At 42.6% G+C, this 142686-nt stretch overlaps 7 protein-coding genes across 8 annotated transcripts in view; 2 read left to right on the top strand and 5 right to left on the bottom strand.

Annotated features, from left to right (window-relative positions):
• Positions 1–21461, bottom strand: part of abcb7 (ATP-binding cassette, sub-family B (MDR/TAP), member 7) — a 22576-nt gene extending 1115 nt beyond the window's left edge. The window contains exons 1-16 of the mRNA XM_070837316.1: positions 21275–21461; positions 19635–19718; positions 19474–19551; positions 18248–18367; positions 14321–14453; positions 12201–12469; positions 11436–11524; positions 11171–11258; positions 8576–8750; positions 7852–8009; positions 4938–5101; positions 4676–4805; positions 4029–4200; positions 2646–2749; positions 1809–1916; positions 1–395 (exon numbers count right to left, since the gene is read on the bottom strand). The exon at positions 1–395 is cut by the window's left edge and continues 1115 nt beyond it. Coding sequence (XP_070693417.1) covers positions 177–395; positions 1809–1916; positions 2646–2749; positions 4029–4200; positions 4676–4805; positions 4938–5101; positions 7852–8009; positions 8576–8750; positions 11171–11258; positions 11436–11524; positions 12201–12469; positions 14321–14453; positions 18248–18367; positions 19474–19551; positions 19635–19718; positions 21275–21424 — 2241 coding nt within the window. The 5' untranslated portion in view covers positions 21425–21461 and the 3' untranslated portion in view covers positions 1–176. The remainder of the gene's footprint in view (positions 396–1808; positions 1917–2645; positions 2750–4028; positions 4201–4675; positions 4806–4937; positions 5102–7851; positions 8010–8575; positions 8751–11170; positions 11259–11435; positions 11525–12200; positions 12470–14320; positions 14454–18247; positions 18368–19473; positions 19552–19634; positions 19719–21274) is intronic.
• Positions 21462–21502: 41 nt separating this feature from the next.
• Positions 21503–27276, top strand: uprt (uracil phosphoribosyltransferase (FUR1) homolog (S. cerevisiae)). Its single transcript, XM_070837317.1, has 7 exons — positions 21503–22058; positions 23058–23100; positions 23184–23253; positions 23480–23542; positions 24615–24776; positions 25451–25549; positions 26883–27276. Exons 1-7 carry the CDS (start codon positions 21802–21804, stop codon positions 26987–26989), a joined length of 801 nt encoding a protein of 266 aa, XP_070693418.1. The 5' UTR covers positions 21503–21801; the 3' UTR covers positions 26990–27276.
• A 27-nt stretch (positions 27277–27303) lies between these two features.
• Positions 27304–34566, bottom strand: zdhhc15b (zinc finger DHHC-type palmitoyltransferase 15b). The gene is made up of 11 exons (XM_070837318.1): positions 34445–34566; positions 33999–34025; positions 33806–33900; positions 33583–33703; positions 33171–33240; positions 32851–32883; positions 32653–32773; positions 32324–32456; positions 32030–32156; positions 30935–31053; positions 27304–29382 (listed from the first exon to the last, which is right to left on the bottom strand). The coding sequence occupies exons 1-11, from the start codon at positions 34560–34562 to the stop codon at positions 29339–29341; spliced, it is 1008 nt and encodes a 335-aa protein (XP_070693419.1). The 5' UTR covers positions 34563–34566; the 3' UTR covers positions 27304–29338.
• A 38515-nt stretch (positions 34567–73081) lies between these two features.
• Positions 73082–77719, top strand: fgf16 (fibroblast growth factor 16). Its single transcript, XM_070836953.1, has 3 exons — positions 73082–73413; positions 74888–74991; positions 77123–77719. Exons 1-3 carry the CDS (start codon positions 73110–73112, stop codon positions 77366–77368), a joined length of 654 nt encoding a protein of 217 aa, XP_070693054.1. The 5' UTR covers positions 73082–73109; the 3' UTR covers positions 77369–77719.
• Positions 77720–80240: 2521 nt separating this feature from the next.
• On the bottom strand, positions 80241–110011 carry atrx (ATRX chromatin remodeler). The gene is made up of 34 exons (XM_070836329.1): positions 109839–110011; positions 108337–108398; positions 108181–108230; positions 107914–108035; positions 107729–107809; positions 107451–107560; positions 107294–107361; positions 104819–106971; positions 104356–104437; positions 103910–104058; positions 103657–103818; positions 103425–103542; positions 103215–103314; positions 102756–102929; positions 101521–101662; positions 101019–101128; positions 100513–100659; positions 100189–100366; positions 99349–99486; positions 99087–99262; positions 98878–98995; positions 97565–97695; positions 97214–97308; positions 96941–97080; positions 95993–96143; positions 95772–95872; positions 94849–94957; positions 94572–94749; positions 94147–94338; positions 85213–85362; positions 83528–83644; positions 82546–82641; positions 82257–82385; positions 80241–81898 (listed from the first exon to the last, which is right to left on the bottom strand). Exons 2-34 carry the CDS (start codon positions 108391–108393, stop codon positions 81674–81676), a joined length of 6249 nt encoding a protein of 2082 aa, XP_070692430.1. The 5' UTR covers positions 108394–108398; positions 109839–110011; the 3' UTR covers positions 80241–81673.
• A 4229-nt stretch (positions 110012–114240) lies between these two features.
• kif3a (kinesin family member 3A) lies at positions 114241–125883 on the bottom strand. 2 transcript variants are annotated; one of them, XM_070836721.1, is made up of 17 exons: positions 125746–125883; positions 124946–125228; positions 124575–124719; positions 124039–124123; positions 123793–123898; positions 123395–123534; positions 123059–123256; positions 122680–122854; positions 122483–122581; positions 118337–118493; positions 118055–118235; positions 117288–117398; positions 116963–117088; positions 116557–116610; positions 116401–116469; positions 116119–116249; positions 114241–115368 (listed from the first exon to the last, which is right to left on the bottom strand). In XM_070836721.1, the coding sequence occupies exons 1-17, from the start codon at positions 125749–125751 to the stop codon at positions 115320–115322; spliced, it is 2115 nt and encodes a 704-aa protein (XP_070692822.1). In that variant the 5' UTR covers positions 125752–125883; the 3' UTR covers positions 114241–115319. The 2 variants fall into 2 exon arrangements, with proteins under 2 accessions (XP_070692822.1, XP_070692823.1); XM_070836722.1 differs by having other exon boundaries at positions 124946–125219.
• Positions 125884–126916: 1033 nt separating this feature from the next.
• sh3rf2 (SH3 domain containing ring finger 2) lies at positions 126917–141355 on the bottom strand. Its single transcript, XM_070836880.1, has 11 exons — positions 141233–141355; positions 140575–140971; positions 138080–138373; positions 136623–136718; positions 135143–135535; positions 129326–129447; positions 128989–129159; positions 128489–128763; positions 128088–128392; positions 127665–127969; positions 126917–127522 (listed from the first exon to the last, which is right to left on the bottom strand). The coding sequence occupies exons 2-11, from the start codon at positions 140968–140970 to the stop codon at positions 127342–127344; spliced, it is 2538 nt and encodes an 845-aa protein (XP_070692981.1). The 5' UTR covers position 140971; positions 141233–141355; the 3' UTR covers positions 126917–127341.
• Positions 141356–142686: the final 1331 nt, after the last annotated feature.

Here is a 142686-nt window from a genome sequence, read left to right as displayed (position 1 = left end):
TTTATTCACACCGGGAGGAGGAGGGATAGTCACGAGGGCGGGGGATGGCTGGAGTGGGCGTAGGTAGCGGGGATATACCCCTACCCCGCTCCCTTCCCCAATACTGCACAGACTCCAGCAGATTCCAGCATGGGCCATCTGTGAGGGATGAAGAGACATAGAGGTGGAAGCTCCTCTCAACAGGAGCAGTTCCCACAGCCCTTGACACTGTTGAGGATCTCCTCCTGCAATTTCTTCCTCTCCTCCTCCTTCTGGGACAGGCGCTCAACTGGCGGCTGGGTCGAGCCTCTGCTGCTGTTGAGAATTTTGTTGTTCTGGGTGTTCCACAGGTCCCCGTATAAGCTGCCTGGTGTATTGAGGAGGGTGTGGTGGTCGCCTCGCTCGGCTATTTTACCCTGACAAAAAGAAAAAAGAAAAAAAGAGCAGGGAATCAAAGAACAAAGAAACATATGAATCCTAACCTAGAAACCAAAAACGACTGCAGCACACATGGAGTTAAAGTGAAGAGGCCATGAACACAGAGTCCTATAGTTAGCATCTCTTCATGACCACACAACACTGACCACACTCTCTGCAGAGAATCAGCTCCCCCCCTAGAATCCCTGCCGCCTCCCCAACAACTGTTGCAATGTCTCTCGCAAAAACACGGACTCGCAGACACACATGCACATCCACACGCAACAAACACACACCACTCCCACACAGTCAAACACAAATGAAGGCACCCCCTTCCCCCACCTCCCATGAGCATGCAGAGGTGTTGGCATCATCTTTAGTGCACCCAAGATGAGCACGTGACTGCTTCCGCTCGTTATTTTAATGAGCACCCCAGGCAGTCCTCTGCTGGTGACACCGGCAAACGCCATGGCGACATCACACGCAAACATGCCTCCTCGCCACGACCCTCTGATCCCTGCCATCTGACTCTGGAAACATGGAACGACACATGCTCACTCGCCGCGGTTCAAAGGGACCTCTTCTCATTTTATCCTATCTGACTCCAGCACTGGTGCAAAATGTCACTTCATCTGTGTTACATTTCATATTAACTCTTACTTTCCAGATAATAACCGACTTCACTCTGTCTTTTTGCGCTTTACAGTCTCTCAAGCCCAAACCATTGTGTGCCGCAGCATTTCTCTCTTCACATATTTCTCTAATCCACATTACAATAACAATGCACCTGAAAGACTCGTTGTCTCCACATTTTTTTGAAACATTCTCAATGTCTCCATGGCACCTTCAGCCTGACTTAAACACAAGAACGTGAACGGCAATCTCCAGTGAAAGACGTGTTTAGTCCTGGACGAGGCCTCATCAGTGTCTGGGAAGCTGGCCCATACATTATTAGTCACAGAGACAAACAAGACACGCCATCTGACCAAAACAGCCATTCGAGTCTGACTGCTTTAATGAGCCCTTATGGAGAAAATAATACATTCAATTCTACCAACAGTGTCGCTGTTGTTGTTGAAGTTAATGAGAAAAGCTAAACAAAGCATGTTTTCATCACGTACTTTGTCGAAAGCTAACTCAAAATAAATGGAGTGACAAAAGCTGAGGCTCTTTGCTAAATTCTTGTTGCTGGTAGAGACAGTGCACTGAAGGTCACGCAGAGTGCAGGTCATCATCCTTCCCTTCAATGCAAAATCGTCTAATTGGACTGGCAATTAACATGGCGCATGTTTACACTCGGAAAACTCTGAACCGTCACATTATTTGCTTTTTACGAACCTGACATTACCACTGGAAATGTTAATCAGGGAAGGTGCAAGATCACGTAAAATAATAAGTGGATGAGTTCTTACCTCACTCAGCACTATAATCTCGTCTGCGTCTACGATTGTGGAAAGCCTGTGGGCGATGAACACTGATGTCCTGTCCTTCACCATCTCCTTCATTGAGCTCAGGATATTCTGGAAGCACCCAAAGACAAATAATTTAAATCAGCCTGTCGAGCTTCACAAGAGTATCCCCTAAACCAAAAGACAATACTTCTCAGATTTGCAATAATAGTGGTCGGTAAAAACTATGAGAGCAAAAGTGCATGAATGACAGGATATATATGAAATGTACTCCCAAACTTTGATTTGGAGGAGAAACTAAGTCAACAGAATGTTGCTCAGCAGCAGCCACCTTCATATGGTTTTTCTTTCCAATGTTTAAATATGATAATTCAAAGACACAAACATGATGAGAAGCAACAGAAAATCTCAATTATCAGCCACATCTACTGCCCCACTCTTTTTCCTGAGGTTCAGAGAGGGCATGCTGAACTTTCTCATTAAATGTAACATTTACAAAGACTGTGGGGTTTAAGCTGAGCTGGAGATTAAGTAGGAGAAAACAGTGGCAGGTGGCAAGGGAGAACATGGGGGTGGGGTGTGGGTGTGTGTGTGTGTGTGTGTGTGTGTGTGTGTGTGTGTGTCGAGAGGGGGGGTGTATGTCGCAGCAGGTATGTGACGCAGGAGTGAGTTGAATTATTGTGTACCTTCAGCAGGTGACTGAGTGGGTGTTTGTTCTGCTAAATTTGTACGCAGGCGCAGTGAGGTGTCAACCTGTACGTGCAGCAGAGTGGGCATTTCTGGGTGTGTCGTGTGCCCATGCCTGTGTCTGTGTATGTGTTCATGCGCTGCCAGGCCCACCTCTTCTGTGATAGAGTCGAGGGAGGATGTTGCTTCGTCATACAGGAGGATGGGTGGATTCTTCAGTATTGCACGGGCGATGGCGACACGCTGCTTCTCCCCTCCTGGAACAAAACAACAGATGTCAAAAAAATGAAGGCAAATCAAGCTAAAGCCAAAAGGTTTGAAATATGTGTGGATACAGCGGGTCTCTCTCTGGCCCTTCTCATCAGATAATTACCTCAAACGGAGGGCCAACGCTCACACAATACCAATGCTACGGGCTTCTGACTGGTAAAACAGACTTTCATTTAATTGAGAAGAAAAATCAGCAGGATGCAAAGATTTCTCCCACTGTGTCTGATTCGGCTGTTATTACATGTGAGCTGTGTGTGGCCTCTTGAAAGCAAGCGGCATACAGCAGATATAAATATTGCTGGCGGTGGAAAACAGCAAAAACGGAAGTTAGGAACCTTACAGCCCAGACTGCCCCCCCCCCCCTTCCTCTGACAAACTCACTGGCAGCTGTCACGTACAGCAGCAGTAAAATTAATGAGAAGTTAGTCATGTCTTTATTTTGTCCGTTCTCTCACTCACTCAGTCACTCCACATAAAGAAATCTGTGCTGCCAGTAATTGCATCTTGAATGTTGAGTGAAAGTGCTCACACACTGTGTGTTTACGTGGGCTAAATGAGTTGCAGAGTGATGCTAGGAGCCAAATAGTACACAGTCTTATGCTATCACTGCAGATCAAATACGGCAGCATGCCATTAAACAAGTTCATACACTAAATAGAGGAGGACAACAAAACAACAATGGTGCAGCTAAGGATCAACTCGCATATCAAATCTCACAAAACAAGGACAATTTTAATAATTAACTTAAGTTTAGTTATTTTCCCAAGACAACAGCTAAAAAGAAAAGTGTTAAAAGTCATTTTCAGCTGCCATAGTTATGCATAAATAAGAAATATTCCTCACAGCATTTTGCTCTTTGTCACATCCCTTCAGTCAAAGCATAAAACATGGCAACTACCATGCAATATACATTCTTAGCAGCAGATGGACGACAATCAGAAAGGTGTGCCCACGATTTAGGCTCTTTGTACTGTTTCATTTCTTCCAGTAATGGTATAGAAATTGCCTCAAAGTACCCTCAAATCTTGAGCTGTACAAAACTTACAAATATCAAAACATTTTATTGAGGCATTTTCACCACTTTATGTTTTATAGACTAAATGATGAATTTTAAACAAGATTTATCAATAATGAAAATCATCACAACTCATACTAGAATACTATACTGCATGTTCTGTGTAGATATGTACATAAATGGAACAGCTCTTTTACTTGCTTCTGCAGAGGAGACCATATTTAAACAGTAGTCATAATGTTGCTGCAAACCTGACAGCTTGAGGCCCCGCTCCCCAACCTGGGTGTCATAGCCATGGGGCATCTTGAGGATCGCATCATGGATGCCTGCTAGACGCGCCACTTGGTACACCTCCTCCGGTTTAGCGTTGATGTTTCCGTATTGCAGGTTGTAGAAGATGGTGTTGTGGAACAGAACGGCATCCTGACAACAACACAGTTAGTGGAAGAAAATGAGGCTTCAGAGAATATTTTTTATTGCAGCAGAGATGGAAACAGAGGACTGCAGATATTTAGACAAGGGTAGGAGGGAGAAAGAGAAAGAAGGCAAATGACAAAAATACTATTCATATACCATCTGTTCAGATCAGCATCTGAGCTCACTGCAGTAAAAACCTGACTGAATTCAGCTTATTTCTACTGCTGCTGCTGCTGTTATCCATTAATGTTACACTGTTCTATGCTGCCCCCTTGTTGTGTCTATCTATCAATATTAGCTACCTAATACATAACATTTGCTATGAAAGTCCTATTTAGACACTTGTACTTTTCATTTATGGTTTAGAAGCTCCAAATAGTAAAGAACAATGTGGTGTGTGGTGTTTTTCTGTACTGTTCTGTACTGTACTGTTTTTCATTGTTTGTTTTTGTATATTATCATGTGTTGGTGTGCCTCAGACCTGCGGTACGACCCCCAAAGACTTCCTCAGGCTGTCGAGGCTGATGTTTCGGAGATTCTGCCCTGCTATGTAGATGTTCCCCCGCTGGGGTTCATAGAAGCGGAACAGCAGCCGCACAATGGTGCTCTTCCTGCAACCAGACGTGGAACCAATCGTCAGCATCATTCTGTCTGTGAGCTGCACCCCCACAGTCTACTGATGATATCTGATGATAAGACTGTCTGCACATACAAATGAGATGAGAAGGTGGAAGGTGACCTACCCTGACCCGCTGCCACCGACTATAGCCACCTTCTTCCCAGCAGGCACTTCGAAGGACACCCCGTTTAAGACTTTCTGGCCCTCCAGATATTCAAAATAGACATCCTCGAAGCGGATGGTGGCCTCCTGTGGTGCGATGGTTAATGGTGGGGCAAGATCCTTCTCCTAGAGAAAACCATCAGAGGGTTGAGACAGTCGGCACAGGGAGAGAGAGGGGAGACGGATACAGAACAGCCACTGGCAGAGGAGGCCCAGCATGATGCAACGTTACTCCAACACCTTGTAAAGAGGGATAATGCTGGTGCACACAGCCAACATGGACTGCATAAAGCAGAGACATTCACAGCAAATTCGAGAGGTCATTTCAAAAGACTCTCTCAATCTTCACACGCTGCCCTTCATGGTGACTGAAGGATCAATAGGCGTGAAAACTTTCGGTACATACTGAGCTGAGCCACAGTGCTGAGATGCAGCCAAGGTCAGCAGTGAATAAAACGCTGTCCTTACCCTGAGAGTAAAAGCCTGTTTCTATACTACCAGCAACATAATCACCCACAATCCACATCAGCCAATTAATACAAATAACTCGCAGTCCATTAGAATAAACAGATGATAATTTAACACACCTCCCCAACATGGGAAAGCCAAAATCATTTATTGTTTATTTTGTGATGCAGTTTCAAATAAGGGGGAGTTTTAAATAATTTTACATCTACATAATAGACCAATGTGTTGCTCAAAAAAAAAAATAAAAAAATAAATAAAAAATCATTCAGACAGTAATGGCCTGCTGGGCAGTGCCATTCCACGGGGGAATCACAATGGAGAGAGGAGTATTACTGATGAGTGAAAAATAACTGGACAGATTCATTTCTCCTACTGTAATTACAGGCTGGAGACAGGAATGGCATTCATCATATAGTGAGGCAGCAGACGCACATTTGCACTTAAATCTTCACAAGATGGGCTGTCGTCTTGTGTAAAAATAAAAAAAAAGATAAATGCAATGAAATGTCTCCAGAAACAATTAGTAGCTATGACACTAAAGAAACAGAGGACTTGCATGTCTAAAATCTGAACAGTTTTGGTTTAAGGCAGAATGAGCAGGATTTTCCTAAAAAACGATGTGCAGACTCATACAATAAATAATCCTTCTCAATCACGACTTATGACCCACTAGAAGTGTTGCAGTGACAATGCCCTCTGTCGGCATTTTCATATTCATATTGTTCAGGACGTCTCTGGACGTCAACCTTTGGCTAGCGGGTGTGTAGCCCCCAGCCAATCACAGCATGCAGAGTGTGAGGGCGGGACTTCATAAAAACCTAACAACCAGGTGCAAGCATCTATGCATGTGGTGACGTTGAGCCAGGGACGGACCGCCAGCTCTGAATTTTAATAAACCGCAAACGACAAATCCTGCTCGTTCTGGTAAATAACAGGATCTAGTTTTGAATATGACTTTGTATTTCTGATTGTTTGTAAAATGAATTCACAAACATATGGTTAGCTGGCACTAGAGCTGAAACGATTAGTCGATTAATCCATTGACAGATTTACTCATCAACAACTATTTTGATAATTGTTACAGATGGGTCATGATTTTCAAAAAAAATCAAAGCCAATATTTGAATAATCTTGGAATAGTTCACAGTGACTATAAAATAGTATTTAGTACTAAATTTGTTATTTTTCAAGCAAAACTGCCAAAACATTGTTGGCTTTTCAAATGTAAGAGGTTTGATGTTCAATGCAATAAATAATAGTAAATTCGATAGATTTGGGTTATGGACTGCCGCATAATTCTGAACATGTCACCTTGGGTCCAGCAAATTATAATTTGCATTTTCACTATTTTTAAACCAGAAACTAAGAAAATACTTTGTAGATGGATAAATACTGAAAATAATCATTACTGGCAACTTAAAGTGGATGTTGAGGAGCAAAGCGCTTTGGGCAAGAGTCTGTGCACCAAAATGACACTTTTATTGACAAAAATTTGAGTGAACCAGAAGCAAATTGAACCACAGGAGCTTCACCCTTCCTTCAACAACTTGAAAACAGGTGTGCATCATGAGGTCCTCTAAATAGTGAGCGCTGTGCTCACTATTTAGAGGACCTCATGATGCACACCTGTTGTCACGATCACTGTCGGAGCACATGATCTGCACAAACAACAGCAACAAAAACCCTCTCATATATCACCACAGTAGGGTTGATCAGCTTTATCAAATCCTAACCCTGTGGAACACAAAACAAAAAGCTACACAAATAAAACAAGCTTGTGTTTTCTTTTATTTGAAAAACCTCTGAAATCAATGAAGACAAAGAAACTGGCCTACTGAAAATGCCCTTTTACACACTACAAAACCAGTCAAAATGGAGGGCGCATCAATTAAAATGCTGGTTAATAAAGGCTCTCAGCAAATCACCAATCACAGTTTTGCTGCAATTTCTCAAAATATCCTGATACGAATCACACTAATGCAGCAAGTACTGTCATGCTCTCCAAGTGGAAACAGATGAGGAAGCACCTGAGTTACATGAAGCACGTAATTACTATGTTTGACTACAACCTATCATTTTTTAGAGGAAATATAAATGGGTTAGATATGTCATGCGACCAAGAATGATTCAGTCCTGTGTTAAAATCTTTTACCACGTTATTGCTGCAATTATACATCATGTGCTGTTGTTGGAGAAAAGGTCTTGGTAAAAAGTGTTATTACGTTTTTGGGATTACTTTTGCTTTCAGATTTCATACTGAATTCTATATTCACTTTCTATTAAGTAAAAGTTCATCTCTACTGTTCTCTCTTGTTAAAGGAAGAGGAAATGTAAAAAAAGAAACACGCAAAACAATTTTCTATCTACTGCAACAATGTGGAAGAGTGCATGTCAAGGCGACAAGTTACCTTGATCTTGGTGTCGACGCTGAGCAGCGTGAAAAGAGTGTTCATGTCTATTAGGGCCTGTCTGGTCTCTCTGTACACTGTGCCCAGGAAGTTGAGAGGGAGGGAGAGCTGGAAGAGCAGGCCGTTCACCATCACCAGGTCTCCCACAGTCATCGTACCTACACGACAGCAACAGGAGAACTTAAAGAGATGCACATAATCCAGCTCTATTGTATCAAATATGTATCTCTGAATGCAGGATCTAGAAAAAAAAAAATAACACTCAGACCATTTCTTCTTTCAAGTTGTGAAAGCAGACAAAGCATGCTACAGTCTGAATCTATCTCCACCCACTGTGATTTCATTTTCTGCATCAAGGCTGTTTTATTTCCTATTCATGCCACTTTTTCATGCTTGCTGTGCTTTGTTCTCATTTAGTTTCTATTATCCAGTTCAGTCAGGGTTTTACTTGTCATTTTCATCTGTCCATTTGATTTTATTTTGAGGTGATTTTTTTAGGCTTTCTTATTTCTAAATGCACATTTTTTTATTTTCCATTGTGCTGTGGATGCAGATCATTGGCATGAAGAGGTAAATTCAGGTCAGGCGACAGAAATTTTGCACCTTTACAACTGGATACTATCACATTTTGTCATGGTTTAAAAGTATTAAGAGCAAGTTGGATCTTCCCACCTCATGCATACACTAACACACCACCACCACCCAAAACTCCTACGTTACTGACCTGCAGCTATGCCCTTGCTGGCCAGCAGCATCATGCCTGTGAGGCCCATGCTGAAGATGGCACTCTGGCCGAAGTTGAGGAAGGCAAGCGAGGACGTGGTTTTCAAAGAGGATGCCTCGTAAATCTTTAGGAATCCATCATACCTTTCAGCTTCATACTTCTCATTGTTGAAGTACTGCAGCCGAGATGAGAGACACAAAGAGAGGGAGGAGAGAAGGGGGCACATGGCACAGAGGCGGCAAAAGGATTCACAAAAGGAAACAAAGTGTAAGTTGAGAGAGAGAGAGAGAGGGGGGGGGAGAGAAAAAATATGGTTAAGGTTAAAGGTTAAGGAAGCATGGAGTGCAGCGTCGGGCAGAGAGACACTTTGGTGCAGCCTGCCTCAAGGCTACATTTGTTCTCAGTGACCGCTCTTGGCGTAGTCTGGGTCTCAGTTGGCCTCCAAAGCACTTTTTCATGTCTCTGTATCTTCATCTCCATCTCCCTACTAATCTTAAAGTATGTGGATGGCGATGAAACAGAATCCAGAGCCTGCTTAGATACGAAGATTTGGCATAATGATTATGGCATAAAAAAAACTGTTTGGAAAACATGAGGCAATAATAATCATAAGGAAAGCCTAATCATCTCTTGCAAGTTAAACAGGAATTGCTGCAGTGTATTCATCATTGGCACTGTTGCCAGCCTCTGTATCTACATCTGCAGCAGCTTCCACAGACACCTTCCAACAGAGCACAGATAGCTCTAAAGTGTTACACCACACAAGCAGCACCAATTTTGATTAAGACATACAGTTATCACTTAGAGGAAAAAAAGGCCTCATGAATCAGCTACAAGCACATAAAATTACAGCACGATCATAACAACAACCCTCCTCAACTCTGCTGCCAATTACCTAATATTGCTGTTTGTTTAGTTTGCACTATTGTTCCTCTGCTCTGGTTAAGTGGGCGATTTGCTTCTCTAGCTAACGGCGGTGATGGTGTGCTGCTACCGACTTGCCACTGATTTGCATATAGGGAAGTGCAAGAAATCAGAGAGAGATTGAGAAGAAAGTAGCACATGGAGGACAAACAGAGGCACTGCAAGGCACCATGTTCAGGTTCTCATCCAGCCCTTTGTGAAAGTGGAACGGATTTCTGAGTGGGCGGAGATCTAATTACATATGCATACTCACAGCTCAGAGTGATGCTAAATCCGGCCGCATTGGCACAGATGACACAAAATAACACAGAACAAAACGTTAAGAAAAACAGGACGCAAAATAATACAGCAAAGAAAATAACATGGGTACCAAAATATATCTAGAACAGCCAACAAAGCACTCAAAACTGGATGGTGATTATGTTTGTATGGGTGCTCTGTACAATGAGGTTACCTAGAAGGAGGCTTAAAACAGCAAAAACTGAAGATTCAAGACATCCATGTCAATGAGAAAAAGTACAAGGCAATGTTTACATCAAATCCACATCACATCTGTCAGGTATCTGTGACAGCACAATCACCCACAAACCACCATGGCCCTCTGCAAAATTAACGCCTCCAGTGGCAGCGTCTAGTCCAAAACTATAACTGAGTCACAATTTGGGTCATTGACTAAACCAAGAAAATAGTCCTGTGTGTCCAGTGATAAATGTCTCATTGTTTGTAGCAAGTGGAACGACATTTACAAAAACGGCAGACAGAAATATAAGAAGAGCAGGACAGAGAATGAGAGCAGTAAAAACCAGAGAAATCTGTGTGAAAATGGGTCAATATAGAGCTGAAAAGATTATTGATCGAAAGAAAATAAACTGACAACTATTTCTAATGCTCTTCAAGTCTTCAAAGTCATTTTTTGAGCAAATATACCAACCATTCTCTAGTTCCATCTTATGAATTGTGAGGATTTGCTGCTTTTCTCTGTCTTTTATGATGGTAAACTGAATATCTTAAGAATTTAGACTGTTGGTCAAACAAAACAAGCAATCATTTTACTAGCAATGAAGTTCATCCTTGTTTGGGAAAAAGAAGAATATTTATAGACAACCTTATTGTGTATTGACGATAACTTAAGTTGTATTATGGCTAATGAATCTCTCACCAAATACTAAATCACTGCATAAAAAAAGTTTCCATGATTACATCCCAACTTGGGTCTCTGAGCTTACTTTGATGTGACTCTGCCTGATAATAACTTTTTAAGATAACCTTTAAGAAAACCTGTAGTAGAGTTTGACAGCCATAAACTCAACTCCTCTCACTCTTGACTTTAGAGTTTAACTTGTACTCATTGACATGGATTTTGTCATGTGTCGTGTGTGTGAGAGAGTGTTGAGTCAGAGAGAGAGAGACAAAGAGAGATTGAGCTTTTCTTTGATTAGAAGGCAAAGTCTGACGGTGGCAATCATGCCAGTAAAACACTATTACTACAGAAGAGTAAATATGTTCACATCAATGCACCTGGCTTAAGTAAACACATGAAAGACTAGAATGGAGGAGATAAAAGGGGAGGATTGATGAAGGGAGGAGGCGTGAGGATAAGAAGTAGCTGACAGAGGGGTGTGCGGTAGGTGCGTATATGCCTGTACGTGTGTGCAGAGGTTTGGATCCCACCTTAACAGTCTCATAGTTAAGAAGGGAGTCGATAGCTGCGTTCCCGGCTTCATTGTCTGCTTTGTTCATTTCAATCCGGAAACGAGTCCTGTGTGCAGAGAAACATGCAAAATCATGTAAGCACTTTCAGTACATCGTTCAGCTTGCGAAAGAACATCAGCATAGAGAGCCACGGAACTATTTACAGAGTCCTTTTCAATAAGCAATAAAGCAAGCATTTGAACTTCAGAGAGACACAGGACAAGTACAAACATCCTTGTGTTACCTCCACTGAGTGAGGAGAATGGTGAAGATGGTGTAGGCTGACAAGGTACCCAAGGACATAGCTGCAAACTGTCCACCACATTTGTAATACTGCAGAAGAGAAAAGCACAGTCAAAACAAAGGATCTTTTACATGCTGTCTCTCAGCAGCTTTGTGATAAAAAGTCAAGCGAAACCACAGACCAATGGACCCCAACGTTGGCGTCACAAGGCATTTTGAGAATGTACTGTTTTTGACCATTCCACTATGAAATTGAGTGTTACAAATGGAGGGGAAACTACAAGAACTAATCGTGCTAATGCTTTAGCTATTTGGGCAATGGAGTCTGCTCTCATTACAGGCAAGCTGACATTATGGTCCAGAGCGGAATAATAGAACGAAGCAGTAGACGAGCCGCTCTTTCAGTGGTGGCCAAGGAGGGGGGCATCTGTTAGGGGCATACTTTACAGGAGGACATTAAGCTGCTACAAAGCTTTGGGATTCATCAGTGACACTAATGGACTCTGTGTTGCCACCAAAAGTTCATGGGGATTCATATTCCATTTAGAATGTAAATGAGACAATATCCCCGAAATTAATTTCCGGACAATCTGCTGTGAAGAGTGTCAAGGTGATGGAAGCTAACTGAGCTAACATTAAGGACTGAAACATTAACAGCAACAAGAAATAAAAGCCAGAAAATTTCAAGCAATGTATCTGGTAGTATCCTACAATAACGTTGAAGCTTATCATTACCACTGCTAGCATCTGTGTGCGTGAGACTCACCAAAATGCCGCTGACGAGGGCCATCTCAAAGACTGTTGGCCCTAGATTGAAAACGAGTGCACTGAGGACAAACGAGATGCCCCGTGTGCCGCGGTCGATGGCCTTGGACAGTGCTCCTGTCTGGCGGCTGAGATGGAAACCCAGATCCAGATTGTGCAAATGGAGGAAGACGTTCTTGGCAATGCGTCGGATGGAGCTCTGGGCCACCTTGCCGAACACAGTGTTCCTCAGCTCGTTGAAGAAGGCTGCACAAGCCCGTGACACACCATCTGGGATAGCGGAGGAGACGGAGAGTTTAGCACACCTGCTGTGAAAAGCAGGGAGGTTCAAACAGCTAGGCTGGGTGCTATGAAGTGAGAATATATCCCCCATCCTAAAGACTGAGCATTGTTATGTAGCTCTAAAGTGATGTGAGGCATCAAAACAAGAATCTGACCTCTGCCTTTCCTGTCTCGGAAGATGTAATACTGTACTGAGACAGTTGAGACTAGACAGGGTTGAGTCATGTCAACTGCTCTAAAGTGAAAGCTTGTATGAAGTGGCAGGGCAGGTTTTTCCACATCATCTCTGGTCTGCAAGCACTGCAGTGCTACAGCAGCATCCTCCCCGAGCCTCTGTAATTACAAAGCAGGATGCTGTCTGAAGCCTCACTACCGTGGCAGGCCAGCACACTGCAGACTGAGGGAAGGGAGGGTATCTGAGTGTACACAAGTGTGTTCAGCGTGTGTGTGCGTGTGTGTGTGTGCATGGCAGCAAGCGAGCCTCATGTGTGAGCGGAATACTAGAAGAGGGGGAGGTGGTTTTAATAAGAGTGTCATGGAAAGATGTGACTCCATGAACAGGCGTAATTTCAAGACTGACTGAGTCTAGACTTTCTCTGGCTGATCTGTAAGATGAGGGTGGATGCAAGCGACATGGCCTTTCTTTAAGGCATTGTTGTCTAGTGTTGCATATTTTTCAAATTTTTTTAAGGAAGGTACCTGAAGCAGTTCTGTAAGAGTTTGATTTCAATAAAATCGCTAAAATCTAATTCCAAGACAGTCAATTATGTGATCCCTTACACTTATCATGAAGTGTTATACAAGCAGATGGCTAGCATGACTGTCACAAATTAATATTAGTCTGCGTTTGAATGACACGTGGCCTTCCTGTGCCGATCTCACTGAGTTGTGTGAATACATGACTTGTCTGCTGAGACCAAAGCCAGGGTAATAATCGCTCTGTCTGCTGGTCTTCATGGGGCTGTAATGTGGCGTTAAATAGGAATGCTCATCTAATGAACAATGTGTCCACATCTGACAAGGTAGGATGAGCACTGTGCAACCCTTTCAGCCAAATTACACTCGTCACCATAGGCTCCAAGTACCTTACCTGAGTGTCACAAAGAGGGAACAAAAAATGCAATTCCATTTTTTAAGCAGATCCCCTTCATTCTTCCTCGTAATCTTAATTTGTCCTGTCCTGTTCATGTGCTCCAATTATTCAACAAGCAGCATTAGAGCGCGAGACCTAAGTGGGCTCATTAAAATAAGTGGCTGCAGGGCTGAGTGTACACTGCATCCAAGCTGATCTCACTCAAGGCCAGAGTGACTTGTAGTGGGTGTCAGGTTCTCAATATTATATTAGTTATTTTTTGCTTTTCATCAGCAGCTTGGCAAAAAATATCCTAACTTCACAGTCATGCTACATGTCGCCTCTGACCCCTCTTGTATTCATAGGGCCCATTTGGACAAAAAGAAGAAAAAAGGGTGCTCTAAAGAAATGAAGTGAAAGAGATATCCCTGGCCTTTGCATGGCACTAAAAAACATCCAACCACTTTCAAAAGGAGATTAGCAAATTCTTCCCAACTGCTTTAGAAATGTTCCCAGCCCTGGTTGTTTTGGGGGCACACAGGTATCATACAGAAAAGCCCTCTGAGCTCAAGAGAGGGCTGTCTGGATTGATAGCAGTGAACTCAGACGCAGAACGGAGAACATAATGTAAATAATGTGAGGGAGAGGTTGCGGAGTGGCATTGATACGAATGTGTTGGGAAAGGTCAGCCTGTAGATAATAGGCAGTCCCACGGTCCCCTCTGATGAGCGCGGCACCTGCCAGTGCAATACAAGTCTGGGACTCACAGCCAATCAGCACGGCCGTTGCCATGGTAGCCACAGTGCTTGGCGCGTCATTCAGGTTCAGCATGTGTCCCGACATCTGGTTAAGCTCGTCCACTGCATACTTAAACATGAAGGGCACCGTCACATTGGTGATCTGGGAAGGCAGAGAGGGAGGGAAGAGACATTCAGAGAGGGTGAGAAAAAAAAAAGGAGAGGAAACAGTTTCAAATAGCCTATTAGAAAGACATATGCTCAATGTAGTCCAGTGCCATTTTTCTATTCCTCTGTAGTGCCTCTCCACTTATGTATGTGCACCCCACGTGCTTAGAAAGATGGATTTCCACTATTGTGAGGTGGAAAATCTAACAATTTCCATTCATGTGCATTAAAGAATATGTATGTACAGTATGTATGTCCGCAGTATGAGAGTGCCTGTGCTTTTCTTCTCGACTGGCTGTGCTGATGCTGGTGAGGTGGCTGGTGCTTCTTGCTAATGGAATTGAAATGGTTATTAGGGCTAATTAAAAGCACAGGGACAGCTGTGTGACTCAGGCTAGGCGGTCCGCTGCGCATTAGGACAGCCAGAGAACACAGCAGCACACCGCTGAGCATTTTCATTTGAAATCCATTTCATTTGAACCTCTCAACCCTTAACACACGGGAGGGCTTTTTTTTTTTTTTAACTTTACTCCTGGCAAAATCTGCATGATACGATGCTGATAAAACAATATTAACAATGATTATATAAAAACAGAGTGAAAAAGAAAATCAGCCCATCTCACCTCTGCTTATACAAAAAGGGCACCTAATAATGCACCATTTATACTGCAAAAATTACACCTCTGGGGTTCTTGCTTTATACACGTGGGTATTATGCTCGGACAACAGAAGTCCTCTGGGTCCTTAAAGGAAAAACAATATCTTTGCTACCAAGACAACAGAACATGACACAAAAATAACCTGAGCCTATTATCACAGGACCAAAACCTCAGTTTTACCAAAGGTACATGATAAGGTTGAATGTGCTCTTTCAATCCATTAACTGCCAACTGGAGATTAAATCAACACCATGTCAATCTGTACCTGGCGATATGTCATCTCATAATGGAGATATGGTGTCAAGTAGAGGCGAAGAGGCTTCAGGCTATTGAGAATTAGCTTAAGCTTATAGTAGGACGTACGCACACTTGCACACAGACAGAGAGGGCTTCATTTGAGGCCAACAAAAACAGGAGCTTCTATATAATCAGTTACTTTAAATGAAAATGTCACTGATGTTGCGCAATGCAGAGGTGTGATGCACTGTAACCACATAATTATTCAGTTGATTTAAAAATTGCCTCTACACTGCTGGTGGTTTCAGTTCAAACAGACAAACTGGAGAAATGGAGACTAACTCCAGCCAAGCAGGAAAATAGGAGAAGATTGGATTGTATGTGTGTGTTCTCTTCTCCTTAGCACATACACTGCCATGCTGAGCAGCAGCAGTACATGCTTATTTAGGAGCTGTGAATTTGTGATTGTTTTCCAGGGTGTAAATTAGAGACCATCAACAAAGGAAGATGAAATACATCGGGCACTGATTGATGCTTGCAATTAATTATTTTAAAAGCTGGTATCTGTTTTAAATGCTCACTGTTTTTTGTTTAACACAGTGTAACAACCTCTGGTGAGCCCTCATGTTGGTTGAGCAAAGGGAGGTCAAAGCAGAGAGGTTATTTGATTTAGCAAGGAAGTATTTCTGATTATAATCATTGTAACAAATTATGATTTGGTGTTTTGGCTGTGGACTTTCCTAAAATCCCTCTACACTGTGCTTTGACAGAGTCTTACGCCAAGACAACAACAACAAAGAACTCTGAATTAGGCCTTATTCCAAATGTAGCATTTTACGATTAAGACGTGGGAAATGCCAATATTAATCAGGTTTAAGGAGCTGTCTTTGGACATGAACACAGCGCATTCAGAACATGTGTCTCCGCTGGGGTTTTTAACCATAGCCTCTTGCCTGTTTATGGTGAGCTCTGTGCCTTGTAAACAAATCAACTAGCCAACAGTTTGCAAGGCTCGGGTAGAGATGCTGCCCAAAAGAAAATTCCATATTTCTGGTTGGAAAGAACATTTAAACATTTTGAAATTATGTTCACATGCACACAATATTGCGGTTTTGCCCTTATTCCATAGGACATATATGACAGATGTCACGGCTGCATGTAAAACAGTACTATTAGTGGAATATATGTGAAAAACTTGAATATTGTGTTTTCAAAAACTAAAATATTTTGTGCATGTAAACATAATGAATGACAACAAATTTAGGAGATGTTCAACCCTGCTGGTTTCTCATTAGCTAGAAACACTAGCATCTTTTTCCCTTTTATGAATAGTGATCACGAATCCTAACCTGCCTGAATAAATTGACAGCAAGATTTATTTCCTACTCATTCGGGAAGGTCAGTGTTTAAAATTTCATGCTTAGAAATAACATAAAGGTGTTGAAATTAGAGGCAACCTTTATGCAAATGATGAAACACTAAATGCATGATTTATGTCCTAGTATGACTGGTGGATACCAAAAATGTACCGTCCACTATTCTTTATGCAAATATATATTGCAGACAATGAAATATTCAAATGATATCAGTCTAAAACAGCATAACTGCAAAAAAGTGCACTAAGCCTAAGCTAGCGGTGCACCATTTTTCCATGAAACAGGCTTTAGGTAAACCAGAGAGATGCTGACGCCTTCTCTTAAAACATGAGCTAACGCTGAAGGAAACTTGCTATGCCTGCTCAAACAGAGACAGTATGAACTTCTGCCACTTAATAATCTTGTGGGTTTAATTGCTCTTAGCAGCCACCTTGGATTGTCACTTCTCTCTTTCACTGTGAAAAGGTAAAGCTGCTTTTCACTGCAAGGCCCGGCAGAGAAAGAGGCTCTGGATCTCAGCATCCACTTACATGATTTTATTATCATTATCAGGATTGAGGGTATTGTTTATTTACTACCCTAATGGTAAATAATAAATTAGAAAATATTTCTATACTGTTTTACCACATGCATCACTTTTGTACTTCATTGCAAAATGGGATTAATTAAAATATGCAAGAAGGACTAAAACTGTGGGTATGGATGATGTGTGAGGACTGAAGATGTTATTTAAGTTACAAAGCTGTGATGGCCAGCATGGCATCAAGTACGCTGATTACAGCATCGTCTACAATCACGTTGAACTTCTTTTTTTTTTTTTTACCTGGAACACTGTCAAAAGTATCAGGAGCATTGTCAGTGGGATAGACACAGGTGTGAGCAATAGTTGTTCCTTTCACTTTCAAAGGACGATACCAGCATTTTTGTCAGTATCTTTTCCTTTTTTCTTTATGTTTAGTCACTTCGTCACAGCAGTACTCTGATTATGTTGTGAGATACAGTATTTGCTGATTTTCTCTCATCTTATCATTTTTAATATTGAAATATTACTGATTAAACACTATTCAAATATTATGATGTACTTTTAATAAAGAGGACTGAAGATAATTTATGCCGACCCTGTGAAACAATGAGCTTTTAATTGAGTTTATTTTGTAAAAGCATTTTGCTTCAGTTTTTCAGCTTAACCAAGATATATCTGAAAGAAAGTGGGTCCTAATGTAATCAGCGAGAACAGCTAGTGTTAGAAAGTTTAAACTTTACATTGGAAAAACTCAACAAAGCAGAAAGCACAAGTGTCACCAAGGATAAATATGAAAACAGGAACAGCCTCTTCCATGTTCCATCTTTAATTTTAAGTGGTTGGACTAGAAATAAAAATATTTTCAGTTCCGGGTTATGCATAAAAACCACTGCTTACCACCGATGAAACAGTCAACCAAACTTTACATGACAAAAAACAAAGTAAAAAGGAAAGAACCCTAATTTCATATCCATGACTTTGTCTGCAAACCTACCTTGGCTGCAGCGAGCAGGCCCAGAGAGACGGCCACGCGGGCCCTCAGGTCTGGTCTGTCCTTTGGCCACACGTAGGACAGCATAGCAGACAGGATCTGGGATGAATTCACCTCTTTCAGCTGCAGAGACGAAAACAAAAGCAAAGGCTCTTCTTAGACCACAGTGCCCTTATTTTGAGAAATGAGTCTCTCCTGTAAGATATAGGTCTCTCTGGAAAAATGGTATTTACTATACTACACCACAATGTTATCTTGCTAACCTATCTTGTGTTTGCCAATATTGGCAACTACTTGCATTTAGATTTCAGTGTGACAATCATAGTAACCTAAAGATGGCTCTCTGGGCAGACACATGGAACATCAAATGTCAGTGGGAGTCCCTTGGGAGACCGGGAAGCAGTACAACAACAGAGTCTCCAGGTGGACCTGGGGATCCAGACTGACACTACAAGTTCTAGGAGACACCTGGGCTGTCATCCCAGCTGAATTTGAAAGTGCGCTGGTGCCAATGTGGCTGTTTACCTACGCTCTACCACACACCTGCCACAGGGACTCTCTGCAGGCCAAAGAATATGCAGTAATTCCTCTAATCCAGTCAATATGGTGGCAGCACTGTATGGCAGCAAATTGCACTGAAATGGTGCCCAACACCTGCCTTTAATCAAATACAATCAACCAATACTTGACGAAGAGAGGATTGACATTAACAGTTGAATGCACTACTGAAGCCTCTGTACCATATGTGGAGGAGACCAGTTAATGTATAATAAAAGTCTGCTAGGCTAACTTCATTTCAGTTTTTTGTTATTCCTTAATACTGCGGAGCAACATAGAGGACACCAGTAATGACTGTTTACACACTAAATTCTATGTACTGTAGAAAACTGTATATACTTAACAAAAAGAGAAACAAGATTTGGTACAAAAGTCTCTTAAGCCCCACCACTTAGACAATTATCACACAGCCATGTGAGTAAGTAATATTTTTGTATAGAATTGTAGAAAGAGTATAAAGGGAGAAATGGTGATGTATTTCAAACCAGTATCTTTTTTTATTAAAATATGTCAAAATATGCATTAGCCTCAGAAATCTTATATGACTCCATTGGTACAAAAGTGACTCCCACATGTGCTCTGTGTTTATTGTACATATGCGAACTGGTCCTAAAAAATAGCATCACAAAAAAATTCAAAGACTAAAGAGTGAAAGAAGCTACTGTACTCACAACATTTTTTGGATCTGCGTTTAGCCTTCCTCCTGCATTTCCGTGCCAGCACGTTCTTTTGTCTGTAACCTGCAAATGCTGAGGCAACATCACACTCTGTTATTCTCCGTTTGATTTTGATAACAGACACTGACTCATGATTATTTCTCAAACAAACATACCTTTGCTGCCTCCAAAATCCGCCGACTGTTTTCGCTCCTGCTTGTACTCCATGTGGACGTTCGTAGGTGTGGAAGAGAACTCAGCTGAAAAATATGAGAGGTACTGATGTTTCTAATTCCTGCGGGTTCATTTTTAAGGGTGTTTAAAGATAGAATATAGAAACCCCAGTAAAAAATAAATCAAACTTCCACAAAAAAGTTAAATAAACTACAAACACATTTAATCTTAATTCAAACAGTAGAGCTCTAGACATTTTCTCATCAAAAATCATGAAACAATGCAAATACAAGTTAAAAACCTCTGTGAGCTTGTGACAGGCATAGTTTGATTTGCATCACCTACTGAGAGCCTGTGAGCAAAGACTCAATTTTAGCACGGTCACTGTTTGAAGGAGTGCTTAAAATGCAGGATATTGTGGGAGATAGGCATACTGGGATTAAACTTTCCCTGTGATGCACCTATACCTATATTAAGACTCACAAAAGTACAAAAGTACACATCTATATTGGTGATATGAGTGGGCCATTACTACATATTTCTAGCTGTGCACACTATATCAGTGCCAGCCATCCTCTTATCTCTGCTGTCCTTGCACAATATGCAAACAAATATTGTATAAACAAGGCTTTTGAGAAAAGTACATTTTGTTTTGAGAAAGTCATTTTACATATGTATTTACTGTCATACAAATTATAGACTAATTGTAAATGTGTGATTTGTTTGTTAAGTTAACATCATAACAAAACTCAAACTGGACTAAATGTCTAACTTTTAATGAGGATTACTTTCATCCTCTAAATAAAATACAGCCAGTAGCCAGGTTCTTTACGCACACCTAGCTAAACTAATGCATCAGTCTCATTGATATTCATGAAACACAACACAACATAACACAACAAGTAAAAACTAGAGCCTTCAAAATGACCGTGAAAGTAAATCAACACCTAATTTAACCAGTGAACATTATAACCATTATTCATGGTGGCAGGATTAGTGCAGGGCTGTTGCATTAGATTGCATCTGTCTTAGCCAGAAAATAAACTGGCAGCTGAGTTGATGATGAAAAATAATGTTGCCAAATAATCAATAACAAACTGTTCACACGTGATGACAGTTTTATCAGCTGTTAGGTTAGGACTGTGGGGTGGGACAAACAGCAGCTGCCTTATCTAACGTTCACTGTCTCTCACACACACGTGACTGAGACCACTGACAGGATGTAGCATTAGCATTAGCATTAGCATTAGCATTAGCGGATAGTGGTTTTTAATGTTGAGCAGACACTGAGAAGTGTGCTGTAATGGGACAAAGAGCTGAGCCCTTTGTAACAAGTCACCTTGGTGTCCAATGACGCTAATATTAAAGCACATAACTACTTGATAGTAACGTTAACATTAAGTCAGCCAGTTAGCTAGCTGTCGTTTAACGCCATATTACCCGGCTGGTTTACTTTCATTATCGTCATTTCATCATTTAATGACATTTAGACACTCTTGTAAATAAAGCAGAAACACTGACCAAACTATGTAATAAAACTTCTCTGAAAGTTAGTTAGAAAGACAAAGTTATCTCTGCCCTTCCGTGGTGACTGTCCACCAAAAACACTGTGTCCTCTCCAGCCAGCAGACTCCTGACTCACCACATACGAACTTTGGCGTTTATGCTCCGTCCTGTTTTCACTGCGACTGTTATTCCAAATGTGATATGAGCTCGTCTGTCGAAGGAGAAGCGCCAGTTTTCGTTTTTGAAATTGAAAGCCGCATTTCAGCGGTGCCAACATCGGCGCCATGTTGCTGAAGGAGAACGGCGGTTAGTCAACACGCCGGTGACGTCACATCCGGTTAAGTCCACCGCTGTCAGTGTCAAAGCTAGCAAGAAAGCGGCTTCACTTCACTCCGCATTTCTGTGGGAATATTAGCTGCTAATTTGATTTTAACACGACGGGGTTGGTTATCTAAAGGCATCTGAATGTGGTCCTGAAGGGCAGTCTGAATGCGGTAGCTGCGCGAACCGGATAATTTCACTTTAAAACTGCAGTCGATGCTAAAAGAGGAGCACGTTGTCTTCTTTGTCAGTCAGTAACGTGAAGCGGATCGCCCAGTCAAGACACGCCATTTGGCTTTAGCACAGTTTCAAGAGAGACCCCCCCTTCATCTCGAACTCAGGATGCCATGCCACAACCAGCAACTGAACAATGTCAGTAGTGGCCAGGAGCACCCAATGAAGCAAGTCCGCTTTGCTAACAGCAGCAGCAGCAGCAGCAGCAGCAGCAGCAGCAGCAGCAGCGTGCATGCAGGACTTTCCGACTCTGAACCGAGTGATGCCACCATACAGCCCGACAGCCAAGATAACCTGGGACCTCAGCTCAAACTGCTCCCTCTGAATGACCAGATCCGTGAATTACAGACCATAATCAGAGACAAGTGAGTCCATACTGTCCTCAACAGATCAGCTGGTTGTGGTATTAAAGTATTATATATGTATATTTATGACTCAATACCTCAATTTCGAAACAAAACGTCTGCACTTTGCATAGGATATTACATCTAACCTGTGAGTGCATGATAGAAAATATTGGTAAGATATATATGATCACCAAGCATGTAGTAATTCTTCATTTCATTCAACTAGAATAGTAAAATAAGTTCAGTTTTTAGGCCTTTTATTCTAGGAAAATGAACCATTCAGGCTGTATCACTAAAATCCTGTGCAGTGTTGTCTCATATAACTGTATCAAAAATACTGTATATTGATCCAGATGTCTGAGCGATGCACCAGTCTGATATCAGATGGGTATCGGCACAAATGCTGACCTAATGAAGCATTAGTATTGATCATGCAGGGTTTGTGACTGATTCAATTTAGCCTAGTCAGTGCAAGCTCATGCTGTGCCAAGCATCCGTACAACCCACAGAGATTTATTCCAGTTTCCAGCACAAGTCTGAAAGTTGACAACAAAACCAAACATGTCAGAGTGAATTTTGTGGAAATGTGTGTGAGACATCTAGTATATTGCCATTTTAATGGACTGGTGCAGTTTGAATAGACTGACTTTTCCAACTACTACTGCTACTGAAAGGGGATATTAAAGGAAACTGGATGTTAAGGGGTTAAATATTGTTTCCTTGTCACAGTCATGATGAATAATCATTTCTCTGCAATATTTTATAAGCACTTCTGAATTATATGATTCAAAACAATGAATGTATGAACATCTACTTTGCACATAGAGGAATCAACCCAATCAGTTCCACACAGTAGGGTAGAGATCCTGACTTGAAAGACATCACTGGTATAGTATCAGTGCACATACCACATACCATTTATATATCGTAACAGAAACTAAAAAGTGGGTTTGGTACATCCCTACAGAAAAGTACATTCTGAACTATCTACTCAAATGTTGATATTCATATTTTTAGGACAACCAGCAGAGGAGACTTTGTGTTTTGCGCTGATCGACTGGTAAGATCATGACTTAATACAACATACTGTACTTGTGTGTTTATATGCTACAAGCTTTAACCTTTTTCTTTCTCCAACGACAGATCAGACTAGTTGTTGAAGAGGGTCTGAATCAGCTCCCGTACTCGGAGTGCACTGTGACCACGCCAACAGGTGAAGGACCTCTTTCTCTAATAACAAAGTCAACATTTCGGTCTAAAGTTTGGACACAGAATCTGAGCACCAGCAGATCCCGCAGGGACCAAGCTGGATAAAGCTAACAATTCTAAAAAAAAATCAATATAAGAATAAGTGCAGGGATTCCATCCAGTGGTTGACTGAGGGGGCTTGTTCAGAGCAGCTACATTTGTGAATGTTCCTGCTTCATTTTTCCCCTCAGGGTACAAGTATGAAGGTGTCAAGTTTGAAAGAGGCAACTGTGGAGTCAGCATAATGAGGAGTGGTAAGTTAAATCTGAGGTTTCTCACCTACTAAATAAGGATCTTTCCTTTCTAAGGACACGTGTTATGTCTTTCATACACACGTGATTTTTTCCGAATGTGCACTCGTGCTGTTCTGTACGTCCTGTTCTGCATAGATTCATCAGGTCAGGTTATTGGGTTCTCAGGATCATGCACTTTTTATCAGCAGTCAGGTGTCTTTTCTCTCAGTGAAGATGATTGATCATTTCAATGCTAAATAATACAATAGATTAATATTACATGGGAGATAGATACAATTCCGTACTTGCAGAACATGTTCCCTAAAGGCATCGCAGGCAGCAGAAGTGTCTCTGACATGCCCTTTTTCCTTCAGATTTAATGAGACTGTTAATGCAGTTATTGTAAAACCTCTATTATACTCTTAAGACATTGATGCTTTGGCTTCAAATGTGAAATGTAGGCCTGTTTGACACACAGTGTAGCTATGACCCCCTTGGCTTGAAGCTTATCAATACATCAACGCTTCAGATCAGCACATCTAGGCTGCTGTACCTTTAATACCTGTGCCTGTACAGTGCATCCAGTGTGCCCTATGGATAGAAAATGACAACTACACAATGTGGCAGCTGTAAGTTTTACTTCCACGAGTGTTGTTCATTCTGTCTACTTGTCAATCACATTTGCAGAGGCAAGATAAATAGAGTGAAGTCTACAGTACCTCGTCGGAAAAAACAGATTTTTAGGTATAAAAAAGGTATAAATTGGAATATATTTTATCACAATATTCAGCAGGTCACAAACCAATAGGGAACTGAAATAAGACTACAAGTATTGTCATAATGTAATATTAAAGGCTTTCAGGTGATTCCTATTTCTAATATAGGATGGGTAAGAAGAAGCATTAAGGTTTTTGGCGGAGGTGGGCCTCTGTGTGTGTCATTGCATAGTCATGATGCACATCACAAAGCTATGCAAGATGCAAGGCTTTTGGAAATCAGCTTTGTCTAATGCTACCACACTGGGTCCAACCAGCAAATTTGATGAAATAGACAACATTTCAATCCCAGTTGTGTCCTGTGTGTCTCCCCACAGGTGAGGCCATGGAGCAGGGCCTTCGGGACTGCTGCCGCTCCATCCGGATTGGCAAGATCCTCATCCAGAGTGACGAGGAGACGCAGAAAGCCAAGGTCTACTATGCCAAGTTCCCCCCAGATGTGTATCGAAGAAAAGTGCTGCTCATGTACCCCATCCTTAGTAAGTAACAGAGGGCTGAGCACAGTTTGTCTTTCTGATGACTCCTGCGTACAGCCTTCAGTAGCATGTAAATGTCAAGACATGTCTATTTTTGTGCAAATGTAAAAACAGTTTCATGTATTTATTCATTTTGAGAAATCTCCCTTGAGTTGACCTTCACCACCAAGTCTGCATTTCCACATCATAGCAGCCCATTCACACTGTTCTGATAATTATAGCTCTCATGGGGGAAATTATACACTGCCTGGGAGATAGCCACCAAGCTGCTGAATAGCATAATGAGGGCCAACAAAAATAGTATCTTAATAGCCCTGATTTCCAGGGCAGCATTTTTCTGGTCTCAGTCTTTGAAAAAACATGGTGGCAACCAAGCCAGGTTGAAGTATGTTTATTATATCAGACTGATGGAACATATGGTTACACTGATGCATGCTAACATGGTCAGGAATCACACAGCTCAGTACCTTTTACAGACGTTCACATACTGTAATGCATCATTTATACACAAACTGCCACATTATAACACTTTTGATAATTAGAAAAATGCTGCATTATTGCACATGCAACATGATTAATGCACTGTAAAAATGATTTCTTATAACAGTTTATGTTTCTGTAAATAAAGTGACACATTGGAGACATTTTAATATGAGGCAAATTTTCTGTGTCTGCAGGTACAGGGAACACTGTGATTGAGGCGGTGAGGGTGCTGATAGAGCACGGAGTCCAGCCCCGACATATTATCCTCCTCAGCCTCTTCTCCACGCCGCACGGTACACAGCCACAGCCAGCTCACTGCGACTGCAGCTCATCACCAATTTACTTTTGTCTCCACTCCACGCCGGTTCCTGCTGTATCATTGTCTTCAAACAATATACCGCTGGCAACCACAGTGCTGTTGGGCAGCGCTGCTGATCATCTGCCTGTTCAACCAACACTGGTTTAAATGAGTGAACAAGGCAGATATTGTTTTTTAATTGGGCCAGAAATCCCCCTTGTGAGGATTTGAATGTCATATATGGGGTAACGTGGACCTTTCTTATAGTGCCATCAATGAACCAAAATTTTAACAAGAAGTACTGAAATCTGAAGGACATTTTACCGTTAAAATGTTGCCCTTTAATGCTCCAAAGAGGATGAAACCTGATGATTTTAATAACAGCACAGACTTTTATGACACACCAGCCTGAAAACAAACAATAACAAAATGTATGTCTCCAGTTGCCACTAGAGTGCTGGCATGCTGACCGGATAGTGATAGTACATGAACATGCCCAAAAAATTGACACACCATCCATTATGATTATTTTCATTAATACTTGGATAAATGCGAATGTTTAGTCCATCATGTTTACACTCTAACTGCAAAGCTGTCTTTGAAACAGGTTTTGTAGATGTCCAGGTTTACTGTATTTTTGCATCTGCCAAAAGGCTTTGAACAGGAAAACTCTGTATTTTTGTCTAAATTTTAGTTACAGGAGAAACGTGTGTGTGTGTGTGTGTTGACGGATCAGCTGGTTTTCGGCATGTTTGGATCTTCATGGCGTCCATTTGCAGTGTTTTAGAAATGTATTGAACTGGACCCCCAACTTCATCAAGTAGACCTAGGCTTAACTGTCCTTTCTCTATTTAAAGTGTCAGCCTCAACAGTAGTTGCGCTCAGACATAGTACACAGGGATTAAAGCAAGAAATATTTGTGAGCCTGAAAAGTTGCCCAAGAGGAAATGTGTACAATATATTGAATTAAGTATTATGTAAATGTAAGAGTCCTCTAAGCCTGAAATCGGGCACAGTGCCTGAGAACAGGAGGAGAAGTCCTGAGTACAGTACAGTACATCTGAGGCTGACAGGGATATGCTCTCTAGTTTTTGAGGCAGCCTGTCAAGAACGTTTGTGGGCATATTAAAAAGGTTAAGTATTTAATGAAAAGTCAGCGGATCACCAAAGCCAAAAGAATTCATCTTCTGGGGACAAATTAATGATTTTCCCACTTCTCAAGCTGCTTTTGAGTCACTTTCAACCACCAATTCTTAACAGCAGTAATGCAGGATACCCTTTAAACATTTCATCCAAAACGTAATTAATATGTTTTACTTTCTTCCTAGGAGCTAAATCTATAATCCAGGAGTTTCCAGATATCACCATCTTGACCACAGAGGTTCATCCTGTGGCGCCGACACATTTTGGACAGAGGTACTTTGGCACTGACTAAACCGAGGACAACCTGAGGAACATGACCTTCAAATTGCTTGGAGTATATTTTGTCTTATTTAAATGTATCTCATGTTCTCCTTGTTGTGCCAAATACTGCTACTTTATCTCCTAAACTGATAGAAAATGATTCATCTGATCGATTGTATTTATTATCATGTGTTTTTGCTGTGTACACTCGTGCTAAAGGAGGACAACAGTGACCCATGTAAAGAGTTTAACTTGGATCATTTTATTTTGCATGTTACAACAACTGATGGAAAATAAAGAGTTTATATTTGTTAACAGACAGAACAGCAAAGTCAGTACTTTTTGTGGTTCAGAGGTGTTAAAAAAGGGAAGCACCACAATCACGTACTCCAAAGACAATTCAAAAGGGATCATACTGTATGTGTGCTCCAGCAATATTGAACTGCTCTCTGCAAACTGGGCTTAATTTGTCATCTTCTCATGTTATAAATATCCCACTATTTGATAAAAGCACATTGCTTCAATAGTTTGTCATTTGATGGAGCAAAATATACAGACACCGCCTGCAGCAGATATGAGTCAGTAAACTCAATACGCAGGAAAAAAAAGCTGAACATTATAACAATAAATAGACACAAAACTACATGAAACACTCAACATCCACATCTTTCCTAATGTTTTAGCATGCTTCCAAAACAGAATCATACCTCAGATAAAAACGACACACAGTTTTAACCAATGAATGACTTAAAATGTTTATGTATTTCTCAGACATGAGCAGCATTGGATTTGGCTTACCCAACATAGTAGAAAAAACAGATCTGATGAAGCAAGTTAAAGTGTCGAGATCAAACAGCATCGAGGTTTGATAAAGGCCCAACTTCTGACTCATACGGAATAAGTGGGTGTACTCAATTACAGAAATAGTTTTCAACTAAGTACACTGGCTAAATACACAAGTCCACAAACCAAACAGGCTCTTTGAGGAGCATCTGTTTCATTGGTATTAAAAAATTTCAAAATACATAAACACAAGTAGAAAAAATTTAGAGCATCGTATTGCAGACAACCGCTGACCTCTACCAGCCAGTGGATGAGGATCAGTCGTTATACATATGTACAGTTATCTGCATGTTTAAAAAGATCAAAGGTGAAAACAGACATAGAAGAGCCTACGTCCTCTCTTATGTTTGATTATGTGCCTATGATGAAAGCTAATTTCACTTCATTTTCGTCTCACTTTACGCCCCACTTAAGTGTTTTTGTGTTATGAATGGCTGATATAGTAGAAAACAAGATAGTTATAATGCTTTTAAAAAAACATGTCAATCACAGTATTTCTAGTATTTTTAAATCTGCAATAAAGCCAGCGTCATTTAAGTCATGATATACAATATATTCAGGATATGACTCCATTGAAAAAATTATAAACATGATGGTATGTTTCCTATAATACTCTGGTTGAGATGCATTAATTTTCAAACATAATGAGCAGTAATTGTGGAGCTAAGCTACAAATGCAAGCTAATTTTAACTATCAACGGTCTGATTAGATATTAGTAATGGCATTTAAACTCAATATTAATGCTGAAATTCTCTATTAAAGCAAAATATGAGAGGTTCTTTCATAAATAGGTGCCCAAAATGTTGGCACTGTCTCACTCACAAGCAGGATACATTCTTAGGAGAAATTAACTCCCAAAACATAAAGAATAAATATATTAATAAGGCAAAGGTTAAGTTAGGTATTCTAATATGTTTATGTTCATTGAAAAAAAGAAAATCTTATGTTAATATGCTGCAAAACCAAAACTGGTAGAGACAACCGGATAACCACAGGACACCTTTAAGGGTGTGAGGTCAGGTTAGTTACTGCCCCGCACAGACCTGTCTCTAAAAGGTGCAACACTGTAAACTCACAGCCCAACACTGAAACAGAGGCATAAAAGAAATAATACAGTGCCAGACAGATGCTTCCCAATTAATTAGTAATTCATAATCCCACAGAGGCCAGTGCCTTGAGATGAACAACCAGAGTGAAATATACGACCCCAGCTGTCTTTTTGTATTGTATGTGAGGTAAGATTTTTTTTTTTTTCCAAATCAAACTGATACTGTTGTCCTAGAGAGCAGAGGTGATGCTACTGGTTGTCCATTGAGTTCCTCTATACATCATTACATAGAACACCCATGTAAATGTGGCAATGACAATCCAAATGCAGGTTTTAATCCACACGTTTGGCCCCCTTCAGATGTTTTTTTTTTTTTCAGATGTCTGAACGTCCACACAATCTGGAATGCATTTGCCTCTTGGTACACAGTGTGAGCAACATTAATCTACGTCCTTTGTACCAGTGTGAATTGTCCTTAAATTAAATTACTATTCCTCCATCTCTATGGTAACAGAGGGGTCCTGGTCCTCAACTGGAATGGGAAACAAAAAAAGAAAAATATTTCAGCATGTATTATTCTTCAAAGTGTTTGTTGTTACTGATTAAGCTCACACAGTAGTTAACATTGTGTTATGTATGACCACCAGGTGGTAGCAAACTATTGTGGTTAGAATCCAAACACTGCAAGCGAATGGTGCCTCCAGATTGTTGAAAATGAAAACACAAAGTTGCAACACAAACACTTGCACATTTGTTTGTGTCACTGTTTCAGTCACGTCTCTGAGCATGTCCAGTGTGTCCTCCTGTCTGCTCATGGTGGCTGCTGGAAGGTGACGTTCTACATAAGATACTGTTGGTTTTTAGGTGAGTTCAGAACTGCAACTGTGGAAAACTGGGTCAAGGAAATTTTGAGGTGCTAACGGATCCAGATCAACTGCATTTGGTGAGGTATTTTCAGGGAACATCTATTTCAGAGCTGGAGAAATCAAGTAAGTAGAAATAAACCAAGGTGACGTCATTACATTTTGATATGCTACTGAGGCTTTTGATTCTTCTGTTTAACTGAATGCCAGTGGACCTGGAAGCCTTTTTATTTGGAAAGAAACATGCATGTCAAGCTTGAGAGGAGAGTAAAGAGATCGCTGCATTTGCATTTCTCTGTTAAAGAGATGCCAGCTTTGCAACAAGTAAAGGTGCAAAGTTATATAAGAGGTGAAAATAATGAACAGCATTGAACTATTTGATAAGGTCATATGTGGAAAAATAGCTATAGACAGTCATTTTTATGTCTGATGTGAGGCAGATACATCAGTGGGTTTGGACAGCAGGAAAAACTAAAATTACATTGTTATCTATTAGTGCTTCAGGATTAGCAGTGATAATAATAATAATACGTTCTATGTGTAGACAAGTGCACTGAACTCTTAGTTTTATAATGCATTATTTGTTGTAGCTTAACCTTATTAGCAGAATTAGTTATGTCATTAATGGTGATTATAGTGGGACATTAGGCAGCAGCTCAAGAGTCTCACAAGTTTTACACGTTACATGATTGTTTGAAATTCCTCAGTAACTAATATATAGTTTTAATTAAATGGCAGTGCCCAGTGGTCAAAAAAAGCCTGATGTATTATACATTCCAAACTCTTTCGAAGACCCAACCAACCACATTCAACAAAAAAAAAAGGCTTCAAATCATATTCACATTGTGGTACTTGGGAAAAACTTCAATGTCTAAAAGCACTGAGAGAAATCAGTTTTTCTGGTTGTCCCATAGTATTTTATTAAAAGTTTGAAATCCATATTTTTTATGGATTAGGTGTTATATTTATTGTAGTGGAAATCTAAAGTCAACACATTTGCTGAGGTTAGACACACATCTCAGTCTTATTAAGAAGGTGACACCTGTCCTGGCTGACAATGCAAATACCTTCTACATTTTTCACTTAAATAAGAAATCTATTTAGACTGAATACTGAAAGTCACTAATTGAACTAACTGAAAAGCAGTTTGTATTGCAGTATGTATCTACAGAGAACCTGTGGAAGCATTAATATGCATATAACTAAATTAAAGTGACTCACCCAAGCCTCCCTCCTCAGAGCCGTCATCTGACTCCTCCCACATGTCCTCATTAGCTAATAAGGGGTTTTGAGACTCAGAACTCCGATTCTTCAAGGGGAAGAAGTGGCCATTCCCTTGGCTGACATGTCCATTGCAGAAAAGAAGATGGAAGCTAGTTAACGAACCAGGACCATTACCTGGTCCCATCCACTGATCCAGTCCCTCATTCTACATTTTGGTCATTAGCTCCAACGCTGCTACATGTAAAACAACTCTGTATTCTGCAGACAGTCTACTTCTCATGGTCCATCCTATCAACTATCCATATCGACATAACCGATTATTTTAATTAAGTTGCATCGTACTAATTTCCCCTGGGACCTACACCAGCCTGGTAACTGCTTCTAAACCTACAACCTGCACATTAGGCTCTATACAGTCTAATAGTTTTAAAGGAACTGTTTCCTATTTTAGATTGTCCTATTCTTCATAATGTCAATAAGTCTCTTTCCATGGGCTCTGTGACCCCAGCTTTTAAAACTGCCATTATCAAACTGCTGCGACAACACATCATGTAACATCTATTCTTCACTGGTTCCCAGTTCTATCTAGAGCGGATTTTAAATTTCTTCTTTTAACTTATAAAGCCTTGCACAGACTTCTACCACCTAACTTATCTGGTCATTACCTAAGTTTCTAAAAAGATAATTTGGTTTGAGAGCATTTCCATCACATGTTAAAGAAGCATGTCCTACTTTTTTCACTTTATTACAGCCCATCCTAAAACTTTTCAAACATCCCTTTAACACTGATGTTTATAATGTGGCTGTTTTGTTGTAGCTATTTTAATTACATACAGTACGTTTTACCCCAAGTATTCTTTTTAGCTTTAAAGTGTATTGGGATCATGCTGCATGAGGATTCTGCACTTTAAATAAAAAAAAGTTGATTGATCTGTTTTGGTATTGTAATTCTCTGTCAATTGCAAAGCATTTTTCTTGTATAGAGCTTAGTTTAAAATGTAAGAGCACGAGTTTATTAAAAGAGTAAAATGAGCAGCATCACTGAAAAATGAGCAAGAGGAGGAGAATCAGCTAATTATGTATCTTCCTTACCTTGTGAAGACAGGGATGAACCACAGTCTCCGATCTTCTCCAAATACCTGCTGCAGGTTTTTGCGTATCCCAACATTGAAGCCATTTCTGTCCAGTCCACTGACGAAAACAGGAGCCGAGAAGGCCTCTAGAGAAGGAAAAAAAAAACAACTGTGGGTCAGAGCTTTTACAAAGGACCCACATTCATAACACAACATTTCCTCCCCGCAAATAATTCACGAGTTATTTAGGCAGTGGGAAAGAGGCTTATTGAACAGAACAAAGGGATTTTCTGATAAATATGTAAACCTTTACCTAAAGTGGATCTGTTCTTGGCCACCAACCAACAGTGATAGCCAAAGAGGAACATGAGACTGACGAAGAACATGAGCGCCACAAACATGAGGAAGAGGACGTGGAACTTTGCGGGCCCATTTGGCAAGTCCCCCTGGGAGAGAGAAACAGGAGAACTAGAAACTTGAGAAAAATGGTGGGCTTTAAGAAGGCACCACTCATGACAGATGGTTTAGTTCTCTGTTGTTGTGCACTTACAATAGTGCAGAGTACATGCTGGTTAAACTTGTGACATTACTTCATTATCACATGTTGAGCATGAGTGTACATTTCAGATTAATGACACTCACCACCCAGAATTTGAGGAAATACTGAAAGACTGTTGCTGCAATGAATACGCAATACAGCATGGAGTAGGAGAGGAAAAGCAGGAAAAACTTGTAGTTGGAAAAGCCAACACAGTTGTTCACCCTGGAAGAAAAAGAAATTCTTGTGTCAGAACAAAATTCCTCTAAACAGGGAAATACATGTTACCAGTTACAACTCACCAGGGACAGTGATGGTCCATCTTCAAGACACATCTTTAAAAGAAAAACAAAGGTTGTTTTAATTTAATATTTTTGCTAAAGCAATAAATACACCTGTGAAGTTCTAACTTTTAATACAACCATTACATGACCGCTACATCAGTCTGCTGATTCCTTCTGGTAAACCTCTGCTCTGATTGATCATTAGGATATTCTTTCTGAGATTGTGTGCCAACAAAGCAACACCATCTAATTATCACAACAGTCCCTGGCCAACAAATATCTCCTTGCCTGGGGCAATCTCTCTAGATAAATGGATTGCGGAGGAAAGAGTGACTTACGTTTCACAAACTGAGCAGTGGTGACAGCGGTCAGGCTTCAGTACCTGGCAGCGGTCGCAGAACCTGATAGCTAGAGACAAGAGGATGGCCAGTTGAATGAGCGACATTTGAGCTGAGCTTACCCTTCGCTTACTTCCTGCAGCCTAGAACTTAGTCTTAGCAATCAGCACTAATGAAAGAGATACATTGGCTGATTACTCTGGATGGGGATGCTCATGACAACACATACAGCTAATTGCCTCAGCCTACTTGCTTTCAACGCACACAGATTACGTGTGAGATGACCGGCTGTGGCTGATGTACCTGACCTGTTAGCCCTGTGGCTTTGAGATATGGCAAATGAATAAATAATACCATCTGAAATCATGACATTGGAGGGGAAAAATGTAAATTTATTGACAGCACAACTTACCTCCAGACTGAGCTCGAGAAAAAATGGGCAGTTTCTTTGCGATCTCAACAAGGATTTGTTTCTGGGCATCTGGCCTCTCCTCCATCTCGTATCTTTGCTTGTCTGAGTAGGACAGCTGAAACTAGAGCAACAAAACATTCATCATGATCAACAGATTGTTTCTTGATCACAGAAGTATCACATGATGCTGTTAATCAATAGCATATAATAGAGTCCAGGGTACCTTTTTGCATGGTGATGCAGGAGGGGTAAATATGGACTTCCAGTAGGTCCAGGAGAACATCACAAAGCAAACATGAAACACCAGTAGATAGGCCACTGCAAGCACAAAACAAGGCATTAACCAAACCACCATAGAATAAACTTAATGTATTGTATAACACTGATTGTAGCGCAGACACCAGTGGGTATCTCACCTTTTTCCAATGTGTTGGTGAGCGTAACTGTAAAGACAAGAATACGGCAGAATAAAAACACAAGGCAGAGAGCAGTGACAGTGAGTCTAACTGTTTCTACAGACACTAGGTCGGTTATTCAAATGAGAAACAGCGCAGACCGGCTAACGCCACTAGCCTGATTGACAGGTTGTGGCTAAGAACAGCAGCCAGCCTTCATATGAATACAGAGTTAACGCTTGTCTCTTAGTGGCAATGAGAAACTAAATTACGTGACACTTTTTTCAAAAAGGGAAATGTCACATTATCTAAATAAAAGCACACACCCTAAACCACTTCCGCCTAGTTTGCTAGCTCCTGCTCTTGTCTGTAACGTGATTATTGTCAACACTGCTGTGCGGCAATCTGCGATGTCTACAGTTAAATGGTCCGAATTACAACAGACGAACACAGTTTCTCTTACTTACACAGACATAGCTCAAAGACGTAAGCGTAGTATGACCACAACGCCACGGAGGTAATTATAAGCACAGGTATCCAGGAGAAAACCCTTTGACAGCATCTCAAACCTCTGGAGAGAGCCATACTCCATCAAGCCTCTGCTCGGATCTGCGCTCGACTACCATTCCTGGGATTTATCCATCGGAGACATCGGCGAGCGATTCACCGCACTCCCTGAGCCACACCAGAGTTCAAGTCGATGATTATCTGAAATCATTCATTTGGTTTTATAATAATATTACTAAAAATATAACGTATTTACTTTAGTATGTCAAGTAAAAATTACAAGGTTTAATTGTAAAAAAAAAATGTAATTATAAAAAAAAAGGTCCGGGCCTGGTGATCTATATCTATCTGAACTAAAACATATGGCTAAACAAGATATATCATAAAAAAATCTAATTAAAAAAAAGACTACATTACATGTTTTACATGGAAGGCATTTTGACATGCGACAGAAAAACAATGGTATAAATAATACAATTTATTATGACTATTATGACTCCTATTATGAAAAGTCAAAATGTGTGCTGTGAAATGGGCCTAATTTTCAAGAAGCAAACAAGGCAGAGTAACAAAGTAATGCACAAAAAAAATCAGGTTTTAAAAGGCAAAGGTTAGAACACAAAAGTAAATTTGGTGCACTAAATTATCTGCATTATTTTAGTGTTAAACTCTTGTCTCATACAAGAAAGGGTTTGACTCCTGCCAAATCACAGGTGTGCGTGTATCATACTCCATGGCATCTCCACACGGAGAGGACACTTTACCTACAGTCCCAAATCTGTAAAGATTAATGTGAGCTATTTTAGTTCTGATATTACTGTTTCTAAAAAGCAGAAGAAGCAAAAGAAAAGACCTCCCATGTAAAATACTAAGGAGCATTTTTCACATGTGTACAGCTCCACTTCCCCCAGTGGAAGCACAGAGGCATTACATTACACTCATTTGTCAGACTCTTAATTTTATTCCCACACATTCACACTGTACATTAGGAGCTATTTGCCCACGTGGTCAGGAGGAGCTGGGGATTGAACGGCCAACCCTACAGTTGATAACTTGCTTCAGCCTTCCAAGCACAGCCTTTCTACATGAGTCCTACGTGGTCCAGCCCTTGGAAGCATGACCAAACTCTCTCCACTTTGTTGTCTTCTCCTTGAAGATTTTGTTAAGGCCTGTTTAGGACCCCATAGTATGAGAAAACACAATAGTTAGTTCCAGTAATAAAGAGATGTAAGCCTTCTGAGTGAGACATTTCACAGTTGGAAACATAAACTTGTAACTTGTCTCAGCAATAATAACAGCGTGTTAGTGGAGTTTTATGGTATTAGACAGACAAACATCGTCTCCGGTTCTTTACAACCTCTGCAAGGAGGTTTTTACTGCATTTTTGCTTTTGTTAGATAGTAGACAGGAGAGAGCTGAGAGGACATAAAGAGAGAGAGAGATGACAAGCAACACAGGTCCTCAGCTGGACCTGCACCGTGGATTGATTATACTTTTATGGTATTTTTTCACCTAAGTGCTCGTGTTTACTCCTGTGTGCTTCATTTGTAGGTTACACAACCAGCTGGATTTGTGTCAAAATCTCTACAGGCCACACACATACAAACACACACACACGAAATCACTTAATTGTTTCGCCCTCCCAAGAGCAAAATTGGATCAACATTCTTTGAGTATAAACCATGAGTACTGCTGCAGTTAATTTACTTTTAACATAAAGAACAATGTTCAACCACTCCATTAAAACGCTCAGTGAATGACATCATCTTAGGTTGTTTCTTCTTTGAATTTAATGTGAAAATACTGCATTGAGTTAAGTTTATCCCCAACTTTCCCCAATTTCCACACCCAAACACCTCAACATTTAGATTTGACTGGATTAAATTAAAGTTGAATGATTCTGTAGGGTAATTTTGTGCATTTGTCAACAAACATTGTCAAAATACATTGGAGGAAAAAAAAAACAGGCACATACACTCAGAAGAAATGTATTTAAAATTGAAAAGAGCAACTAAATGTTACATAAATAACTCACAAGCCTGGTGCTTGGACATGTTATTTGTATTATGAGAATAATCTGGATTCCAGTAAAGACGTTAGAAAAACGGTAATAGTTTGAGTGGCATTGGCATGACATGATGTGAGCTGTGTTAGATATAATAAAAGATTGTTTTACATCAATTTACTAGAAAGAAAATGTAGAAACGTGTGTATTATTTTCACATTAATGGGTTGCAGGATATCATGTGCTATATGTGAACTGTGTGAGCAGCAGTATAATGTGGAGCAAAGTTAGTTCAGCTTGTAAAGGCCATGTAAGTAGTTGCTCTGGTTCCCCCTGGTTGCCTTAGTGTGAGCCTCTTTGGTCAGAAAGTTCCTGGAGATGTGACTAATATTTGTTTTGTTCTCTCTCTCTCTGTTGGACGTTAACTAACAGCTTCTTCATCTTGTGAAGCTGAGCCACAGATGATTCTCCTTTCACTATAGCTGAAATTCTCTGCCAGGGTCCCCATAATAGAGGGGTGATTAGAAAACTCAAATTGAATCTGAAGCTGTGAGAGTGAGAGGAAGAGTGAACAGCATCTACACTGCTGTTGAGACAGAAAACTGCGACAATATTAGGTCGTCTTATCTCACTGTGGATTCAGGGGAACTGGTTTGTGATCACAGCTCCACAACTCTGTCACACCACCTTTAAAGACATGAAAGACGATTGTTTTTCCATTTTAGCATCCTCTCTGCGGTTGTAGGCTACCAAGAGTCTCGTAAAGGTATTCCATGAGGATTATATTGTGGCCACACCAGAATCAGCTACAGGGGGAAGTTATTACTTTGGTTTATATCTGTGTTCACTTTAAAAGAACAGATTTTCAACACATCTTGAAGTAAACCAACATGAACCGTGCGTGCACTTTGCTGTGGTCACCAGTGGGAGGCACTGTGAGACTGTTCCAAAACCCAATAACCTGCAGCCACGCAGCCAGAGACAGCTGAGCACATGTTGATACACCTTCTACCATTGCTCTTGAGAGATTCTCAAATTTGAACATGAATGTGTTTATAGTCAAACGTTGGTTTAATGAGAACTCATTAGCAGCGTTCATCCCACTATGCAAGTTTTGATACCTGCATCAAAGGGTGAGGGTTATGTAGGCCGAACGACAGTTCAGTGTCAACATCAAGGTATCCAATTAGACTGGTAATTAGGCTTGTTTAGACATAGACTTGTGTTTTTATGGGCCACAGTTATTAGACAATAACAGAAAGCCATGCAGAAACAAGCTTGATCTAAGAAACACAGCAGATGTCACTATCAGCGCTGATCTCTGTTTATGAGTGTGCGACTCTCATCTTTAATATAGCCCATTAATTCCTCCTCCATCCCTTCAGATGGATGTTGCTTCATCCATTTACTCCTTTTGTTCTGAGGATTTATGACATGTCGTCATCCTCTGACGTGGCCCTCCAACACAATGCGTAACAACCGGTGTAACAGCCTCCCCATTACTGAATGTTGTGAAATTTTTCATCATGTCATGGGACCCCAGAGTCACTGGAGCATTTAACCGTGGACTCTAACAGCCCAGCAGGACTGTTGATCACAGGCCTTGTAGAGGCTTTGTGTGCTTCACAATACCACCTGCTCTCCCCCTTTTACGTAATGCAGACTCCCTCTCTGCAGTGCCTTCTGGGACAGGGGTGTGAGGTGAGCTGCACCCAATGCTGACCTCCTCTCTTCCATCACACATGTTCTCTCCTCTCTTTCCCTGGGCCTGCTCCTCTCCCTGACATCTTCTCCCACTTCAACACATCGTCTGTCGCTGGCTCTCCATCCCAGTTCCTTCTCTCTTTGGCCCCCGCCCCTCCCCTTCCTCCTCCGCTTTTTTCTCTCTTCATGTAACAGTGTCGGCAGCTGGGTGATGACAGCTCCTCTCTCATTCAACCGCTCACTGGAGGCAGGGAGCGGCCGTCCATCCATCAGCACGGCAGCAAACCCCTCCACTACAAAGCTATTGTGACTAGCAAAATAGTAACGGCCTTTTAATCAAAACATTTACCCCCGTGTAAAAGTAAAACACAAATAGCTCATATCAGCAGGTCGAGGCAGACTCCTCGTCTCAGGGATGTGTGTGAGCGGAGCGTGTTGGAGGTGCATTCCATGCCGCCCTGGTGGTAGTCTACATAAACAGACAGTAGGGGCTGGAGGAGAGCCCGTTTGGGGAGAAGTCATGCGTGGCTGCAGGAAAGTGTGAAAGGATCCTGGTTTACAATGTACCACCATGCAGGCTTATTGACTGGCGAGAGGAGCACAATGGCTGACACAATCCAGTGTTATTTGAGTTTGCTCTTGAGCTGCTGCTCACTGTGATGCCTTGAAGATGAAGTGGCACTTAGAGTGTGCATTTCATTTGACCCCTGAGACTCTCGTGTCATGCAGTTGTGCTCTGCAGTCACGGCTGGTTCAGGGAATACTGATGATGCTAAGCACTTGGGAGGGTGATTCATTTGGGAGGTGTGTGAGTTTCTGTGTGTGTGTGGGAGCAGGAAAGCTCATGTGTGCACGTGTGTGAGGAAGAGGAATGGAGGTTTATTTGTTTTGCGTGTTTGCAGACTGTATGTTTGTCTCTCAACACCGCAAGATGATGCAGTTTGATAGGATTTCCATGTCATTCCCTGCATGCTTCAGTGTCTGGACGAGGAATTCACCATGTGTGCATCTGTTTGAAGTCAATATGGAGCACATATTGGAAAGTCTGCATTCATCTTAACATATTGTCATTGGTGTGCGTCCAGGTGATCAAAGAGTCGCTGCTCTGAGTTGCCCACATTTAGACAAAAGGTATGTGTGCAAAAATCAGACATGAGCACAGGAGTAATTAGAGAGACAGACCAGTATAAGAAAACACAGCTATGACTTCACAGAACATGGTCACACACGTCATTTGCAATTTAGCTTAACACAACACAGAAAAAGACATAATGCATTCTACCATTAACCTATTAACACCAATGCATTGCCCTGAGAACTGTCTAAAAACCTGTTTTGGTGCATTATGCATGTATGAATAAGTCATGTTGTAATCAGGGAGAATAATGCATGCCTTTTCTGCATTTTTTTTACGTCATACCGCCAAATGTTCTGACTCTGAGCACGACCGCAGAGCCTCAAGGTCTGGTTCTCACCCCACCGATGGACAAGGCGGACTACAGACGTCTGGGAAGCTGTTGGGTTAGTGTGACATCAGCAAACGGTACTCAGCGGAGCAAGAGAAGCCCTTAAACAAGGCTATATTTCTGCTTGGCCTCTGCTCATATTCACACTTAACAGCAGAACAAACAATGACAGGGCGGGGAGGAATTGCAGACACCTCACCCAGCATGTGTGAAAATAAATCTGCTCAAGGGTGGAGACCTGTGTGTCTTCAACAATCATGGAAAATGCAATGGCCATGCCATGGAGGAGGGCTATATGCGTTTTAATAAAGGCATTTCATTGCACTGTGTGCGTGTCATGCACTCACGGGCAATTTCTGTCAAATACTGCCTGTGTGGAGCTCTTTTCATTGCCTTGATGCTGACAGGATCTAAACTGAAAACGTATTTCGTCAGTATCATTGTTCTTGATCTCTGTGCTTGTCATCGAACAGATTAATTGCATTTTGCCAAGTGATAAAGTAATACATTGAGTCTAACCACATGATAATATTTGGAGTAGTGCATAAAAGGGCAATTGTAGCTTTGTCGCTTTCAAGGGCCCTTTTGAAAACTGAAACACTGCTCAACTTAACCACGTCTCCGCCACTGAAACTACCTCATAGAAAATCTGATCTGGAGATAACCCCCTTCTCCTTGAAGATAGTGAGAACAAAAGGCAGTCCTCTCACATAGACTCATTGTCATCACCTCAGGTTGTGTTTCCATAAATACGATGGGCTGTATCAATGTGTGTTATTTGGCTGAGTGAAAAGGAAACGGTTGTTAAGAGCCACTGGTGAGATACAAACAGAGGCTGGGGAAAAGAAGAAGTACGGCACTGGACACAGAGGGCAGATGGAAAGTCTATCATCTCACAGCTTTAGATGCTGTTTGCCTTGCATTGTGCGCCAGCCTCCAGTGTCCCCCAAGGACGCTTATCTGTGGCGCTGCACTCTTTCCATAGACACAGTCACAACATACACAATACCACACACAAGGAAACATTTGGATGTTTTGCTGCAGGATATGAGTTTAAATAGGTGAAGGAAAGTTAGACTTTTTTTCTTCCCCACTTGTATTAAGCTCTTTCGAGACAGAGCAGGCAGTGAGAACACATGACAGTGTTGAACATCCCTTTTTCCCATACTGCCTCAGAAAACAGATTACTCTCATGATGGTGCACAGGGGGATAGACTGAGGTAGACAGTGGAAGGCCTCATTGGGTTCTGATGATCCAGTCCCACTGACGCAACCATGTCAGGTTCACATGGGACCAAATCAGTCTTCTTCCGCCATGGGTGTCTGTCACTCATCCTCATGAACACACACTTCTGTGCCTAAACACACACACACAGAATGACCTCTATTTGTCAGTCAGTTGCTCTCAGGATTGACGATGCGGAACTATTAAAGCATACAGAAACTTTAAAGACTTATTGCCCACTGAATGAAACACAGCAATGAAAAATCCAGGAAGCACACTGCAATAATCCAAAAATCTTATTTCCTACCTGTCCTTCCTGTGATGGTTCACCTTCTCTTCCCATGCTGCAGAGCTGACACCCACCTGAGGACATGGCCCCTGTTGGTGACAGAGCGCAGGCTAATGCAAGGATCCAAGCACTGACAGAGCGGTAATGTGGCATAAAGAAAATCTTGGTGACAACAGCTAATCTGTCTCCTGCTAGGGCAGTAAACGGTAAATTATGTGCACCCCATTTGAACCATACACAAGTGAACGCTTTCCAAGATTACACGCTCATAAATATTCTGATGACTGTCTCGAGTACAGAGGTGACCCCATCAGTGACAATAATTTACATTTCAAAGGTTGCAAAAACACTTTAATGGCTTGTTTTTTCTTCCCTCTCTGTAAATTTGAGTTTGGGTTGACTGTTTTCCCAGTTCTGCATGGAAAGGGTCTGGAGTTATCATCTCTGAGGAGATTCCAGAGCAGGTACTTAAGGGAATCTGTTTCCATGCTACAATTTAACACACAGGGCAGAGAGTCAGAGAGGCAGACTGCGAGAATGGAATAAATAGAACAGAGAGCGATGAATGTGGGAGGAAGAGAGATGGAGAAAAAGACGAGATGGCTGAGGAGTAATGAGAGCGAGGAGCAGACAGGAAGGTAAACAAAGCATAGGTAACAGAGATTAAGAAGATACGTGAATGTGGGGGGTAGTGGGAAAGAAATATCCAGGTATAAGCAGCACATAGCACGTGCATGGAGGTGGAAGGGAGCTTATTGAGTTAGTAATGCAGTCAGAGCTCCGAGCACTGTGAGAGGAGGCAGCCAAAGGTGGCACTGAGTTGTAAACCACATTAAGGAAACCCAGCCATTGCATTTAAAGCCCCCTGATGTAGGCACTAATGTGTTTTCATGCTCCGGGTTACCAAAACAAACCGGGTGACCATGTTTTGTTCTGTTTCGCGAGGAATGTAACAGATGCAGTCTGGAGCCGCAGGGGGCTGGTTGGTAGTCATAGCACATGTTGTTGACCTTGTCTGCACCCCCAAGAAACCTGGACTGGTTGCTGTATCTGATACATACATGCCTTTGAAGTGCAGACAGACAGACGGACAGACAGACAGACAGACAGACAGACAGACAGACAAACAAGCAACCGCACAAACAGGGCACTCGTTCCATTTCAAACCACTGCCTGTGCCAGCAGGAACACTTCATTAGCTGACATTTCTTATAAAAATAGAAAATAATACATAAACCATGTGTCTTGCAAGTTGTTACTCATACTGAGAAGAAATTTCCTCCCAATTTGTTCAACTGTGCATCACGCCTGAGGTCTCACACTGTGTAATCAGATGTGATGACAGAGATGAATACCAGCAAAAACCTGTCTGTTGCCATTTTAAACATCAACTTATTGTTTCGTTTGCCAAAGTTTCAGAAATTTTGGACATTCTTCCCTTAAAAAACAAAAAGTGTGTTCAGGTAAATGGTAGGTTATGTTGCAAAAAGAAAGAGGTGAAGAAATTAAACAAGACTAGACGAAGAGTCTGTAACCATGTTGGCAGCTTTGTGAGACTGTATTCTGGCACTGTGTTGTTTTGAGCTAAATGATTCTTGATGATAATTGGGATAATTCTTCTTGATTCATTCTTATGTTCAGCAGGTTAACTGTTTACCGTGTTCACCATCTTAGGTTTGTGTGTTAGGATGCAAACCGAGGCAGATGGGAATGTCAATAGTTTTACAGGTATTTGGTCATAAACCACAGCACTAGTCAAACTTTTGACCTGATGACGGCACTAACAAGATGAAAGGTTGAACGCCTGTACTAGAATCAGTGGCAACCCATCAAGTAGTTGCTGAGACATTTTAAGAAAAAGGTCAGAGTTTCATGCAGTCAGTTGGATTTATGTTTGCACCAAATTTAATGGTAATCCACCCAGATATTTCTGTCCCAACCAAAGTGGTGGACTGATTGAACAACTGACATTAAGTGTGGCTAAAAATGTGTGTGTAAAATTATCATACTATAATTAATTTAATAATTTTCTGAATGAAAACCTGCAGCCACTTTGATTGACTTAACATTCCCACAGCAAAAGTTATAAATAAATGAGTGAGTCAGTTCATCAAGTGCAAAGAGGTGTTTTTGTCAAGAGCCTTTTTTATCAGTAAGGGAAAGCTGGTTTCTTCGAAGGTCTTTCCACTATTTCAAACGCTCCATCTTTCCATTTGCAGTGTCATGTAAACCCTGGCAGCTGACTTTGTCTCCCCTGCGTTGGATCCAGCGTTACAGTCCCAGTGCTGTCAGGAGCCACCCGCCAGACCGATAGCTGCCTGGAAAGAGACTCTAGTGGGTCCAAACAGAACCTCAGTCGGGGTCCTTTAGGTCTAAGCGTGACTGTATATGATGATATATGAATGATATCCCAAATGACACAGAGAAAGATTCACGAGCACGGACTGCAGACTACACCTACGGTGACCCCAGTGCCTACTATGGCATGCCATTCCAGAGACTATTATAACTTTGACAACATAAGTAATCACTGTCGAAAGAGTGCAAACACAAATACTTCTTAATGTGTGTGTGATTCATTGATGGGAAACAGTAACCGAACGGGTAGAAACATGTTTCTCTTGGATAGTTATGGAGGGTTAATATTATGAGCAACTGTTGTACGTCTGGCTTGGACTGAATTCAGGCTAATAAGAATGGTACTACTGTTGAATTGCTTCAAGCTAATCTTTAGCAGATTTTTGTCATTAGTTATAGAGTTATACTAATGTAAACTCACACTACCAGTGGATGTACTTCCCCCGCAGACAGAGATATGCATTGTATATACAGCAGTGTTTCTGTCTCCATGACAACAAATTCATCTTCCCCACATGTCATCAGGTGGCTGATAATGGACACGTCTTGCGGTGATGATGTCACTACCTCCGTACAAAGGAGAGCGGCAGCATTAAATAGTGTGTGGAAGAGACTTCTCATTCGCAAAAGAGCTCTGTGTTGAGTTAGGGATTAGAGGGGAATTAGAGTGCCAGTGTCACCTCCAAATAGTTCCTCCATCTTTTAAAGTCACATAAAAAGTTAAATCTATGCACTTGGGCAGCAACAAGAACTTTGTTACATTGTATTTTCCATTCGGATTCAATAGCCAAGAAAAATATGGCATAACCAGCAGTGCTACATCAAAGTCAGGGATTGCAAAGGGAGGAGAGGGAAAGAGAAAGCGACTGAGAGGGAGGAGGGGTATGGTTCATACTGCTCCTGTGTACCCCACTCCCTCTTCCCGCCCTCTGGCAAGTAACAGGCACGCACTGCCTCAGTGCTCCAGTACTGAAGCTATGAGCTGGGACAGCAGCCTAACTATTTAGTCTCTGCAGCCATACACCCTTCACGCTTGACACTTCTCCCTGCAGTCCCTCAACACATTAGCATAACAAACTTTCCACTTGAGGAAGTTCTCTCATAGTTCTCTTTGGTTAAGCAGGGTGTTTGAGGAATGTCTGTTTTCTGGTGGATGGACAGCCACTGATGGGACAGCCGCTTTGGTCTGTATGTGTCACTGGAGGCCAGGCTGCTTTTCTGGTCTGGAGGACTCTCATGAAGTCCCAAACGTCTGTGAAAGGGCCTTTCATGCTGGCTGGCTCAAAGCAGTGCTCAGTGGATCTTTCATGTTCATGAGTCTTGCTTTTTTCACACCTTCGCCATGCTCTAATACAACACATGATACTTTTTAAGCTAGAATCTTATCTAATCCCAAAGAAGTACCCTCAGTGTGGCTGCAGTAAAATAGTATTCAAGCTGCTACAGTCTGAATTTGTATATGGATCATTTGACTTCTTGCATATGAAAGGGCTCACTCATAGTGACAAAACCACAAAGAATTATCACGTCTTTCAGCTCATTATTCATCTGTCAGCTCCTTGCATTTATTTTATCCGCTCTATAACCGTTTTCATTCACTATCGCCGCTGTAGTAGCACATCCTCTGGCCACGGCAGGATGCTGTTTTCAGTGAATGCTGTTTGCTACCTGCCCAAAAATAACAACAGACAGATAAAAGTTGTGACTAGCTGGTGAACATAGTGGAGCATTGAGCTGCTAAAGAGCCAGATATGTCCCTCAGGAGTTGGTGGAGACCAACAACAGAGCTAAAAGGAGATTTATTTACATTTGGTAAATGGTTAGAAACACAATAAGTGGTTGGAAATGGTTTGCCAACATGTTGCCAACTTAGAAGGTGATAATATGTGAGTTTTGTGCTTAGCTTGTTTCTGCTGCCCCCAAGTGGCCAAGATATCAGTACTGCAGGTTTCAGTGAAGTGCAATTTAGTGTACTGACTAAATGTCACTACTTATTATGACCTGATGGACAAAGAAAAAGAAAGAAAGAAGAGTACTCACAGCTGTCCAGACAGCCTTGCTCAACGGGAAGATGATTACGCCTGTTTTGAATCCAATAGACACTCATATCGTCTGCCCTTCAGAGACCAATTCTGCTGTGTCTAAAGTATGGCAAGACACACACATACACACAATTCCTCCTCCTGATACATATAATATAGCGTAGAAATTGTATCTTGTACAGCTCAGTTATGCAAGTTATCTTATAGTGTTGCTGTTGCACCTGCGGCTGTGTATTGTACCATTCAGTGCAGCCTTGACAGATAGAGATGAGGCGGTGTTGTTACTTTGTGCTTTTGGAGGTGACCAAACTTGAACTCTGCTGTGAACTTTTGTGTCTGGTCATGGCGAGGACAGCTGGGGTCACAGCACCGACCAGATAATCCCCATCCCATCCCTGTGCATGGTTAGCGTCTGTGTTCTGCCCCTAATAGAAAACAGACACCATTAATAGCAGATTCCTGCCTGTGATTAATGATATTGATTCAGTTTCCCAAGCCTGTGTTTTTCTCCTTCTGAAATGTTTCATCAGTGTTGCCATGGCCAATTAGGCTGATTGCTCTGCACTGGCATGAAAGACCGGCTGTGAGAACGCGCCTGATGGGTCCTGGGCTGAGTGTTCGACATGCTCAAGAAGGGCTGGAAAACATGCCTGATGTCTCTCATTAGAACCTTTCTCACGTAATCAAACAAGACTTCGGGAAAATGTCAGCTATTTCAGCTATGCTTTTACGTCTGCTTGCATAAATGGTTACAAGGACTAAAATCTGCCATAAATAGGTTCCGGGGGGGTTGAGATTGGAGAGATCTACCTGATGCACAGAGGTGGGGAGAACTCTTAATGTAGATGTACTTACAAATCACCTTTCATTGTGCGAAGTCAAATGTACTACGGTTGATTGAGAGACATTATCACATGGCTGGGAAGATTTAAATGAAAATGAGGAAATGTCATTTTAAAAAGCAAATGTCATTCAACGGGGGAGTTACAGATGCAGCACCAAAAAGACAAGTGGAAAAAATCGGTGTGTGAACCAGGAAAAGACTGACCGATGAACCACAAACACCTACAGCATTCTTCCTCTCTCAACCTTCACATTGTGCTGAGCCACTGGACCGACGAGGCCTCAGGACACCTAATACAGGTACACTCTCTCCTCCGTGCATCATTTTCCTATTCCATTCGGTTCAAACTGTGTCACGGTCATGAATGTTATAAAAACAATATCCCGTTAGCTTGGAAGACACAACATGATTTTATGACTGATTATAAACCCGCTCAGCAATGATAAAGATTCTGGACTTGTTTTTGCAACATTAGGGACGCAGTGATCCAACTTTTTCTTTTCCAATACCGATTCCAATACCTCAAATGACTTGTAGAAAGCAAGTACCAATCCAATACAGGTGCTCAATTTTTCCTAAATTTGAAATCTATATACCACACACTGTATTGTAGTGCATGGCAAATGGGCTGTCAGCCATTACTGAGTGAATATAATTGCATTCTTATGAAAAAAATCGATTAATATTACAAATAGGGAAAAAATATACCATCAACAAAATAATAAAATAAACCTGAAGGCTGCTCTAATCAATATATTCATATTAATAATCAAATGGCTACATGTAATTATTTGAAAAAGATATTTCCTTCAGGGGTTGACCGAGACAAATGTTTTATGTGGATGTCCACTGTATTTTAGTTGAAGCAATAAATGCTATATTGGCTGAGAAAGCTGAGTTCACCTGCTGTTTACTTCCACCACCAACAGCATCATAATATAGGATTACCAAAACACTTCTGCCCTGACTTGATTATATTTAGTAGAAAACTGCTCCTCGTTCTCACTGTCACCTGTTGATGCTGTGACCACATATTTTTTGCATCTTCTGTTGACTTCTTATCCTTCTTCCCTCGCTAATGCTTTGTTTACTGAAACTAATTAACCTGAATTACTATAGCACACGTGCTGCAGCACATGGTTCGTGAGCTGTTTCTATTGGCTTTGCTGAATGAGACTCAGGAGCATGTTTGGTGTGTGAACAGAGACAGACAGGGGAGGCGGGGATTGTATGAAGGGACCTTACTGTAGATGTTAAAGGGTAATTCAGGCATGAGAGAAGTGACCTTTTACATGTTGAGCTACATGCATGTGCTAAGTCCAGATATTGAATTAGCTTTGAAAGAAAGCAAAACCAGTCAGCTTTGATTGATTGATTTGATTAAGGGCTGTGTCTGTCTCATCCTGAATCAAGCTAATTCAGCTAATAGACCACAAATACTGGATAACAAATTAACAAAATTTGTGCAACATGTGGTTCACAACTAACATACCAGAAACAGGAGGAGGGGGGTTGGGGTAAAGGGGTGGACAGGCACTTCCTAAAAGCAAAGCGGTGCTCCGTCATGGTACAGCGGCTCCCTCTGAACACGGGGACTGCATCCTACTAAGAGGCCAGTGTTTGTTGCACACCGTGAGCCCAAGCTGCTAACGAGGCTTTATCGATTCAGTAATGACATTCCCGTCCACTCTATCTCCACAGGGTGCCCCACCCTAATTCAATCCAGATGAGCTCCATCATGTCATACTTGGAGGGGAACCAATCTTACATGACAGAAGTGGGTGGGTATTTCTATACTTCTGATAAAAATGGGGAGAGTAGGAAAAACATTTCTAAGGGGACACTCTATTAAAGAAAAGGCATGAGGCCTTTTCCACAGCTGTTTTGCACATTGGCCTGAGTCAAGCGGCGCGGCTGGTAATGGAGTGATAGGCAGTGTGGAGGCTCGCTCCACTGAGGGCCATTTTACGCCTTTCAGGGTGTTGAAGAAGTACACTAGCAGGACCGCACACACTCACAGCTCTTTCTGTTTGTTTCTCACACACACATAGACACCTACGACACACAAAAAGAATCAAAGACAAACATGCCTGACAATGCTTGAAAAAAACTTCAGCAGGGCTGTAAAACTTAACTTAAAATTACTCTTTAAACCTGCAAAAACTGGGGGTTTTTTTTGTCCACCTGAGGCAGCTTTAACACAGCACTGACATACTGTCATCTTTTCAGGTGATGGCTAACGTGTTGGGTGAAAGATGCTACTCTGTAGAGCTGAAGGGAACGGCAGAGTCAGGGGGTAATTATTTAAGCCTTTATCCCTGCAAGCCATTCCTTTCACATTACACATTTCTATGTTATCCATTGTTAGTATAAAAATATTGATGATGGTTGCTTTAAGCCCAGCCTTGAAAACACATAGTCTTTGGTCTTAAGTCAGAGAGTTGAACTTATAAACTTTATTACAACATTACAATGACATTTCAACAGGCAGCACATGATTCATCAACTTCCAGCTGACAATGAGGAACACAGTTGTTCAGGGAACCAAGTGCTTTGACTGTCATCACTGTTCAGAGATCAGTGACACACTTTTATTTTTCCATGACTGCTGTAGCTCCGGTCCGTACAGTCCGTGCAGCAGCAGTCAGGCCTGAGCAGGCCTCTAACAGCTCAGCCTGCAAACACCTCAGACAGCTTGATAGGCCGCGTGGACTCACTCTGTCCACCAATTCCCACAATTTCACTGCCTGGCGTGCAAGAAAACTCATTACACAAATGTGTACTTCAAAGTTCATTTGGATTCCTGAGCTTCACGCACTCTGATTGCCTCACTCCTACATTAGAGTCATGAGCAATACTAAAACAGGCTGTAAAATTACAATGTGACTGTAGTGTTTAATGCAGTTTCTGGTGTTTGCTGTGCAGCGCAAGACTTAATGTTTCCTTCCCCCACAGCCAAGCCTTATTTCTTTGCATGCTCCAGTGATCTCTTTGCATTTACACTCAGCGGTGCTTTGTTCCAAACACAGACACAGACATCCAGAATCATATGTGTCACATGCGATTATGTGACCGGATGGAGACAGACGTTGTTTATTTGCTGCAAAGGTAAAGATGGAGAAAACCAGTGAAATGGAAAAAAATCAATCAATAAAAGCTTTGTGTGTGTCTCTTACCGACTGTGTAATGTTCTTTCCTTTGCTCAAAGCGTTCTCTTTCTCATTCTCTACTCTTGTTACAGCGTCTCAAGGTAAATGGTCCTAAAAAGGTTTACAAGCTCTAATCACTGACTCTACTAGTAGTTAATTTGATCATTTACTAATGGTTTATAGATCAGTTATCAGTTACCAGGTCCGCCCCTCAAAGGCTGTTCATATTTAGCTAGTTTGCATATTTAGATGTTAGCCTGTGCTAGATTTATCGTCGCCTTGCTCCCACTGGACTCTTTCTCAAGGTTTCCCCTCCCGGTCCAATTCCCCCTGAGCAAAAATGCATCTAGCAGACCTGAATTTGACAAAAAGTGTATTGGGATAGAATCACAATATATTTAATTGTGAGCTGAAAGGACAAAGAAAGTGTCATTCTGAAAGAGGATTTTCCACAACTTGGCAACCCAAAAGTTGTTGTTGGAAATAGTTCATAACTGATCTATAAAACATTAGTGAAGTAATTAGTTACAGCTCATAAACCCTTTGTGCCCAAAACAGGCTTGTTTAAAAATAACAATACAGTTTGTACATTATCCAAAGCTTTTCAAATGGCTGGAAATAAGTCTCATCCCTTTGAGAAACATGAAATCTGTTGACTAAACCAAAAGTGTGAAAATTATATTGAGCTCATCATGTTGAAGGTTTTCATGTAGGAATAATATATTCATGGGCACTGATTCTTCTTCTCTGCCTCCCTTAATGTCTCTCCCTCTCTCTCACACACACACACACAAGCACAAAATGAAAAAAGCATGAATCTGCGGCTTCTTGTTGTCTTTGTATTCACCTTATGAAGGGGGATTTATACAACTGTGGCTATTTCATTTGACTTTATAGTGCCTGTGGGAGCACTTAAAGTCAATTAATATACTTAACAATAAACAGCTTCACACAGCCATTTAAAAGAAGACTACGCCAACGGCCTTCATCAGTCCAGCACATAAAACACCTAAACGGTAGGTTTCACAAACCACTCTGACTTCTCCTGAGTAAAAGCAAAATAACAGACAATTATCTGCTGAGGTTAGTCAAGGTCCAAGGGTTCACTTCCAGTCTTCCCTGCTGCCAAACACTAAGACTCTATTAGTTCACACCTTGTAGTGCAATGAAACATGCTTGTGCTAGTTTTACGGGTTTTGGCCAATGGTGCTCTGTATCCACACTGACCAGTAAAAGTCTCAGAGTGCACAGTGGAAAGTCAAGGTAGTTGGCCCATGTGTGCAATCAGACAAAGACAGTCAGGATGGGAGAGATACAGGCTCTCACAGCTCACCAAGCACACAATAATGTCACAGAGCGGAGAAATGAATCCATGGAAAAGACACATAATCCTCATTACAAAGGGTTTGGCGTCTCTTTTTATGACACATGTGACTGCCGAACAATTATGTATTCTCTAATCCCATCAACCAGTCAGCAGCCAGCCTTCTGGAGGCTTAACCTTTGCGGTAATAATGGAATCTCCTGATCAAAACAGGAACATGTCAGGTCCCTCTGTCTCTCTCTCTGTCTCTCTGTCTCTCTCGCTCTCACTCCTTTCACATTCGCTGCCCTTATTACGTTACATCAAGCACTCATCTGACAAATTAGCACATGCATAGACCAGTATGTGGAGAACATTTCATGTATCTATGTGAATGCACTTGAACAGGATAATAGTCGGGAAACTTCTCACTTGATGTTGTCGTACAGGACTGAATTTGTTCACCGCTCTCTGCTTTTATTATTTTCTCGGTTTCTATGGCCACAGATTATTTGAGACATTTCGTGTCAGAGCAATAAGGCTATCAGTGAGTGTCTTGCTTTGTTTTAAGGTGGAGTGGAGCAGGCATAAAGGAGAAAGAAGTGAGGCTGGCAGCAATGGTGGAAAGAAGACACAGTACACAATAACACACTCTGCACAAGATGAGGATATGCTCTATAAGCATGCACCATTCTATGCGTGCATCTGATATTCTGCACTAAAATACATGCCTGAGTGTATAAGGTGCATGTGTGTATTGTCTTCCAGAGTTGTTAAGGATGGGGTTCGCTCAGTGACCCCGCGCAGGGCTCCTCCAGCAACTTGTCAGGGTTGGCGGCTCTTTCCCTGGGACCTCTGGCTCTCTTATCCAAATTGCAGTCAAGCTTCAAAAATAAAGAGCCCCTGAGACCCATTCGCCTGAGCAAGCAACCCCGCACGGACAATGCGTCACAAACTCCACATTGACACTTTCATGGCCGATTCTTTTTTCTCTTTCTTCATTTTTCTCTCTCTCTTATTCTTTTTTTTTTTTTACCAGTGCTTTGACCTTTGGAGGATTTTTACAATTGTTTCCTGACTCATTCCCTGTTTTCTTCTTCTACATTTTCCCCCCCGATTATAGTTGTTTTGTTTTTCTGTTTCTCACTCTTGATTTCTATGGTGACAGTGCGCTTCCCAGCAATAATGGAGGCTGGGGGATTAGGAGGCGTGAAGGCGGATGGATGGCTTTCTCATAAATAGGTAGGAAACTCCTGGAGCTGGGCGGATGGGATCAACAGATGTGTGACATGAGCTCAGGCTCTAATTGGAGACTTTTCTATCACTCAGAGGGAACCAGGAAACATTCACACAGGAGAAACCCTCTTGTACAGACCTTCATAACATCTTATCTGAACTGAGGGGCCACTCTGAAACACCACTTAATCCCTGGCAGTGGTGGACCGTCAGGACCAGCGAGGCTGTCTCTGCTGGCCTAAACTCAGAATCACTGATTTCCATTTAATATTTTCCCATTAATCTTTTTAGATTATTCCTGATAGTCTATGCTCTTCATTTCTGGGGGGCTTCCAGCAGTGTATGTCTATATTAGAGCTTTTATCCAATCATATTTCAGCCATCATGTGTTGCCAGGGTCAAAGAAATCTGCCCTGAGGCCTTCAGGATCTAAAGTGCAGGCGTCCGTAGATTAAAATACATCACAATGAAACTGTTGCTTTAACCAATCAGATTTTGAGTCGGTGACCCCAGGGCCTTCTAGCAGGCGTACGATGACGATGCAACGTCCTGTTATACTGCCTTTCTGTATAATAGTGATGGTTTCTATAGCCGTGGCGTCATAATGATGGTGTTAAGAGGTGGTTTGATTCAGTTAGGATGCCACTGAAGGCCCAGGTGTAAAATGAACGGCCTGCCACTGATCCCTGGTATACCTAAACATAAGAAATACACACACACATACATAAAAACACCTACAGGTAATGGCGTCATCAGATGGCACTTGCAGGCTTCATCACAGTGAGGCTCCATGCTGACAGGATCCCATCCACTGCAGCTCCAAATGGCATGGGAACCACACACACCGCAAAAGCCCCAAGTCAAAACACATCAAAACACTCAGCACACACACACGGGCAGCAGAACGGGAGGTCGAACAGAAACAAGCTCGGTGTGTTTACAGTCTGATTTGACTTGTTTGGAAGATAAGTTTGGGCCATTGGTGGGTTCACAGGGATGTTTCACTTGCTCTGTGCAGCCATTCTAACACGAGGTAATGAGGGAGTGGGATTTCGACAAGTGGTTTTGTCAAAGGAAATGCTAGCCTCTGTGGTACAGCGCTGTTGGCCTTCAGAGTGACAGACAGAGAGAGTGTAGTTGCTGAGCGTGTGTGTGAGTGTGTGTGTGTGTGTGTGTGTGTTTCTTAGAGAGCATTCGTGTGTTTGAGAGCCTAAAACATCCAGTGGCTGCTGCACTCCATACTTGCCTGACCGCGGTAACCACAGGCGAGCCACAGCTAAGCCTCCAAAGCCAATTAAAATGTTATGAAGTGGAGTTCCCTTTATTTATTTATTTATTCCTCCTGGCGGGTAAAAGCCAGACAGTTACTGTAACTCCACAAAACTGACTGCGAGCCTCCTCCTCCTGCTGCTGCCTGTGGGAAACGTGTGAGTGGAGGTCCCTCTGAGGCCTGGCGGAGCAGACCAAACCTCCAGACTTTTGAACCAGCCTTCTGACAGTCTGACAGCAGAGAGGAGAAGGCGTACGAGCCTGGCTACAGGAAAGGCCCTGCCGCTGCACTGAGACCGACCCACGCTCTGCATACCGAACATATTGCGCAGTGACGCATGGTGCACTGACCATGTAACCCTGTGCCGTCACAGCTAAGGCCTGTAAGCACCTGTGTGTGTGTGTGTGTGTGTGTGTGTGTGTGTGTGTGCATTGCGCAGGAGGGGATCGCCTCCCTTATAAAAACATCCTGCAGGTCCAGCTGAACACACACTCGCTGGAGTCCCCAGCAGCCCTGAGCTCCACACACTGGACCGCATGGCAAGCACCCCAGGAACACACACTTCTTCAGGCCTCACACACATCCCCACCCTCGTCCCCCCAGCTTCCCCAAGGGAACCACAACCATGCTTTTCCCAGGCTTTGCTCATATCGTGTGTCACAGGTGTTTAAGTAGAGAAACAGCGGCGAGGCTTCAGAAATACTCCCGCTGCCAGTCGCAGGCGTGAGGGAACATGCTTGCTATTGCCTTGACAACATGTTTATTTCTTTACTGTTTTGCCTTCGCTGCAGAAGTCCATGTACAACACCAACACCCTGCAGATGACAAGGCATCACCTGAAGTAATACCCAACGCCTGATGTAATCCACCTGGCCTCACTCTGCAGCACAAGTGTGTATCTCCTGCCTGTGTGTGTGTGTGTGTGTGTCAACACAAGAGGAAGAACTCTTTCTCATTTCTTACAGTTGTTGACAGTGTGTGTGTGATAGTGTCTCCTGCACTGCAACAGGAGGGATTACAGCTGATTGTGTCCACTGTCTTGTCGAGGAAAAACTGCAGTGAAATGACTCCTTTGTCTTTCTCTCCTCTCTCATACACTCAGTCCTTCAGGGCACCTCCACCTCCTGACTGAGGAATGTTTTTCTCGCTCACCCATCAACACAGGGGGAAATTGTTTGTGCATGCGCGTGTGCGTGTGTGTGTGTAGGCTCAGGAGAGACAGTTCGTAGAATACCTGCGAGTAGGAAGACAATATCTCATGTCTTAGCAGGTTGAGGAGACAAAGTAAACAGCGTAAGCACAGCAGGAACATGACAAGCTGTTCCTAGATAAGGCGGAAAGTTCCACCACATACACATCACTTTCCATCTGTGAATCTAGATTTTGCGAACAGATAAGCTCAAATTTTCAGTCATTACCACTCCCTTTGATAGCACGGAGCATCTGAACATGGAAAAATGAGCTGCAAACAAATTTACAGTGCAATGGAAAATCGTTATTTTCTGCATGATATTGCCAAAAAGACACACAGCTTGTTTGTTTCATATTCTCGATCACATATCAAATTGTGTTTTCTGATAACCACTAGAGCCCATAGTTCACTCTGAAGTACAATTTGTCAAAATAAATAACACACACCCAAGGACGAGCTTATGAGAAGGATGCTCTGAAAGGAATGAAGGAATTCAGATTGCATGTTCGGAGAGAGAAATCCAGCTTGAGCGAGACGCTCTGTCCTCCGTTGGGTGAAGAATGACGATGTTAATGGTGTTCTAGTGGGATGATGGATGTGTGAAGAGTTGTGTTTCTCCAGGGCCCAAGAGGTGTGCTTCCTCCAAATCCTCCCCAACCCTTTGATATCATGTCTTTCCTGCAGCGTATTCCGACCCTGGCAAGAGCACCAACACTTATCCTCCCCTCTGGAAGGAGTGGGAATACTTGTATTTGTCAAAATGGTAGAAATGTGGAAGCCAGAGAGAGAATGGTTCCCACAGATCTGAGGTGCAACCTTGACAAACACTCCTCCAAAAACCAGAGTGGATGACTTAACCGTAAGAGCACGTGTGCGTTTGTGTGTATACACAGATACCACCGATGAAAAACAGTTAGTGTCTGAGGAAAAGTCAGAACAAATCCTGATGGATTGCAAAAGTGTCTGAAAAAGGAGTGAGTTCTTTGGGCTTTGGGAGGAATTAAAAGAGACTCATATCCTCCAAAAACAGCTAACAGTATGATCCAGGAAATACCACTAAGACATAAAGTTGTGTGAGGAGCTGAGAGGCTTCATCTATAATTTGCTCTGCCTTGTCGAAGTTCCACTCTTGATTTAAAGTTCTTGGATATGCCGGGAATCTCAAACAGCAGCTAGCTTTTTTATCCGAATATAGGGCTAAACCTCACGTTTGAACTTATTTCCCATAAATAAAGACACAGACCCATGGCAAAGCAGATATAACAGCTCATATTTTTTTTCACAGAGGGCTGCAGACTGCACCGGGGGAACTGGGGGCATAATTCACTTCAGAGCGGTGCATGCAGACCATCTCATATCACAAAACCTCTTTGATCTCCCGCGGTAAAAGAGGAGAGGTTTTTCCTTAGCTTGAAAAAACAAACAGTGGCATTCTTTCCAATCGAGTCTACTGTATGTGCAGGCGCATATTTGTTTTCCCTTTACCCCCCTTTTTCCCCAATCCCAATCAATTCCTGATGGAATTACTGCATTATTCCATGGAAACTGCCTAACATGAGCAGGTGTTTCAGACTCTCGAGCTGATTGCCAGACAGAGCGGGCCAGGGTGCAGCTGACTGTTAGCGCTAATGTGAAGTGACAGGGCCTCTGAAGCCGGGAAAGAATAGAGGATCACTCTGCTTTCCAGAGCTGCTCTAAGGGTTAACTGCAGGTTAAACACAAATCAGAGAAAACACTTAGATCCAACATTAATTGTTTTTCCACTTGACAAGTTCAACTGCGATTGATTAAATTGGCACCGGATTTCATGGCTAAACACTAAAGGACCCAATATAATGGAAATTACACCTCTGACAAATCATTAATGAGTAGCCTCAGCTGTGTGTCATATTGTTCACTTTATACAGATTTAACACTTGATGCAGGACTAAATCAAAGGGAGATGAAAATACAACATTCTTGGATAAAGCTGCAATAATAAAGCAACAAGATGTATTAATGATACTTCATCCCAGAGTACACTGTGCTCAAGATGGTATAATTTGTCAAGATAATAGGCTTATTTTACTGTAGGGCCTAAATTAATGATGGATGCTGCTTCTCCTTCATGTGTAATGGCACACATTCATCTGTTTTATGAGGATTACAAAACATTCACAAGTTATATGTCAACCAAAAGATATTTTTCACTTTGTATGCATTCCCGTTATTTATTCTTCGCCTTGACTTTCCTTTGAATGGCCATGTCAGAGATGTATCAGAAGTATCAACTTCGATTTGACATCGGCCGCAGCGCAGCAGGTGTTTTGAAAGCAGAGAGACACTCCATAAATCCAATGAAGAACATGTTCACAGGCAAACAAAATGTCATCAATCCGACCATCTACCAGGTTTTCGATCAAAAACAGAAACCAGCAGGAATCTCGCTCACATCTGTTTCTTGTGACGCCAATGGACAAAAGTCATGAAATCACTCACTAGAAAGGCGGAGAGGGATGGAGGCTGAGAGAGTGAGGAGCAACAGTCAAGGTGGTTCCAATTAGAGAGCTATAGATAACCCTTCATTTATTTGAGACTTGGCCCCGAAGAGCAAATGTTAAATTCACACCATTGGCTAATAGAGTCTTCCTTGATGAAAGCAGATACCTCTATCAGTCCTGGACATCATCAGCTGCTGGCTGTTTTTAGCCAGTATCCAGCCATGCTGACAGGATGAAGGGTAAACACTGGGGAGGGCGCACGCAAGGCCCGAACCTGTACTCCCCGAGCTGAACCTCTGACAGAGAATAACTGAATGACTGCCATGGCAGCCTGGACGAGGAACAGAGAGAGGACCACATCTGTTAGGCTCATGACTGGGCCTGAGTCTGTGCCCCTACGCAGGCGCTGAGACCGAAAAGCAAAAGTCAGAGCCACTTTCAGACTTCTTCCACACCTCGCCCCCTCATCCCAGCCCATCCTGTTCAAATAATCCTGCATTTATCCCCCAAAAAACATGATATTCCCCAATAAAGACCATGCTGTTTTTAAATCTTTCTGACTTCTCACCCTGTCCGGACTGTAGCACCTAATATAGCGCCACAGAGCAGTCTGCTAAAAGACGACAGCACCGCTCAGTTTAACTTTTTGTCAGTGTTTTAATATTCCGAGGCGGAGGACGTATGAGTGAAACCTTATGGGCCAGGTGCATCCGCAGAGCAGCGTCAGAGTCTCTGATTGAGACACAGAAAGAGGAGGCAGACAATAGACAGGCTTTGTGAGGACAATGAAAAAGCCATGTGTCCACGTGGGCATTTCCAGACCCCGGGGTCAGAGATGTAAAGTTTCATAATGCAGTGATCGCTCGGCAAAATCTAAACAAGCCTGTGATTTTAACATTGCTGCTCTCCACCTTCTCTGGAAAATAGCTTATGTCTGGACCTCTGGAATGTGTTTATAGACGGCTGTCCACCTGACAAAACCATCGCCAGATATATGAACTACTGTCACCAGTCGCTTCAAAGGTTATACTCATATCTTCCGAAGAAGCTGCCTCTGTGTGTGTTCTGTCTCCATCATCCTGATCCTGAATCCAACAGAAGGAAATTTACTTATTACCAATACAGACAAGCATGCATATTTCCTCTGCTCCTCACAACAAATAAAAGCCACAGACGATCAGGACGTCTTCACACTGACTGCACGTTGAACCCCAAACAACATATTCTCCAACCATAGCTTAGCAACTGTAGTGGGCATGGCACGAAGCGGTGTGTATAAGGGAAACATCTATAGAGTTTGGGGGGTGGGAAGTGTCAGTACTTCGTTAGACTGTGTGTTGCCAGCTCTATCGTAAACTGCAATCATTAGCGTGTCCAGCTAACCAGCTTACCACAGCGCTACAGAGCGTTACTTCCAAGGCCGGGGAGCACATCATTAACTGACCTTGTTAACGTTATTATGTGGGTTAGAGGTTATGTTATATTTTTTTTAAAAACAACTTGGGACTAGCATATACAGAGCGGAGAATTTTCCCACTACTGTTAGTGGCTCTGCCTGCTTTCTATTGGATTTGGGAAACTTTACACCCTAGCAAATGTTACTCAAAACAGCATTGCCTATGTTACAACAAAATACAACAGCATTTCTTTCACATGACCTCTACATGGCTCTTCAGCTGGTGAGGATGCTGACTTTTTTCGTGGAGCTTTAGCTCCAGTATTTTAGCATGGCATCATGTATGTAGCTGCCAAGTGCATGTTTAGTTCCCTTTAAAAGATTTCTTGGCGCAAAAGGAAATATTAAAAGGTCCCACATTATCTTTTCAACATAGATATGTGTCCCCGGTGTGCCTACAGACCGTCTCTGAGGAAAGACTGTCCTCTCTCTTCATCACCTGCTCCATCTTTCAGTAAATGTTTGTGAAAACATTTGGCTCCCCTTCTGATGTCATAAGGGGAATCTGTTGATCATGTGACTTCCTCCCGTCCTTCAGCAGGCCGACTGTCTCCGTCCTCTGAAAACCTCCTGAATCCACCTAATTGTTCTTTCCTCACTAACACCAGTTCCCAGTAACACAAAGATGTCTAAACAACTGTGAGGCAGCAAATTGTTCTGATCTTCTAAAACGGAGGATGAAAACAGCTGCAGCAGCCAGCTAAGTCAGCTAAGAGAAAAATAAGGTCTTTTTTTCATATTAATTGAATTAGGACCTCCAAATACAAGTATGGACTTGATCAGAATATGGGACCTTTACAAAAATAAGTCAGTTACAGGATTTTCAACAAACTCATGTAGATAATGTTTGCTCTAATTAGCAAGCTGACAAAATCTTCCAGTGAAATTTGTCATATCAGCTGCTAAAATTAAAGTCTTCTGGTAGAAATATCTGGAATAAAGGACCCACTGTTCCAAAAATTACTCTGAATTTTGAGTGGTAAACTTGTTTCTGTGCTTTTGTACAAGCTTGAGAAAGACAAGTGAATGTTCAATCAATCGGATCCTCCATCAACATATTGTCCCCTTTTCTGTTCGTCACCTCAGCTCTCAAAATGGCAGTTTGTGAGAAACACATCACTCTGAGGCACAAAGCTCTATTTCTGTCCCCCTCTTTATATACAAAGCTGACTGCAAGTCGTCTATGAAATGCAGCTGTTGCCTTTACTAGAGCTGAGAGACTGTGATAATTAATAACCTCACTTGTGCCTCACACGCAAGAGCCAATAGAGCATGTTTAAAGTCAAAATACACACAATGCCATGACAAATAGTTCCATATTTCATCCATGAAGTTGCAGTTTTGGTCTTCCATGCCCAGCGGAGTCCCATCTCCAATCTGGTGTGGCTGGTTGTGGTTTGTACTCTGTGATACTGATTTGTTGTAACTTTTTGGAAAAATCAAATGAAGTCAATGATATCAGAGGAGGATTTTTAAGAGGGATGTTGTCAGACTTTCAGAGCGTGAAAAAGGGCGGAGAGACCAAACCCCTTGTGGACTTGAGTGTCCTTTCAAAGTTTGGAAAAGCAAGCACACAAAAAGCAGAAAACATATACATGTATTCCATTTTATGCCTTAAATTAGACTGCAACTAGCTGGTCAAAGGAAATGGCTTCTGTCTTTTCCTGCTCAGAGATTTGAAACTGTGCCACCTGAAACCACAAAGGCCAGTCAGGAGTGAGGGTTTGATTCCAACGCAGGGTTGTAAAATAGACTAAAGATGTGAACACGAGTCTTTAACCACAGAGAGGGGGCCAAGAGGGCAGTGCTGTTTAAAACAAGCATCCATTACTTAACAGTCTTAAATATTTTCCCACTGGTATCACACATCTATCAGGTCACAGTTTAATAGTTACCAAGAGTTACATAAGACTGATTCCACCCTCATGTCTGTATGGTTAGCACAGAGACTAAACTATTGGGGAGAAACAGCTAGTCTGGCTCTGTTGACAGGTAACAAAATCCACCAACAGCACCTTTGAATCTGTAAAAGAACAAAATCAAAGCAGCACATCCAGCAAACAAAACCTTCTGTAACTAATTGTCTCTTGGCTGTTGCTTCATATTGAAGTGAAAAATATCAAAGTTAAAGGTATCGATCTCATCTCTTGGCAAGAAAAAGAACAAACGTATTAAAAACACTTCTTGTTATTTGAGTGACTGCTAATGTGAGACTCCAGTGGTGCACAAGATTAAACTAAAAGTAATTTAATGCATAGCAAGTTCTGCTGATAACTAAATGTGTTCATTTGTGCTGAGGTGCTACATCCTCTCCCCTGCAGAATATTAAACACTTCAGTAACAAGCAGATAGAGAACATAAAATTCACTGTTGCAGTCATGATTATGCGATCTCATGATTTATTGCATTTTCACAATGAGCTTTTGATTTTGCTCAAAGTGTATGCAGTTTAATTTCAGTTGATTTATTTTTGGTGAGATGTCTTTATGAGCCAAGTAGGGTTTTGTTTTTTTTCATGCAGCTGCTCACATCTTTATTCCTTTAATATGTTGTATCTTTTCTGTTTTGTTACCTGAGCAAATAAATAAACTAAACTTTTATTGGGAAAAGAAATCCCCTCTTAGACTCCTATAGTGCCCCGTAAAGACACTGTTCAAAGCAAAATGGAAAATCAGAACAACCGACAGGTAAACCAAAGAGCCTTTGTTCCACCACAGTGTGTCTGATAACTACTTTTATCTTTGCCCACATTTTTCCCCTTCTAATCCCCTGCATGTCGCCTCAAACAAGGAAATGAAAACTTCTATTTGATTCCATAAATCCATTTGGCACGTAAACAAGGCCTCCTCTCAGTGTGTGATCCCAAAGAGAGGCAGCGCCTCATCAAATTACCGCAGCTATTCATATCTGCCTCCCCTCTACTGGAAAGATTTAGGCAGAAACCAATCCCATCTTTCCTCAACAATCTTCAGTCTCTCTTAATTGTCCACTGTTTAGCTACTGGATTAAATGGCATCAGACACACAGCCAGCAGGAGTGAGAGTCGACTTCTTAATTTAAACTAACTAATAAAAATTCTCAGATATTTTACCTTTGGCAGTCTTTAAACCTCTCATATGCTTTGTCTCTTTGTCTCCATCTCGCTGCACATTGCTGTATAATTCACTGCTTTTTCTCAGTTATGCTGTGTGAAACTTGTTTAAACCAGCAAAAAGGAGAGAAAGTTGTGGTGCACTGAGGGATTTGGTGCATCAAGTTTAATTGTGGATCACAACCCCCCTCTTTACTGAGATAAATGTCTCTAATGGAAGTGGAAGAAAGACACGACAAGACAAGAACTTTTTCCAAACCAGACAACTTTTCCAAGATCTGTAAAGCTCAACAAAACTTTTACAAGATGTCCAAGACTGTTTTTTTTAAATATATAGTTAATATGATTTGATTTTTAAACCAAACACAATTTCATTTTGTTCAATTTCATCGTTGACAAGATAGTGACGTCCAGTTGCTGCTCCCCAGAGCAGAAACACAATCAACCAGCGTTGTCCAAAGATAATCAATGAAACTACCGCACATGCCATTTCCTATAACACGTAAGAAGGAAGAGCTACAAGTAGCCATGAACCGAGCACCATGGTGCCTTAGCAATAGCAACAAGAAAGAAAAGTACTTTGCAACTAATATGGGGTCAAACAATGCCTGCATTCTTTGAAGTGGTTATCTTTCTTAATTTCGACACATCCCCGACTTCTTCAGCGTGGACTACAGGGACGCTGCAGCCAGGAGGGTTTGGAAGAGTGCTTTTCTGTGGGAGCTGCACAAAGTTCCTGTGAGTTTGAGGAACACGAGTACATCCTGGTGTCCTGCACAGCTTAGCACTGCATTACTGTCTTATTCATGTTGCAGACTGACAGTGAATGGAAAATCATATTGGGTTAAAATAGCTTCCAAGTACTGCGAGGCTCCAGGCCTGATGTTTAAAAAAATAAAGTGTGTAATCAGTGCTTTGGCTTTGTTATCCAATCGCAGCGACTGGCCAAATGCAAAACACAAATATGTAGTTTTTGTTAATCACGTGAAACTTAACAAACTCAATACAAGATGGCATTTGTGTTTGTTTGGCTGCAAACACCTAGATTGATTAAGCCTTTGTATGAGAGCTGAACAACAGGTGTCTTTGTGCATATATGGCTGCAGCGGGCAGAGAGCGGTCGGCGCTTAGGATTTCACTCTTTGAAACTGATATGGGTGAGCTGCTTTTCTCAGGCCTAACCCCAAATCTGCCGTTGATGGACAGACCACCCAACTCTCAGCCCTTATAGGCACACAGTGGGGCCACTCGCAGCAAAGGCAGCCCCCTGTCATTCTCCTTTGGGAAGGAAATGGATCAGCCGACTGTTTGTCAAGTACACTGTCAGGGTCTCCTCCACAATCAAATGGCCAGATTTCTCAAACAACGGCATTACACTAATGGATACCACTGGAATACATGCAGTGCTTTACAAACCCAAACCTTTGCATCAGTCTTAAGATAGCTTAAAATGTGACAGCAGAAGCACCGACGGGAAAAAAAAAAAGTTGCCCTTTGTTGAAGTACCGAAAAGTACTGCGTAGGGAAAAAAGGACATAATGATCAGAAAAAGTAGAATCCCCAAAGATAAATGACATTTTTATGGTGATCTGTTCCCTTTGCTTCTCCACTGAAGTCCATGGTTTCTCTGTTTCACTTTATTGTGGGACTTTATGGGAGGTTTCTGCCCTGTATTCTGATCAGAATAAAGATTCCCCCAGGACGTTGCAGTGCCAGAGCTGAGGATGCCAGAGCCATTGGTCAGAGGCAGAGGGCCGGGGGTTAGCCTCGCTGGGCTGCTCAACCGACAGCACTTCGTCGCCAAAAGTGGACTCAGACTGAGACAAAAGATTCCCACCCATCCTCTTCTCTCCAGAAGGATCCCTTCCCTAAAGTCCTGCTGATCAGTCACAGAGCAAACAAAGCCACCAAGTGCACTCGGTTTGGGGCCGTGTTCTGCTTGTTCCTAAATTATCTTTTACATTTGCATATTTACAGCAAGCGGTCACATAAGCTGGTGCAAAAAACATTAGGATGGAGGCAGCAGTTCAGTTCTGGGGTGCTCCTCTCTCTTCCCTCAGTAACCAAAGGAAAAGCTTGTGAACAGCCAAATGTTGAGACATGAACTGAGCCAAAGCGAGCTGCTCTACCTCCTTCTCCTGGCACATCACACCCACTATCTTCTTGGACACAAACCCTCCATCTATCATTCTCCCAGATCTTTTTCCTGTCAGAAGACATGTTGCTGCATACGTGCTCGCACTGAGCGCCCAGTTTGCAAAAGGATACAAGTCGTGTTTTGCTGGTGAAGGGGGCAACCCTGTAGGAGTCCAAATCCTAAACATATGTTCCGCCCCCGCTGGATGAGATCTAAGATACTGATCATTACTTTCATGGCTTTTCGACGGTGAGCTCTTATGAGGGAACCCCTCCCCAATTAAACTGGGGCCCCATGTGTCTCTCCAATCAATAAAACAGGAACCGGATCGAATAGCTCGGCCAACAAACAACACTATGTAAGCCACACAAATTAAAACCTACCCTCAAGAGGAACAAGCACAATAGCTGGCCTCTGCTTAGGGCGGTTTATGTCAAAGTAAGTATATCATCCATATGCTTACGAAAGTGTGAAATGTTACAAATATTTCAAGAGGTTGTGTCGAGCCTTGAATTGTTTTTTGCGGTAATCCAGCATCCCTGCTCTGAAATAAATCAGTTCACTGCGGCACAAATCATAAAGCATATTAAAAATGGGCTTGAGAATAAATTAAGTCCATGATTAATTTTTCTGTGGACATTTTTGTCAAAACGCTTACTTCATCCTACACTTTGTTCATTACTCAAACACATCTGGCTGACAGGTGCCCCATCTGTTAAACGTTGAGTAATTTCATTCCAGCAAAGAGGAGCAAATGGAGAGGAGTGGAGGATAAGGTACTCTATCTTCTATCTGTGATGACATCAGGGCTCTGTGAGCTTGTTAGAGATGGAGAGTTAGAGCGGCGTTGCTCGGTTTCTACAGACAGTAATCCAGCCCACCGCTGTCAGTGCCCTTTCAAAGCACTGATTACTCCATTTCCAAGGGCCTAATCTCTGTAAACAATCTCTGTTTTCATTATCTTTTAAACTGATTAGCCCTATGAATATAACTTTCCAGCGCTGGACTCAGACACAAAAAAGCCCTGCCATATTGATGCCAGCTGTAGCTGCATGACCTTACAAGAGAAATAAAGCTGTGATACAAACACAGATAGAGGAGTGGACTGGGGAGGAACATATGTGACTAAGACATGCTCGAAAAGTATGACAGACGCTGGATAAAAAAAGATTTCCTGAGGGAAAATCCTTAACCTGCTTGTGGTTTTGCACAATTTGCAGCTGGATATTATAGTCAAAACCTGGGAATAAACAAAGTCTCGACCATTTTCTCTCAGACTAGATTGACAGTTAAAACACAAGTGCATAAAGAGGTTTTATGGTTACTCCTTCTGCTTTACTTCATCTTAAAAAGCTGTGTTTCAAAGTATTAAAATCACGTCTTGATTGATTTCTCTCCTAACCTTCTCCTTCTCTCCATGTCCTTCGTGCCATTGGAAATTAGATGTTGCTTTCTCTCCCTTCGTTCTGTACAAAGTGTGGTAATGTTTGCCAGCACGTCTCCATCTGTTAACAAACACTTCCAACATGTTGAGAACAACATCTTGGCCCTCAGTCTCCTCCATCAGGATGTGATGAACACGGTGCACCTGTCTCAGCCTCCAGCCTTGTTTCTGGCAGCGGAGAGACTGTCTCAACCTAACAACTATTCGCCCCCATAACATCAAAGACGAAGAAGTTGAAGACCTCAGATGAAAACAGGGGGTTTCTGTGCTTTCTTTTCCATTTTAGCCTCCCAATACAAATCATCAACAACGAACCCACTGCCCCCATTAGTTAGTTTAGCTTTCCTTCATTTGCCAAAAAACACTTAAAGTCAATTAAAACGTCTCTGGTAGAGGAACTGTTTAATGTCAATGAGCACGCAAAAGACATGCCTTCTGTAAATCCTATTTGGTAAACAAACTTTAAGCTCTGACATGCACAGGCCTACACAATCACCCCAAATTGCAAATCACTCTAGACAGTAAATTACCTCCACTAATATGCCAGATCTGAGTGTTCACTTGAGTCAACAACAGAGGGGAGAAGAACGGCAAAACTACGTCAGAAGCTGAAGCGGCCTTGATTACAGAAACTGAGAAAGAACTCATCCAATCACGCCAGGAGAGTCAGTGAGTTGGACTGGGCTCTGCCTTCGCATCGTGACACGGAGGAATGTTTAAGAGTGAAAGCAAAAAAAAAGGAGGACGACCTGCGTCACCCCAGTCTGAACTCCCAACTTTAATTAACTAATGTATCTCCATTTGTCATAGCGTGACATTGCATGATTCTGAGGCAATCTGAGATGTTGGCTGGCCTATGAAAGGGGAAAACATCAGCACCCTCTACTGACGAGCCGGCCAGCTTCAGGGCCCCAGAGGACTTTGATTTCATTTCCTTTCATTTGCATGAAGGTTGCTTGTCTAATTATCATCTTATGATAATGCTGCCACTGAGCTGCCTGCTAATGAGGACCAGATCCTTCCTCTGAGCGAGAAAACTCGGTGCTGTTTTGCATCATTTAAGTCATTGTGACCGTTATTAAACTGTTGACTGTTATTAAAGGATTATGGATGACAACAATACACTTCCCACACTTCTTTTAACCACAATTTAGCTCCTGCCGCAGGGACAGCCTTGGATTTATGTTTTATTTTATTCTTCCCTCAGTGAGATTTATTGCGAAATTATAACATAAAAAAGTCACATAAAAATGGCTTTTCGTGCACCACAGGCCACGAAGGTGTGTTTGACCACATGACAACAATCTCGTCAGAATTTTAGCAATTGGTTATTATTCAATTAACATAGAACTCCCATAGAAATTGGGACTACAGCTTGTATCTCATAGTGCAAACCTGAGACAAATAAATAGATCTTTATTCTTCTCTTACTCTGGGGGAGGGTCCTTTCTTTCCTTATGAAGGAAAGCATAAGGTTAAGCCCCTCTCTCTACTCTACTAGTCATAGATTAGTTAAATAAAATTTCATAAATCACTTTAACAAATGGCCGTACTCTAGCTATGCACATATCGAGTCCATGCCGGATAAAATAGAAGTATTTTATAACACCTCACAAGATTAGTGAGAAAGTAAATATAAACTCTGATTCCAGGAACGGTTATAAATATAAATCCCTCCCTCCCTCCCACATCTGCTTGGACTGGAAGGGACAATAAGTCAGCATAGCAGGTAGAGATTTTTGGGATATATTTGGCTTTTCTGTGAAAGAGAACAACTAAATATAAAGTGTGGGGTAAAGGTTTGCATCAGCACCGAGATATTCTGAGATATGAGACGCCTGGCCTTTTTCATCTCAGTGTAACTGGACCCCCATGAGTATGTCACTGTCTCCTCAGCTAAACAAATTAGTACGTTTGATTGATCAAAGTTTATACGAGAGCGGGTATTTGATTTCAAACGGCGAGGGGAGAAAAGGAGGGAGGACGAGAGAGAGAGGGGGAATGTACATGTACAGACGAGGCAGAGTGACAGGGCAAAAGCAGAGGAGGGGTGAAAGAAAGAGAGAGAAGAAGAAGAAAAAGAGAGACTGAGCAGCTGGATTGCCATGTAAATAGCTGTGCAGATAGGTAGGGTTGGGCTCTGTGCCAAAGGCTCTACAAAGGGCTCCTAACATCTGTTTGAGGGTAGATTCCTGCTCTGTGTTGTTGTAAGAATAATAGTCTCGCTCTGAGGGCCTGTTCCCTCATCAGACAGGATCATGATCACGCATATACACTCTCTAACGTCAGACCGCAGCCCTGCAGAGCTGAGAAACACAAGTCGAGCTGTTATTGAAGTTATTACGCCGCACCTCAGTCATCAGCCTGGATGGACAGGTGGAACATAGTGAGGGCTCCTCTCAGCTACTCATTCATGGGGAGGATGTGAAACTGCAATTAATTAGACTCATTAGCAGCCAGCATCCCTGAGTGTACAATCCTGAAGATACGTCCATACGTCGGTGAATCAGCTGATTCATTGGCTGCGACATCGACCAGAAGAATCAGCAAGTAAAACGCTTAAAAGCCTTATTTATATCACGGATAAGTAGGACGCTTACACCATGAAATACAGCATTTAGCGTTCCAGTTTATATTCGAGTCAGCCGTCTGATGAAAACAGCAAAACCACAAGTTTGGAGTACGGATAATTAACTGCTAAACCAAAATGTTGGAGACAAACTTGAAATATTCCAACCAAGGCTTTCCCATTGAGTAAAAAAAAACATGGTGGGACATCTCTGTTGGTGTGTCATGACAGGGATCTTTTTCCCTCTCCCAAGAACATATGCAAGCAATTTGTACAACAAATGTTGGTTTTAGACTGTGTTCCTTGCATGCTAGTGGCTTCTCAAAACCTGTAGGGCTCCATTCATTAGTGCTTGAAAGCAAAGCAAACAAATTAATTAACACTATCTTTACATGGGGCGGCCAAGGAAAGCAGGCGCTGAAATGTTACACCATTATCTAAATTCGCATGCATCTGTCTGTGTGCCCCCCCACCTACCCGCGGACCCTCCCACCCCTGCCCCAGCGCCCTTGAACAAGGCCGAAGGACCACCTGCGTGAAAGAGGAGACCCTCTCTGTTATGTCTCTGCTAGGGAATGAAATAACACGGAATCCAGCTCTGCAAATAACTCACAGTGAAGATCATTTTCCACATGCCGCTTGACAAAAGGTAAAATAAGAACAGATGATGTCCCCTCTCTCCTCTCTCTGCAGCTCCACTCCACAGTCCTCACACTCTGCTGTGCTGCTTTGCTCGCCAGGAGACGCAGGGGTCTGACCCCTTTTAGTGGCCTTGTTAACCCGGTGGTATGAGATACAAGGTCTCATTCCTAATAGCCGCTGACATTGAGTCAGCCATTTTTTCATGCGCTCACCAGGCTGAGGTTAAGAGGGGTTTGAGGAACCTGATCCCAGATCTGATGATTACGTGTGAGCCATCAGGAGCGGCGGGAGGCCTTCTTCTAAACTGGGGCATCCATCACAGGAGAGGGAGGCTGCAACTGGCTCCACTATAACCAGTATGGGGGAGTAAGGGGGGGGGGGGGGTCTCTGTTTCAAGACCTTCACATTCTTCATATGCAGAAGATCATTTCATCTTCAGTGCCCTTGCTGATGGAAGGAGGTTTTCACTCAAAATCTCACGATACATGGCCCCATTCATTCTTTCCTTTACACGGATCAGTCGTCCTGGTCTCTTTGCAGAAAAACAGCCCCAAAGCATGATGTTTCCACCCCCATGCTTCACAGTAGGTATGGTGTTCTTTGGATGCAACTCAGCATTCTTTCTCCTCCAAACACAACAAGTTGAGTTTTTACCAAAAAGTTCTATTTTGGTTTCATCTGACCATATGACATTCTCCCAATCCTCTTCTGGATCATCCAAATGCTCTCTAGCAAACTTCAGACGGGCCTGGACATGTACTGGCTTAAGCAGGGGGACACGTCTGGCACTGCAGGATTTGAGTCCCTGGCGGCGTAGTGTGTTACTGATGGTAGCCTTTGTTACTTTGGTCCCAGCTCTCTGCAGGTCATTCACTAGGTCCCCCCGTGAGGTTCTGGGATTTTTGCTCACCGTTCTTGTGATCATTTTGACCCCACGGGGTGAGATCTTGCGTGGAGCCCCAGATGGAGGGAGATTATCAGTGGTCTTGTATGTCTTCCATTTTCTAATAATTGCTCCCACAGTTGATTTCTTCACACCAAGCTGCTTACCTATTGCAGATTCAGTCTTCCCAGCCTGGTGCAGGTCTACAATTTTGTTTCTGGTGTCCTTTGACAGCTCTTTGGTCTTGGCCATAGTGGAGTTTGGAGTGTGACTGTTTGAGGTTGTGGACAGGTGTCTTTTATACTGATAACCAGTTCAAACAGGTGCCATTAATACAGGTAACGAGTGGAGGACAGAGGAGCCTCTTAAAGAAGAAGTTACAGGTCTGTGAGAGCCAGAAATCTTGTTTGTTTGTAGGTGACCAAATACTTATTTTACCGAGGAATTTACCAATTAATTCATTAAAAACCCTACAATGTTATTTCCTGGATTCTTTCCCCCCCATTCTGTCTCTCATAGTTGAAGTGTACCTATGATGAAAATTACAGGCCTCTCTCATCTTTTTAAGTGGGAGAACTTTTGGTGGCTGACTAAATACTTTTTTGCCCCACTGTCTAGCATACAGACATGAGAGTGATATTGATCTACTCATCTACTTCTCTGCATGAAGGAATATAAACGTTGAACTTTTTATTAAATTTCAACAATGACAAGCATGTCCAGCTTGCCCCTTAATCGAATCCAACACACCTCAGTTTGCACTACATACAAGCGGACCTTTGCTTGCCCCTCTGAAGACGACACGTATGAAGTTTGTCTAATCCAAATAAACAGGTGAGACACTTATTAGCCCCCAATTCCCAGTGCAAGTGTAACTTCATTTTCGATTTCGAGTCTCCCGCTGTGACTCATGAGAGGGCAACTTCAAAGCCGCAGCCATGCACTTGAGGTCATTATCTTCATTTCTATATCCTCTGCAGGTTCTCAGCATATGGGAACATTTTAACTCTGGATTTTTTTGGTGTGTGTGTCTGCAGCCATAAATCTGCCATGTCAACTATAAAATATAGCTGACCAGCAACAGATGTAGCTCTAATAGCTACCACAAAAAAATGAAATCAAAATTTACCACCTCTAGATTTTTATTCTAACACTTAATAGCTTTTAAGATTGATTTCAGTTTTGTGCATAGGAGATGGACAGTGAGCGAAAGTCAGAACATGCTCACGAGGGGGGAAGAAAAGGGGGCTGGGTGTTTCCTTTTAAATTTCTATTACTCTGTTTCACTTGCTCAATCTCTTTCTTTCTTTCTCCCCTTCTGTCCTTTCTTTAATCCCTCTCCTTCCACCCTTTAGCTGAGACGAATCCTCCTTTCATCCTCTTCTGCAGCGAGGGCCCTGGTGTCTGTTCGCACAAAGCCTGACCATCCCTGACTCCTCGTCAACCCCTTGCCCAATTCATCAAGCGGAGGCCCATGGGCATTCATCACCCCCACCACCTTTCATATCCCGCACCAGCTGAAAGCCACTGTCCCTCCTCTGACTTCAATGCAGCCATGACACACCCGTAAGATTTATAGTGGCATAATTAGTAGCAGTGAAAAAGGCCTGCGTGCTTTGGAGGGTCAATCATACTGTATCCCACTCAGAGGAGCTCTGAGAGCCAGTCACATCTGCTTCAAAATGGATCACACCGCCACCACAAAAGTTGATGAATTAGCCAAAAACAAGAAGCCAAGAAATTCATCAAAGCCCAGCAGTGACATCAAAACAATCATACATACTTTGGGCAATCTTAACATACTATTTGTCAACCTTCATGGAAGCAAGACACTGTCATAAATCCCATCTCCGTACAGTGAGGCTGCTTGTGATGAGCAGCTCTGAGGCGAGAACTCCCCCTCAGGACGGGGGTTTCCGAAAACAGCTTGAAGGAGGTCTAAAATAACATGCCTAATAGTTAAACGGTGTTATTGATGTAATCATGCCCTCCCCTCCCACCCATCCTGCTGTCACTGATATCTCAAGAACAGTGAACTAATTAAAACACTCCTGGAGTTTGTTTTCATTTCGAACCTCACGCAGAAATAAAGTCTGCACTAAACAGCAGCGTTTCTCATTTTTTCCTGCAAAGCCACAAGTCGGGACCTGTTGCCCCAATGTGCACGGGAGAGATGCAAAATCCCCATTCAATCATAAATTACACCTATTATTCATTATTCCTGTTGTGGCTTTCTCTGTGTTCTCTTTCATGTGCATGATGGCACAGGTCACTGTGCACCTGAAAAATCGAAAATTTGGACATCGGTGGAGGCACTTTGGCTTCAGCTGAGAGAAGGAGGTGGGGATGTGGGGGAAGGTAGCTGAGTACATTTACTCAAGTAATGTACTCAAGCACAGTTTGGAGGTACTTTAGTATTCAAATGTTAAGGTTCTTTATACTTTTACTGAACTGCAATTCAGATGCAAATGTTTTACCTTTTTCCTTTACTACAGTTATTCAACAGATACAGTTACTTCTGATAGTATTGCAACTTTTATTCAAGCAACAGATCTGGATGCATCCTAAACCACTGGTGCTAATTATTTGTTGTAAATCATGTCTGTAAAGTACAGCTAAATATATTCCTGTGTATCTTCCTTTTCACAGCTTGTGGTGTGTACGCTCCTGTTTTATGTAGTTACATAATTACTAAGCAGCAGAGGTTTGTGGAGAAGAAGAAGCCAATTTGAAACTGTGCACAAAAGTCAGCAGGGGAAATCAACATCGAAGATTAATGTTGGAGAGGGGTTTTTTTTTTTCAAAAAGAAAAACACATCTAAAGCTCCTTTATTAAAGGACCTCTGATGACTCCAAAAGTTCATACAGTTCCTGCAGCACTCAGATTTGATACTGCACGTCATCAGCATTTGGATTTTCCTTTTTTTCCCCTTCCTTGCCAGTAGTACAAGTGGTTAAGCTGCTGGTTTGCTGGAGCACATTGCAAACGTTGTGCAGAGGGGCGAGGAAGCACCTGCTTCCAAAGAGGAGGTGGAGAAAATGCTCTCATGAAAACGTCCAACTGCAGTGGTTGGCACTGACACTCGTGCAGGAGGTTGGGGATTATGCTCAGGCTATTCTGATAATCTTGTATGGGGGGGGAAACGTTCGCTTGATGCTGAGTGGTTTTCCCTTTTTTGTTTTGTTTGCTTCCAGGAGAGGCTGTGAGCAACAAAAAGTAAATAATGGATTGCCTGTGTGGTGGAGTAGCTGTTACAGTTTATGATAGATGTGGCTTTTCGCCTTTGTGTGTCAGCTTCCATTTGTGCCTGAACGATGATGATCTTTGCTTCTGCGTCTGTGTCGCATTTTAATGCACCGCAAACTGTTGCCAGAGTTTCCTGCCCGTGGATGGGCGATGTGGTTTTATCAGACAGCCTCGGAGCGCGGTCAGGAGCGCAGGAGCTATGAGAAGAGACTTGAGGACACGGATTCGCTCGGTCCGAAGATAGATACAGCTTTCTAAGAGAGCAGCGACACAGAGGCGCAGACAGCGGCATCACTAGTGGTAAAAGTTGGACTGGAAGTGCACATTCAGTGAGGAAACTGATGCGCGTAAGAAGGGATGCCAGCCAGGCGTGGCTTGTGTTTGAATATCCAATGTGAGAATGCGTGGGGAGTATGTATATAATAGAGTCTTTCCATCTGATTATCAGATATCAAACTGATGATTATAGCAAAGGGAGATCGATAAACTGAGAGGACGCCGCTGATTTGGAGTGCGCGCTGGGTACGCTTTGTGCGTGCATGGACCGGACTTCTATAAACTTTCTTCCCTCTTTGAGTCACCGTACATTTTAAATGCCTTCGCTAAATTTGACAGCTGTGCACACAATGGCAGAGGTCGGGAGCTTTCTGGGGACAATCGACTTGGATTTACAAACCTTTCCGTCACTCGGGAATATGCCCCTGCCGGAGTCTCCAGTGGGCTTGAATGAGCGTCTGGGGCAGATTGAAGGGAGGCTGCAGCGGGGGTCGCCGACGGATTTCGGGCACCTCAAAGGGATCCTGAGGCGGCGGCAGCTTTACTGTAGGACCGGCTTTCAGCTGGAGATATTCCCCAATGGGACCGTGCATGGGACAAGGCAGGACCACAGCAGATTTGGTGAGGCTATTTCTTCTGTTTCACTTTTTGACTGCGAGGAATTAGAAATATTGAAGATTCTGTTACATAATTTGTCTCGACAGCCAGAAATGAGCCAAAGTGGATGACTTATTATAGTCTACACAGAGAGAGAGAGAGATAGGGATAGAGAGAGAGGGGTCTAAATGAAATGGGCTGAACTATGGCCGACTAAGCGGAAAGCAATCATCATTAAACTTTATCATCATCATCATCATTACAAACTTTAATTACAGTTTTCAGTTACTTAATACCTAAACGGATAGATCTTGTACCATCAGTTCAGATTATCTCCACTGCTGTCACTCCAGAAGTGGGGAAGTGAGTTTCATCAGGAGGCTTTTTCCAGGCGCACATCCCCGGTGGATACGCACTCGTGCGTCACTGTCACCTGGCGCGCGGGGAGAGCGGAGCCGCACACCTTTTTCTGGCAATCCCCGCAGCGCGTGGGTGGGGGTGGACGGGTGGGTGGAGTGGGGGGTGGGGTGCAGGTGTCTCTCCTCAGCCGCAAACAGGCGGCGTGTGTGCATCAGCAAACGCGCGCCCGCACGCCTGAAGATCTGGTGCGGTTAGTGTAAATGGAGCGAGGCGCGGCTCACGAGAGAACGAGAAACAAATGAGGTCAGGGGGCAGACGCGCACATGTCTCGCGGCTCGCAGCCCGTGCGGTCATCGCACAGGTGCGGAATAATTAAAGCATGACCACTGCGGAATTCTGGGAAGGTTTAGTGTTCAGACTGGAGCCAGAAACGCGCCGGGGTTACTGGGATGGGTGGTCCGAGTGTTTGGCTTTAAAACATACAACGTCTTTGTCAGAGCTGCGAGGAAGACGTGGCTTTGATCAGAGGGATATGAAACACACTGTTCACCCCACGAAAAATTAGAGGGATGTTCTCTGTCATCCTCTGGCATCAGAGGAGGTCGGAGAGATGGGGACCAGGTGGCTGTAAGCTGGCCTCTGCCAGCTGGACCCTCTCTGACTAACCTCTGCATCACAACAGCCACCAGCTTTTAATTTCACCGGTTGCTTCTCTGCCTTTGAAGTGCACGTTTGCTTCACTGCAACTTCCTGTGAGTCAGCAGCCAACTAAACAACTTACCCACATCTGAGCTTCATAAAAGTGGCCTCTGGGTCTGTCTTAGTGGCCAGTTGGGAAGTCCTAAAGACAGGATGAACACTTTGATAGACACCACAGCCTACTGGGATTCAATGAGTGATGTGTGCTCCACTGTTCAGACCACACACACAAAAAAACACAAGCCAGAAATCAAATAAATGAGCCATTTGCAGTTGAACATTGCAGGGTTTTTGTCTTTCAGCACGTTGGAATAATAGTGACTGGTGTATACTTCGACTGGTCTGCTGTCACTAAGCGGTGGCCACTTGTCGCTGTGTGTGTTTGTCAGCTTTCCTGACTGGTTTTTGTGAAACTCTGTGTTGCATCATTTGACCTCAGGCATCCTGGAGTTCATCAGTCTGGCAGTGGGTCTGGTCAGCATCAGAGGGGTGGATGCTGGACTCTACCTCGGCATGAACGAGAAAGGAGAGCTCTATGGGTCGGTGAGTCAAACTAAAAAAAAAAAAACATTCACATTCATTCACAACACAACCCCGCCCTCGTCATGCAGGCCAGGGTCTCATTCACAACAAGTCTGGCACTTGATATGCGTGCAGAATACACCATTTTCCAGCCACTCTCAGAAAATAAAGCTCTTTTTTCAGCACTGAGCTATCAAAAAGAAGTTTTCAGGAGCAATCTGAGAGTCAGTGTTGTTATCAAGGTTCCCGTACGTGGCAGATGGGAAAACCACAGTGAGACAAAACAAGGATGTTTCTTTTACAGAGTCTCACACTCTCCTGCTGCTTTTCCCTCCAGGGTGGTGACCAGAGAAATTAATAAAGACAGCAGATCCACCAAATGATGAGGGCTTTTTGACTAAAAACAACACTGGTGGTTACAAAGAGAAGAACAGGAGACCTTTACAGCTGTTTTCCATGTCAAGGGATTTAAGGAAAAGCAGGTTTTGCAGCTTCAGAGAGAAAACCAACCTCTTCATTTAGTTTTGAGATATGCAGAAATATTTACATATTTTCCCAAAGTGGAGACAGGAAACTTTGGGGTCATGCTGGATGTGCGTTGTGGGTGAATTTGGTTGAGATCACCTCTCAGTGAACAGCTGCACAGTTAAATATATAAGAAATATCTTCTGTTTTCTTTTTTTCACGATGAATGTATCTAAAACAAATCTTCCTTTTTTCATCCTGGCTGACTTTGTCTCACATGTGGTTGCTATCTGGAGACAGACAGAGAGGAAAGGGAAGAGATAAAGACAATGAAGGGGAAGTATGCGAGGGTTACCTGTATCAGGTGTCCCAGGGCATTACCTGAGGGCCTCTCAGGGCTCAGACTCCCCCGGGCTCTGAGCGCTTCGAACAGAGGCTACTTTTAAGCACGGCCATTATGTTGAAAGTGCAGATATTGTTACCGCTTGCTATCAGAGTCTGGCATCCTGGAGCTTTGACCATGGGGGAGGGGGCGGGTGATGGTGGGAGGCAGTGATTTGTGGGGGGTGGGGGTAATTGCACACCTGACTGAGTCACCTGACTGACAGAAGGAGCGATGCAGACACGTCTGTCTGAGGCTGAGAGGCCGGGGAAGTGGAGGGGGGTAACAGGTAGAAGGGCGCTTCCGTCCCACAGCCGCCAGACCTTGACGAGCTTTTGATCCGATGAGGTTTGTGTTGTGCTGGCCCAGTCACGTGCCCCTGAGGCTGTGTTTACAGACAACAGCTTCACCACACAGCCGCAGCCAAGCAGAGCCTGACAGCCAATCAACAAAATTGCTTCTGGAATAAAAACGAGACTCTTGCATAAACACTAGAACTATAACGCGTGTTATTAAAGTTAGAGATCGACTGATTGCTGTGTAGAGAAGCCACATCCGCCACGCCACAAAAAGAAGTTAGTCAAATGGAAAGAGGGTGTGGATGGTGGAGAATGGGAGATAGTGACTGTTTGGAACACCATCTAAAGGGGGTCCATATTTGGCCCATTTGGTCCTCGGTGATACCCCTGAGCTCACTGAGTCCACCCTCTTGCAGAGCTGCTGCATGAGTGACTAGCCCTGGCAGGCAAGCAGCTCTAAGTCTAACGTCTCTCACTGTTCTCATACACTCACTCAGCCAGCACACTCTCACCTGCTGAACCCGCAGCCATCGCTCATGCTGCGCTGTCAGTGAGGACTGAGGCTTAGAGAGCTGCCGTGTGTGTGTGTGTGTGTGTGTGTGTGTGTGTGTGTGTGTGCGCGCAAAGGAAGATTGTACTCCTTCTTGCATCACAGGGAGGGAACTAATTCTCCACGCTGAACGAGAGGTTAACAGGTCTGAGGAATGCGCGTGGGGCATAAAAAGCTGCTCATAATGACTTCCCCTCTTGTCGTAATGAGCACCTGCCTAAATGAGTTTCTACTGGTTAATTTCAGCTTTCAGTCCAAAGTAGTCTATGAAATGCACAGACTGGTACAGCGGGAAGACTGCAATCTGCATGCAAAGTGACATCATCCACGTCAGTCTCAGCTGCATCTTTAGGTCTCTTTAATCTCGTTTCTGTTGCAAATGTTCTTCTTGGCTCACTCAGTGCCGTGCGAGCAGGAGTTCGGCATGTGACTAATATGTTGTTTTCTCTCCTGCAGAAGAAGCTGACAGCAGAATGTGTGTTCAGGGAGCAGTTTGAGGAGAACTGGTACAACACCTACGCTTCGACTCTGTACAAGCACACAGACACGGGACGCTTCTACTACGTGGCCTTAAACAAGGACGGTTCGCCCAGGGAGGGCGGCAGGACTAAAAAACACCAGAAACTCACTCACTTCTTACCCAGGCCGGTGGAGATTGAAAAGATCCCTCAGGCGTACAGGGACTTATTCCAGTACAGGTGACCAGTGCTTACACTCGGGGAGCCGCTTACACTCGGAGGAGCAGAAATAAAAGAAGAGGAGAGAGAAGGTGTTGTGGATATTTTGGACCTGGTACAGAACTGTTTACCCTCAACTCCCCCTGAGGTCACTGTGTATGCACCTCAGCCCACTGCCAAGCACGTGCAGCACTGACATAAACATTGTGCATGTTCCTGGATGTTGCTTCTTTGCCTCTGCAGTGGACTTGTGACCTCAGAGAGGATTTTGTAAAACCACTGCGGACATGGACGGAGGAGGCCCACATGACTGCCCAGCCGTGGGGCGATCAGGGCGATCTTATCAGGTGCCGTGTTTTCTCAATAACCACTTCTTAGGGGGAAATGAATAGATACTGGAGCGGCACGCAACGACAAACGGAGTCGTGGCTCCTGGCGGTTTTGTGTAGCACTAAGCTGGTGGGGACAAAGGTGAATGGATGACTATGAGAACACAGAGAAGCTCCAAATGACAGAAAGCACTGCAGATGTCCCATCGTGCACTTGTCATGCACTATACACACAGCCATGGTAGCGTTAAAAGTTAGAAAGGGCACATTCCACCGACAAGGAGACAGACAAGAGGCGAAGAAGGGTCAGAAATACACAAAATATGTGCTACCACGCATGTTAAGTGACAGTTTGGGATGGTCTGGTACTAAAGAGGAGGATGTCTGTGAGGCAGAACTGGAGTTTTATTAAATTGTCTTCAAAATCATCTTAGATTTTGAAAGAGGGGAGTAAAATCTCTAAGATGAATGTGTGATAGAGGAAAGAGCACTTACTGCACATCGCTTGTTCTCCCGCGTAATCATCGGAGTCTAATGATCTCATTCATCACATTTAAATGAAATATCAAGCAGTGTCTTGTAGGAATTGTATGCAAAACAAGTGATTAAGCTCGGGACAAAAGCACTTCTCTGACTGTGGTTGTAAAGAATAAGTGATGGGTTTTTTGTTTTTTTTAAAAGGATGGTGACTTGTAATGTTCAGAGTGTCAGGAACATTATTAAAAATGCAAGCAGCTGAGGTGTACATATGGGTGATCCTATTTATGAGATGTACAATATATTTATTTTATACATACACATAAAGTATAAATATAAATCTATATATTTATTTATTGCAAAGACTTTATTTTGTAATGAACTTGAAGTTATCTGGACTGTAGATTCTACTGAAATAACACCAAAAAAACATGACAATAAAATTGTCCTGCTATCAGATCATTGTGAGAGACCATTTTTGCTTGGATAAAAATGTGATGTACCAATTAAAACCAGATATAGAATCTATGTGAATGTTGCATTTCTTTTCTTTTCTTTTCAGCCCTGCTAGCAGCATTCGTTCAGTCTGCCACTGTGGTCCAGACTGAAAGATCTCAACAACTGTTGCATGGATTGACATTAAGTTTTGCACAGACATTCATGGTCCCCAGTGGATGAATTCAAATGACTTTGGCCACCAACTGAATTTTCCTCTGGCGCCACCATGAGGTTTTCAGCAACATGAAAAAGTTCATCTGGACAAAAATGATTTAGATTTGGCTGCTCATTATTATTAAGATTCCTCGACTTTAGCAGCAGTGACCAGAGAGCATGTTGTCCAAAAGACAGAGAGAAAATCATGTAAAAAGATACAGCAGGTTTTTTTTCCCACAGGAGAACACCGATACAATCCCATGCCAATTCGCCCTCATAAACCTTTTACCAAGTAATGTGCACAGACGCTCTCTGTCTCCATAAGGTCTTAGTCAGCCTACATCCACCGTACAAAATCAGATTCCTTATGCAACTGGATCCCGACTCCTAATTGGCTTTACACATCAGCATGGATTTAGAGCAGTGATTGGTTGTTCACTGCTGGGGCCCCACAGACTCCGCTGCAGTGCAGTCTGCAGCAGACCTTTTCAATGGACAGAAACAGCTGCCTGCTGCACAGAGAACCAGCAGGGATGTGCTGCAAACCTGGAGTGGTGGTAATCTGGGGCTGAGAGGGGATGGGATCAACATTTCAACATCTGCAATAGTTGTAATGTTTCTCCACTGGCAGATATCTGTAAGCTGTGAGAGCAAGCTCCCCTGGGGGGAGGGAATGGAAAAGTCAAAGACATGCAGGGGAAAACCCTGGCAGACTGAGAAATGAAAACAATACCGGGAGAGGGAAAAATAGATGAAAGATTGAAGGGAGAAGAGAGTGGGACAAAAGGCACTTAGTGCTGCGAGTGTGAGATACAAGGACACTGCATTAAGATGTGTCAGCTATCTGTTCTCCAGCTGTTAAAGGATTAGCTCTAAATGTTAGGGAACATGCTTCAGGAAAATTAGACGAGAAGATCGATACCTCTTGTATATCAGTAAGGTAAATGTTCATGTTTCTAGTCCCTGTGCTAAACTAGGTTAGCCAGCTGCTGGCTTTAAATTCATTTTTACCAGACAGAAATGAGAGTCTCATCTAACTCAAAATATAAAAGTACTCATTTAATTTTACAAAAGTTACATTTTTCTGTTTATTAATTGTATGAGTCAGACTAAAGAAGGAGCCTGAACAAAAATTGTAGATGCAATGTTAAAAGCCCGACAGACATATTGGTCAGGACAATCTATCAGAGTTGGTGTATGTATTCCAAAAATGTGTTATATAGCTGGTTCTTCAGTGGTCAGATTTCCCTTTGAGGATAATTTAGTTTATTGTCTTGATGTGAATCCACCACTGGTTTGGCTTCAGATATGTCATCATGCAGGTCTATAACAAAACGGCTTTGGGAGACCTTCAAGAAGAAGAAGAAGACATTCGACTTTAAACAGTCAGTCAGTGCAAAGGAATGCACTGAAAGAGAAATGACTCAAACACAGGAGTTGCTAATCCTTTTGGTCACTTTATTAAATGTTATATTAAATACTTATCAAGATAATAGCAGATCAGATTCATGGCAAACGTTGGTGTATTTGCTAACATAAGAACATTCTTACAGGAGGGCCAAAAAGTTTCTCTACATTTATGAAACACACCTTGTGCAAACACAGGAGCCAACTAGAGACAGCAGGCGTCTCTTTGTGAGAAATGTACATATTCCTCAGGATTAACAGCTACACCAGTTTAAGCATTTATAAGCAAAAATGTGCCAAAGTAGAATAAAGGTAGTCTGGGAGGCCTGCCTGGTGCGACTACAGTGTCCAGAAGGCATTTCTCACAAAGCAGAGGTCACAAATCAGCCAGACACAATAAGATTTCCAGTCTTTACTCCTCCTATCAAATCCAGAGTGAAACATACGATTCAAAGTTTGACAGACAGGTAAAGGGAAACGTTTTGGGCCCTGTGGTGCCCGGCTGAACTGGTTGTGCTTTGTGAGACCCAGTCACTCGTCCAAGCTTGGGATCAACACAAGTGGAACATAAACAATGATCAGGACGCACAGTGCTATGCTAGACAACACGTGACGATGAGGATGATGTTACAAAAGGGTCATAGGAACGGGCAGGCAGTTTTGAACAACACAAGCATTCCAATACCATGTTCAGCGACAACTAATGTAAACACTTAAAAGCATAATAGAAAATTCTCAACAAATCTCAAATCTTTACAGAGCTTTTTTTTAGGAAATGAATATAAGGCCATATTTTTTCTTTTTTTTTTTTAAGATTTTTTTTCTGTTTTTGTTGAAGTTGAATTTCTTCTATTGCCCAAAAAGAGCGGGACGCTGCAGCACCATCAGCTGTCTGCTTTGTTAGGTCTTGGTGAAGGAATCTACTGGGGCTAATAATCACGTAGAGCTTTACATCATAGAGTCCTGTCACCAACAACACTGGTCCCACTCGGGTTTAGTTAGGCGTTCAAAACAGTATAAAAAACTGAGTTTAAATAATAAGGAAACCCTCTTAAGGGGAAAACAATACAATGCTTAAAAGCATTGGGGGTAAAACTTGTCTTTAAATACATGAAAAATGAAGAGAACTTGAATAACATTAAGGCGGCATATACATTTTTTTTTCTGTGGAAATTCCTAATAGACTCCTTTCGCACAGTCTTTTATACATTATATTCCACCATCTCTCAGTGAACTACAGATTAAAGAGCTGAGAGTCTATCCCACCTGAGGCCCCAGTGGACAGCAGCCTAGTCTCAAAACTTCTCCACCCTCTGATTGGTGCATCAGTTTGCTTTGAGCTCTGAGCAGTCTCACAGTGTGTTTGTTACAGAGAACTGGGCCTCGCTTGGACTGGGCCACTGGGAGCCGGCTTGCTGAGTGGTGGAGGGTGGGGAGGGGGGGTGAGGAACAGTCCTTCTGACCTACAGGCCCTTGGAGGGCCCAGGATTCTTGCCCATGCCTTGATGGGAACCAAGGCCGTGGAGCTGTTGGTAAAGCCCCAGCAGGTCCATCTGGCTCAGCCCGCCACCTCCCATCATGCCGTTCTGCATGGCCAGCTGGTTCAGGTAGTTGGCCTGGTTAGCCATGGCCAGCTGCTGCTCCTGCACCTTCCTGTTGGTGATCAGCTTCTGCACAAACATCATCAGCTGGGAGGACACAAACACAGAGAGATGTTTAATTGTACAGTAAGTTATTTTAAGCACCAGATGAACAACACTCACATCCTGACAACAACAAAAACAACTACATGCATGGAAAACTGGTCAAATGTAACAAAAAACTCATCACTAAGGTAAAACGTTGAGGCTTATTGAACTAAATACAACACAGCAAATGCTACGCACACAAAATACAGGTTATTAAGAAATCAGGGTGAAGCAGGATATAACACAAACATTTACACACCAACGACCTGGATAAGCACAGTGGGGTCTCAGAGACGTAGCCACAGTTAAGTAGGAGCTACATATCATCAACTCGCCTCTGGCACAGAGCAGGTCTTACCGTCTGCTGCTTGGTCAGGACGTCCCTGTACACAACTTCCCTGCGTTTGAGCTCCAGCTCCATGCTGGCCTGCCGACCCAGAGCCATGGACTGGACCTGATTCTCTGTGAGTGACGGGTTCTCCTTCCACTGTGGGGAGACAGGACAGCGCACACATGTTGACCACATCCACCATCACAGCTATAACTCTAACAGGAAGGTTCTACCAAAGATTCTTGCTCTAAGAAAGCTTACTAAGATTGTCATTATTGACTACAGACTGATTTAGAGGCTGTGTGTTGACACTCACCACTCTGGCGATACTATCTTCCAGTGACTCCCGTGATAAGCTCTTCAACGCATTTGTTGCTTCAATGACTTTCTGTCGTCCCTGGTTTATAAGGTCCTGAACACAAATGAAAGAGATGGAAAACATGCAGTGAGAAGTCAAAAGGTATCGCTCGTAGTGACAAGCTCACACAGAATGAATGACCAGAAATTATTTTAGCTCATTGTTTTGTTTTTACAAGTCTGCTTGGACAAATCACTATCATAAATATGTGTGCAGAGCCCCCACCCCTCGCACATACGACAGGTCCAGGAAGACAGATCTCTCTTCTGGACTGGAGAAAGTGAAAATGCATCATGGACAAGCAGCTTAGTCTCATTGGAAATTAGAAATGAATAATAATTCAGCCGCTGTTTCAGCAGGGCTGTTAAATACAAAGTCTCAGTAGCCATCCAAGTTAAAAAGGAGTGCGAATAGTAAATTTATAGTCAACAGCTGGCAAGAAGCACAACTCCAAATAAATGCTTATCATACCGTCTGTGTGCTGGATGTGAAAGCAGACAAAGTGTTAAGAATAAATACTTTGTCCTCCTCTAACATGTTGGTAGCTTTAGCTCCGTCAGTGTGTCAGTCTGTCTGGACAGGAGGATGCATCACTTACTGAGTTTATAAGAGAGTCTGCTTTCAAAGACAACGCTGCAACACGATCATTACTCACATGCAATGATTACAGGAATTGAAGGCAGCATACAGCATTTTTACACACATTTGACTTCCTTATTACCTCATGGTCTTTCAATGCTCAGATGTATATAAATAGTGGCCCCAGACGTGGAGCATTACAATCTGTTGGGTGGAGGAGTGGGGCAGAGCCGGGCACGTCGGCTACTCGACTGTTGTCACAATTAGCAGTGGGGTCTGAGGAATGTGGGGCGCCATGCCGTGGGGGAAGGACAGGGAGGAGTGCAAGGCAGGAGAGGGGCATGTGGAGCTCATTACTTACCTCCAGCTGCTGGTTGGTCATGGAGGCCAAAGCCGCCACGTTGAAGGAGAAGTAGTTTGAGGTGCCCATGTCCATCTGGGCGTACGATGACTGGTAGTTGGTCCTCATGGACAGACCCTGAGAGATGACAGACAGACGGACGGGAGGGGCGAAGAGGCAGAGGTCACGCAACAGACGAGCAGGATTAGTATACGTCAATTAGGCATTAGATGTTAAGAGCCACCAGGGCATGATGGGAGAGACTGTATGCCATAAGTGGTTGACCAGAGACTACGGTGCACTTCATGCTCAGTCAGTAATCTTACTTGTTTCACTAACAAGTTGTGGGTATTGAACTTTTCCTCTTGTATTAAACATGTGTGTGAGAGAAGTGACCTGAAGTAAACAGACTTGTCCCAGTAAAGGCCAGCAGGATGCCAATGTTTGTGTGTAATTGAGCCTCTGCTGCAGATGGTTTTCCCGTGCCCTGTAATCTGGCCATCCGGTATGTAGGAGAGTGTGTGTGTGTGTGTGTGTGTGTGTGTGTGTGTTGGGGGCCAAGTGGGGATCTTTGGACCTGGTCAGAGACAGGTGTGCAGACTTAAGCAGTGCAAAACCTCAAAACAACCACACACACATGAACAAGCGCGCGTGCACTCTTCACTTTTGGGTTTGCTATTAACAAGCAGCCACTCTTGGGCTTCGGCTGCATCCTCAGATGCTCTGCAGACTTCATACATCCTCAGACAGACAGACACTAAAATCTAGACTTAACTTCATTTCCAAAACTCTGTGTCTGAAATCTTAATTTATGACATGAGACTCTATGAGCTCTGTACCGAGCTTAAGTCATCCCAGAGAGACCGAGGGCTCCTGGGTTCAGTTTGGTTTTGGGCGCCTGATCATGTTCTCACAGTTTTTCCCATTTCCTGAGTTGCAAATCTGATATTCACACACAGAGCTTTTCCTGGCCACCACCGGCCAAAGCTTAAGTTGTGAAGACATTAGCAGAGGCCGGGTTACGTTCCAGTTGTTTCTCCTGCAAAGCTCAGAGTATACAACACAATATTGCACAGCCTCTCATGAATGAAAGTGGCTACTTGTGCATCTTTGCCGGATGACAGATTGCAGTGATGCCAGCGCAATTGAAATCCTCACTCTCGACCTCAACGCCACTGTTTTTCCTGCGACTGGGAACCCTCTGTTCTCTTGAAAAGCAGAGGAGCTCTGAGGGAAAAGCCGCTTAAGGCACAGAGAGGGCAGAGGAGGGAGAGTGTGTTGGAAAAATAATCATTAGAGTGAATTAGAATCTAGGATTACATGGGGGGGGGAGAAGAGGAGACCTGCTCCTGCTCTCTTACAACATCAACCCCTCCATACACTTCTCCAAATAAACCCCACTAATTGCCCATTGATTTATCCCACAAAAAAGGAGAGGGAAGAGGAGGGGTCAATGGGGGAGGTGCAAGAGGAAAACAGAGAAGTACGGAGTGTAACACAGACACAACAGGACCCCAAACACTCTGTGGACCTACGAACTACCAGACAGCACTGACTGTCTGATATTTGTATAGCAGATCTCCAGCCTGATGGTGGGCCAAAGTGCTGTATGTGTGTCTGCCTTTGATTTTGCCAGTGTGCAGCGTGTGTGTGTGTGTGTGTGTGTGTGTGTGTGTGTGTGTGTGTGTGTGTTTCTCCTTGCTTACCTTTTTTTCTGCTTCATACTCGGCCCAGGCGGCCTTGCGGTCCTCCTCGCTCAGGGCTTCCTCCTCCTTGTGGTCCAGCAGGGAGTCGTGTTCGTGGTAACACATGATCTGGTCCTTGTTGTTCTGCAGCATCTCAGCCAGGAAGGGATCCTAGAGCAGGGAAGAGGACAAAAAGGATCACACTAGGTTTAAAGTCATCACTGGAGGGGAGGGGGAGGTGTCTCTGGAGGAGCTGATGAAGACCACACTGGAGGCCCGGGTGAAGCAGTTTTCTCATATGAACTCCGGACAATGTCCAGCGAATGAGGTGGGGACATTGTCTGGAGTTGCTATTTGACAAATGTAGCAGACAAGAATAGATTGTCCGTGTCAGACATGTTCTCACCTACTGGAAATACTCTGTTTGGTTTAGGTAAGGGGTGGCGCCTGAGCAGAGTGTGCACGAAAATACAATAAAGTCGCTTACTGCCAAGCTTTGTTTACAGCACATGGAAGACGGCGGACAAGGCTACAGACTCCTCCGTAATGACTGTTTTGTGTTGATATCAACACCACAATTATTTGAAAAGATCCAAAATATCAAAGAAACACCGGAAAGCAATTAACAAGCAAGTAGAGAAGAGTATGAGTGTTTGTATTCTTTGTATTCTTTTGCAGCAGTTGCACAAGACTCATGATAGAAACGTCATTAACATGCCCACTTGTATGGAGTCTGTTTAGGGTAAAGCTCTCTTACATACAGCTCCTCCCAGGGTTGCAGTGCACCTGTGAAAAGGACTTAACAGAGGTTAATGTATATTCTGACTGGCTGCACAACTGCTATTTTTAGCACATCCAGATTGGAAACAGATTGTCTTTATCGACTGCTATTTATTAGAGGATGAGTTTGCAAACGTTCAAGTCCATCCTAAAACAATAGTCAGGCGCCCAGATGAATACTGACGGAGTTTTTTCCTTGCTTTAATCTTTCCTTCTGATCATACCGGCCATTAAAAATATCCTAATGCGGTTCAATTTAAGTAATGGAAGACAAACTTCAGTCCTGCTTCATGCAAAAATGTATTCAACGGTCTATCTGAAGTTAATATGAATTATCCAAGTCATCATTCCATTGCAGCTAAGCAGGGAAAACACTGCTCAGGGTAACAAAGAAATGTTGTGCTAAAAAGACTAGATTTGTCCAATTCAGACAGCTGAAGCATTATAGTAGTGGAAACACATTAAGAAGGATCTCTACATAGCCAGTATGAATAGGAAGAATAATTACAGCAAGATAAACCTCTGTCAGTGTTCATAGGAGCACCTCAAGGAATCTTTGAACCATTTTTTTTTTTTTTTAGATCTTTTGCTTTGTTGGCAGTTGGCTGTTTTCAGTTCACATGATCTAAAGATGATCATAAGCATCTAACATATAAGACTGATTTTAGCTAAATGTGCTGTGTTGTTTAAAATCCAGCTCATGTCCTAATTACAGATGTGTGCCTCAATATGTAATCTCCCGTAAGATTTTAAGGGGTCTTATTGAAAGAATCATAATCACAGTATGGTATGTGCCTTAAGAACTTGGCCACCAACTTGGTCTCTTAGTTCACAATGACACATGACATAAAGAAATCTAAAATATACCAAACAACCGCAGTGATCGCAGATCTGCACCAAAACTAGACTTGGCTTTGGTTTGAAGAGCACGAGAGTCTCCATTCTTAACCTGGTCTTTGGTTTTCTATTCACATTGGAAACTAGAATTAGGTTGTATGCCTCTATCAACCAGTAAAGTTGCAGTTTGCATCCATGTCTGTCCAGACCCATGACTGGTGTCACCAATTTAGTACCAGTCCAACCAAACATGACATATGGCCACAGTGTGTGACACACAGTGACACATGACCGGCCGTGAGCATCACTGGCAGGGGGCATAAAAACACTTGGCACCAGTTAGCATGAGTACACCTGCACTGTTACTGCAGCAAACAATACATCAACAAGACCCACATACACAAATCCAACCTCTAGAAGTTCTAACTTTTCAAATGCTTGAATCAGAACTAAAACAAATAAGCTTGGACTTGCCTGCAAGAGGATTAAAAGGACATGTAAAAAAAAATCAAACAAACAAAAATAAATAAATGAAGGGTTTTTTTGGGACTCCGGTTTCCATGACTGCATTGTTATTGAAAACATTACCTGAGTAAAATTAAGAGAGCTGGGCCAGGCTCTGCTCACACAAACATGGTTTAAATTACTCTCTCTCCAGCACGTTTGCTTTTCTTTGTCTCGACTTCGCTTTACATTAAACTGGAACTTTGCAATCTGGAAACAACGTCATACAGAAGTTGCATCATTGACCTCCACACGGGCCAATTCACAGAGGAGCTCTCCTCCCCTCCCCTCCCCTCCCCTCCCCATCTCCGTCTCACTTTGAACTGTGACAATGAGTGTGAAGCAGCAAACAAAATTTATCATAGATGTCACTGGTATTAAGGGCGGAAAAAAGACAAAACAGAAAGACCAAACTATGAAATTAAACAGTGATTGCAGACCTGTACTGAATAAACAGAAAATAAACACCAGACCAGATGGAGTGAAACTGGATCCTTGAAAAGGGGGAAGAAGTGAGCTCCAAGAAAACGACACAAGAACCTATTTTTAGGCCTAAAAACTCCTCAGAGTGACACAAAAGGTGTCTGAAACAAGGTGTCTGAATCAGGTAGGAGCAGACAGGCCCGCAGAGCCTCACACCTGGATACCCATCGACCTCTAACACTCGGGGCTCTGGACCTGATTGTGCTCCTCACTGACACATGTTTATGTTTCCCAGCCATCGCACTTAATCAGGAAAAAACCAGGCCACCCCTGAACAACCAGACATCTTGGAGCAGTGGCACAGCCAGCGATTCAACTGCTGCTTTGCTCTCTAATTAGGACATAAAAGCACAGAAGAGCCTGCTGGCCTGACTCGGATAAAAGGCATCCATTGTGGTTTGTTCTGCCAAAATAGGTGAGCACGAGGTCAAATACGGGCCACAGCAGATGCCAGCGCAGGTACTTGTGTTGGTACCAATACAACATGCATGGTTATGACTGTGCTGTATGACAACGTCTCTGGCTGAGAGGCAACAGTAGAGCTTTCCCAGCGGACACTCAGAGGTTCATCTGGGCTGATTTGTCAGTCATTGTTCCCCAGAAAAGATAAGAGGATCTACACATTTTCACTGCTGTTTTGTGACTGGAATAGCAGGTATTTCCAACTATGACATAAAAAGCAAACAACAGTGTTTTGCATTTCATTATTTGAGAATGACAACCCAATTCTTGCAATGTTTTGCACAACTTGCACTTGATTCCTATTGAGCTGGATTATTTTTATGTCAGTGACAACAGGCACAAGTCCACAACAAGGGCTGGCAGCTTTTTGCCCGTTTGCTGGTGTAAACAGAAACTATCAAAATTTGGAAAAACATCCAGAATGGTCACCTCATCTGAAAAAGCCATAGCCTCGCTACAGAAAGACCAGACTAGGGTTTGGGGTTTTATCCCCACTAAGTGCTGCTGTTTATTACCGTGACCCACTGAAGTTTAAACCATGTATTAAAAAAAAAGCTGTTCAGCATGTAGAAAGTGTGTAGGTTTTATTCATATGCATGAAAGAGGAGCACCGTCTGACCGGGTAACAGGTCAGTGGAGCTGCAGGTCAAATGACAGTACTGATGCTCCCACTGGAACCCAGTGCATTCTGGGATACACAAGTAATCTCCCACCAGCAATGGCTCTGGGGTGGTCTGGTCCATCTCCAATCCTGGCGCGCTCAGAGTGTGTGTGTGTGTGTGTGTGTGTGTGTGTGGAGCCAGCAGTAATGATTGTAGGTAAACTGACCTGGGCTATTGTCATCTGTATGGAGCTGCATGGTAAAGCCTATCGCTTTACTGCAGGGGAAGAGAGAAAGCCAGAGACGCTGGGTGGGCAGATGCTTGGAGAAAAAAAGAAGTAAATTACCCCACTCGACTTTTCCCCCTCTAAGAAAAAAAAAAAATCATGGGGAGCAGGGCAAGTACTCCTAATGGGTGAAATTTGGGAAGGAATTTAGGCATTTGGCATCACAGAATGTGTTTGTGTGTTTAGATAATGGAGGTGGCTCTCCATGTCTGGTCTAAACTGTGAGCTTATCCTCAAAGAATCTCAACAGATTCAGTCTCAATGAGGGCCTGATAATCTGCCGTCTTGATTCTACACAGCACTTTCAACAATGGGCCTGCAAATGTACTGTTAATGTCAAGAAAGCTCTAAGCTGGAAGTCTTGGCTTCAGCTGACTGCTAAACAAAGCAAAGAAAAGAGGTCAGCAGAGCGAAAAAACTTGTGTAAGAATTGGTATACTAATCGCACAAGGCATCCAACATGCGTGACATTTACCACTGTATGAAACCATTTCCATTGAGAGAACAATTTATGCCCTCCTAAAGCCAAATTCTTGTACATGTATATATTGTGAAAATGGCTAACCTGCCAGCAGTCTATAAATGATGTAAAGCAGTTCTCAAACTCGGCAGCTCTCACATCAGAAAGATGAAAAGTTGGGAGTCGACATAAGCGGGCCTCATGTCGACTTTATAACTTGGCACAGGCGCCAGCACGTACTTTACCAATAGACCTTAGGTGGCGCTTAACTGTAAAAGGTCTGATGCAATTAAACACCCGCTTGCATTAATAGTTCTTGGTTCTATGCAGGCAGGATTTTTGGCTGCGTTATCAGATATTTTCTCAAGCTGAGAACATTCTCAACCATGTTAACCCAATTTCCTGCACCTAAAAGACCGCTTATGCTTTAACCACGTTTCAACAGTCACCGCTTTATTTTATTTTATTTCTGTCATTGCCACAACAATAAACCTCTACTTAACAGAAAAAGCGCTGCACAGGAGGAATTAAATATGCGGGGGCAGAGATCAAAATTATGGAAACTGGATTGGAGGGGAAAACACTTTTTTTAAGCTTAAAAGTGGCAAAGACTTCCACAGTTATCGGATTCTAGAAACTAGCTTCTCTAGTTGATTTTAAGTGTATTCGAAGGGGCTGTGTCTGCCAGAAACCACTTTTGATGCACAGGTGCGTTAACCACAGCAACAGAGGGGGCGAGGACAGGCTTCCGACAGCAGGAATGTGAGCGGCTGAGATATTTGTAATACCTAAACATAGCCAGTCAAAACTCTCTCTCCCCCAGCTGCATGCAAGTGATACACATCACCCTACTGGCCGGCTCTAAACAATTTCTCTGCAGAAACGCACTTAACTATGGGCACTGTGCCTGACATCAGGAGGCCACCCCAGCCCTCAGGACCATGTTGTCTTTACACCCTCCAGGGCCTGAACAAGTTGGAGGGTTTATCTAGCTGTCAGTCAATTAACAAAGAAACAAAATCATGCAAGTCACAGAGGCCTAAACAAAGACAATAAACATTCCTATTAAAACAAGCTGGGGGGGGCGGGGGGGTTTACAACGGCCAGGCAACTGGAGCTGGATAGGCAAGTCAAGAGAGATTCACAAGGAGTCAATTAGAGTATGATGGTGAAGCTGTACTGGGAATCGCTTTCTTAATGAATCTGAGTAAAGTGACAGATAGTTGTGTAAAGATGTGCGTTTGGCAACCTAAATAAGCCAGAACTCCATTTTCCTGACAACGCCTGAGGGTTTGACCAATGCCTGGAACAATTACCATCCCATTAGGTTCTTAAGCAATGAAAATGTCAGTCACTGCTCCAGAGAATAGGACGAACCACAAATACTGTGATTCACATGCTGACAATTTTTTTTATTTTTTTTTTAAGATTGCCAACAAAAGCCCCAGATCACAGGCTCACTCCCATTAGCGACAATCAATATGTGTGAAAAAGTCTCAGTGTTAACAGTCAGCAACCTGTGGTGTTCAGAGGATGAGACACTAAAGGACGACACTCACTGCTGGAAATAAGTTAGCCCATTAACGTGTTGTAATGAATTATCAGCAGAGGCTCTGTTGTTATGGTTACTCAGTTAACGCAGTCAGTTCATTAATTTAGAACGGTTTCACCAGAACTACTTAGTAGGTGTCCTATCACTTTTTAACCAACATCCAGCAGCCAACCAGAATCAAGTATTCACCTAGACGATGGCATAATTCATAGCCTCTAGTAAAATTTAAGCATATAATTGCGTAGCTTCAGTTATTCAACTCTGTTTAAAGCAGGATTCATCAGTGTTCTGTACATTTCTACGTCCATTTTATCGCCTAGTGGTACGTTTCACCTTGTGTGTTAAAGTTTAACAACCATGCAGAGATCCAGCACATGAAAAGCAGAGACATGAGGAGCTCACTAACAGTAAATGTGGACTCACAGCTCTCGCTTTTTCTCACCTGCAACAAACTGGGTCTCCTGCTGGTACTATCATTAGTGCTCTCTCCACCTGCAAGCTGAGGCATGTTTTCTGAAAGCTGGCAAAGAGCATTCTGGGAGGTATGAGAGACGACTAACTCAAGTAGACAGACACGCGGCAAGTTGAGGGTGGGTGTACACACACACACACACACACACACACAGACACACACACACCTTTCATTACCAAACCCCAGTTATCCACTGACTGATGATATATAACGCTTAAATTCAGGAAGGATTTTCCTTCAAGGTCAAAGTGGCTTCCTCCCCTTAATGAGACAAGCATGGTGTGGTTTACTGCTCCAGCCTGCTCCTGTCTATACTGTGGTTCCAGTGCAGCCTCCCCACAGCCTTTCAGTGTACCTGACAGAGGCTAATGACCACTGCAGCCATCACCTGCTGAGAGCACATACAGTGAGGTACGCCCACGGCCTGCTAGCTTGACCGACAGCGTACAGTAAATTGCAGCTGCATTTGCAGAAGAGCTCAAAAAAAAAAAAAAAATCATGTTTGCTTCCCATAGTACAAGTGGTCGCGTGTTAGAGGAGACGAGTGTGATGAACAGGAAATGGGTGAGGATGTCTCAGGATGGGTGGGTGGGGAGTCAAAATCTCATGTCTGGGCTGCGAAGGCCTTCTTTGTCATTAGGGGGAAGTGCTCCTGCTTCCTTTGTCTCCAATTAGTTTCTCTGAAGAGTGCAGAGACATCTTTAAGAGAGGGGTTGAAATAATGACCCTTCATCATGCAGGGGAGGCCAGAGGGAGAAAAACAACTTTACTGAGCTCACTTTGAACATTCGGAGGCAGAGTGGCTGGTCAGGGCAACAGATGGCGGGGGGAAAGATGGGGTGGGGTAATGGTGGATGGGGAATCGATAAGGACAAGGGAGAGGAAAGTGGAAATAAAGGTAGGAGGAAGTGAGGGGGATGATGACAGGATGTAGGCAGGTAGAAGCGGAGGTGGGAGGGATTGATAGCAGACAAAAGACAACTGTACTGTGTAAACTGAATTTCTTTACCCTACTTCAAGACTTTAGACAAGCAAAAGACGAGACAATAACGACTCCAACTCAGCTTTCCGAGCATAAATATCAACCACTGTGTCTGTGGCCTGTGTGACCTGAGTTTTAAAGCAATAGGCCCTCTATGGCTGAGAAAACAGCGCTTCCCACTGTGAAGATTTTAGGAGAAGTTCAAAACTCTCCCTGCTGTGGCTCAAATCATTCTCTCCTTCTGTGCACAGCGCTGTTGGCTCAGAGTGATGGAGGGTGTCTGACTCATCTTCACATCATTCCAGACGGCAAATTCCTTCCATAGTACTGCAGCCCTGCTGCCACATCATAGTTAACCCCGCTGGCCAAAGCAGGTCAGCTTGTTAAAGAGCTTGTCAGCCTCTCCGTCTTTAATACTGTGTCACATAAATGTCACTGGGCTCATTAAAGATCATACACATCGAGCAGGCCGCGGCTGAATGAACACATCTTTCCTCTTCAAATCTCCAACTGCGCTCCGCTGCGCTGTAAGTCGACGACTCCTGGTTTAGAGGAATATGGAAGGTGAGGGCAATGATATCAGCTGCCGGCTGAGTGGATTCATGCCGCGCTCCTACCTGTTAATGCCCATGATGGGAACAGCCATAAAGATCTTTTGACAGTGTAAATGGATAACAGATTTTCCATTAAGGTGCACTGAAAGGCCTCTCTCGACTGTCCGGAGAAAGACATGCTGATGTACTGGATATACAGTGTGTCTTTTATCTATTCTGTTTACAGATTTCTGCAGAGTAACCCCGGTCAAACCAAAACAAAGAGGTAAAACCACTTAAGATGATCTGAATACACGAAGAAACTGCAAAAAAGGGAAGGAGTGGGACAGGATGGGAGTAATTCAAAGATCAACAGAGAAGGAATGAATGAAAAAAAGAAAAAAAGAGGATTGCAGGTTTATAGCTTTGCAGCAGCAGTGTTGCAATGAGAAGACTATTTAGTAAATAGCGGTAAACAGACAAATCTGTGCAGCTGTGCGGGGTTGGATGGCCCATGTAAGGGCTGTGTGCTCTTATTAAACCCCAGGGGGCCCAAATAGTGACACTGCACCTGCATTAAGGATGGAGGAGGCGAGTGCAGGATTATGTAAGGAAAGGAGAAGAAACACAACGATCCCAGAAAGGCCAAGCAGGATACAAGCTGGCACGGAGTCTAAGCAACAGTTTATCACTGGAGTGCTAAACTTCAAAAGGAGGAACATACTACTAGGTGCAATTTTGGAAAAACAAGCTTGGCATTTAAAATTTTGGCATTTTGTGCAATGTTTGCTGTAGGAAAAAAAAAGACCTTTTTATTACTGTTAATGGGTTTCAGCCTGCTTTTCTGCATTTCCTTTGGGGGTTAGTCTACAGAAAACCATGAAATCGCGCTCAATGGGTCGTCAAATTCCAATAACATGTATGATTTATTACTTTATTTATTATTTATAAACATAGAAGCATGTTTAAATAATAGAAGAACATACATATATGCATTTTTACCTTAGGGAGCAGAGGTGTGGCTTTCTTGCTCTTCTTCCCTGAGGGATCATCCAGCAGGTCCGGCTCAAAGGTGTAGAGCTCAGCCAGCTCGTTTGTCGTAAAGTGCCTCTCTATCTGCTGCTGGTCCACCACGCGGAATGACAGAGACTGTTTGGTTACCTGCCGGTCATAAATCTTCTCCTCCATTGTGCCCTGAAACAAGAGAATGAAATGAGAAGACGGTCAAGAATGACTTTAATTAAACATCGAGTGTCAGAGGACTCAAAAGTGCTTAGTATTACAGGAACCTTAGAGATTTACAGTTCAAATTGCCTCTAGAGGCCCAAAAAGTTCGCAACAAATACGGTGGATTGTTCATGAGCTGTTAAAACTTTAATGAGAAAGTTTTGAGGGATCCTGATCAAGCAGCAGTATGATGAGCTCACCTGGGCTAGGAACCTGTACACGAAGACGGTCTTAAGCTGACCAAAGCGGTAGACCCTGAATATACTCTGGACGTCGTAGGAGGGGTTCCAGGAAGCGTCGAAGATGATAACCCTATTGGCTGCCACCAGGTTGATGCCGAGAGAGCCAGCTCGCGTTGAAATGAGGAACAAACGACCTCTGGCAAAGCAGAAGAGAGAGGGAGAGAGTTAGTGCTTAAAACTGCACCTTGGAACCATTTACATTTTAAACTGTGAAAAAACAAAAAAGGTATATAACCTTGTGTTACTGGTGTCATTAAACTCTTCAGCCCACTTCTTCCTGGTGGTGGCGTTGGTTGAGCCATCCAGGCGATAGTAGTCAATGTTCCTGAACCACTTGCCGTCACCTTCACAGGACACATTACAGTTAAGAAATCTGACTGTTCAACATCCACATCACCACAAAACCTTCAAAAACACACGTCACCATCAGTAAGCCTTTTCCTTGTCAGAGGGTCTTAGTTTGGGTATATTAGTAGACAGCCGATAGGTGGTTGTGTTGGTTAGAGGCCAGCCAGGTTTAGCCTTCAACATGGCCAACCCCCCTGCCAGCCTTCATAACCAACATTTCAGTATGTTTCCAATTACGGCACTGTGATCTTTTCATTACAAATTACAAACCCTTGAGCAAACATTTTTTTGTGGAATAAAAAGTCAAGGTCTAATCATTTTCAAAATGAAAGTAAAAACAGCTGCTGAAGTTTAATTAGGAACATGACCTTACACCAGCGGCAGCGTGCATGTGTGTGTTTAAGGGTAATAAGCACACCAGCATGTACAAGTATACATGTTGCATGTCTTATGAGTGTGAAACCTGCATCTCCATATAAAAATACTTCAGCCTTTGCCAAAGCTAATGCTAGCACACTGTTTAGTCAGTTCAAAGACTCCAGTGTAAAACCACAAAAATGAACCCGAGGACAGACAACTGGGCTCCTCAAGCTCCAAAAGTCAGTAGCTGGCTTAGAATATCAAACAATGCTCTGTGATTTTAGCACATAATGAAACCAAGAGCAGTCTTTCAAATCATAGCATTAAGGGGGAAGCTCACGGTGGGATCATTCAGTCAGATAAGGTTAACACACTGACAGACATGTCAACTATGTAAAGTGAGAGCTTCTTGAGTAAAAGGGGCCCCGTCAGACGGCACTAAAAACCTACCTTTGTATGGAGAGACTTTGTCTTCATCCTTAGCTCTGCAAGACAGCTCCAGGAAATCTTCAATCAGGTCGAGAGAGATGAGAGACTGACTGAACACCAACCTGAGGACAGAAGATACACCAGTGTCAGTTAACCACAATCACTCTGTGATTAACCCAAACACTTTCCAGTGACACTGCAAACCAACTGCGTAACAGAAAACAAGGTACAGACAAACTTACACTTTATCGTCTACTTCCTCTGCCATGCGCAGGACCTCAAAGAGGAGCGTCAACTTCCCAGAGTGCTCCAGGATCTCAGCGTCAGCCTCAGTCACAAACTCCTTGTGCCAGTCAGGAGTGGGACTCCCTGGTGCAGAGCCGGTCGGTCGAGCTGTGTGTGATACACAGATTAGTCTTCATGCAGTCGGCACAGACTCACAACAGCAAGCTCTAACAAGCAGCAAAGACATCGAGCTTTACCAGAACATGTTTATCGTACAGTTACTGAAGCAAGACTGTCATTAAATATTTCCTTTTTTCCCCACATGCTGATACACTCAAGTTCGTCATGCTTGTTTTTTTTGTTTACTTTTAGACTAACTTCATCATTTTAAAATGACACCAGCTTAGTTTTTCCACATATTATGGATGTAATAACATGATATCTTTAGTATACTTACTTCAAAAGCCTGCTCATTTGCCTTTGTTTTGTTTTTCATTAAGCCACACTCTAAATGCGTGACTTGGTTTAGGGTTGTGATTAATGGACTCCGACAAAACTGCTTTACAGCTGATTGAATCACCTTAAACCAACGAGAACCACAACAACCAAACACAGTATCTCTTGTCATATAAAACTAGTCCTTCAAGTCTGCAAATGTTGTCCAACTACTGTCTGCCAGGCTCAAGCAATTCAACGTGGATATTATTTCAGACTAGGAACTAAAATTAAGATAATAATTGGGCTGACTTCTATACAGCTACTATCCTTTATAATAGTACATAGAAATAAGTGGTAAAAGGCATCACTTGTTTTTTCAAAGACAGGTGAGACCTATGGTCTGTGCGTTGTAGGGAGATGATTCAGAGCAGAGGTGAAATACCCCAGATATTCCCATGCTTGCAGTTCTGGTACCTCTAATACCGAGCCAACTACACATAATGCTCCCATATGTATGACAGACTTACGCTCTTCTACAGGCTCCGCTCTATTTCGACCCTCGCCGTTTCTGCCTCGAGAGCTGGTGTTCCACTCCTTGATGACCTCCACGTCATCACTGTCCGAGTCATCAGATCCCCTCTTTTTTCCCTTCCCTTGCTTCTTTTTCCTATTAGGAAGGAGGGATGGCAGAGGGGACGGGGTCAGCGAGAGTAACAGACGCAGCAGAGAAGGGCAGTTAAATGAGGTCATCTCTGTATGAATGTACAACGAGGGGATGTGGAGGTGAAATCTGATTTTACTTTTTGTTCCTCTCATCTTCAGAGGTCAGACTCATGGAGGACTCTTCTGTTTCTGAAGCGATGAATTCATCCATACTGTCCTCGTCAAAGAAACCCTAAAAGAGAATGCACTAATGTGAGTCTCGACTGTGCCATGATACAAACAACAAAACACTGAGAGCTGGATGGTGAGTAGCTGAAGTGATGCATAAGGGGAACATTTTGCAGCAGTGGCATTATGTGTGTTGTTCACCCCTGGTGCATGACCTGTCAACACATTGTTTCCCCCCAGTGTGTGTGACTTGAGCTAATGTATTCCCGTTTTTTGAGTTAGTGTTTAGAGTGGTTTCGTCTCGTCTTCCCCAGCCCTACCCTGTTTTCTTTACTGATGTAGTCCAGCTGAAGGCACCAGGGATGGGTCCAGATTCTGCTGAGCATCTGGAAATCCTGGAAGAGTTTGGTCCCCGCGCGGCCCCGGCCTCCCTCCAAAGCATTCCCCACACCTGCACACAAGGGAAAGAGTGTGAGGAGGAAGATGGATGTCTGTTTGCGTTATGTACTTGACAGCATGCCCTCAATCTCTTTGTACATACAGACTAGTGTGGAAAATGTACTGCAACAAAACTGGTCTGCCCCTGACCACCTGAGTAAAGTCATAATCATTTACTCAAAACAAATCATAGTGTCAGCCAGTCTTTGAGTTTGTCTAGTCTCATCTGTTCAGCGAGTTTAGAAACAGAATGAGTGAGTGGCAGCTGCTAAAATGGTACGGTTGTAGCGGCTCTGTGTGTTGGCCTGCATTAACCCAGGGAGGTCAGATGTTACGGTAGGTGGGAGCGTTGGCGGCTATTCTCCCCCTGCAGAGTGACTGCTGGTCCTGGGTCCAAAGACACCACTGTGGAGGTCCAGAGCCACAGTCACAACATCGGCGCTGTGCCCTGTGGACAACCCGGCCTAATGAGCCACAGCACATACCACCAATCCCCCACCACCCCCCACCCCCTCACTCCTCTTCTTACATACCGACTCTCCTGTTCTTTGTTTTCGCTTTTGGTGTAAAACCTCTGGCCCCTCCTCCCTCTAAATTTCTTTCCCTTTCCTTTATGCCCCCACATTCCCCCCCCTTTTACCCCCCACCCTCTGTTCCCTCTCTCCCAGAGCTCTTCATTAGGGAGACGTGGGAAACTGGGCTTAAACCCTGCCTGCGGCACTCTGCCAGCTGCCACTCTTACACATACACACACACACACACACACACACACACACACACACATCCTGGGCCACATTCTGAGAGGAAAGTCCACTAAACGACTTAACAATGCAGCACGAAAAAAGTGAGAGACCAGAAAGACCTTCCATTTATCTAAAAACCTTGTCTGAGTAAATGACATGCAGTGAAGAGAGCACTCCTGCAGTAGGATTTAACCCAGTCCTACACTACACATGTTTTCCAGTGGAATTCTCAGTCGAATTTTGTTTTATTCTACGACTAAGCTTAAATCCTGTCGGGGCAATCAGACCTGACACAGTAAAAATCCTTTTAGCAGCCCCTGGAGGCTTCTGCTGCTCCTGACACCCAAAAGCTGATCTTTTTAGTAGCTTGAACCAGTAGCACAGCCATTCTCACCAGCCTGTGCTCCTACGCAACAACAACAACAACAACAACAACAAAAAAAGGCCCGCACCTGTGAAGTGCTCCAGGTAGTATCTGTAGAGTTTACACTGGGTTGGAGTAATTCTGATCGACAACACATACTCATGTTTGGGAGGCAGGAACTTGGTGAGCGCCGTGTAATCTTTCCTCTGTGGGAAGCAGAAATAAATGATTCTGTTTAGGAGGAAAAGAGAGGGATGCCAAAGGGAACAATCAATTCTTTTAGACAACTTTGGTTACCTGGACGCAGCCGGCCAGCATCTCATAGAGGATGTGCGCCCTCTTCTTCATGATCCTAACATCATGTAAAGTGGAATCAGCGCACTGACCGTTCTGCATAGGGTTAATGAAGCGGTTCCTGAACTCCTTAATTGACCCAAGCAGGTTTTCCTTGATGAAGTTCACCATGCAGTGGTCTGGTGAGAAGATCACGAGTTTTAGACACATCCACGACCGCACAACATCTTAGTCAAACCTCATGTTTATAACCAGGCAGACTCACATTCGACAAGGTTGTTCTGCAGAGGTGTCCCCGTCAGCACAATCCTCCTCCTCGTCCTGATAGAGTTCATCGCTTTGGACACAGCAGACGCCTCGTTCTTCAGGATGTGACCTTCATCACAGATCACCAAGTCTGGACCTGGTGAAAGTAAAACAGAAAAAAAAGAAGCTCACCATGCACGGAATTACCGCGACAGACATCCTTGAAAAAGGAATTGCTCGTTACATCAAGGTCGTAAACCGTTACAACAGAGCGATGTGTTGTTTAGATGTCTTATGGACTTCTTTCACACTCTTCAGACGTATCGCCAAGATTCTAGGACAACTCTTGAGTCTGATCAGATCACTTCTGAACTGGCACGCATGCACAAAGAACAATACCAAAGTCGTTACCACAAGCAAGCTTATGCAGATACATAACACATTGACACAGATCTGACGAATGTCACATGCAGAGTCATTTGTACATGAATGTGTGATGGACAGACGTTTTGGAATTGCAATAAAATTATAACAAATATTTTTGAACACTGATTGGTTGGATTTAATAGATCATAGCAGGAAAAACACCTCCAACACAGCTGTCCTTCATCTTTCCACTATTTTTGAACACTGGATCAAAAAAAGGAACTGAAGTGAAAGTGATCCTGGAGTGATTAGACGTTACATTAATGAGGTTAGAAAGACAACAAAAATGAAAGTATCATATATCATCATATATATAAAACACCAGATTACATTTTTTTCTGTTCACACTTTATTAAAAAGCGCTCATGGACTTTTTAAATTTTTAATTTTTTAACTAGGTTTAAACAAAAAGAGGTAACAAACAGCAACGTACCTGGATCTACCAGTGTCTTCTGAAAGGTCTCTTTGAGCTTCTTGCTCTTGATGTTCCTGCCCTGCGTCAGGTTGCGGTACATCTCGTAGCCGATAATCATAACGCCCCCCATCTCTTGCCATCTTTGGAGGGCGTATGCTCGCTCCTGTGGCTTCTTAACTGTGGCCAACTCAGTCACCTGGTAAACACAAGACAGGCATCGGTCAAAAAAAGCTATAACTCAGCGGTGTGATGAATGCAGGCTGACTAAAAAAACAAAAAAAACCCTGCTGTGAAAAAGGAGCAACTTCAAAAGGTTAAAAAAAAAAAAAATCAAGTCCTTACCTCTAAACTCTCGTCATCCTTCATTCCCTCTTGCCACTTCTCAAACTCGTTAAGCCAATTAAGGACAGTGTTCAGGGGACAAACCACCAGTGCTGTGGTGAAGTCGAGCTTCTCACAAAGCAGCAAAGTATGAAGAAATGTCACCACCTACAGGGAATAATCAGAACTACAGTTAAACATAGTTGATGTGAAACCCCACAGGTACTGATACATATCAGGTATCAAAACAGGCCAGAGCGGCAGTTAATATACAAGATCTTACAGTGGTCAACACTTTCTAAGCATTTTGTATTTAGTACTTGCAAAGTGTACTTACAAAGTGAGAAAATAACATCGTAAGATTCAGTTTGTTGCTATTTTTAGTCGTTTTAGACACCAATTCTGTATCGTTCATTTAAAACTGAATAAGCAACTCCAGGTACACGACACGTTTTTTCCGTATAGCACAGATTTGGTGAAATTTTCACCCCAGACCACAGGCAGACATGCTGCTCTCTCCTCCGTACCTGCAGAGTCTTCCCCAGACCCATACAGTGGGCGAGGATGCATCCGGAGCCAAGGGACTTCTCGATCTTCTTCATCGATTCACAGCAGCAGTCCCACATGAACTGCACCCCTGAAGCACAACATAAACACAGAGGGGCCCACATTAAACCAGAGCTTGCCTGTTAACTGCCAGAATTATGAAAATGTTGCAACACATGACAAAAGCGTTTGTTCTGATTGACTAATCGTCAGCACTCACTGAAACAAAAGTTTTCCTACAGAGAAACAGCTGTTTCATGTCATGATGACTGACCAGACGCAGTCAACTCTGCAGAGTCAAAGGTCAGGAGGCAAGTCCAGAGTGTTTCACATACAGTGTTGGCCAACATTGGCACACAGGAGAAGTTCTGCCTGAAGTCCAGCCCTTTCCTCCAGGGTTAGAGTCAGTGTTCGTGCTACACTAAGGCTCTCCCATACGCTGTCCATGTTAGTTTTTTGTGACTGAAATCACTTTGTTCTTACCGTCGACCTGGTGAGGTTTGAGCTTTGTGACCAGGTTCCTGTGCACCTGCACCAAGGGCTCCTTGGTCTCTTCATCCTCATCGAGCACCAGCTTGGTGGTGATGGGACAGGTCACCTGGGAAGACTCCTCCACAACAATCACCTGTAGACGGATCAGAAGCAGAGAGAGGAATCACACAAACACGTGTCAGTTTCATTAACAATGAAAAATCAATGCAAAAAAACCTCAGAGAAACAAAGTTTACAGCTTTTCAACGCATGTCTGATAGAGTTACTAACTAATAACTAATTCTGCAAGTGTGTTAATTATAATGGCTTTCATCCTGCTTTCAGCGGGTTCATCACATCTGCTATTTATACACATGCACAATTATACTGTATGTATTTCATCTTTTCTAAAACAAAAAAAAGCACTTCATTTTAAGTGGAATTATGACTCAATTGTCATTGTCATGTTCAATGGTGCTTCTATTAACGTTAATATATACAAAAATAAGCTCCAAACATGACACTGTATTTTGATGAAATCCAACTTTGAATGCAGAGTTTCCTGGAACCATTTACTGTGGAGAAACATGGGGGCATTATAATTATTAGATTAAAAGCAGCCGTTCACCACAGTAAAGCACCACCGGCTGGCTGGCAGCCAAATATCTGACATCTACAGTTTTGGATTTACGGTGAAGAAGACCTGTAGACACTAATAGCTGTTTTTTTATTTTGCGGAATCAGTCTAAATGCCTTGTGCGCTATATTCCCTCTACTAGCAAACAAATGTATAAAAACACGACTTAATTACATTTTACAGTTGCACCAAACTGTCATGCACCTACTGATCAGAAGACAATGGCCTCTGATCACGTTTATGCCACTCCCTCCATGCTCTGATGACTACCTTTTGGAGTTTAATTACTTTAAGGGAAGCCCAGAGTGGACTCTCCAAACCAACAAACATCAGGCTGGACTGTGAGCAGTTCTCCTAACTCACAGTGCTCATGTCTCATCCACTAGTGTCCATCATTTGGTTTAATATACATACATGACATGGTGCTGCTCAGCCAGTTATTACTACCTCCACTAACAACTGAGGAAAATCCTAAAATTGGATCACTGTATTGAATGGCGTCTTGAACATTTTACCTGGCATGTAATAGGATCAGAGGTCTCCCCAAACCAAGTGTTGAGAAAGTACCAGCTCGGGCTTTGACACACGGACAGTTTCATTCCATTTTTACCTCTCGAAGTTTCTCCCTGAGCGCCTCTCTCTCTGCGATGCGTTTCCTTCTGTCCTCCTCTTCTTTCAGGGCATCCCTCGTCTCCGTCCGCAGCTTGTCATCCTTCAGGATTTTGCGGATCTTTTTGCGTCCTTTGCGCCCCTCTCCGTCTTCATCTTCATCTTCCTCTCCACTCTGTGGAAATGAACATGAAGTTCAGCCCTCTGATCTCCACCCCTCAGGAAAGAAATTCTCTTCCCAAGATCAAGCAGCAGAGCAGCCCTATGATTAATTTAGGCCCTCAATAATCCTCCTAACACACTCCAGGGGTAAGGTCAATAACATTTTATGTGCTGCGCATGACTCGACTGGTAAACGTCATGTGGGTTCCATCTCCTCCACCTGGCAAATTCTGCAATTGACAAAAAGCAGTTTTGGGACAGTTCACGACTACCAGTGAGCGCTATGCATTTTAAACACCTTCTCATTGCTGGAGGAGGAATCCTGGACTTTGATCCTGCGTCGCTTCTTCTTCTGCTTGTAACTTCTCTGTTTCTCCTCGTCCTTCTTCTTCGCAGCTCTGCAGACACAAAGCAGAATTCACATAAGCGAGAGCAGCAGGAGATCAATCCAGATCCAGTGGCAGTAATAAATTACTGCTATTGATTGATTGGAGTTCTGTCCTCTCACCTGGTCTTGCGGCGCTTCCCCTCGTTCTCCGATTCACTAAGCTCCTCGCTTATCCCGGACTCAGCACTGGCCGACTCTGACTTCTCAAAGTCTGAGTCTTCAGAGTCGTCGCTGCTCACTGACAGGCAGACAAATCAAAAGACAAAGACACAAAAATCACATGAGGGTCTTTAAGTGTTGAGAATATTTGCGCCCAATGAAAAAGTTTGAAATGAAAAATTCAGACATTAACCTTTCCGCCCTGACTTCTTCTTGCCCCCCTTCTTTTCTTTACTGGCAGCTTTCTCCTCTCCTGATTCACCCTCACTCAGCGAGAGTTTATGTCGAAGCAATTTGTGACGCTTGCTGCGCTTCTTCACTTCAACATCAGAGCTCGAGTGCTCCGAGTCCTCGTCTTCAAAAAGAGCAACAAATAGGTTGAGATGACACGCAGTAAGACAAGCTTATTAGAAAACAGCTGGGTATATTTAGCACATGTATGCTACCTTGCTGCACCTCCTCTTCATCCTCATCCTCCTTTTTCACTTTCTTGGAGGACTTTTCTTCCTTCTCTGTTCCTTCGTTATCAGTGGAGCTCTCTGCTCCAGAGGAATAGTTTGATTTTATTTGGGCAAGAAGCATTTTCTTTGCAATCCTTCAGGAGAAAAAGACAAACAGACACAGACAAACATGGTCAATCATACAATATAGACGCGCTTTTACAAAATGATCTTAATGATGCAGTGAGGTCCAGACTGTGACATGCTTGATGGGCCAAATATTGCAGTAAACTGCCAGAATCCAGCTAATACATCAGGTTACACAACTCTACCTGACAATTCCTTTTTTCTGTAAAAACAAAAAAAAAAAAACTGCTCTCACTATTGAAACTGAATGATTTTAACCCAAGTCAAGAGTCTTTGCAATTTGTTGTTTAAGTTTTTTTAAGTACCTATTTTCAGGATCATCATCATCATCATCATCATCGTCATCACAGACCCGAGAGGCTGTCTCTTTATCGTCCACTTCGTCTCCTACAGGACAAAAGCATTAACATTCTGTTAGTGGAAGAGCATGCAGGGCATTCAAGGAGAAATGGATAATTTGCTTATTTGCCTGGCAAGTCACTTTTCCCTGTTTAGGTTTTGTGCGGCATAAATAAATTAGATAACATGTTCATGAATGAGCTTCAGGGGTGCTGGTGAGCAGGTTTTGTTACGTTTGGACACAACCGCATGCTAAGCAGCTGCACATTTATTCATGTTTACTGTGCAGACAATGAGAGTGGTATCGATCTGCCTCATCGAACTCCCTGCTCCTGAAATGTAGAACTTTCCTGTAGCTCGTGGACTTAAAAGTCAGGTTGTCTTGACTGTGACAGCCACTAAACTCTCTTCTCTTCCAGACTGAATTACCTGAGGATTGATGGAAGGGTCCACTACCTCCCACCACGTTATCCTCCACAATAGGTTTGATCTTTTGCTCGTCACTGTCCTCTCCAGAGTCTCCATCAGGTTGCTGCTGCTCCTCCTCCTCCTCCTCTTCTTCGCTGGAGGACAACTGCAGCTTGGAGGCAGATTTGGGGCTCCTTCCCTTGCGTTTCTTTTCATAAGACCTTTTCCGCTCGGCTGCCTTCCTCTCAGGCGAGTTCTTGTCTTCCTCTCTTGCTTCATCTTGTTTCTTCACACGGCTAGATCTCCTCTTCGCTGTGCCCACTTTGCTCTTTGTCTCCTTCTCCTGGTCAGAGTCTGAGCTGTTCTGTTTCTTCTTCTTCTTCTTGGACGTCTTTTTAGTTTTGTTCTCCAAGTCTGAATCAGAGCTGTCAGACTTCCTTTTGCGTTTGGACACTGTATCCTCTGTGGATGTATTATTTAGCTTGAATAAACGCTTTTTAGCACTTGTGCTTCCCTGTTCCTCGTCTGTGCTGTGGCCTGCTGCCGCTTTCTCTAGCAGTATGTTGGGAACTTCGTCCGAGTCAGAATCCAGAGTCGTTTTCTCTGAAGCCTTGGTCTGCTTCCCATCCTCTTTTTTGATGCTGCTGGACTTCTTGGAGGATTTGGCCTTGCCCTTACTGTCTTCCTCTGACTCCGATTCAGAGGATTCTTCCTTGCCCTTATGCTCAGCCTGCTTCCTCAAAGGAGTGGTCTTCACTCTACTAGAGCGACGGCTGGGTGGCGGGCTGTCTGTCCCATCTACTTCATCAGCAGCAGCAGCAGCATCAGCGTCTTCCTCGCTTTCTTCTTCTTTACACTTTTTCGCCGTCTCATCTTTGTCTTTGTGTTTGGACCTGAAGGCCCTTGACCCACATGTTGTCACAACTGGCACGGGAGTCAATTTGACTATGAGGTTCTTCACCTTGGGCTGGGGGCGCTGAGAGTCTGTCGAGTTTCCGTTTGACTTTGTATCAGTGTCTCTGAACAAATCTGTGTCAGTCTGTGAGAGCAAGGTGGAATCTGCAAGACTTTCCACCATCTGAAAAAGTTCTTCAGGAACCGAAGGAGGCACAGACATGATGTCCTGATCTAAGGACATTTCACCTGCTGACACTAGTGCATCATCACAGATTTCAGTTTTAACTGTCTTTTTGGTTACATCAGTTTCTGTTTGGTTGTCTTTCAATTCAGTCTCGTCTGACATTTGATCATTGTCCATGTCATAACACGGCTCCTCGCTTGGCTCCTCTGTGGCGTCTGCCTCAACTGCGGTGGCCTTATCAACGGCACCGGCTTCATCAGCGGCGCCACCTTCTTCAGCGGTGTTGGCCTCATCAACGTCGGCCTCATCAATATCGTCAGCATCAGCATCAGCATCAGCATCAGCATCAGCATCAGCCTCAGCCTCAGCCTCAGCGCCCGCTTCATCCTCGCCAATGGTCTCATCAACTGCATCCGCCACATTATCCTCATGGTCATTTTGTACAGGGGCCACAACATCAGCGGGGCTCTTTCTCACAACGTGCTGCTCTTCGTTACCATTCTGTAGCTCCATGTTTCTGAACTCGGGCCCCAGAGCCTCCTCCAAAGCACTGTGGGCTTTTTTTAAATCAGTGAGCACGGCCTTGAAGGCTTTCAAATGCCGATACCTGATAGACTTGTCTCCCTGCTCCGCTGCGTCCTGCTGGATGAACTGGATGAACGTATTGTTCAGACCAGTTGTTGTTTCGACAAGCTTTTTTGCTTTCTTTATAAGTTCTTTGGGTACCTGCAGTTTTTTATAGGAGAATGTCATGGTCCCTGAGCCTTCAGTGTGTTCTTTTCCATTGACAACTGCTTTGTGCTCTTTGACTGCTTTGTTCTTGTGTCTCTTGCTCTCCCGTTCCTCGGTTTTATCCGTTTTATCCGTTTTCCGTTGCTTGAGTTGTACAAGTTCCTGTTTTTCCATGACGCTGTGGCATTTGGACACCAGATCATGGAGGGGCTCTGACCTGCAGACATAGCAGTGCCACTTTGAGTTCTCGTCTGTAATGACGGACAGCTCCTTCCTGCCCAGGTTCCGCAGGATGCACTTCTTGCAGAAGGCGTTGTTGCAGTAGTCACAGCAGATGAGCTTGCCACCTTCAGCACACCACCTGGGGATGAAACATTTAGCCGTTTTTGCAGATAAAGCAAATAAGGTCTTCAAGACCACTTAAACCAAGATGTACGTAATTAATGATTGGGCTGAAATATTAGGTTGTTGTGAAACAAATGAAAAACAATGAAAAAATATTTGATTTAATTAAATATGATTTCATTAAATGGGCATTCACCAGTTGTTGTTTTTCTTTTAGATCGTCAGCCACACTTTACAATGTGGCTAATTAATTTCTTATTAATTCTCATAATTGTCCTGTCACTCAAATTTAACAAATAAACCATTAAGTTTTGTTGGTCAAGTGTAAAATGTTGTACCTGCACTGCTCGTCCATTCCATCAGAGTCTCTGTTGATGTCATCACTTGTGTAATAATTGTAGCACGCCTAGAAGAGGAGAGCAAAATAATGCGATCAACAATACATCTTCACTTAAATGACTATGAAAGATGAAATGCATGTTTGAACTTTCCTACCTTGCAAATAAGTACTTTGAGCACGGGATGCTCGTACACAGAGTTGCGCTGAAACTGGTTTACTTGTTTTCCGCAGGCAGTGCAGCTCATCTTCTTCTGCAGGGTGTCATCTGTGATCAAGAGAAAAGAATTCAGTAAATTCTCCTTTTCACTCACTCACTAAACCATTTATGACTTTCAGGCCTTCCAGTTCATTTACATACAAATTAATATGCATGGTTGTGAATAATTAAAATGCAAAACACATACAAAGTTTCCAAATAATGAAAACAAATCACCTGTATGTTTCTGTTTGAAATCCACTCTGAGCTTCATGGCGCCTTTATTTTCATTCCCAGCAGGCCTCATCACTAAAGTACCTATTAGCACAAAAAGGAAAAAAGTCTCTAGCAAAACAAAGTCTCCCAAAATCAGCATCAACAATCTACTGTTTGAGATCAACGAGTACACCCACAGTTCATACCTTTAGATACGCTGCCTGTGTTGTTGTCTGAGGGATTGTCAGAGGTGGCACCTTCATTTTCACTCTCGGCTGAGGAGTCGGAGTCGTTCAGTCCAGTGTGCTTAGCTACAGTAGCGGGCTTCCTAAAAATGAGTTAGCACATAGCTTGAATACTTAGAGACGAGCCTGTGAGAAGTCTTTAGAGAACATGTGAGCGCAAACACAACAACAACAACAACAACAACAACAACAACAACAACAGCCACACTTAAGAAAACGGCTCCTGACCTCTTGTTGCGAGAAGAGGAGGGCTTCATAGTTTCTGTTGAGCTACCAGGCTGATGAGAATAAAAGATTTATTTCAGTAGCCTGACAATGAAGAAGTAAACACATCAAAAATAGTAAAATGTCTGCGTTTGACAGCCAAAGACACTGCATGCATACCTCCTCTGCTTTCTCTGCCATTTGGTCTAGGTTTGATTCAGAAGAAGGCAGACTCATTTTACCTGGGGAGACATTTGCAGATTAGTTTCCTCATGAACATACTGGTACATTTAGATGTTGTATCTGAATTACAGACATTTGATTCTGTAAAAAAAAAAAAAAAGGCATTCGTTGACCGTTACGATGACAGACCGAGTGTATTATTACCAGTGTATTATTATTATTATTATCCACTGTTTGTGAGATTCAATCATTTTAAAGCAGCTGAACTTTAAGAATCTATTAATCAATATTTCTTTCTTTTCTCAGGACTCAAATCTTCCACAGAAGGACATGCAAGAAAAAATATTGCATAAGGACCACATACGGTCATTTTTCAGACAGACATGCTGATTACTATACAAGAGATATGCAAAACTAAATATAGAAATGTGAACACTTTTCTCCAGTCTTATAATAAAATATATTCAAGTGAGTCGAGTTGCACTGAGTTATATTGGATCAGTATGTGAGAACCAGAGGACACTGACAATGTTTGGGATTTTGATGCAAGACTACAGGAGAAGAGACCCAAACAAAACTTATCCAAACACCGTTAATAAGCAGCTCGATTGGCGCAAACACTCATGCAACAATAACGCCTGTGTGTTAGCGCATGGTGAGGCGTTCAGGGGCACATCACATCACTCAGGGACCGAGCCGCCGCTGTTTGCGTCATCATAATGTGCTGATATGATGAATCAGATTAGTGTTGAGCCTCTCTCAGCAGCCAGGGCCACACTTTACCCTCAGCTCCCTGACAGCCGCCAAAGAAGCAGCGAACACTGGTGAAATGTGCAGCACCGTGCTGCTGCTGCTGCTTCTGCTGCTTCCTCCCTCCTCATCATCACAGCCTGTCCGTGTTTTGACAACACAGGAACTCCTCTCCGTCAGGGACGCCAAGTTCAGCCCTGCTGCCGTTAGCCGGTTTAGCGGTCGGTGTCGGTGAAGACCCGCTTCTTCACGCCGCTCCACGTTGACCTGGCAACGTTGCAAACTCGGCATTTGGATACGAGGTCCAATGCACGGGCACGCACCGAGAAATGCACCCACGGGCCTTCCCTGTTCCAGACCAAACCGTGACACGAACCAGCGCGCCAACCGCAGCCTGGCACCGCCGAGCGGCATCCACGGCTGCGGGGCACCGTTTAGCTAGCTGGCGTTACGACACGAACCGAGCATCGGTGCTTCACGAGCGACTGTTGTTTGGGTTTTAATCACGCTGACACGCATCTGTTCGTGGGTAATTCACGCAGCTTGAGTGGCGTGTGCGCGAACTTTAGCACTGCCGGCTACGCAGCTAGCAGCTACTACTCAGCTAGCTTAGCTGGCTATCTAGCTAGCTTAGCTGGCTATCTAGCTAGCTACAGGCACTCATGGCCGGTTGGCTGCTAGCGAAGGCAGCACAGTAATCAATGCAGAATCCCCAGTCTAAACAAACAGGCTAATCAGTGAGCTCCTACCTGCTGTCCACGGTCGACATTTCTTGATGGATAGAGACACGTTTTGACTGCGATCCGGGCGACACAGCTCGATCCGACGGGCGGATTTTCGATGGTGCGGAAGCAAGAATAGCCAGAGGAAAGCAACACAACTCCGGTCAGGGGAGACAAAGCAAGGGGACCATCTTGCCGGATGGCTGTGGACGCAGTAAAATGGCGCATCTAGCCTAAATCCTGTGCGCCTTCCCATTGGCTGAGCGCCTCCGATGAGCTCCGGCGCTGAGTGGTCCGCACTCACCGGAGCTTATTGATTCGTTTGGCGGAGGAGAAAATGGTTTTCTGTGGGAAGTAAAGTGATGCTGGAGCCATCTCATTCATTTGTTGGTTCAGAGAGAGGCGCGCTGTTTTGCTTCTCCATCCATCCATCCATCCATCCATCCATCCAGATAGATAGATAGAAAGAAAGATAGAAAGAAAGAAAGAAAGATAGATAGAAAGAAAGAAAGATAAATAGATAGATAAATAGATAGAAAGAAAGATAAATAGATAGATAGATAGAAAGAAAGAAAGATAAATAGATAGATAGAAAGAAAGAAAGAAAGATAGATAGATAGATAGAAAGAAAGAAAGAAAGAAAGATAGATAGATAGATTCTTCTTTGTTATTAAAACAAAGAAGAATTATTAATGATCTTGAAAACAGCAGCTTAAAATATAATATATAATAATATATGACTTACTCAAATCGAAACAGTTCTTAAAATAATTCTATATGTATACATACATACATATATGTGTGTGTGTTGTAGTTAATAATGTGACTACAAGTCACCTATATTACCTGAAGATGGGGCTCTACTGCAGAAGTTGTCAGTTGGTGGAGCAATGGTGCAATAATGACACCAATCGTTATTAATACTGAGCATTGATTTCAACTTACTGCCCTCTCCAATGACCAGTTAAGTTCTCATTTTAATTTATCTTATTCGAATTATTTTAAGAATTGTTTCAATTTGAGCAAGATTTAAGTCATATATTTCTGTTAAACTGCTTTAACTGTTTTTAAAATGGTGGGTGTTTCAGTTAAACATCTAACCATCTTCCACATTACTCTTTTCATCCAGAGTAAAAATGAAACAGTGATAGATTAAATATGCAGAATATTTGCCTTGTCAGTCACATTTTCCTCCACCTAACATGTGTGGGATAAGAGTTTGACTCAAAATATTTCCCATATGCCTATAACAGATATTTTGACGTGACAGGAAAAGCACAGGTGATTAATTGCATTAATAACTGCAGCATGTTTCCACAGTCACACTCTTTAATGGAACAGGGTCATCAGTCATTTCATCAGCTTTTCCGCTGCAACCAGTTGAAACATATTGCAAAAAAGGTCACTAAAATAATACACTTAATTAAAGGGGGCTAGGTTTTTCTCAGTGAAATCACAGTATTTGGTCAGTAGGGTGATGTTATTTCCACCCATACACATTAGGATGGCCTGCATCACATCTTAACACAAGGTGAAGGGCAACAGCCTTTGATGATGCACTAACTCGGCCCCGTCTCAGGCTTGCTGGACACCACTGCTAACTGTGCCACAGTTCTTCTGTCTGGCTGAGAAGATTCAGAAAAATTCCACAGATTTAAGTGCCGAAAAACTCACCCGTCTCTTGCATTCTTACAAAAGTGATTCAGAGTGATTCACTGAGTGATTCAGCTTTGTGTTGTGGTATCTGATGTGTGCATTTAAGAGTGTTATTTATGTATTTATGTGTCCGTTTGGTATTTGTGTCTGTTTGGTGTCTGCTTATCTAAAGGAATCAGACCTTGGAAAGCATGACCTCGGCAGGAGTGACCTGACCTTTGCCTCCTTATCTGGACACAGAGGGAAGCAGATGTTTATGTTACATTCCTTTGCATTTTAACAAAGACACCAGATGTTGAGCTAGGTGGTCAAGAAGAGTATATAAGGTGACCACAGAGTGGGCTCAAGAGGAGACGGGGACACAGGCAGCAGATTCGGCCGGGGGTTACACTGTCTGTTCCTACAATTAGCTGAACGTCTTCCCAGGCTTCCATGTCGCCTGTTGGCCAACTGACCTTTTTGCAATAAACCTATTTTTATTCACCAAGTCGTTGTCAGCGGAAGTTTCCTTTCATCAACTGCACATCATCATCAGAGAAGATACGACAGTGTTCAGGTAGATTTTTATGCATTTAAAATTACAACTGTCACATTGATTTTGTTCCAGACTGGGATTGTTCCCTGACGGAGCAGTATGGGATTGTCGACCTGACCCAAGACAGTGTTCTAAAACAATTCCTTAAAGGCGTCATAAAATGTGCAGAAAATGTCTTTGACAGTTTCGTAAAAAAGCTGATCGTACCTATCATTTAAGTCACATGTGTAATATACATAAACTATTCTTATTTATTATGATACTTATTTTCTTACATTTTGTTTTTGTTTTTTTAGTTTTTGTATTTTCACATCAATAAGTTATAATGTGACAGTGGTTTGTTGTTAAAGTCTCTTATTATTCACATGGTGTCTGTTTATTACGTTTTATACATCAGCAATCCTTCCTTGTTGACAATCCAGTTTCACCTGCACTTTTCTGCTGCAACCAGTCAAAAAAAAAAGGTCCAAATGCATCTAATGTTCATAGCAGGCTGTAAAATTCAACTTTGAGGGCAGAGCAACTGTAAAAAAAAAAAAAAAATGCTTCGTAAAAGTGGAATATGAAAGTTTTTCTCAGTGAAATCACAGTATGGTTAGTAGGGTTACGTTATAATTGCATCACATCTTAACACAAGGTGAAGGGCAACAGCCTTTGGTGAGCATATTGATGATAAGCAGGTAATTCCTTGTAATAGACAGAGAATTCTGTCACTACCGGAACATTTGATAGTAAAACTGATACACATCATCCTTTACTCCTTATTTGGTATTTTCCCCTCTGACGTGTGTATATTGTGGTAACCACAATGACAATATAAGTAGCACCAGTAGTAAGAGTGTGTAGGATATTCAACTCTTCTGCTCCACCTGACGGCACTCAAAGCCTCTTTCAAAGACATGAAGAACTTCAGCATTCACAGTCTGACACCGATGATGATGATGGTGATTGTGGTGGTCTACGCAGCATCAGTCCACAAACCAGGGCGCGATGAGCTGATATTAATTAAAGAAGCAGCAGAGAAAATGTTAAATGAAAGCGTAAGAAAACTGCAAAAATGCTTGTTTTGTTTGTTTGTTTGTTTGTTTGTTTGTTTGATGGTAAACTGACTCTTTCACCACTTATTTCACCACAGAATCTGCTGAATGAAGACATGCTGAAGATAGAATCAAAACAGAACATAACATGCGTGGTATGAACATTTTTTTAATTAATCTGATTATCGTACACAGTGGTGTTTGACATTGGTCAGATATGCAACATCCACACTTTGCATGCAACTTGTGAAGTCCTCAAGGTTAAGTTTTATTGATGACACTGATTACACTAACTCAGCCCTGTCTCAGGCTTGCTGGACGCCACTACTAACTGTGCCTTTGTCTTCACAGAAAGAGTTCTTCTGTCTGGCTGAGAAGATTCTGAATAATACCAAAGCTTTAAAAGAAGAGAAACTCACCCGTCTCTTGCATTCTTACAACAAGAAGGTAAGGAGTGATTCATTGTGACTGAAGATGCTTTTTAGTCCTAAACCAAAGCTATATTCATCCAGTGACAAGGCATTGCTCACAGTGAGTAAGCTCTTTGATGCCAAACATGTTCTATATTGTTTCAGCTCTGCATTCTGTCAGTCTTTGTGCATTTAAAATGAAAACTGCCACAATGATTTTATTTCAGACTGAGAGTGTCAACTGTCCAGTGCACCTGACCAAACACTGTCCACTACAAGACTTTCTGAATGACATCATAAAATGCGTGGACAACAAGACAAGAGTGATCGCAAAAACTCCTGCACGTGATCATGTTTAATATCTAACACATGTAACATACATAAGTTATTTCTATTTATTGTAAAGTGTAATATTTATTGTCTTGTCTTATTATTATTTATTGTCTATTGCCTCATTTTTTATGTATTTGTATTTATACATCAAATAAATTCCCTATGTGACAGTGGTTCGTTGTTAAAGTTTCTTACTATTCACAGTGTCTGTTTATAAGGTTTTGGATTTCAGCGATCCATCCTAATCATTTAAGTAAAACTGTTCAGTCAACCAGCAACAGCTGTTTTAAAACCACAGACAGGACTGTTGAACACTACTTTTTTTAAGACATCAATTACAAAAACACGAAGAATTTCTTGTGGTACTTGAATGCCATTTCAAGCTTTTTCAGAGCACTAATAAACGACACAGAATATCACTGATTTACTAATTAAACAGACAAAGAGCACCAAGAATGTGAGATAAAACGTGTAAAATAATTTAATAAATAAAATATCCAGGGGTCGATGTAAACATTTTACATACATTATGATACAACATAAAAGTCAGTTTTCCTCCACTACAGAACATGATGAAATTAAATTATCTCCACAAAAAACTAGTGCATTATACTAAGGCATACAGTATGTATGATGCATTTTTAATATTACACAAAGTGTTCTGACATTTGAAAACAAATAAAAAAGATGACTTGCTTAGATTAGCAAATGGCACGAACATAAGAGCTGGCCGGCATGCATGCCTCCGTGCGTCTGACCTAAAGGAATAAGTATAAAATGCACTTTTCAGTAACACACTTGATACCATGTACCCTCCTCTTTTCGCCACATTGATGTTTATTTTTATTTCTCTCCATGTTAATGATTTATTGTATTCAATGGGAAGAAACACTGAGGCTACAGCTACAGCTTGTGCTCAGGGTAGAATAATTAAGTGTGAAAATGCGCACTTAGAATTATCATGTATTCATGTCAGCATGAGTTGTTTAATATGAATCAGTTTCTTACATAGCAGGAAATCAGTAAAACAGAAGTTATGACTTAATGTGTGAAGAGTTCAGTGCAACACTTGGTGTGTTAAATACACTCAACAAATCTCACAAGATATGAAAGCAGTTTCTGGTTCATGTCCTCAAATCTTTTTTTTTTAACATCCTGTCAGTTCTCTCTCAGAGTGGTTGTCACAAAACTAATGACGTTGCAAGTGAAATGAGGTTATGGTTAATTCCTCCTTAATGCTAGAGGTACTCAGCTTAATTAAAACAGAGGCTGTTAATGCTCCAAAGCAACATTAAAACATTGGACATCCTCAGAGAAGTCTTACACTATGATACAAATGACAGGTTGTCTTGGCCAAGACGTCTTAATCCTATCAAGGTGCAGCTCTTTCACATTTAAAACTTACCAGCTATACAGTGTATTCAGATAGTCTTTTAAATAATGTTCAACAGTAAAATTCTCCAGACTCGACTAATGACTTGTTTTCCTAATGTAACATGAAAGTTGCAGTGAAACCAAGCTCTTCTATTTGCTGTCTTCACTGCAGGAGGGATTCGATCACAGCGTCTGGCTTTGCAGATCTTTTCCTGTGTGGAGATGTATATACGATAAGTGTTATCAGCAACTTCAAGCAGCTTTTGCCGTTCTCATTTCTCAGAATAGCAGTGCGTCGTGATAACAGCAAATACCGTCATGCTAACGCTTCATGTCAAAATGCTACTAAACACTAAATGTGCAGTGTGGCCCAACATCCATAAATAATAACTCTTCTGTTACTCGTTGTCGTCTAATTCAAGTACAAATGACAAACTGTGTTATACCACCTGTTTAAAGTTGCAGTTAACTAGCTAAGAGCTAACGAATTAGCCCAGAATCAGGCTTTTGCTTTTCAGGAAAAACCTATTTACACTTGCGTCGTGGACAAAAAGATCTGATATTACAAAAAGCAAGGGGAAATGTAACCAAGGAGCAATAGAGATGGACTGAACTCTGCTTGTTCGGACCACCTCAGGAGATGTACTATGATCTGTGTGGGTGACGGAGCAGTGTCAATGAGAGACAGTCAAGTCCTGCCTATAGTAAAACCCATGCAAGTGTTTGTGCTAGTTGATGGATAGTTAATGGCTAACCTGATTAATTGCTATTGTTGCAACTTAACTGCTTACTGTATTAAGTAACTTCTGCATAAGAAATTCCTGAAGTGACAAATGTAAACTGGGGCCAGAGACTGATAAGAGAAACAAGCTCTGAGAAACCACTCAGTGTCTTGGTGCATCAGTAATGCTCAACAGGATGTGGCATGTCAACCTGTCTAGTCTGTGTAGGAAGTAGACTACCTTCTACCAGTCTTGGGTCGGCCACTCTTGCCACTCTTAGAGGTTCTGGGTCTCTCTAGTTTCATCAGTGACTGCCGCATGCTCTCCTCTGTGTAGGCCAGATACACATGGGACAGATCCACTTCAAATGGCTACAGGGGGCAGGGATGGAGTAAGAGTGAGGTCAACAATACAATGCCAAGGCGGGAATGGAGAAAGATATCAGGAATATCAGTTATTACACAAAAAACAATATCAGGCATGAACAAAAAAAAAAAAAAAAAAAACATACAAAGAACTTACATCTTTTTCTTTTTTGTCTGGAGCAGGGGTCTGTTTTCTCATATTGTTGCCGGTGTATGCCACACATTTCTGAAAGTCATAAGACAAAGTAGAAAGGCATTGAATTGATGTCAAACAAACCACAGTGTGTGTATGAGTTACGCACAGTGAGCTCACCAGCTGCCATTCTCCGATGTCCTCATTCCAGTGCACGTAATTCTCTATCATCTCCTACACAGGAGACACGAGAAAATATACAGATTAGACACAAGGACAGACGTCGTCTCTGTGCTTATACATTGTGTGCAGCCTGTTACATGTTCATGACTTTGGTTTGAAGTTGTGAGTGATTTACAAGCCAGAGAGCCAATGTCAATGGATCAACTGTATTAGCCAGCAGCTAGTGTCGAGTTATTATACACAGAATAGAAAAGAAACAGTTGAATAGATAAAAATAACTGTTCAAACACAAGCTCAATAAAGTTTGGTGTTTGCTTTGTGTGCACGGATATGAGGTAACAATACAAGGCATATGTATTGAGCAAAATAAATCAGTGTTACAAATGTGAGTGCAGATGCACACCTGGTATTCCTGGGGAATAAAGTTGTCTATGATGAGCATCTGGAGCCGCAGCTCTCGGCTCAGCTGGCGGATGTTCTCCAGGAGGCCCTCGATCTCTCTGTGATGCTCTTGCTGCAGATCTGCCATCTGACAGACAAAACAAAATGAGTTTCAAAACTCAAGTTTAAGCTCTGGTTAAAAAAGTATTCTAATACACTTTCTATAGGAATTCAGTCCTTCGTGACAGTCTTTGGGCAAATGATCCTAGGTGCTGCATGATTGTCCCACAACACCACACCACCCTGCTGCCCGGACAGGAACAGTTTCTCTTTAATGTTCTGCTTACTTCTGATTTGGCAGCCATCAGCATGGTCCACACTTTCTTCAGCTTCTTGGTCTTTCCTTGAGCCTCCTCTTGCAGGCTAGTGTACTTCTCTTCAATGTCCAGACGTTCTTGCTGTTTTAGGAGAGAGGGATCAGTGATTAAGCAGGGGCAGGCAAGTTATAGTCTGTGGTCAGGACTGCATAGAACCTACATGGATAAAGGGGCACAGGTCAAAATTATGTCTTACAACTGTTTCTTTGTGCATGTAAGAAACTGCTGATGTGCATCAACACAAACAGAGTGGGAGGGTGGCTATGAGCCATATTTTCCAACCATGATGACGTAGCCATTTCAGTATAAATCTGGCTAATACTGAGATCGCCACCTCATGCAGACAGTGTGGTATCTGATGTCATATCTCAGCCACTGTAGAGATAGCTGAGTGGTACACCACGGATATTTCATGTGCTACTGAAAATGGAACTACGTAAGTGAAATTGTTTTTGCCCATGCAAATACACCATCTGATGACTTTGGTCAAATCCTTCATTCAGTTGTTTACTCGTCTTAGTAAACAAATAACAAAAGCATTAAACATTAAAATCAGATGATGACAGTTACAGCTGACAATGGAGCTCTGAATACATTAACCATGTAACTAATGCACATATTCATGTAATCATTTCATACACAAGTAAGTGAGGAGTTGTCATCAGCATCCATGTATTTGGTGGTTGGACTGGGTTTCTGAACTGTGCAGATCCAACTGCGCTGACATCTATCCATACCTCTTTCTCCTCCAGCTCCTTCCGCAGCTGCTCCGCTCTCCTGCGACGTTCCTCCAGTTCATTGTTGGACTCCTGCAAAAGCTTCTCCTGCTCCTCAGCCTTGGCCAAGAGGTCCACCCCACCCACGATCACCTTCTTCTCTAAAGCTGACAATTTCTCCAGCAGCAGGTGATGCTCCTGCCTACGATGTAAGATGTTAGATATGGTATCAGATGAGCGGTTACCACATTACCACATCCACTTACAACTGAAGTGCACATATCTTCCTTTTCATGGACTCACTGGGCTTTCAGAAGGTCTTTCTCCCTCTTCTCCAGCTCTGCTCTTGCCTTGTTCCTCTCCTCCTCCTCCATGTCCAGCTTGGCCTCCAAGGCCTTTCTTTCCTCTTCAATCTTAGCCTGCATCTCCACCATCTTGTCTGGGGAAACCTTCTTCCTCCCTTTACAGAGACACATAAGGAGTCATGCATGTAGATGCATCTTTCCATTCCAAGTACTTGTCAGTGAATAGGTTAGAATGATTTGAATGCAGATTAATTAATTGCGTGCTGTGGTTTTTAATCAGTATTAGTATTATCTAATATATGCAGTTTTACTTTGTTCTACAGAATTCAAATTTGTGTTTTTTGTGAATGTACCTCGGTCCTAACAGTGAGCAACAGTAAGATCCAGCAAAGTTCTGAATTGCTATTAGTGTAAGCATCACTATATCAAGTGCACACTTCTCTTCATGACATGATGGCTATGAAGATGAAAATGGACAACATGACAGTAACAGGTGACATATATTGACAGACAAAAAAATGTGAACAGCGATTGTACAATCTCTCATCCGATTAGTCAGAGATGGTGAAATTGCTACTGAAGCACACATCAGCCATCTGGATAATTTATGCGAGCAGAGACACCATTGCGACAGGATAGTAGGACTATGTAGATTCTTACACCAACCTCTTTCTTCTTGAATTAAGAGGTGTATAGCAAGCCAGACAGGCGGCATTTGAACCCAGGAAGAGAGAGAGAGAGAGACAAAGAGCAGCACATTACAGAGTGAACTCGAAAGTCTCATGACTCTACAGAGTGGAACACCACATCAGGGGCAAGGAGGGGGAGAGAGGCAGATCAAAGACCACAAAAGGAAGTTTCCATACAAAATGCCAAAAGAGGAACGAATAGACATGAGACAAAAAAAAACAAATAATTCACTTCACATAATGAAACATGATGTGGGTGAATTGTGGGAGAGGAGTTACAGCTTACATGATAAATCCTGGCAGAGGTGTATGATGAAACTGGGGATATGACTGCAGAAACATGCAGAATAAAGCCGCGTTTCCACCAGCACTACTCGGCTCGACTCGGCTCGACTCGACTCGGCTCGGCTCGACTCGGCTCGACTCGACTCGACTCGACTCGGCTCGGCTCGGCTCGGCTCGGCTCGGCTCGGCTCGGCTCGACTCGGCTCGACTCGACTCGACTCGACTCTAGCGGGCGGGGTCGTCATAGCAAGGTGGGCCGAAACTCCAGTAGCGTAATTTGTATGCGGCACAAACAAACACAACTAAGGACGTGGAGCGTTTGTTTTGCGTGTATCCGTTTACCTCATTCACAGAAATAATAAAACGCACAGTTTCTGTTTCCGAGGTTTTAAAAACGGCGAGTTTGATTCTTGTGAATGAGTCGCTGTCATGACTGATCAAGTGACGCCGCTCCCTGGCCAATCAGTGGCATGCACTCTGGTGACGTCACATTCACAGCTCGACTCAGCTCGCTTGGAACCCCGGCCGAGGAGGTACTAGGGCCGGTGGAAACGCAACCTAAACTGTGCCGAGTCGAGTCGAGTCGAGTCGAGTCGAGTCGAGTCGTGCCGGTGGAAACGCGGCTAAAGTCTATCGAGTGGTCATTTAGGTCATGCGTGAAGAAGATAGGAGCAAATGTACATCAGATGGTGCCGATCGGTTCAACAGTGCAACACTCCCATTTGAATCCAGGGATCAGTCCTGAGATATTCTTGTGAACCTGCGCACATCAGGAACCTATGCAATCATTTTCATGTAAATCCAAATAATGTTTGGAACATGAAAAATCAGGAGTGGGGGATCCAGGAGTGGCAGAGACACAGGGAAAGTATAAAGCCCCTTTCACACATGCACTATAATCCATAAATGCTCTGTGAAAATTAACTCCGGCAATTAACACACCCAGGGTCTTAAATAGCTCAAGTGTCAATTAGAGGAACAACATTAAGAGGGTAAGATACCATGAAGTTTATTTACTTTGACTGAATTAATTATGCAATGCAAATTAGAAAGCGATCCCACAATACCTTCTACTTAGGCTGCACAACCCTCTAAAGTTGTTCATTTTAACCTGCAACGAGGTCAGGATCTGTAGAACTCGGGTAGTGTTAAAACAGGAAACAGGAAATGCAATAAATTGTAAAACTTACCCTGAACCTGTTTAAAAATTCCTTAAAGGGGATCTTTAAATCTTTAAAGGGGAGTCCTGGTGATCTAGTGGTTAGGGTGTCAACCATGAATGACAACATCCCTGCTTCGCTTCTGACAGGGGAACTTTGTTACACGTCATTCCCCATCTTTTTTCTCTTATTTCCTGTCATCTCTCAACTGTTGTCTCTCTGATTAGCATAAAATTAAATGCCCCAAAAACGAATTATTGATTTACTGATACACTTCCAGATTGCACACCCAGATCTGAGTCTGTACCAAAAACTAGTCACTTGTCAACCAATAATACAGCTCAGCTATTTCACATACTATATAATAAGCAAGAACAGAAAAGTAATAAAGTCAGCTTATTCAATCAATACTTTAGAAAGGATATATTACGAATGACTCACTGGTGTCATTAGAAAATCCCCCAAAGAAAACCACCTATATAAACAGCACAAAAAAGGAAAAAAAAAAAAACCACACTCAGCAGACATCAGACAAATCGCTCTTGATTCATACCAACTGTTTACAAAACATAAATAGAAACATGGCTAAACTACAAACAGCATGCAAGTAAAGCAAGGAATTGAACAGAGAAAATATACCTTGAAACCTTTTCTACACACTGTGTAGAGTAGACTGCAAAGTTTTCTGTTATATTCAATTTATGAAATTGATAATAAACAACTCTCAAGGGGATTTACTGGGTGTTTTGACAACTACTGGGGACGCTTCAGTGGGGGTAATCCTCCAAAAGCACTGTCTGAAGTCAGCAATCAAGTAACAGAGACAAACTGACAAACAGCTGAATATGCTTTCTTATCATTTAGACTGCCAGTGCAGTATGAGAACTGATACACTCTTCATCCTTGGTCTTATTTTTCTGCAATTTGATATCCTGCAGCAGTGACTGCAAATTGTTGATTAGAAAGTCTGGATAAGTCACAAGCGACCAACTCAACACGTAATTTTTCCGAATAGAGGAGCTCAGCGGCACCCCCCAAAAATCCTGCCTTACATTGATATTTAGAACCAATATTCTTCCAGGCTCTATGTGTGAAAAGGGCTTAAGTTTGTGGGCAGGTGGGTTGGTAGAGCAGCGTGCTGCTCCAACTCACTATTCTGAGGTTTGTCCTCAGTAAACGGTGGCACTGAGGAGGAGCAGGCAAATTCTGAACTATTGCTGCTGCTGCTGCTGTCTGGAAAAGAAACACAGGAAGCACCATTTCCACCAAAGCCTGCAGTGAGAAACAGGCAGTGGTAGAAATGGAGAGAGCCCTTGGTTTGAAGAGCTTGAAGCAAAATATATGCACATGTAATAAATAAATAAATAAATAAATAAATAAATAGGGCAGCTGTGAGTCCACACATGCAAATACAGCACCATACTCACAGAAGCAGAATCATTTTGTTATTATTAATTGAGAGTCCCCAATGTGGGACAAATAAAGGTTTATCTTATCTTATTCTATACTATAGTACTTGACAGAATTAGGACAGCTGGAAAATATTAAGAGACGGCAATATGAATACACCATAGAGCATGGCATCACAGGAGCATTAGTGTCAGTGTTGCAGCATACAGCAACAACGTAAAGATGCTTGTTCATTGGTATTTGACCATTTTCACAGAGAAGAGTAGAAGGTGAGAATACAAGGGGAACTCCTAAATTAGAGCAGTGCTATGATACTGGAAGCTTGTTAGCCAAGACTAGAGTCTAACTAGTGACTTCTAAGCAACTTCAGCTAGATAATTATGAGGAACAGAAAACGGACTCATTACAATTAACATGGTGATAAAAGATGTAACTAGATGTCCAAATATTATACAGATGTATATCATTTACCAAAACCACATACTACACCACGGCATGAAAAAATGCTTATGAAGATTGCATGAACAGATGCAAGAGAGATGCAAGTCATTTCCCCTAAGTGCACTTGAATCTATGTATGCACAAATGACAAATTCTTACCCCTTCTTTTCCTGCGGCCTTCTCCTGCCTCTCCTCCATCATCATCGCCTTCATCCATCTCTTCTGATCCACTGCCCTCTGATCCTGAGATCTCTTCACCTAAAATCACACAAAATAATTTTAAAACATGGATTGGTCTTTAAAAAAATACTTGTAATCCAAACAGCATAATTATTTTTTACTGCCAGGCTCATTACCTTCCACTAATTTCTTCTTTAGCTCCTCAATTTCTTTCTGAAACTGGCGTAACAGGGCATCCTTAGGATCCTCATTGATCCTGGCTTTGTTCTTGATGTTTTTAGCCCTGTTAGCGTAGCGCAGGGTACTAATGGTCTCATCATAGTTGTAGTCTGCAGGGCCTATATTTGCACACTAGTGGGGAGAAGTATGTCATATAAAAAGTGAGGCAAAAACTGAATTGTTAAAGTGCAATGCTTAGAATTTACAAATGCTTGAAAAACATTAATTTTCCACATTTATTGCTCTCTAAAATGGGGTATTGGTTAGTTAGAATAACAGTTTTTTGTGCAACTTCATGTACACATGCTTCTAAGATTGTTTTCACTTTCACTGTACCATCATCGTCTTGGAGTTTCCACCAAGTGAATCCTGCAGCAGACGGGTGAGTTTAGAGTTCCTGTAGGGAACGTGTGTGCTCTTGCCGTCTACCAGGGCAGAGATGACGTTTCCCAGTGTGGAGAGAGACAGATTGATCTTTGTTGCTTCCTTTAAACGCTGACCCGTGGCTCCAGTCTTGCCTTGTCTCTCTGAACCCTGTCGGGTGGCAGATTAATTGGCGGTGGTTAGATGGATTGTGGTCGATAAGGCTTATAACTTACTTATATCTGTATCATCAAATTTACCAGGAAGTAGTTAAGTAATACTCAGAAATGTTAGGCCCCAGATACATACTGCAAGATCAACCAGATGAAGTTTTCCCATGCGCACATGCTGGTTTCCATCCACGCCCTTCTCACTGCACTCGATGGTGATGGTGAAAATGGCGTGGGAGCGGGAGCTGTGTTCATTCATGTTTGTGGCACCAACAGAACCTAAACACAGTGAAATAATATTTGATCAAAAAACACAAACTTAAATTTTTTAGCTGAAATGATATTTTTTAATCTTTTCAGAATAGATTATTTAAGCCTCTTTAATGTTTGCCTGCATTTCCATTTCTTGCGAGCAAGGACTCTCTTATCTGACATACTGTAAGCATTGCACTGATCTCAGTGAAAATTTTTGATATATTATATATATCAATATTTGAATTTGTGGGCATCTATTTCCCTCTCTGTTACTCCGCTTACGGTTTTTGTGGCCCAGTGTCATAATCCTGTCCATGTCGTCAGCATTGTTCACAACATAACCAGAGAGATCTTTGATGTACACGCCAACATCCGGTCTTTCTTTAACCTGTGATGAAAAAATAGAACTATGTCAAGGAAAATTGCTGTCAGCATCAAACGATAAGCACAACCAAACAGATGCTCAAAGGTTTTTGTTATTAATCACTGAACTCCATGTTTCAGTGTTGAATTTGAATATTATCTTACCTCTAGCCTCTGCATCTGGTCCTTGCCCAGCAAGTCCCGAACCTCCTCATTGTAAATCTCCAGGTAGGAAACACGAACCAAAAATCTGTTGAAGTTAATTGTGTGTTCAAGGTCAGATAAATGCTGAAATGTAAAAACTGCAAAAGCACAGACCTAAAATAAATGTTTCATTTATAGCAATTGTTTTACCTGACAAGACCTTGTTTACTTACAGGGCGATAAACCAAACCTTATAAGTAGTGAGACAGATAACAGTACATTCAGGTGAAACTGTTGCTTCAGTACAAAGCCAAAGTAATTTAGTGTCAAGTTCTGTCCACATTATTTGCATTATTTCATTTCAAAAAGTTGTTTGCGTGGTGTGTGCACATAAAAATAACCAGATCACTTAAGTTTCCACTTTCTTTGGCCCTAACATAAACACATGCGCATCACAAGCAGGACTAATTGCGTGTGGAAGGAAAAGAAAAGTGTCTCATTTGTTGTGTACACGAGGTATGTTTTGGTGAAGGTTTACTGACTGATTGCTTTCTCACCTTGTGTCACCCTCTGCCTTGGCAATGTGACCAAAAATATGAGCAAAGGAGTTTGGGATTATCCCTCTGAGTTCTGGCACTGCCCTCACACCCTCCATGGTGAATGTTTTTCCTGTGCCAGTTTGCCCATATGCAAATATGGTGCCTGAAATGAACAGAAAAGCATAAAGTCACACCACCAGAGCCTGCATAGAATATAAAAAAAATCAAGATGAAATAAATAATTGTAGGTTTCATATTGTATTACGGTTGATGGAAACACAAATGAAGATTAGATTCATAAAGACTATGGAGTGGATGCATGATGTTGTAGATTTTACAGCAATGGTTTATTGCTAAAAAATGATAGCTGGTATTCATGTCCTTTTTACCATTGTATCCCTCTAATACGGAGTCAATGATGGGGCGGGCTGTGAGGTTGTAGACATCCAGCTGTTTGCTGTCTGGTCCAAACACAGTGTCAAACGTGAAGGTCTTGGGAGGCTCATGGGGAGTCTCCAGCTTGTTAACTGTGATGGTCCCACGGATCTCGTCCACAACGACGGCCTGTCTGTGGCCCATCATCTTCTCCTTCTGGTTGAGCGGACGACATCTCACCACCACCTTGACATTATCATTGACCTCCTGCTTGTCAGGTTTCTCAAGCTTATTGCTCTGAAAAAAGAAACCTCGATTAGAGATACTAATGCCATATGATGTAAGCTAGTATGTAGTGTGCCAATTAACTAACAAACCAATAATTGCATTGAACCAATATGGACATCAGGGTATAAACGTCCAGCGGTTTAAACAGCACCAGTCCAGCTTGTTGACCGTTAGTCGGTAGGACGTAGCCGTTTGCTGGGTTGCTAGGCAGGCAACCGCTAACGTTAACTACCGTTGACGGTGTCGTTAGCTAGCTGACTAGCACAACATACGGACGACAGCTAATTTTGGAAATTATTTTCTGTCAAATACCCACACGGTTAATAATTCACGCCCACTGGTTTGTGGTGACTGGTAACACTCCGTCTTTGGGAACAGAAGGTTATACCGTGTCCCTGTATGCTACAGGAGAGGCTACTGGTAGGCTAAGGATGCTAGCCGGTTAGCATCACATCAGTGAGGTCGGAGGAAGGGAGGAACCCGTTTGCAAACAAAACAAAAAATTCAGACAGGCGCAGCGACTTACCGGCATAGTGAGACTGCTGACAGACTATTGTAGAATATGTGTAATGACAATTAAATGCTTGTAAGGCTTTGTTCATTTGAGTCTTAAGTTATCCGAGGATTTTAAACGCCCATATTATCGAAGCCTTACATCCGATAGCTCGTTGTCAGGTCTGAGTCAGAGTGCGCATGCGTGACAGAGGGAGGAAGTGTGTTGCTGCCGAACAGAAAGGCATCATTGTGTTCATACATACATAGAGGCCATCCTCAGGGAGAGGTGGGACAGAGATTTAGTACAGAATTATAAAACTGCACAACATATTATACATCTGATGGACATGACTGGACTAATTCGCTGAGGGGTCCATGAAAAAATGAGTTTCTGGGCCATGAAACCCTGTTTCTCTCGATCTCTGTGCATTTTGTACATATTGTGTATGACATTCCTATACTGGCATCTGCTGCCTAGCCCCAAGTTTACTGTGTGTTAGGTTGCTTATACATACATTAATCTGCCATGTACTCTATGCACAAAATACTGTAATAGTGAAAGTCTACAAACTAGATTTTGACTGGGCTGATAAATACCTTATTGCAGATGTATATCGGCAGTAACAATTTTCAGTGAAGAAATTCATTACAGTTTTTTTCCACAGAGAGCACTGACAACTTTTAACTGTAATGTGTCCTACACAGTTCAGACTGTGGCCAAAACTATTAATCACATTTGAGGGATTATGCGAGAAAAAAAATGATACACATCATGACATTTTTAGAAATTCTAAAATATTGATATTGGTATCAGCCTTAAAAATCCAGGATTAGGCCAACAGAGAGAAAAATCTGGCAGGACTCACCTTAATCCCATTATTATGTTAACTGATGTTTTGCTTTAGAAGCATACTTTATTTAAAATTTTAAAGTATTTAAGTCGCAACAAACCGGTGGACACACAGTGAACTTGTGGGTCCCACAGGGTTGTGATCGAGCCTTGTTATTTTTAAATGTACAACATAATATGAAGTAGTTAACTCAGCTGCAATGCTAAAATAGTTGTTGAACACTTAGGCCTATTTTCACATTGTGTGCACATTTTGTTGCTATTGCTTACAAACCTTTGTTTGCAGTTGAAGTTTTGAATTTTTTTCCATTACGGTATTGTTCACCAGAACTTAGACACCAAACTACTGATATTCTGGAAGTATAGTTTATTACCACATAAGCAGTACAGATATTTTTTCTCATAATTTCTCTAAATATATTTAAATATAATTTGTTTTCTTTGTGGGTCCTGACAAAGGCACTAACCAATGTGTGTAACATGGGTATTAAACAAGGAACAGTCAATAGGTGGGTTTTTGTGCAAAATCTTAAAATAGTACATGTGTAACAAACATGCACATACGTTGAAGGACACCAATATATCTCTGGAGAATTTAACCACACTCCCATATGCACTCACAACAAAAATAAACACCTCCTTCATAGGATTGTCATTTGGCAGTATTAACCTTTGGACCTCAGCACACATCTTGTTGTTCAGCAGGTCAGTCAAGTCATTTGGCAGTGTGAACACGTGGAATAGAGAAATTTACACCACTACAGTAGTACGACACAGTCAGCTGAGCCTCTCCAGGGCTTGAAGAACACTGCAGTTGAATAAGCCTGTGTGCCCACTGATCTCCTGAGTAACTAGGACGCGTCCGTCGGGTCGAGGTCTGTGGACCAGGACGAGCTCTCCTTGAAGCAGACTGAGCTCCGAGTCCGTCTGGGCTAAATGTGTTGAGGTCACTCTGTGTCTGGAAAAAAAAAAAAAAAAAAAGTGAAAAAGATGGTTTTTGTCCACTCCACTGAATCAGTAACACATTTTCATGTCAACCTTGTCTGTCTGATAATCAATTATTTTTTTTAAATCAGGGACAACCATATAAATCATCGTACCTGCTGGGGCTGAACTGAGCTGACATGGCAGACAGAGACGGCTGTGACGATGTCGGTTTCTGCGGGTTAGAATTTAGATCTGAGAAGGCAGCTTCGATGCCTTTCCTGAGAATAGGAACTTTTCCTTCTTTGAGAATGATCCCTGGTCCGTCTCTTCCCAGGGTGAGTGATGGGGCCCACACTTCTAACGGAGGGGGCCCAGGGCAGCAGTTGGAGAAAACCTGATTTCCTGACGACCAGGAGGAGGTCCGCAGTCTTGGAGGAGGGGAGTCTTCATCTGTGAGGAACCGCACTGACTTTGCCGGCTAGGAGAGTAAAATATTTATTAAATTAATTACTAAATTACTGAAGTTTAACAACAAATAATACTTCACACAAAGGCAAGCTTGTGTCTCTTGCAAGAAATCATCAGTATGACCTCACCTTGTCTGTATTGTTCTTGTGTGAGTCAGGTCTGACTAGGATTGAGTGAGGCCCATTGGAGGGCTGTCTGTCATGCTGAAACGTTGCCTCATGAAAAGCAGCTAAGTCCCTGTCTTTAAAGACTGCAGCAGCAGAGGGCGCTGCATGCTCAGTCATCCAGCCCAGCGGTCTGCCAGAATTGGACAGGATGCTGCTGTTTTTCTTCCTCTGCATGGCAGGTGAGTAGCCGGACGCCTGAACTTGTGCAAAGTGCTGTGAGTTGGACGGCATGTTCAGATTAGATGTATGGGAGTAATGGTTTGAGCCTGAAAAAAACATGTAAAAAACAGTCTTTAACAATCTGGCAAAATCTCTAATATAATCAAGCAGTTAAACGACAGATGTGGTTGTTTAACACTCACTTCTGTGAGGGTTGAAGATGCGCCTCACGGTGTCCCAACCTTGTGCACCCCCATAGAAGGACGTTTTTCCGGTGCCAGTGGATGACATTGCATGCTGTGCTCCATTTGGCACAGATGGGACCTGTCCTGTTGAGTGTACCGTTCCATCAGCGTTCACCCTATCAAGAGCAAGGACCACAGCAGGATTCTTGGCAGCTGTGGGTTTCTTTCCAGCTACTGTGTTGTACTGTGAGGACACATTAGCTGCTTTGGTCTCCAGGAGTCTGGCCGAGGTTCTGCAGTGAGGCAATGAGACACTCAAATAGAAACTGATGTACTTTCTGTATAATCGCTTGTTATACAACAGCAAAAGTTTATGTGAACCAAGCACCAGCCTCAGTGTTATATTTCTGTTTCATTAATCATTTAATTATGTGCATGATGACATGCCGTCCTGCCCACGCTAAATTACTGAATCCAAATGTCATTTAGCTCCCACTTTCTGCAGTCAGGCCTCTCACCTGAGCACTGGCGAGATGTAGTTGCTGGGCAGAATGCCCACTTTGCCCGTTCTGAGCGATAACCCACGCAGCCAGCCCTCTTTGAACTTTCCGTACACTCCCACCATCTCTCCTTTCCTCAGCTCAAGCTCCTCTGGCCGTCGTGGTTTGTATGAGTAGAGGACGGCACACCTGAGGCACACAGATGTTACTACAACACTTTTCACAATGTATAACCAGATTATGCTGTCTTTTTTATGGGCATTCGAGCGTTTCCTGTTTCTTTTTCTACTTATATCGTTCACTTGTGGTCCTGTATTAACATACCATGCATATAACATTTAAAACAGTGACTCACACGCTGATGGAAAGCTGCTGTGTGGAGGAGTTTTTGCCGTCTGCAGAGGCAGAGGACATCTGGGGGTTCAACAGGGCCATAGATATGGTGGGTGGTGTCTCGCTGGTCATCTTCTTCTCAGTCTGTAATGGGATGGATTCAAAATCATGATGAATGGCACGTTATTTAAGAATACAATATTAAAACGGGAGTTTTAACTAAACTCACTTGGAGTAGATTAGAGAATATCGAAATTATTATCTGTTCCTCTTTTATTGAAAGTATCTTAACTTTTTAATTTATTTATCAAAAGGACATGAACTGATTGCAAGGTGTTATTAATATCAGCTCTAAAAGTATTGTCAAAAATCAAAAATCGTTTGTACCTGTAAGGCACATACGATTATCATGAACCTTACACAAACTAATGCCACCAGAGCAGTGTTTTAGTTTGTCTTACCTTGTATATAGACTGATAAATACACTTTTTGACATAGCCTGTCCCTCACTATGGACTGGCCACTGATCTTTGTGCATTTCAGTTCTTCCTAACGTTGTCATACTGTCCCTCCAAAATCCCCCACAGGTGTTCAGTTGGGTTGATATGTGGTGACTGCCAAGGCCACAGCATGTGACTAATGTAATTTTCTTACTAAAATTCAGTGTCCCTTTGGGTTCCTGTTTGGAAAAATCCCCATTCGTTATGTTTCTCTACTCCATTTTTTCAGGGGCTTTCCATTAGTTTGTCACTCGCCTGTATACTATATGATATAATTAGTTGGATTTACTTTTAAAATGCTTAGATTTAGCCCCAATTTAATCAAAGCAGAAATGATGATCCATGCATTTTAAGTGATGAAAAATATAGATACAGTAAAAAAAAAAAAAACATATGTACTGGCCTTGCAGACTTCTTTTGCATTTTATCATCATAGATCCAAGTTTCTCCTTTTAAAGCCGAGAGCTACGAAACTCCGACAGACTTGAAGTCAGCAGACCGTGAGTCAGGCCTGACGCAGCCTTTGACTAGCAGGGAGTGACCCTGAGGTGTGTCTCACAGCCGTTAACGACAAAAATTAAGCTTATTACCCTTAATTACTTAAATTACTAAGTGGGCTTTTTAGTGAGGCCTTTATTTTATACTTTTAATCTTCTTCTCTGACCAACCAAAGCCCACACATATATTGTTTTCTCATTGTTATCATTACACAGAGGCCAAAATAACTTTCCCTGTGTCCATTATCTCAGCAGTGACGTCTGCAGATGCTTCGTGCTATTTACAGCACTACCACTCAGCCACTGCTTAAAGCCTTAATGCTGGCCTGGGGTTCCCTCTATACAGCATGTGCCTGGATGCTACAGCGCTCACACCATTAAGCTGCAATGCATTTACACTGTACCTCAGAAAAGCACAAAAGAATTCATAATTAGGAGGCTGCCGTTGCTATTAGAAGTCGCACTAGTCAAAGGCAGTGCTGTGAAGCAGACGTAAAGAGTAAAATCATGATATAATGTCCTGAAGATCAGCCTTCCATCATATACTGTGAGTGGATGGAAGAGCATCACTGTCATCTATAGTGTCTTTTATGACATTCACATGACAAAAAAAGCAGCATTAAATTATTTAGATCTTTTCATCACTCTGTGTCCTTTTTCTATTCTGGGTTTGTCTTTTATCAGATACAAAGAGCCTCAGCTTCAGTTATGTTACAGTCACGCAGGTGCAGTGACCCAGCAGCTACAATGGCTATATTTACATGAGGAGGGTAATTCTGCTATTGGCTATGGAGTGACTGAAGTTTTATATGGTGTTAATGGTTGACATGCGGCCAGAATCACTGCAGCCATAAATAAACCATTTAGCAGAATAATAATTTCCACATTTTGGTGTTCGTCAGCCAGATATTTGTAAATATCTGCTAACTTTTTATTTAATTCCAGCAGTTTTTACTTCCAAATGTCCCTTTTCCAAAGCCCGTTTTTATTTCACAGCATAATTTTCCCCGAATCTTTCCCCTAAACAGTTTTATTTTATAACTGCAGTCTTCGTCGATCAATACAAAGAGTGCAGAGCCAGTTACATGAGCAAACACCTAATTAGCCTGTGTGGTCTGCATGGGTGTGGAAGTCACCTGCAATAAACTGTTGTGAAAGGAGGAGGGATGAAATAACTTTTCATACTAATGAGAGGATTTCATAGTTGTGTTATATAGTTGATTTGTATTTATTCCTGTGACTGTTTATTCCATAATTCCTAATTTATTTGTTTAATTCCGAGCACATTGAGTCTCCATAGAGTAGTTCATACCAACTTAATCATGTCTTTTAATGCATCAGCTGATAATCATGTTCCTTAGTAGTCATTCCCCCTTCGGTTAAACATAACCAATGTCAAAACTATATGCAGAACTCTGATAGAAGTTTTCAACGTTGCCACTTTCTAATCATCCCTGACATATCAACGAAGAGAAACGTACAACCTGCATTCCTGCTCTTTCCTCTCCTCGTGCATATGTGTAGTTGTGAAGACATTTTAACTGTTAAATGGTCTTTTGGGTTTTGAGAGAGTTTGTTGTCTTTACATCAATTTTTAATAAAAAATAAGTTATTAAACATTGAGGTTTAAATATAAATGACATTATGTCAGTATCACAGATATACTACATATTTAACAATTATTGCTGAGTGAATGACTGAATGATTAAATCATATTTGTGTTGGGATTTGGATCTGCTCCAACAGGAAATAATCATATGACTTTCTGTAATGTATATTGTGGAATATGCTCTGGGCAGGATAATGGAAATTGTCCACCTTCCAGCTGAGGTCAAATTCATCTCAAACACCTACTCATAATGGTGTAATTTGTCCACTCTAACAGGTGCAACACAGCTAACAGGAGAGTGAGGGAGATGTCAATCAAGCGCCATGTGCACATGCCCACACAGGAGGTGCTGTGATCAGGCAACATGAGTGAAGACACCTGTGTAGGAGGACAATTTCGAGTTTGTTATATGGTAGGGCTGCAACGGAGGATTATTTTCATTATTCATGTGCCAGTTTCTTTCTTAATTAATCGATGAATTGTTCTGTCTTTGAAATGTCAGATGACAGTGAGAACTGACTGGACATTTTCCCAAAATTATCCAAAGCCCAATGTGATGTCTTTAATTTGCTTGTTTTGTAACCTGCAGACACTGATGTTCACTAAGACTTAAGAAAAAGAAAAGCTGCAATTCCTCACAGTTGAGACGCTGACGCAACAGACAACGATTAATTCATGCTTTTGTTCAATCTTGTCTCAATTACTGCAGCTCCCTTTCAACCTCCTTCAGCAAAACATCCCTGGACTGCTCACAAGTACTCTACCGTGCTGCTGCAAAGGTTTTCATCACGTCCTCTACAATGTCTCAGAATTCAGTTCAGGTTAATTGTTGTTTGTCTGACTTTCAGAGGTGTGTGTGTGTGGTCAGGCACCTAACTACAGTAGCAGCCCTACATTAGAAATCTTCTGATCAGGGTTTGTTGGTTCTAGGCTGATAACTAAAACAGACTGTGCTTGTGGATTTGCCTCCCTTTGGACTTTAAACAGCTGCTCAAGACCCACCTGTTGTCGTGTTTTTGTTTGCTGCCTTATTTTTTTTATTATAAAGCACTTTGTGGCGGTCTGCTTCTGAGTGGTGCTATATATCTATATCTACTTACTAAACAACTATCAGAATCATTTCTGGATCATTTCCTGTTGATCAAGTCATCAATTAATCAACTAATCATATCATGATTATTTACATTGGTTATAGTCAATTCACAGGCTTCAAATAAGCTTTATGTAACAATGACATCAGATATTTTGTTGTTCCAGTGAAGTATGACGTGGAATTGAACTTTTCTATGTTACACTTGAAGATGTTGTTGGCTTTGGCTCATTTCCACCCTAAACCTTGCTCTTACATAACCATGCCAATATTCACACTAATGCGCATCATTTCATCCACAGTTGGTGGGAAGCCGTATCTCTCTGTGAAACAGTGGAGCCAGAGGTGAGAGCTGATGGGATGCAGCGCTAAGAATAGCACACATGCTAGTGGTCAGTGGGGAGCTCGGCGTCAGCTTTAGGGACAGAGCCCTCCGCTCCTGTAAAAAGGGAAGTGCATGGCTTGTCTGCTATTACTGGCCCACTGATGTGAAAGTGAGTGTTACCTGCTTAGTGAAGAGGAAGGAGTTTGAAGGCAGGGGAGAGAGAGGGGTCTGTTATGTAACCAACTTCACCAGTGACTCATCATCATCAGCATGAGAGAGATAAGCAGACACACTGAGGGACTCTCCAAGCCTCCCACTCTCTACATCTATCTCTCATTTTTCCTCCTTCGTCTTCCTACATCTTGTGTTTTGCCTTTTCACAGCTCACACATTTTGTTTTCCGTTTCTCTACACCATCTTTTCGTTTCAGTATGTCCTCTTACCTTTTCCTCTTATCTCTCCCATTTCCTGTTTTTTTTTAATCTTGTTCTTAGGTATCCTGCACCTCCCTTCCTCCCCTGTTTTCTTTTCTCCGGCCTGCGTGAGGTTTAGCATTTTTATTCTCTGACATGCGTAATTGCAGGGTAGAGCTGTGAAATATGAACTGAATCAAAGAAAATCATTATCTCAGGGGGCAGGGCACTTGGCAGCAGGTTATATAATTAAACCTTGTAGAGGCTTTTATGTTGGCACTGCAGTCAGGCATTAGCTGGCTATGGCTTTATGAAGCATTCACAGTATTTGAATACACCGTTTCTAATGTAAATGAATGGCAACGTGTCCAGCTGTGAACACAAAACTGTTCATATGAAATCTTTAAGCAGAGTTAACATTCACAGCATGCTATTTGACTGTGTTTCTATCATGTTGCTTCTGATGGTCATCTAAGCAAAAAGTAATCCAACATTTTCTCATCTTTCATCATCCAATCTGTCGTCTTGCCACGTGATGTAGGCTGTATAAAGTATGCAGCAGGTGTCATGTTGGTCACATAAAAACAGTGGGTTGGCAAGTCGTCCTCAAAGCTTGAGACCTAAATCTATAATAAATAAACAAATAATAATAATAATGTATTGCAGATGCCATTCACAGGCAGCCCTAAAAGAGTCTCAAGAAACAGTGAAAACAGTAAAAATAGTCAGTTTCAAGAGTGTGAGGAACTTTTTCACCCACTCTGAGTGATTTAAATAGTCTCTATGTGTTTTACACTTAAACAATGGTTATTCTATTAGCCGTTTCAATCGAAGCTTTCCTCTTCTCTCTCCAGTTATGTCTTTCAAGAATGGGACCATGACACAACTTCCCTTAAGTCCTATATCTCTATCTGTGCTCAAGAAAAAAAGGGACACACACCCTGTTAGACTGCTATTCATCTCTGTGGGGAAACCCTGGCTCGTGTCCCAGGACTCTTGATTAAAGAGCTTTCAAAGTTTCGGTCCGTTCACCTCAAGTCTCACTCCTTTCATATCTAGCCATTTTCCACATCTGTGTTGTCTTAATGAGAGCCACTTAATCATGTAGCAGCCAACATAAGGGCGATGCCGCTCTCTCTTTCATTCCTTAAGCTTAGTGTCATGGTTCCCTCCCTGTGCCCCTAAGGACAACTTGATCCCTCAGTGACTCAAATAAAATCATCTATTATCTCACAGCAAACCGTCATGCCCTTTGCCAAGCACATGTTTTCTATTAAGGCAAATCACTGCACACAAAACAAAGCCAAACATAGTTTAGCTCAAAGATTGTGGGAAAGAGGACTCTGCTAACTTCATCACACCAGCGTAGCATGCATACAGGCAGGTATATTGGCACATGACTCACATGTAACAGGCGTCGGTGTGAAGAGTCAGAGTGGCGTCTAATTCGCTGAGAGTTCACTCTAGAGGGGTGAGAGAGGCCCCGGGCGGCAAGAGGCACAGAGAGGCGGTGTGAATGACCCTGATGGTTGAAGGTGCTGATGTTGGTCGTCTCTCCTTTAGTCTGCTGATAAAAGTTGCTGCTGCTGGCTGCAGGCTGTTTCTGCTGGTTGGAGAGGGGCAAAGCATTGATGAAGGGTGTCTTTGCTGGAACTTGAGGGACTCCGGGATGGGTGGTCCTATTGGATACGTCAATGGCCTTGTCTTTGCCCCCGCTCCCAGTCCGTTGGTGAAATTCTGCTGAGTCACTCCCTCTCCGATTTTTTCCCTCTAGCAGTTTGGCAGCCACTGTGTTTGGCTGAAAGAGACGAAAACATGAAGAGAAACCACAGTGAAAATCGAGATAAATCCTTACACAGAGACTCAATCCTCAGTCAAGAAAATCCTCTCAAACTCGCTCCTACCTGCTACTAGTGCCTGTCAACCTCTGCTCCTGCTGCTAAACGCAATGGCTGTCTAAATACACCCACTTATCACTACTCCACTCACCCCTACAACTTGTTGGACAGGCAGGCAGGGAGACAGGCAGACAGGAGCATAAGTACCAGCCAATAAGCCAGGAAGGGTTGACTGGTGCTGAGAGAGGAGCTGAGCAGGCAGACAGACAGACATGGCAGGGTTAATGCTTTCACTCCCCACTGTGATGTGCTGTTATGCCACCCAAGCAGAGAAAGCATTACTGTGTCTTCACGCCTGGTTGCACGACACGAGGAGAGGCAGGCTCAGAAAGGAGGGGGAGAGAAGAAAAGAGGAGGATGAGAAAACAGAGTACAGAGGTAGAAAAAGATGAAGAGCATCACTGAGGCGGGGCTTCAGGAGAAGACATGAGTGGACAGGAGAGGAAAGGAGGCGTAAAGAAGAGGAGAGGACTCATTAGAGAAGCGAAATATAAGGTGAGCAGAGGTGAGAAATGAGGGACGTGAACAACAATGAACGAATGAGGCAGCAGCCCCACTGTAGGAACAAATACAGTTTTCCCTGGCATGGATGAAGTTAATTCCTGGAGGCAGAAAGTACAGAGGAAAACAAATGACAGTCAGCTAGCTAAGCAAGCTCTGCAAACCTGAGTAAGCCACATAGTCACACACTAATGAGCAGCTGCAGACACAGCAGGGCTTCACAGATTAGCTTTCTGCCTCAGCACTTTGCAGCCCAGGAGTGACATTTACAGATGAATCAAAGATCTGAATGAAAATCAAGGTAGCGCCCTGGCAGTGACCTGGAATTAACGACATCCAGCGACGACATCTACGGTTCAATTCATTTCAAGAGCTACACCATCAGGCCAGAGTGCCAAACGGCAGGTGTCAGACTTGATCATGCTGAAAAGGCCACAACCCACATTGAAACAATAGAGGACAGATGAGAGAATAAGAGGAGCTCACCTCTGTAAACTGCAGAGGGCAAATTCCAACTTTCTCCCCAAGCTTGGCTTCAATCCAGTGCTCATCCAGCCGTCTGATGACAGTAAGGATGTCTCCCTGTAAACCAGAAATAAGTAGCAGACACAGAGAGACATTAACTTAGACAAAGTACAGACAAAGTGAGAGTCGGAGAAACCGCTTGAGAAAGAGATGCCAGGTGCAGGTGCCTGGAGACTGAGCACTCAGCTCAGAAACTCTCCGAGCCCTGCGTTTCTCCTGCAGCATGTGACATCAACTCCCTTTGTGTCTGCAGGCCCAGTCCTTTCTGCGGCCAGCCCTGCTCTAAAAACCATTTGACCATCTGCATTAAAACTGAGAAAAAAGAGCAGGGCGCAAGTGTGCTTTAATGGAGAGCGCACTAGCACTGAGGCCTTTATATAACTGCCTCAGAGATCCTTCAGGGTAAGTAACAACCACTGAGGAAGAGGTCTGAGCCTGCAGCTCCAACAAGTCTCTCAAAGCAGTGAGAAGAACAAAAAGCAGTGACCATTATGTATCAGTACAATTGGGAACTTCCTGTGCTATAAATAGAATACCACAAGTTCATGTCCAAAAATGAGAGACGCTCAACGGGTTAAGTTGCCACTTTTCTAATATGGGAGCAGGGAGTCAAGCACTTACGCCGATGTACGATGTATCATTTTCAGAATTGATACCTTTATCCATTAGGTTTTCGTGTCATCAATACATTATTTAGTCTAAAGCTATGTCTTTATGTTCCCCAGCTGGTCGGACCAGCAGACTGAGGGTAATCATTTGTTATGATAGTAACAAATCAAGCAAATCGCAGAGTTCATGAAATATAACAAGTACATTTCTTAATAGATTAATGATCGATCGATTAGCATCAATCGACAGAAAATTAATCTGCAACAATGTTGATGAGTGAATAAAAGTCATTATTCTAAAGCAAAAATGGCAAAACTTTCTGGTTCCTGTTTTTTTTTTACTCTTCCATGATATAAAATTAAATGTGTAGTCAGGTGATAGTGTGATTGTCATTTTTGACAATTTGTTCAATTATAGACCAAATTAATCAAGAGAATAATCACTAGAATAATTGATAATGAGACTGATGTCACTGGATATCAAACCGGGGATCCACCTCTGTCTTGTAGAGGTTGTTAGACACTCAGATCCTTGTGCGTCTCTTCTTAACATTGATTTAGTTAGTAAATGATGGCCTGAACTATAACAACAGTCACTAGATACAGTAAAATGAAGGGGTACCTTTGCTCTTTGCCACTGAGGGTTAATGTTTTATTAAATGAAGGTTACTGTTGATGGAATCTTTTCCTTTGAGCATTAACTAAAGAGTAGGCAACCATGCGAGGATTTTAATTAAATGAACTTGTGCAACCGAACCCAATGAAAATAAGCTTTTCCTGCTGTGTTAAGCCAGTCGGTGAGAGTCAGACCTTGAGGAAGCTGAGACAATATTTACTGTCTTCCAGATTCATCTCTTCGGGCTTAAAATCATACAGCGCCCTGCAGAGAGCCGGAGGTTGGGACTGCTGGAGGGGCTGCAGCTGAGGCATCTGGCTGACGGCCTGCAGCGTGCTGGCAGTGACAGAAGCACCGCTACTGTCACCGCCGTTCCCGTGCCAGTTCTCTTCCGCTTTGTGTTGCGGCGTGATACTGTTACCAGGCGTGAGGACCAGCTCGCCTGACGAATCACCTCGTTGGGAACGCATCAAAGCTCTGGGAGCAAGCTGGAGAACACAAGAACATCACACAGGAGCTGCTGTTAGTTCAAATCAAGCCATGAATTCAGTTAACTTGTTGATTTATGTTTCTGAAATCTTTAAAGTCTTTAAAGAGTTGGTGGGCGAAGGGGCTGCACTCTCTTTTAAAGATGAGAACAAATGATAAGTGACAGTGTGTCTCATTTAGTGAGGCACACATTGATGTTTTGACATTTATTAGTGTGCAGGATGATAAACCTCTACATGGTTTTAACTGCTGAACAGACACAAATGTGTGATGTTCTTATCAAGATGCAGATGTATTAAATATGACACATCCGTTTCGCCTTTAAAGATGGTATCAGGCATTGACTCAAGCTTTACTGTTAATGTCTTTTTTTCCAGTTCCAGTGATGGTGAGAGAAAGCTGCAAAGAGACAGTGACTTATTTTCTGCAAAAGTAACACAGAGTTTGTTGTAATTAGTCTTGTCCATTAGTCTTGCATGTTAACTAAGATAGCAGAAGAATTGTGCATAATACAGTGTTAATAGCACATTTTGAAATATTACCATACTGAAAACCATTCAAAACAAATTAATATGTATTTCATCACACACTTACCGGATACCAATGATTTCACAGACACTAAGTGTCCGTTAGGGTGGATTTTCTTCTCAGTAAATAACTTCTACTTTGTTGTTGCAGGTCAGTCAATTTTTGTGCTGTGATTTATGTCACAGAGGACCCGAACTTTCACTGAGTGACACCTCTTGGGAAAATCCTCCTAAAAGTAATGAACTTGCTTTGTATGATTAATTGTACAAGATGTTTTCAGGAATTCAAATCCTATAATGCATATATTAACATGCAGTCTAATAAACCCCCCACACCAATCTACTTTATGTTTGAATTACAAGTGTGATGCGCTGTTTTTAGCTGTGTCTGCGTTTAAACGGCAGAAACTAGAGAATAAAACATCAGCATCAAATGAAAACTGCATAATGATTTACTGACTGTGAAATACATTTATGATCCTCACCTCCCTGTCGGCTTTGATTTAGGTGACAGTTGTATGATTTTTGAACATGCACTAAAAAAAACGGACTCCTCTCTACTACCTTTAAAATTGTAATTTCATGTAACTCCATAACACCCTGAAAAGAAGAGGATTCCTTTAAAACATAAATTTCAAGACTTCTGTTTGTAGGTGTGTCTAATTTTATCATTATCGGTGCCAAATTTTTCCCAAAAAGTTTTTTGACAATAAGATGCAGCTGTAACACAGTGATACTGAACAATAATATGTATAAATGCACTCAACAGACTTGATTACTGTGATGATGATGAAGTAATATTAAACATATGTGATGAATGAGCTTTAATTCTTTGTTATAGATCTAACAAGTTGGTTTCTCTCACTCCGTTTTTAGTCCTGTTTCATATTTAATAGTTGAATCCTGTAACACAATATTTTCTCTCATTCTATCTGTGTGGTCTCTGAGTTTACATTTATCAATCATACACCTACTGCCCTCTACATTAGCTGGTAAAAGTTATTGGCTGAGGACAGAGAAACGACTTGGGGGGGGCCACTGGAGTGACCTTCATTGTCTATGATGTGAGAAGAACGTCACGCTAAATGCACCGTACGTCTCATCACTTCGAGTCGGGGTGAACACTGACTCTAGGTCAGATCACACACCAGCTCTTCTGCACCACATAATCTTATACAGTTTAATGATTAATAGGTGGAAAAATCCCACTTGGCACTTTTGCATCAATGTGACAAAGTGTTTTGATTTTCTGGATATTTAATTTGCTAGATTAACCAAAAACAGAAAATGCACATTTCTTAATATTGTGATATATATTGACTGTACATATTCTGTGATCTAGATGATCATCCATATTGTGCAGGCCTAGGAGGGCATGTTTAAAGTCCAACAAAGTTAATGTGAAAAGAAAAGAGTTTTGAAGAAATATTCAGCATTCATGTGATGTTTGAGTAAAAATAAAATAAAATGTTACATGTTAGTAGTAAGTAGGCTAACCGACTCCTGAGCACTGGTGTTGAGCCAGTAATCAGTCTCTGCAGTGTTGTGTTGTTTTCTAAAGACAAAGACTCATCACATGACCTGCTGGACTAATAAACCTGTCACCCAAAGTGCAGAGAAAGTTGTTCTAGGTTATACTGCCTCTGGTAAAGGATTAAGGTTCCTGCACTGACCTCATTGTGCTTCTCTCTGTGTTGACCGTCCCTGACTCTGGACGAGGGCGCTGCGTACCGGGCAGAGCGTCTGTCCCTGCTGGGCCCCGGGGAGCTCTGGAGCCCCTCCAGGAGCCGCACTAACAGGAGGTTTGCGGGAAGCTCCTCCACCGTCCTGACCGGGACAGGAGCGCGACACTCGGGGCAGAGCAGCTGGGAGTGGGCCGCCTCGAGCCTCTGCAGACAGGACATACAGAAAGTGTGCTGGCAGGGCAGGACTTTAGCTGACCCATCCAGCTGCCTGGAGCACAGAGGACACTCCAGCAAGGCCACCAGAGACAGCTCCTCCATTTTAGAAGGGCCGCCTCTCTTGGGGAGCAGGGCTTCTGGCACGTCTGAGACTCTGTAATCCACCATACTGGGGGGGGGGGGGGGAGAGAGAATGAGAGGCTATTTCAGCGAGTACTATTAACAACCAATAAGATTTATAACTTCAAACCGGTTGATTAGGTGGAATTAACGAGAAACGACCCTAAACACTGCACGCTGCTTGCCTACAGGTGTCATGTCAGCTCACCTGGCTGCACAGGTGAGACAGAAGCAGGAAATATGTCACAGAGGGCGAAATCCTCCCACATTAGTCCCAGTAACACAGACTACAGAATCATAAAGCACTTACACGTGTTATCTGATGACTGGCGGGGGGCGATTTCCCATAAACTCCTCTTAGGAAATGCGTAACTTTCTCTCCGCCGTCGCCATGACGCAGTGCGCGCGGGGGGCTGGGGGGGGCGGCGCTGGACGGCCGCGCGAGCTTTACATTAGTGACTCCGACTTCCTCCTGTCAAAATTTGCGACGGCTTGAATCCCACCTGTGGAAATGAGACGTTAAACAAAGTGAGAGTAAGACGTCAGTCAGGCTCATTCATCAGGAACTGTGTCGAGTTTCACCTCCGACTCAGTTTAACCCTTAACAGCTGATCGGATCCTGAAGCTACTCTAATGCTTTTTAACGGCAGGAAAAGGTGGCAATGTGATAGAAATAATATGCATCGGTGAAATAATTAGAAAAAGTGTTGTGCATGTCAAGAAAATAGTTTAGTAATTGTTAAAGTAGTTCCTAAATAAGGATGAATTAAAAAACGTGTTTTGAAGGCTTATTGAATACATTAATTGTTAAATTCTGCTCTAATCCAGACTGACACTGTTTTATCTCCTTAGCTCTGTAATTGTTCTGCGAGAAGCACCACAGTTTTCTGATTATCATGTGTAGAGAAGTTTTACTAGAAGAGGCAGAGTGTTGTTCTATCATGTGACATGGTCTCCCTCTGCTGGTGCGTTCACTGACCAGCGCTGCAGCTTCACCTGCAAGTCAAACTGGAAACAACGGAGGAAAAACAAAATAAAATTTAGAAAAATTAAACAGACGTGTGCTCTTCCAGACAGACATCATCCTCCATCATTTAAATGAGCATTTGCAGAGCAGCTGCAGCTATCGCTGGAGATGATAATGATGGTGCAAGTCATAATAACTTGTTTTATGTGTTTAGTTTAGTATTGTTTGGATTTCATTTGCACAGCCCAAATTCCCTTTCTGGCATCCCATGGCTAAATAATTTATCCATATTGGCTATGTAGCAAAAGTTCAGGACATCTGTTTGAATTTTTTAAAGAAGCATGAATTTTTCATCTCTTTCTTCACGTCAGCAGAACTCGGGGAATTCTAAAAATGTGCATATGGCTTTTACAGAGAGAGTGAGAGCAACAGAAAAAGACAGAGAGAGAGAGAGAGAGAGAGATTAGCCATGACTTATTTACATGTTCATATCAAAGTTGATCCAGGCCCTTCCTCTCAGCCCTGGCCCTGGCACAGTAGAGGGAAGCCTAAGCAGGACTTGGATTTTAGTTCATGTCTGGATATTGTTTTTTTTCTGGATTGAAACTTAACTTCTTGATGATTTTAGCGCTCCCATCTGTGAGTGATGGATCCTCTGTCAAATCTAATCAAAGGTACAGAAGAGGGAGTGTGGCTGTTCTGTTGCCCAGAGGAAGTCGGCACATTAGTCGACGGTCAGTCTGGCCTCTGCTGAGGAGCCCCGGATGTTGTGGGACGAAGAACCATGTTTGATAGTT

This window comes from Pempheris klunzingeri, chromosome 9, assembly GCF_042242105.1.
Source record: "Pempheris klunzingeri isolate RE-2024b chromosome 9, fPemKlu1.hap1, whole genome shotgun sequence".
NCBI lineage: Eukaryota > Metazoa > Chordata > Actinopteri > Acropomatiformes > Pempheridae > Pempheris > Pempheris klunzingeri.
This window is presented reverse-complemented; position numbering and strand designations above follow the sequence as displayed.

What these genes read in the sequence shown, in the direction of transcription:
- uprt (XM_070837317.1), top strand. Translation starts at nt 21,802, where the DNA reads ATGCCATGCCACAACCAGCAACTGAACAATGTCAGTAGTGGCCAGGAG. An exon ending in AGTCAGCATAATGAGGAGTG is followed by an intron (nt 23,543 to 24,614) that starts GTAAGTTAAATC and finishes GTCTCCCCACAG; the next exon opens with GTGAGGCCATGGAGCAGGGC. An exon ending in GCTCATGTACCCCATCCTTA is followed by an intron (nt 24,777 to 25,450) that starts GTAAGTAACAGA and finishes CTGTGTCTGCAG; the next exon opens with GTACAGGGAACACTGTGATT.
- zdhhc15b (XM_070837318.1), bottom strand. Translation starts at nt 34,562, where the DNA reads ATGGCTCTCTCCAGAGGTTTGAGATGCTGTCAAAGGGTTTTCTCCTGG. An exon ending in CTGCATCACCATGCAAAAAG is followed by an intron (nt 33,704 to 33,805) that starts GTACCCTGGACT and finishes TTGTTGCTCTAG; the next exon opens with TTTCAGCTGTCCTACTCAGA. An exon ending in CTCTGAGGAGGGAGGCTTGG is followed by an intron (nt 29,383 to 30,934) that starts GTGAGTCACTTT and finishes TTCCCATTCCAG; the next exon opens with TTGAGGACCAGGACCCCTCT.
- fgf16 (XM_070836953.1), top strand. Translation starts at nt 73,110, where the DNA reads ATGCCTTCGCTAAATTTGACAGCTGTGCACACAATGGCAGAGGTCGGG. An exon ending in GCAGGACCACAGCAGATTTG is followed by an intron (nt 73,414 to 74,887) that starts GTGAGGCTATTT and finishes ATTTGACCTCAG; the next exon opens with GCATCCTGGAGTTCATCAGT. An exon ending in AAGGAGAGCTCTATGGGTCG is followed by an intron (nt 74,992 to 77,122) that starts GTGAGTCAAACT and finishes TCTCTCCTGCAG; the next exon opens with AAGAAGCTGACAGCAGAATG.
- atrx (XM_070836329.1), bottom strand. Translation starts at nt 108,393, where the DNA reads ATGAGTCTGCCTTCTTCTGAATCAAACCTAGACCAAATGGCAGAGAAA. An exon ending in TGGCAGAGAAAGCAGAGGAG is followed by an intron (nt 108,231 to 108,336) that starts GTATGCATGCAG and finishes TATTCTCATCAG; the next exon opens with CCTGGTAGCTCAACAGAAAC. An exon ending in TGTACAGGTTCCTAGCCCAG is followed by an intron (nt 94,339 to 94,571) that starts GTGAGCTCATCA and finishes CTCTTGTTTCAG; the next exon opens with GGCACAATGGAGGAGAAGAT.
- kif3a (XM_070836721.1), bottom strand. An exon ending in GAAACTCCAAGACGATGATG is followed by an intron (nt 122,855 to 123,058) that starts GTACAGTGAAAG and finishes TCTCCCCACTAG; the next exon opens with TGTGCAAATATAGGCCCTGC. An exon ending in AAAGAAGAAATTAGTGGAAG is followed by an intron (nt 122,582 to 122,679) that starts GTAATGAGCCTG and finishes GTGTGATTTTAG; the next exon opens with GTGAAGAGATCTCAGGATCA.
- sh3rf2 (XM_070836880.1), bottom strand. Translation starts at nt 140,970, where the DNA reads ATGGTGGATTACAGAGTCTCAGACGTGCCAGAAGCCCTGCTCCCCAAG. An exon ending in GCCCTCTGCAGTTTACAGAG is followed by an intron (nt 135,536 to 136,622) that starts GTGAGCTCCTCT and finishes CGTCTCTTTCAG; the next exon opens with CCAAACACAGTGGCTGCCAA. An exon ending in GCTCAGTTCAGCCCCAGCAG is followed by an intron (nt 127,523 to 127,664) that starts GTACGATGATTT and finishes TTTTTTTTCCAG; the next exon opens with ACACAGAGTGACCTCAACAC.